This window comes from Bacillus rossius, chromosome 1, assembly GCF_032445375.1.
Source record: "Bacillus rossius redtenbacheri isolate Brsri chromosome 1, Brsri_v3, whole genome shotgun sequence".
Classification (NCBI taxonomy): Eukaryota; Metazoa; Arthropoda; class Insecta; order Phasmatodea; family Bacillidae; genus Bacillus; species Bacillus rossius.
Window position 1 is genome coordinate 309,322,688 of NC_086330.1, and position 104,646 is coordinate 309,427,333.

At 42.7% G+C, this 104,646-nt stretch overlaps 1 protein-coding gene across 1 annotated transcript; it reads left to right on the top strand.

Moving 5' to 3' along the window:
• Positions 1-5,072: 5,072 nt before the first annotated feature.
• On the top strand, positions 5,073-58,280 carry LOC134527888 (ribosome biogenesis protein BRX1 homolog). The gene is made up of 7 exons (XM_063360890.1): positions 5,073-5,297; positions 10,729-10,884; positions 17,192-17,312; positions 20,643-20,770; positions 27,855-27,990; positions 53,020-53,114; positions 57,997-58,280. Exons 1-7 carry the CDS (start codon positions 5,184-5,186, stop codon positions 58,267-58,269), a joined length of 1,023 nt encoding a protein of 340 aa, XP_063216960.1. The 5' UTR covers positions 5,073-5,183; the 3' UTR covers positions 58,270-58,280.
• The last annotated feature ends 46,366 nt before the right edge of the window (positions 58,281-104,646 follow it).

Below are 104,646 nucleotides of genomic sequence, written 5' to 3' on the forward strand. Positions count from 1 at the left end.
TCGTCTTCTCTGAGACATTGGAGGACCACTGCCGCCACTTAGCACTCGTGCTCGAGAGACTCGCTACCCACCACCTGACCGCGAACCCCGCTCAATGCCACCTGGGTACCGAGTGGAAGGGAGCCAGCCTCAGACTGGCCATCTCCAGAAGATCACGACTGCGGAGTCCCCACATACGAGCAAGCATCTCCAAAGATTTATCGGTCTGATCAATTGGCTGAGGGTATACATACGCGATTTCTCCCGCGTAATCGCACCCCTCACCGACCTGCTGTCACCGCAAAGGCACTACCACTGCGGCAGCGTAGCGCAACGGGCGTTCGAGGAGGTGAAGAGCACGTACACTCGCTGCCACACCCTTGCATGTATTGACCCCGAACGCCCACTCATCCTGCAGACAGATGCCAGCACCTTAGGGGTAGGCACTATCCTGTTTCAAGTTGACCACCTAGGAGACAAGCACTTAGTAGAGTACGCCAGCGCGAAGTTCGGGCCTGCTAGCGTAGATACCACAGCAATGAGCAGGAGTGTTTGGCGGTGATCTGGGCAGTAAAAAAGTACCGGCCGCACCTCGAGGGCCGCACCTTTTCTCTCCAGACCGAGAACCGCTGCCTCAACTGGCTCCAGACAAAGCAGGGCAGAAAAGGGAAACTCATACGGTGAGCATTACTCCTCCAGTCCTTCGACTTCGTGGTGGAGCACGTGCCAGGGCGAGAAAACCAGCTGCCAGATGCCCTGTCGCGGCAACCAATCGAGCAACACGAGATCATCGACGTGGAGGAGTGGTATGACATGCTGCCGCCCGGTCCCAACATCGAACAACTCTCACCATTAAACACCTGTTTATGGATCACGACCGACACCTACCAAACCGACTTACCACCTGACACCACATCTGACGTCGACCAACGGGTCATGACAGCTCAACATCAATCAACCGAAATGACCCAATGACGACAAGCCGGAGACGAACTACACCCGACATGGAGAGACCAGGACGGCCGGATCGTGCACCGAGCACTTGGAGCGGCTGGGTTGTGGAAGACCTACGTGCCTCCCGAGGTGCGCGAGGCTATCTTGAGGTTCTACCACGACCACGACCTGGCAGGACACCCCGGTACGGACCATACACGACACACGCTCTCCCAACACTACCATTGGCCCGGCGTGGCACGGGATGTGAGGGAGTAAGTCTGGGAATGCGAGGTCTGCCAGGTCCGCAAGGCTCGCCGACACGACGGGGAGCAGCAACCGCACCCACGACAACCGACCCACGCATTCCAGACCATCGCACTCGACCTGATGGGGCCCTACCCCAGGTCGCCCAGAGGGAAGAGGTTCATACTCGTCGTGATGGATATCTTCACAAGGTGAACAGAGGCATATCCATGCAGCAATGCCAGGGCGTACATCATCATCCACCTCATGATGCTGGAGTTCCTGCCTCGGTGGGGCTACCCACAGTCGTCCTTGACCGATAATGGCAGTCAGTTCATCGGCAAGTAATGGCAGGACTGGTGCGCGCGGGTGCATATCCAGCACAACACCACCCCAGCTTACCATCCCAGAGCCAACCCCACCGAGCGCAGGAACCAGGACTTGAAGATCCAACTCCGACTCCGACTGACTGACGACCACTCGAAGTGGGGCCAACACCTCGCCGACGCCCTGTTCTGCATCCGCCGTCATGTGAACGCAGCCACCGGCCACACGCCCACCGTGATGGTGCAAGGGAGTAACCTGCACCTCCCAGGCGAATGGGCCACCCACGGGATGCTGCAAGATGGAGAAGGGACAGAGGAACGCGACCAGCGCAGAACAGACATGTATGAAGGCGCACAACGACGACAAAAGACCTACTGGCAGAATATCACCCCCAAGACAACGTGGGAGCCACCCCTAGTCCGAGCGGGAGACAAAGTCTACGTCCAGGTCCACCCGCTGTCGGCAGCCCTCCGCAACTACTGTGCCGGATTGGCATCGCGCTGGAGCGGGCCTTACAAAATCCAGAGACATGTGGGCAGGACCGCATATCTGGTCAGACTCGGGTGGCGGCGCATCCGGAAGATCCACCACGATGATCTACGACTGGCCACGACACCGGGTGAGCTGATGTCGGAAGAACCCGACCACGAGGAGACACACGACTACATGCACGACGACGAACAACCAGTAGCAGATGAGCCCGAACTGGCTACCGGAGAGCATGACCACGACATCCGAACCAGGACACCAGAAGAGCCCTTCGACAACCTGGAAACACCAAGTGACGCATAAGATCCTACGCACGAGATGACAATGTCACACCAACCAGGACAGATGACCCGCCACGCACAGGTGACCATCACCAACGTCTCACTGAGCGATCCGGAAAGCCTATTGGGAGACACCGCCACCGTCGTCAATGAACCCGACGACGTGGTACTCGGCGCCTCCAGACAACAACTACAACTCTGTGCGGCTGGGCCAGTGATCCCCCACGCATCAGAGAAGGAGGCGGCAACCCTACCTGAGGGCACAACACCCGGTGTGGAGGAACCCGATGACGAGGCAGGAGAAGCCCCGGGTACACCCGAACGAAGGAGGCAACCTTACTATAGCGGGCCATCTAACAACCACGACGTGAGCAACTGCCGTACAACCCGGACGGAAGACCACAACAACACCACCACAACCACCACTTGGATGCCTCATGACCCACCAGAAGCGCCCGACGAACCGCCCATACGCCAAGTGACGAGACCCGTCAGGGACAGGCGGCCCTTGGGGTACCTGGCCAAGTACGATCTCGGAAGGGCTCAGAGGGGACACCGCGGCCCCCGCAATCCCGAGGGCACGATGGAGGACACTCGTCCACCCGTGTACACGCACTACCACCTTCCACCGCCCAGTGCCCCAACCGCCTGGACATACTGTGAAAACTAGGCCACCACACCACACCACCACACCACCACAACACTGCACACCACCACCTCATCACGTCTCCACGCGGCTCCACCAGCTGCAACCACCCCAGGTGCCAGGATGGGGAGTCAATGACATGCTAGGGGTGCAAACCGCCGCATAGCCTGATCACGTGCAAGGCCGGGCTTCTTCAGGGGGGGGGGGGGTTTGACGTCGTACCGACCAAATGCCTTAGCCTGGCCTCAGCCCGCAGTATGGCTCCTGCTGGCAGAACGCACCCCTCGCCAAGTCTCCACCCAGATGAGACGAGCGGTGTAACCTTGGCGCATGGAGGGAGTGTCCCCCCTCTCTCTGCTCGCCAACCCCTGAGGCAGTTCTGTACAGCTCGCGGCCTGGAGCGGTCGTGCGCGTACCGTGGGGAGCCTTCAAGTTTTGTCTCTGATTCCTCACGACTGGTTACTATAGTCATCACCAAATACCTTTTTCAACGCAACTCCCCACGCGACTCCAAGTCGGTTTTTTTTCTATGTTGCAGGGATTAACCCGGCCATCGCTACTTTCCAAGTCAAGCCACCGAGTGTAGGGGCACGCTGGGGCCGATCGACCCACTCACAGTTTGACGACAGAGCTAGCCTGGCGCCCTCCCGGAAAACACCCTAATTTTCACGTCCAACTCCTTAGACTCACCGCGGGAATCGCACCCGAAACCCCGGTTGGTGTGCCGTCACCCGACCTATGTGAAAGGTCCGGGGGGTACCTGACGGGCTCTACGGGCGTCGCGATGCTCTGGTTGTCCGGAGGGGCGCCAGGCTAGCGGGCTGCTAGGCCGTTGGTGTGAGGTCGTGGGTACTCTGCCCCCGCGTGCCCCGCCAGGTACACGGCTTGAATGTAACCTGAATGGTTCTACGCTTGACTGTGAAGGCTGCTCGGACGTGTAGAGGACGGGGAATTACGGAAAATTAGTGTACACGAGTTGGTGAGAATACGTTTAATTTGTGAGTTTCACCGGGGGTCCATGTGGGTACACGGTACACTCTACAAGTCCGCTCCGCGGTTCATTCTCGCTACAAAAATTCTCACCAAAACTAACACAGAAAAACATACCACTACGCGACACTGATGGTTACCGCGGCAGTCTCGCGGGACGCGGGTCGATGCTCGCTGGAGACGGCCAGCGCCGAACATTAACGGGTGCAGGGGGGGCTCTATGAGCGGGCTCCTAAATTAGGCGAAACACTTACGTAAGTGATACGATCTGCCGCACGGTATCACTATGAAGGCGGTCGGGATAGGCCCGGTTCCGTAAAATACGCGCCGAATCGACGTGGGCAGCTATGAATTAATGAGGTTTAAATTTAAAGATTTAGTATAGAATAAAAATTAATAAAATGAAAGAAACTTGGATGCTGCTCACGGACACACGTCTGTTCCCGGCGCGGAGTGGTTCGAGACTGCCGGACATGGCCGCCTCGCAAGGAAGAGAAACATTCTCTTCTTTGTGAGTCGGCGTCAAAAAACATATATTAATTTAATTTACTATATTACCAGTTAAAACATGTTTCAGGTGCCCAATTAAAATGTAGCACCTGGTAATTGGGTGCTTAAGGCTTAACAATGGTTTTAATGTATTTAATTATTTAAAATGTGACATCAAGTTGGCGACTGTATTTATCAACATATTGTCTCACTGTGAGCTGTAATAGTTGGATTTCGTCTAATCTGACACGATCCTAGTCACGGACATTTTAATTAAGGCCAGTGGCCGCGGTGACTTTTAATAAGGTTTGTTGTCTATTGGGGTCACACCCGGGACGCTCGCCTGATTCAATCCGGCTGGGCAAGGGGCGCGCTCCGAAAACGGGATACGGTACTGGCGGTGCGGAGCACGGGCTTAAAGGCCATGGTCGGTACGACGTCAGGTGGCACTGTATGTTATGTTTATTTCCCGTTTAATCTGCTTTTCCAAAGCCAGAGATTAGAGAATCTCTGTCCAAAGGTACCACACAGGCTTCCTTATAATTAACTTGTGATGTCATCATCACTACAACATGTGTATCATTTTTAAACATTCCTAAAAAGTTTATGTTTTACTTCTGAGAATAAATCTTTGCTCGCTTATACTGTGGAATACGGAGTACTAGACTTGCTTATGGCTGTAATTTAGGAGTAGGCCAATATTCGTTGTTTGAGGAGAAGAAGAAGAAGAACGTAAATTATCCTTTATCTATGAACGTAAATGTCTCGTGGTTAACTGGTCGTTTGATTAACTTACTAATAAGATGGTTAAAATCAAGAAAGTTAAGCGGAAACGCAACGATTCTCAAAATGACATTATGTCAGCAGTTCAAGTTCCACCAGTTGCAAGATCTTCAGATGAACCGCCAAAAAAAAAGGTTGGTTATGTGTATTTAATAATAATACCTTACTTCGGATTTATATTGTGAGTTTAAGGTAGGGGACCTTTTTTATAATAGGCAATCCGGGTACATGTTTAATTTATCACCAGAATTATAAATATTTGGAAATGGGCAATAATTTATCTAACCAAAAATAAAATATATACATAGCCTATATATTTGTATGTTTAAATTTAATTATTTATACTAAATAGATATGTGTAGGACTATTTTACATATTTTTTTAAAAGAATGAATCTTCTTTAATATATAATTTTTGGCTAGGTGTTCGGAAAAAGATTCACATGAGACTCCAAAATTTACTTTTAATTGCAGCATTGCTTTGACTATGTACTTTCATTCTTGATCTCATCTGTCCATATATTATTTTTGTTTGAGGAAATCCCTTCAACAGAATCGTTGGTAAATATTTACAATCGCGGTAGATGCCAAAAAAAAATGCTAAAAATCCGAAAATTCCTTTTTTCTATGCTCTTTCACTTCCTCTTTTCAAATCAACCGGCGGAGATAAGAAATTCCAAATACTTTAGGAGATATGGAATTTTTAAATTTTGAACATGGAGAGTAGCGGTATTTGCGAAAAATAATTCTAAAAATCTGAAATTACTTTTATTATATGGTCTTTCACTTCCTCTTTACATTAAAACCGGCGGAGATAAGAAATTCCAAATACTTTAGGAGATATCAAATTTTTAGATTTTCATCACAATACCTGTGAATTCAGGCGGCCACCATTGTTTCTTGTTTACGAGAAGAGTATGATTTTTTTCCGCGTAGGTGAACCGACCATTGTTGCTTGTTTACGTTTATGATTTTTTATTTTTGCGACGTAGGTAGAACGACTACATCATTTTCTACTAATGGCAAAGGAATGTACCCGCCTCTAACGTATGTGAGTTTTTAACGTTTCAAATTTTAATGTTTTATTTGTTGCGCAAGTAATAAGTAAAAAAATTACGTGAGTTCCTACCGTTCATCCTTTGTCCCGGTTTGTTAGGTCAGGTCAGCTACATTATAAATACTTTAAAACTAAACAACCATTAAAATTAATTAAAATAATTTATAATGTCTGCTTAGTTTGAAAGTATTAATACTGTAACTGACCTGACCTAATCGACTATTTTAATTAATTAGGCATTCACGAACGGTAAATCAAGACACACATAAAGTTCTGCCATTCCCGATTACACCCGAACCATTTACCTTCGGCCAACCTCGGTTTTATTTATTAATATTTATATTTCTCTGTTTATTTTAATGTAGCTATACTAACCTAACTAACCGTCCATAGTGTTTTAAGTGTTTTAATGTAGCTAACCTAACATAACATAACTATAATAAAAGTATTTTCAGATTTTAATAGATACTCCTAAACAAGCAACAATGTAGTCGTTCACCTACGCCGCGGAAAAAAAAATCATACTCGTCTCGTAAACAAGAAACAATGGTTGCCGCCTGAATTCACAGGTATTGTGATGAAAATTTAAAAATTCGATATCTCCTAAAGTAAGTTATTTGGAATTTCTTACCTCCGCCGGTTGTTTTGAAAAGAGGACGTGAAAAGGCACAGAATAAAAGTATTTTCAGATTTTTAGCATTTTTTTGGCATCTACCGCGATTGTAAATATTTACCAAATCGTTTGTTCCCAGAAGACATTACTATTTCAGCCATTTGAAGTTCGAGAACTGAGTTTTTTTTTTTTAAATGTTCAAGTACGTTACAACCTTTTTGATTGGCTGAGGTACCCCAAAATTCTTCTTTACTTAAAGGTAATTGTGAAGATAAGTTACTTCATCAAATAATTGTCCTTATCTTTTTGAAAGTTATAGCAGTTTTTCAATAAGTAAATTCATTTATTAATATCCTCCTTAAGGGGAATTTACTTCAGAAGCAAGCATTTTAGTACTCAAAGTCATTAGCAAAGTAGCACCAGAAATTTAAATAGTCAGTAGCTCTAAATATATTAAATTTTATAATTGAAATAACATGAACGAGATACAATTCCTTCCTCTTCAAGTCTTGTTAACAATGGTCTAACCTGTCTGGTATAAATTCCTTATTCTTTCAGGCTTCAAGCTTTTGCCTAAGATCATACATAATCTGGGCGGATTCAATAATATTTCTTGTCATCTACTTCCAACATTTTAGTTGTGTCATGGAACCAACAAAAATTTCCGTGAATAAATAGAAGCCACAAGTCCATTTTGGGGTACTGAGAGAGAGTTTTGATCATTACAGGATAATGTGCTTCAGACAAAAATAACAATTTCAATAGCCCATACATCTGAAAAGTCTATTCAGGGTTGTCATTAATTATAACCATCCTACAGATAAATGCCCCAAAAAATTTTCTATATTCTTGATTAGCATATTCACAGAATTGATTTTTGTGACTTGAACAATATAAAAATAGAAATACCAAATTGTTTTGATACAATTCCTTCTACATCCACTGGAATAGCATTTATTGCCAAACATCCTAGGCCTAGAATAGATTTGGCTAAGTTTATTTTTAATTTAGTGTGTGCATTTTCTCTCTTTTTTCTCTTCACCCCTCATAAATTGCTGTTCGTTTTGTCTGCTGATAGAGCAACGACTTTATTTTCTAAGTGATATTTCTCTATTCCTTTCAAAATTTCTGTTGGGAGTAAGAGCAGACATTTCTCCAGGTACTTTATTTTATTCTGCTTGTCTTTGTCATTAATATTGAGTATCACACTACACGACTATATGAAATTACCTTGATAGGAAGTATCAGCAGAAAAGTCACTGTTTAATAAATCATTCATGAACTGTGATTTGGCCTAAGGTGCAAAAACTTGTTACTATTGCCTCAAATTTTGTTCTTGTATAAGCAAATTTTTTTATTTCCGAGGATCCATGATGGGATGATGAGATCCATAAAGTCAAAATGGAGCTCTTTCCAATGTGACTGATTAAAATCATATTGGATGGTACTCATCTCAGATATTTGCATCCAAACATTAGTAAAATTTCATATTTAAAATTTTTTAATAACAACTTTGTCAGTGTAGAAAAAATAAAAGTCCCAGAGCGTGGCTTCTGTAGCATGGTTTAGGCAGGTAGGCGATGTAAAAAGAGCAAAAATATAAATTCCTAAAAAAAAATTTTAATACCTAAAAAAATAGGTATTCAAATTATTACAAAAAGTGTGTGTTGAAATGATTTTCTGTAACTTAAGATGCCAACTATAAAAAATCTACTAGAGTCAGCTTTTCAAAAAAAGGCATTTCTTCGTTCCTTCCCCACAAAAAGATGATATAGAAAGTCAAAATTCAGCTCTTTGTCTTGCTATAGGACATACAACTTGACAGAATTTAATTAAATCATTTCTGTTTTGTCCACAGCCATCCACACACTGGGCTCTGATTCTGTAACCATTTAAGTTAGGCCATTAAAGTTTCTCACATATTCCTTTAAGACATTTAACAGCATTCTGGCAAAGTAAAAACAAAATCAAAGAGGGTCAAGCTGTAGCCATTTTCAGGAGTTGGTAAGTTGATTTGGAATGACTCTTTACTTACTCTGTGGTAATGGGCCACTAGTCATTTTCACTGCAGCCTATAAAACGGAGACTGAGGCAGCTACTTGTTATTGTTTTGGAAAATTTTTTAGAAGTTTTAATCTGACTGGTGGCAGACCCTGTACTGTTGTAGGGTTAAAAATATAAAATATATGTATGCATTTATATAGCTGTATTTTCTATTTTGATCAGGATTTTTTACACGATTATAGTGGAGGTTGTAACAACCCAGTCTACTGTCCTTCCCACATGTTAAATGGTTTAATTAAATATTTAGTATGTTGTCTCATCATGTTCAGTACTTTGTTTAGGTTTTGTGATATCATTTAAATAACATCTTTTTATTCCTTTTAAGAAGTTTTCTTGTGTTTGCTGTATGTGTTACATCAAACATTACACTGATTTTTAGGTTTTTCTGATATGTTGCTTGCTTTATGGTGAATAAGCCCATAGGTTATTTTTACATGTTTGTTTCTTTGTATAGTTACGTTTTTATGTGCATTTGTGTATTTAAATATTGCTTGTGTTTGCTTTGTTTACAAATGAAATTTGTTACTGCTATGTTTTTGTGAGGGCTGTGTTGTGATTGGCTGGAGAGTTTGTGCACCTGTCACTTCCCTCAGGTGATACGCAGTTGCACGTAACCTCGTTAGTGTATCGGTAGGTCATATATCAGGTGGTGGCTCACAAATAACATATTAATGTAAGAAGAGAGAACCTTATAATCAACCTTCATTTTCATAATTTTGAACTGTAACGAGAATATTTTGACTTCAGTCACAGTTATTTAGCTCTCAACAAGGATTGAGTGAACTTAGTCTTTTTTCCGAGGGCTGAAGTTCTTCGGCTTGTACCGTGAGTTCGTGTCCAACCACGGGACATAATTGCGAACTATCTTTTAATATATATATTCATCCTTCGGAACCTATGAACAGTTGACTTGTTTGTTTTGGATTCTGTGAAGATGTTATGTTCATCTTGTTTGTTAATTCAACATGTATTTGTTCTTCTGGTCTGGAAATGGTGATCAGAATTATTTGAGAGTTTTCATGAAGAAATCATTTTTTGTTCGAGAGACGTTATTCCAGTATCCAATCATCTACAGTAACATTTAGTTTTGGAACTTACATATGTTTTCATCATCCAGTTCATTTCTGCAAGTGTTCATGAAACATGTATGGCTACTCCCGGCTAAATATTTGAGCTAGCCCAGGAGGTCTTGGGTGCGACAAGGTCAAGGCCACTGACTAGTTCAATAAAATCAAAAATGTCGGCTTGACACTGTCCCTTCCTTCCCTACAGCAGCGTACACCCCATCCTAAAAAACATCATAGTGGCAAGCCCTCTTAGGCAATGTTACTGCAGCCAGAGAAGCAAATATTATTGAATTTACAATGTTTGATGTGAGTGGAGCAAAGGAGCTGAGTGGACAGCACTAATTCTATCTGAGATCATTCCCGCCTGGGGAAATCTGGCAGATGTATGCCAGTGGGTGTCTTGGGATACTCTCGTCTCCCGCACCATTAATTTCTTCAGTGCTCCATCCACTTGTCATCCCAGTGTCTTTAACGACCTGTATGTAATGAGATGTTAAAGCCCATTTCATATGTAGTATTAGTATATCCCAATTTTTTTTATTGTTTGTGCTCACATTTGTAGAACATAATTTTTTTAATGTGTACTCAGTTTTGTACAACATATTTTTTTTAATGGTTTGGTGGCTGTTAAACTGTAAGGTCAAACATCTATGATTATTGGTGGAAATCCTTATTGCCTCTAAAGCATGCATGTTTCTTTTTCTTGTAATTATTGGGCCAGTATTAACGCTGTGTTTTGCTAAGACAATCTATTGGTTTTGCCAGGTCAAATGGATAAACAAGCAGCGAGTGCTGGTGTTTGCCTGCAGAGGAATCTCCCACAGAGATCGACACTTGATGGAGGATTTGAGAACTCTCATGCCCCATTCCAAACCAGAAAACAAAATGGAAAGAAGAGATAATCTCTTTGTGGTTAATGAGGTATGAGATTTTTATCACAGTATTCTGTATGCTAATATTGTATCCTTTTCAATTACTAATTCATTTTGCATTGATTTATAAACTACATGAAATGAGGGGCCTCCATTGAAACAAAGGAGGTTAGTATAGCACAACATTATGTAAAGTGTGAAATATTTTTTTTTATATTTTGCCAGTATTTCTCAGTAATAAGTAAATAAGTTAGATTGTTATTTTAAACATGATATAAAGTTACATGTAGTACAGGTATACACCGGCGTAGGCCTGTGGATGTCAAAACATCAACTTCCACGTTTATGTCTGCTGGCCGCACGTAGTCATCTACTTGTTCACTTATCAGGAGCTGTGCAACGCGTTATGTATGTGCTATTGTTATTAGTTAAATTATAGCTACCCACCGACTTACTACATAATTACATGTATTCGCTTAAACAGTGGAACACTGTGAGCCATTGTGACAACATGTGTTGTATGAGATTAGGAAACATTTCTGAACATTGTGAATTACTGTTTAAATTGTGCTGCAAGATTCTTAAGCGATGCACCTAATTATACTTTACAGATATTAATTGATGTCCAGCTGTAAGAACAGAGAAATTAAAGAGGAAATGAAGTGACTGAGTGTTAATGCAAGTATGTTAGGCTCATGAACAGTTCTGTGGTGCTTGAATTAGCTTATTATATTACAGACGTGTGTGTTTTGTTATGTGTAAAATGGGCCCTGCTAAAATTGACCTAAACTAAAAAACGTTTTTTGCATACGAAAATTGGAACGAGTAGAAAATTAAGAATTTGAAGGTCAGTTTTTCCAATTTTAATTTAGAATGACTAAATATAAATTTTATTTTTCACCAAACATTTGCATACTATACTGAAAAATATTGGTTTTTCCTTAGTTATGTTTTTGAAGGGAAATGCTTTTTACAGCCGATCATCACAGGGTAAGAGAAGTGAGTTTGTTTTGTATTGAAACATCTTTACACCTGGTTACAGATGGCAGGAGCAGCAGCGTATGATTTTGTATATTTTCGATACTTGTAAATTTTTCCATGCTTTTGCATACTGTAGTATACTTTTTTTTGCATACTTTTGTTGTAAGGCAAAGGGTTACGTTTCGCGAAGTTACAAAAAGATGTTAAAATGGACATGATCGTATGTTGAGGGCAGATGGACCCAGCACAGACACCTCTCAGGGAGTGATGTGATCCGTGTGTGAAGCAAGATTGGGACCCTCCTTAAACACATTTACCAGAACCTGAACTGCTGTCAGCATTGGGTACGCTTACATTAGGACATGTTACTATGAGCTGTTCAGGCTTCCCTCACGCCCGCTACCCGCAGATGGTCGTCAAGTGTCCAGAAAGTAATATGGAATTTCATAACACGTGTTTATTCGCGTAAATGTTAACAGTTCTTTCACTTACTCGTCTAAATTAATCTGTTGAAAAGCCCTACGGCACAAATCTGTTTAGGAGATGAATGAACCACCCTTGTGGCCATACTGAAAATCATGTAGTCAGGTTTCAAAGACTTGGTAGGAGTTAAAAAAAATACTTATTGAAACAGTCTGTCACCCAAGGCAGGCTCTGAGAACATTAAGAAAGAGTTAAAGACTATTTACAAATGAAAACCAATTACTTTTATCATTTTGTACAATGGATGACGTCTCCGAGGGTTGGAGCTACTACTTTGGTCGTTGATGTCAGTCTGGGGCAGCAGAATGCATTATGCGTAGCATCGTAGCATTCTCACACCAAGCAAACATCTGTTGCACTCATTTCAATTTGTGCTATGGGTATTTAAAATTAAAAACATTTACATTTTTGAGCCATATACCCTCATGCAGTCGCTATTAATTAATCAGGGTTCCCAACGATAGGGAAAACAGGGAAAATTCAGGGAAATTGAAATGGGTCAAAAACACAGGGAAAACTCAGGGAAATTTGTTGTGCGGCAATCACAGTGTGTGTATATATATTTATATATTGATTAATACATGTATCACAAGCACATTTTTTCTTAAAAACAAAATCGGAAAGTTGGGGTGCGGGTTGTACATGTAAATCAAAGTAATAGATAAGCCACGAGTCCCGGTAAAGTTTGGTTCACCATACAGCTGTGACGTGCCGAATTTCATGGTAGCCGGCCCCGGACCGTGCCGAGCTGCGCCAAGCCAGTTGTAGAAAACGGCGGCACCGTAGTTTGTATACGTTTGGCCGTTTGTGTCATAACTTTGAAGTATCCAGTATGCTGGAAACTTTTTGAAGATTGTTTAGTGAACATATTTTCATTTATTTAGATGTATTTTTTCAAAAGTGCTGCAGCTGTGGTGGTGTTTTTGTATCACTGTAATTTGTGTTGTTGGTAGTATTATGGTATCATGACGAGATTTTTGCCTATCAAACACAACAAAAACACCGCTAAAATAGTTACACATTGTGTTATTCTGAGTCAAGAGTTCTACAGAAGCAGTTAAATATATTTGAAATTTTTTAGTCAATTGTGAGAAGTGTTTTTTTTTCCCAGAAGAAATCAACGGCGGTCCTCTTATTATTTTCTCATTAGAAATATAGGTTACGTTCACGGGTGTGTGCTAGCTCAGTTTCCTTAATTGTGCAATGAAAACACGGTGAAACTTGTGAGACTAAGCGATTCAGTATCGAATGTGTTTTGCTACTCTACATTAGGCCTAGGCCTATTCTTGATAGTCTGAGTGGATAATTGTGTGACATTCACGATGTCTAAATTCAATCCTGCTTGGCTAGATGGATCACTGTTTCCTGACTGGAAAAAGTGGCTACGTCGTGTTGAGGGTGATGAAAATAGTGCAAAGTGTATTTTGTGTAAAAAGGTATTTTCTTTGAGTAGTATGGGTAGGCAGTCTGTGAAGAGCCATCAAGAAGGGAAATTTCAAAAACTGTTGGTTACTGCGAGCAGTATTTCTGCATCTATGTCAGCATACTTAACAAAGCCTTTAAATCACCAAGAAACGAAGGGATCAATTATTTCAAGAGTTTCCACAGCACTAAATTCTGAATTAGCATCCAGCACACCAGCATCATGTTCATTGTTAACTGGATCATCATCATTCAGTGCTCTGAAAGAGGCATCTTCAGGCATGGTAAATAAAATACATTTTCAGGGAGACAGTAATGTCAGAAAGGCAGAAATATTGTGGGCATTACATGTTGTTATGAAAAAAGACAGTTTTAATAGCCAACAAGGAATAAGCAATTTGTTTGCTAAAATGTTTCCATATAGTTCCATTGCACCAGAAATGTAGCTTAGTAGTACCAAGACTGCATACTTAGTTACTTGCCCCATATTTTTTCCACAAACTTACAGATTAAATCAGATCCAAAAAATACATTGTTGCATGCTTTGATGATCCTTCAATAGGGTATAAAAGGTACAACAAATGGACATAGCTGTACGTATATGGGACGTCAACAAAAATCAAGTAATGACCAGGTACTGGAATTCTTCATTTTTAGGCGATTCTACAGCTGATGATCTCTTAGAAGGGTTTCTACAGGAACTAAAGGATGTGGAACTATCCAAAATTATACAAGTATCCATGGATGGGCCGAATGTCAATTGGTTGTTCATGAAAAAATTGAATACAAAAACTAAGGTGTGCGAAGAAGATCCAGATATATTAGACCTGGGATCTTGTGGTCTCCATGTTGTTCATGGTGCCTTTCAAATGGGTTTTAGAAAGACCGGGTGGGATGTTGTTCAATTTTTAAGGGCCATATATTCTGTGTTCAAAGACTCACCTGCTCGACGATCAGACTTCAGACAAGTTACAAGTTGCAGTGTTCTGATCAAATTTTGTGATTGTCGGTGGTTGGAAAATGTCCCATTGTGTGAGAGAGCAATACAAATTTTTCCTCACTTGAAAATTTTTAAGACCAGTAAATTACCTGCTACATATTTTGTTGAGAAAGTGAAGGATTGTTTGAGGGATCCTTTGTTGCTAGCTAAGCTGAGTTTTTTTCCTGACAATGGCTTCTTCACTTGAACCATTTTTAAAGAAGTTCCAAACATTAAAACCAATGTTACCATTTCTGCATAAGGAATTGGAGGACTTGCTAAGAGAGTTGCTGGGACGTTTCATTAAGATGGAAATTTTGAAGACAACTGCATATCAGCTTATTAGTATTAATTTGGACGATGTAAGTCTGGGACTTCCACTCGCAAAGTTGAAAATTGGATTTGCTGCAAAGCATGAGTTAGGTGTGGTTGATGTAAAATAACTTCAGAAACAAAGGTTCCTAACAGAATGCAAAACATGCATGGTTCAGATTGCCAAGAAACTTGAACGTAGCCCAATAAAATACAAAATGGTTAAAGCTGCTTCTTGTTTGGACCCTAGAAAATTGTTGGACAAACAGGAAGAGTGTAGGACAAGCATGGATACATGTTTGCAAATTCTTATGTCTGCCAAGCACCTAACTGCTCTTCAATCTGATAGAGCTAGTGTTCAGTTTACCAAATTTGTTACTGATATCAATTCTGACAAACTTGCATCATTTCATGTACACAATAACAGATTGGACACTTTTTTTGCAGATATGTTGATTGGAGAAGAACAGTTTAAAGATATATGGCTTGCAGTGAAAATTATATTAATTCTCTCACATGGTAATGCTTTTGTGGAATCTGGATTCTCCATCAATAAGGAGATGCTTGTTGAAAATCTCCATGAGGAATCTTTGATTGGCCTGCGACGAGTTTGGGATGGAGTTAGTAATGCTGGTGGTGAAAATTGTATTCAAGTATATCAGGAAATGATAAAATATGCCAGAGGAGCAGCTTCAAGGTACAAAGGTGCCCTGGAGTAAAAATGTCAAAATGAAGAAGAGGACAAGAAGTTGGACAGATATTGTAAGAAAGAAAGAAAACGCAAGACTGTAGAAATTCAAGAGCTGCTAAATAAAAAACTGGAAATAGAGAAACAAAGAGAGCATTTAGAGATGAAAATTAAAAAAATTAAGAAAAATATTTATTGGGCTTAAAGAATAACCAGTACATATTTGTAATATTTTGTGAATGTACATTGAATATGCAAGATACCTAAACATTTTTTTCCTATGCAGCAGAAGTGGTATAACATTAGGCCTATGTATGTCTAAATGTTCACAGCAATTTAGCAGGTAATAAAATAGCTGATAATACCCTTATGTTAGTAGCATAGGTATGCCTGTATATTATGTAAAATTGTTCTTATTGTGATTAGTTTATTTCATTATTTTTTTAAATTTAGCACAGGGAAAATATATTATAGGACAGGGAAAACAGGGAAAACTCAAGGAAATTTACAGAAACAAGTTGGTGGGAACCCTGTTAATAGACAGGAATTTAATATGTGAATTTTAAAACATTGTCTGCTTTGGCCAGCTTTGGGTCTGCTCAGGATCATTTGGCTTCATTTGTGTTATTTTTTTTTAATTACTGAAATTACGATGTAAGGGCGCTTAAAGATAATCTGCTGAAAAACAAATACTCTTGGGATAGAAAAAGAAAAGCATTACAAATACATATTTATTAATTCATTATGGGGTTGTGTAGTAGCACTGAATGGCCGGAAATCTTCCGAGATTGTGGCACACTGTTTAAACACTCACTCACACGGCGCTTATGTGCTATGGTGGTACAAATGCAGAGAAAGTAATGGCAATGTTGGGAAGGGAGCAGAGTCTTACCAGGCTCATGGGGGGCGAAGCCCGGTCAACGTGCCTTTTTGCATACTTTGGCAGCTCGTAATTTGCAACGGTAAATTTTTGACTCAGGTTGGATCTGGTGTTAGCATTAGAATAGTAACAATTTGTACAGAAATTTCCAATAAGGCTATGTTTTACATTTTAGCTATCATAAACGCATTAGTTCATTCTGAGATTTTATTGAAGACATGGACAGAAACAGGTAAATAAAAGTCTATTTTCAAATCATGATTATGCGTGTTTCAAGTATTAGATTACCCTAAAGAAATTTCCTATTCCTCTTACCTGTAAAGTTTCACTCTCACACGTATGGCGGCTACGCATCTATATTTTATAAACTTTTTTTTACTGTTTTTATGTTAATAGTGTATTATACAATTTATTATTGCAAATCTGGTTTTTCTATTTGATGAAATTTGTACTAAATTGTAGCCACGTTGGCTTTGTGGCTCCCAATAAAACAATTTTTTTTCCCCGCTCATCTCTTTTTTTTTTGTTTCCTTATTATTTTGCATGCTTTGAGCTGGTGGGTTTTCTAAGGGATTTGAGTCTCTTTTATTGCATTTTGCTCTTGGTTCCAGATGTGCGAAATGAAGAACTGCAACAAGTGTTTGTTGCTGGAAGGCCGCCGCCAGCAGGATCTCTACATGTGGGTGGCCAGTGTCCCTCATGGACCGTCTGCCAAGTTTCTGGTTGAGAATGGTGGGTCACTTTTCTCTTGCCATGTCTCTGTGTCAAGTACGCTTGCTTCTCGACTTACCAAAGGGTTCTGTTTCCAGTGATTTACCTCACTGTTTTTTTTTTTATTTAATACATTACTTTTAATCTATTTGCTTTCTATTTACCTAATTTAACTAGGTTCGGTGAAAGTCATTTTTAAAAGTTACCTGTATGAAAAATTAGACACTAATAACAGTCAAAAGAGATGAATATGCATATACACAGACAAGTCTGCAGACGGAACAGATCTCAGTTCCCAAATGTTGTAACTGTTATCTTAGGAAGCCTACTTTGTTTGTCTGTGTGTCATGGTGTCCAGAATAATTATCTATTTTGTCACATCGCTTAATTTGTCTGTTTGTTGCTGTTATCCAAAGTTTTTTTTTGTTTATTTACTGTTCTTGTTTAAACTGTCTTTTTGTCGGCTGACTGTGCTTTTGAACTGTAATATTTTTCTAATTACTTACATTGAATTTTCTGTGCTGTTTTGACATTGGCTGATTTGTTTATTTTTTGTGTTCACATATTCATATTTTTTTTGTCTGTTATTGAGGTTTCTTGTGCTATAAACTTTAATCATCAATGGCGAATTTCTAATTAAAAAAAATTAATTAGCTGCTTAGTGGTTCTCAAACATTTTAAAGTCGGGTGTATTTAAAATCCTACAGATAATTGTAGGTGCACTATTCAAATTCCTAAGAAATAATTTATAATAATTATGTATTAAAATCCCATTGTTATGCATAATCTCATGTTATAAGCTAACGACTAGCAATTCATGTTTACCTCATTGCTGGTTAATACCGGGGATTGTGGTCGATGAATCTAGTCTACATAGTCCAATAAATATTTATAGTTTGGAGTAGTCTGTTCACAGATGTATAATTGTCTCTTCACTATAATATTCTATTATTTTCAAGCCATCACCCGACCGCCACCTGTAGCCGCACCTACAACTGAAAGTAAACAAAAACAACAAAGGGTCGTTCCAGTACGACCGACGGCAGAAATTCGCTGTGCTATAAGAAGAAAGTCAAAGTCAATCAAAGTCAATTATTTATTCATAAATTATATAGAGGCAACTCACATGTTGCATACAGGCAATAAATAAGCATTTATCAAGCATTCCCGCGGGAATCATTCACACAGAGACAAGTTAAAATAATGTTGCGATAAATGGGGTTAACTGACGACGCGTTTGACATAGCACAAATCATATGGGCCGCTAGGCAACAAGAAAGAAAGAAAGAGATTACACTTACAATTACATACAATTACTATTACCGTTACGACGCGGTTTGACAGGAAATGTCCAAAGCCATCGTGGCGTGCCCATATACAGCTGCAGAAAAACACTGTTACATAAGCTACCGGTAGTACTCGGCGTGAGCAAAAGAAACTAAGGCAAAGAATCCAATTAAGCACTGACCTGAAGGGTCCAAAAGAGATTACGAACATTACTAAACATGGCAAAAATCCAAAAGTGAAAGCGCGGCCACAACAAGAAATCATACTAATTACTGAAAATTACAGAAGTTAAGTTTCACAGCCGAGTACATACCAACGCGACGCCAGCCCCAAGTGGCAGCCCTCGTGTCAAACGACCGGAAGACTGCGGCAAATAGCCCGGGTGCCAAGGTTATATAGGCCGGGAACAATACACGGTAGAGTGCGCTTGTGGCTAGGCGGGGAAGGGAGGAAGAGGGGGGGTAGGAAGGGAAAGTCAGTGAGGAAGGGGAAAGGAGGAGAGGGGAGGGGGAAGGAACGCTAAGCAGTGCCCGAACTGTTTCACACCTTTCGATGCCACGACCACACAACTAGACAAACTGTCTTCCTCCATCCACAACCAATCAACACACAAGCTTTAATCACACTTTACAAAATTGACCAATCAGGACACAAGTTGCATACATGAAAAACATTTACATATACATAACCAGGAATATTTTCTTCTCTGTTTCTTTCTAATTCTGATGAAACATTTGTTCCTGAGTTCCCATGCTCAATGATGAAGTAATGTTTCTGTCTCTTTCTCACTTCAGAAATGATGTAAAATACTGCTTCATTGCATCATTTTAGTAGCAAAATAAGTAACGATAAATACATGACTACAGCAAAATATGTAAAAATAGCTTTAAACTGCTTTATTACAGTAAGTAAACAAACCATTATAAATATTTGAAAAATGTCAGATAATAGAGTTGCTTTGCTTCTGTATTGTAGCCGTAGAGATATCACAGTTTCGGTCGACGCTGCAGTTGCCATAATCAGAGTACCAGTTACCCTGCTACAGCCCAGAAGCCAAGCAACTCCAGACAATGGCCGCAAAAGCCTGCGATCTGTATTGTCAAATAATGTAAATTATGATTACGAAATACCGTATTTACTCGTGTATAGCGCGCCCTCGTGTATAGCGCGCACCACGATTTTTGCAACAAATTCCAAAGAAAAAAAAATTTGAAATTTTTTTTCCCATAAATAAATTTTACTAACATTTTGTGGTACCTGATTATTTAAATTGATGTGTGGTGATGCGTCAGGAAAATACTTAAACTCTGCTGTGTAGACGGAAGATAATGAAGCGCTGTATCCTGTATCGTCACAACTGGTACGTGGGCGGGAGGAAGGGAGGCAGGCAGGAATGTGACACGGAGTAGATGACTCACCGGTAGCAGCTGCGACGAAGCGAAGGAAGTGGTAGGGGGGGACTGGTGTCAACATTTTCTCTCTCTCTCTCTCTCTCGCTCTTTTATTTTACTAGCTGTAGAGGGGGAGGTCTAAAAATAAACAAGAGACCTGCGTGTGCGCGCGCGCACGTGTGTGTGTGTGTGTGTGTGTGAGAGAGAGACCAGGTTGTGTGCGTGTGTGTGTGAAAGAGAGGCCTTGTTGCTTGTGCGTATGTGTGGGGGCTGGCCAGAAACGTCACCCGTCACCCGGCAGTTAACGACTTCCACTCCTCCCCGCCTCCCCCCCCCCCCCCCCCCCCAAATTTTTTTTTTCCGTGTATAGCGCGCATCCTTATTTTTTTCCTTTACTTGAGGGGAAAAAAGGGCGCGCTATACACGAGTATATACGGTACATGTCAAATGCACAAATACTTCTCAAAATAATAAGCAGCTATTATATACATTCTATTAAAAAACCTAACCAAGTTTTAAATATGATCTGACAGAACAATACAGTATCTCTTTTTATGAAGTTTAAAATTATTTGAGGGGGCAAGAGCTTGGGCTGCTACATGCTTTGTAGATGATGGCATACAGAGAAACACAATGTATTGCAATAAGAGTGTATGGTTGTGTATTTGTGCAGTGTACACGATGGCAGAACTGAAGCTAACTGGTAACTGTCTGAAAGGATCCAGGCCTCTCCTCTCATTTGACGACAGCTTCAAGTCGCCGGAGCCCCACTATGCTCTGCTGAAGGAACTGTTCACACAGGTTTTTACTACAACTACTTGTTAAACTGTTTGGAGCTTAATAATGACCATGTAGTCCTTTTTATATATTACAACCTTTATTTCAACTTCTGGTAAACTGATTCTTGTACGTGTAGCTGAATTAAATTGGCTAGAGTATCACAGTTTCTTTGAAGTTTCAAAACAAAACAAAGTTTTTTTTTTCTAAAAATCACTGATGGGCTGAATTTGAGGTCACTAATGTATGAACACGAATGAGAAATTGAATTGACTCCATCCATGTTTAATAATTTTGTTACTTTTGAAAGGCATGAGATGTTTTGTAAATTAAAGATAGAAAATAACTTCAATTGAAAATGAAGATGGTATGTGTGTTGAAAAGTTTTGATTCACAAATTTTTGTACTGAATCAGCACATACAGGTAATATATAACCATTTAAATTTATGCTCATGTAGAAACAGGGAGTCTACGGGTCCCACATATCATAGAAGTGACAACAAAGTAACTTACTGAAGGACTGGTCAGGTTCATAAAAAGTACTCGAATAAACAGTAATGGCGTTAAAGTGACAAAAACTTTAATTTTCAGTGGCAGTTTGTAATTTTGATTTTTTTTTAACACCTCACTTAAGTTTATCACTTTAAATATACATAATTGGCAACTGACCACTTATATCATACATTGCTGCCAAGTATTATTGATTTTCCATGAGTATTTAGATTTTCAGTTAGAGAATTACAGACAGCTATTTATTTACTATAAAAACACAGAAACTTGCTGACACGTCAGAATTATCCTGATATTCTGACTAAAGAAACAGTAATCTAGCTCATGTGGCTGGTTGGCTGCACTCATTGCTAGAGGCATGATTATATGGTAATGCACGATAAAACGAAATAACACCGAAAACCGCTTGAAAACACGAAATAAAACGAATTTGTGCGAAATCCGCGATATGTCACGAAATTTCGTCTATCCTGGTTATTTACGTTTTTTTTTCCATTCTGTAAGGACAATTCACTATCTTCAGCACAATCAAATATTTCTGACAGTAACTAGCAGCCATATATATTATATGCGACGGTGATTCATTATAGATTTTAAAATGAAGTCTCGGAATAAGTGTAATATTTTCATTAAACGGTAATCTTGTGTACCATAATATTTTAAGATGTTGATAACTATGATACAATGGCCGCCGTTCACTTTCTGTAAATACAAAAATAACAAACGTGCAAAATATGTTTTTCTAAGATTACGTTTTTAATCATTAAAATATTACACACTAAAGCGCATTGCTTTTACTGTTTATTTAAAATAAATTACGTAGGGTACGAAAATAATATTAACCCTGCTTAACGTAACGATTGTAAATAATAAATAGTACATGTTTATGTCGGTATTTATTTTCACGTACGTATGTTGGTATTCGGTATGCGTTTGTATTCGCATCTGTTCTGCATTGTTTTGATCTTTCCAGCACGGCAAGTTTTTACGTATTAAGAGGTTAAATTCTTCCTATGTGATTAAAAATTTTTTGATAATGCCTAAAACGAAGGTTTCTGCCAGTGACCGATCGAAAGAATTTTCCAGCGAAGGATTTTATTTCAGTGATAAAATTTTAATGTGCAAATTCTGTAACTGCAGGCTAGACTACGAGAGACGCGATACGCTTGTGAAACATGTCGCGAGTGAGAAACATAAGCGTTTGAGGCAAACATCATCCTTGTCTTAAGAGTCTTTAATGCCATTAATTTGCTGTTCAACCCAAGACATGTGAGTAGGGTTAGCATAGAAGATGCAAACCTACAGAAGTCTCTGCATAACTTGCCTTCTGTTTCCCATCTTCCCATTGATACATTCATACATGGCTATGTTGCTTTCAAAAAACTAATTGAGGATGAACTTTCATTGCCAGAAACAAGCCAAATTGATGTTGCTAAGGTACTTTGCTCCTTTAAAGGGGACTAAAGTGAATTTGCTCAAGCCAGTTTAAGGGCAATCTGTTTCCCAACATCAAATGTTGATGCAGAACGTTCATTTTCCAGGTACTCACTGGTAGTTAGTGACAGAAGACAACGTCTCAGTCCAGAAAATGCGGAAAATTTTACTATGATAGCATTTCAATAAAACCGTCTTAATAGTAACTTTGGAAGTGCTTAATTGTGTAATTTTGTAGTGTATGTGATTGTTATTAAGTCGTAAAATTTTTAGTAGTTATTTAAAAGTTTGAATTTATGAATTTGCAAATGAACTTAATTATCTATGAATTTGCAAATGAACTTAATTGTAATTAGATCATGAGGTTTTAGTGTTTATTAATATTTGTTTTAATAAATTTGCATGTCGTACAGAAAAGCAAGAAAATTTTGCCGTGGGTATTTTGAGCAAAAAAATAAAACCATATAACACCGAAATCTTTATTTCTCTACACCGAAATTTGTCTTAAAATAACACCACAAAATCTTGACTCTACTCATTGCACAATAATTCTGTGTTCATGGCACCATAGGTTTGTGTAGGTAATGTTTTGGCAACAGTGGAAAGGCTTGCAAAGGCAGCAACAGCCAGCAAAGGAACGAGCTAAATTTGTGTTGTCTTTCTTAGTTGCGGTTATAAAAATAGTTCTAAGACAAAAAGAAGGTTTTGCTTATGTTTAGGAGATTAACAACAAAATGGAAAGGACTCAGTACTACGTCCACTGAGTTAAGGATTTCTTTATTCTGTAACCTCACTTTGGTCACTTGCGATAAGGAATGGTCAAACAAAAAATGTTTTTAGGCAGAGGTATTAATTAAATTTAGAAGGTTTAATACAACTTTGAACAGATTTGATAATGTCATACTAAGGGTGTTAAAAAATTTTTGTTCTTCATCCTGTTTTTTTTTCAGCCTTTAGAATAATAGTTGGTTGTATCAAAAAAAAAATTAATCAAAAGTTTTGTGTTTTACTATAAGAAGGTAAAGTAATTTAAAATTGAATCTTTCACAGTAATTGAATAATAGTGATATTTCTATTTTTCAAAAACTTTCCCCAATATTACCTTGGTCTGATTTTGCCCATCAACGAACTTGACTGAGATTTTTATCAAATTATTTTAATGTAAGCTTGAAGTAATTTTCTGTGCAAAATCATGGCTGGTATCGGGTTTCCAAAACGTTAGTGTGTGTGTGGGGGGGTTGTTGATACTGCACCCTGACATGCTCGGCTAGGTAGAAATATTCCAGAAGTCACATCATGGTAACGACTGTAAGGTAGTCTTTCTTGGAAATCTGCTAAAAAAAAATGCAGCTACACATACTGCAGTAGTAACTATACCCCTTGAGCAATTGTTTTACTCACATGATGTGCAGCATATAAAAAAAGGCACGACAGTTACGTACGTCTCATGCTGTAAGAAATGACAAAATACACGTGCTCCCACATCACTATCAACAGGTGAACAACATGAGAAAACTAATATTGCTTCTCATGAGCATGCCTCTGGTAACTGACATTCGCCTTGGAATGCACGGGCAAAGACTGGGCGTCGTCACTTCGAACACAAGGTCTGGCCACGTAGTTCATTATTGGTTAGTAGAGCGCAGCGGTCACCAGGGCCGAATTTATATTAAAAACATGAAGACGTAGTGATCATCGGCAGTTTTATTATCGAGAAAATTTGAAGGATGCTTTGTGTTTATCAAATGTTATCTAAACTCTGATAAACATGTAATAGTACTTGCCAAAAAAATCTGGTCTTTTAAAACATCCAATTTCCATGTAAATTATAGCATCCATCAATATCAAAAAACTTTTTTTCTACAAAAATTGGTTCGACCCAACATAGTTTAAGGTCCAGTCATATTTTTTAGTTAGTGTTTGTAAAAAAGAATGAATATTTTTCTCTGTGAAATTATTCCAGCAATGGGCATTTTAAGTTAAATATTGATAAAAAAAAGTTAATTTCTTTATCTTAAAATTTTTTAAAATCATATTTTGTATGTGTCCTGCGACTTTTTCTACAAATTATTGACAGAGATTGGTGGAAATGAAACTAAGTTTATACCTTTCTCTTCCCCTTAATTTCAATGACATTGGAAAATTTACACAATTTAATATACATCCCTTTACAAGCCTTATAGTCAGGCTATGGAATTAGTTCCTAGAAATGCTAATGCTATAATTGCATAGCTGCCAACTTATACGATTTTCCCGTACAATGTACGATTTTGCGCCCTAATGTACGATTGTACTATTGGTGTAAATTATTGTACGATTTCCAAGCTTTTTCCAATTTTTGTCTCATTTGGGTGATTCGTAACAGTAAATCTATACTGATGTCATACAATTACGGTATCGAACATGCGACATGCGGTATCAAGATCGTACACAACAGAAGACGTTTAGTAGATAATAAATAAAGCTCGTAATACTGTATTTTCGGAACTAGCATACTCCATTTGTAGTAGTTATGCCATATTTTCACTACAGCGTACCGTAATATTCACTCATTGTACGAACGTAACCTTGAACGCCATTGGCAGTGGAAAATTACCGTGTTTGCTACTGGGAGAAGCTACACATACGCGTACGGGAATTGTTTGTTTTCAAGCATGCGCGGAAATTCGCGGTAAAAATGGCGAGTAAACAGAAAAAGAAATCTTATAACCAAGTATTTTTAGATTGTTATAGTAAAGAAATTCCGTGGGTTAGGCGTTCAAAAACTGGCGTCAATTATGCTTTCTGTGCTTATTGCTCGTGTGAAATAAATATTTCGCACGGGGGTAGAAATGACTTGAAAGTTCACGAAGGAACAGTGAAACACACAAGGAATGCTTCACTTGGAAGTTCAACCAACATTAGTAATTTTTTTAGTGTTCAAAGTGACGATTTTAGTGTTATTCGAGCAGAATGTTATTTCACATCATTTATTCTGGAACATAACCTGCCGGTGTCAGTAGCAGATCATGCTGGACCTTTGTTGAGAAAAATGTTTCCCAGGAGCGAAGAATCTAAGAAATACAGTTGTGGACGCACCAAAACAACTGCAATAATTGCAGAAATGGCAAGTGAGCGTCAAAATGTTACAGCAGGTATGTTGAAAAAAGTTCCATTTTCAATTGCTACAGATGGGAGCAATGATGATTCTAAGCTTTACCCAGTTGTAGTGACCTATTTTAGTGAGAAAGATTCTCAAATCAAAATGGATTTGCTTGAAATTGTACCGTTAGAGGGTGCTGCAACTGGGAAAAACATCGGGAAAATGTTACTCAACAGTTCAGAAAAGCATTCCATTCCTGTTAGAAATTGCATTGCCCTAGGTTCCGATAATGCATCGGTCATGATTGGCCACAAAAATGGTGTAGCCGCAGAACTTCAGCAACATAATGAAAATATTATTGTTTTGGGATGTGCATGCCATTTACTGCACTTAGCAGCAGAAAAGGGTTCCACAGGGCTTCATGTTCGTGTAGATGAAATCCTTGTTGATATTTACTACTATTTGCATAAAAGTGCTAAACGTAAAGAGCAGCTCAAGAATTTGCAAATCCTCTGTGACAAAAAATCAAAGAAATTCTTGAAACATGTCTCCACTAGGTGGCTATCCCTGGGAGAGTGTATCGGTAGGTTAATAGATTTGTGGCAACCCTTAATGTGGTTTTATAAAGAAGAAGTAGATAGTAAGCTTGAATGTCCAAAAGGTTCTTTACATTTGTACAAAATCCCTAAGAAGTTGCCAGGTAAAGTCGAAGAAAGTTCTTGCAGAGCTTCAGATGAAAACAGAAATGCAGGCTTGTGTTCAGGTGAAAGTTCCTTAAAAAGAACTTCAACTTCAGATAACTTTTGTTATGGCAAGAAGATCAAGCAGTCATGTGAACCAGAAGAGCAAAAAACCATTCCAATTTTGTCACGTCAAGAGAGAGTTTTCATGTTTCTCACTGATGACCTAAATAAAGCAGTTTGTTATTTTTTGTGGCATGTTATTCCTGTTTTTGATAAGACAAATGTTATCCTGCAATCTCAAACACCTCACATACATCTTCTTAGGGGATTGTTGACAGACGTGTTAAAAGAATTGCTTGTGAAATTTGTAAAACCTCATGTCATCAAGACAACACCAGTACTTGATGTTCTGTACAATAGTGCTACAAACCAGAAGTCCGATGAAGACCTAGTTGTGGGTTGCAATGCATCAAAAGTAGTTGCTACATTGACACAGTCTGACAAATCTAAGTTTTACACATCAGTTAGGAATTTCTTTAAACTCTCATGTGATTACATTATTTTGAAATTTCCCTTGAAAAATGAAATTTTAAAGCATGCTGAAGTGGTTAATGTGAAAAATATTGAGAGCTCATCATTTTCTTCAGTGAAGTATTTTGTGGACATGATTCCTGCTGTTCTACTTGGCAAGGATGGGGAGACACGTGAAGAGGCACTAGACATTCTTCAACAACAGTTTTGTTCTTTGCAGGTGGACAATGACATCCCACTGGATTCAGTGGAGAGAATAGACAAGTTGTGGTCTTACATAGGGAAAATAGGTAGTGGTGTTGGTGTTCCTAAGTATGACAGAGTTGCTCATGCAATGCTATCAGTGTTGGTTATTCCACATAGCAATGCTGAGTGTGAGAGGGTTTTTAGCAGCATTAAAAAAAATAGGACCACTTTCAGAGCTTCAATGTCAGACAAAGTTTTAAACAATATATTGTTGGCAAAACGTACTAACAGCATTTGTTATGAACAAGACTTCGATGAAACTTTTCTCAAGAAAGCTAAATCTGCCACACATGTATCCCTGCTGCAGAAAAAATAAATAATGTATTCAAGCACCATGATATGTATCCAGTTACATGCACTTAGAATCATTAAAAAAAAGGTATGTTTCCAAAACCAAATTATTACCATCTTGTTTTTTACAGTTTTTTTCGTGAACATTATATGTGCAAAACAAAATAATTTTTGCCGCGCCTGTATTACGTATAAAAATTGCCTTTCAATGATTGTACTATAATTGTACTATTTTCTTTTGTAAATTGTACTAATTGCTTTTCTGTAAGGTTGGCAGGTATGTAATTGTAACTATGTATTCATGATATCAAAAATCATCATAATTTCTAGGTATTCGGGACACCGAACCACCACCCCAAGAGCCAGCCATTCATCGACCATGTGATGACATTCACGATCCTCGATAATCGCATCTGGTTTCGGAATTTTCAAATCCTCTCAGAAGATGGAGCTTTGTCTGAAATAGGTAAGATCTGTGCAGATACTACAGCATCATAACTCTTGCACTGCTTGGTAAAGTGTCGTTAGTAGGTATGGACCTACGCAGTTGTACAGTATCAACTGCAAACCTTGTATAGTAACTAGTGGTGCACCGATATGACTTTACCGATTACTAATTCGATTACCGATTATGAGAGCAATACAGTAAAACCTCCTTTAACGAATATTCTATTTAACGAAAAAAAACCATGCAAAGAAATAAAATTTTGGTCCCGCTGAACCTCCATAAGATCAATGCTGTTTTAACCTCTAAATACAGAATTTTATTTGTTCCGAAATAGTGAAATTCCCTTTACAACGAACTGCCGCTTTTGAAAAACACGCAAAAATAAACATCTCCTACAAGACATCAGCTATTTTTTTTTGCTTTCACTGTTCTAAATACGTGGGTATAACCTTAAAATAATATGCACCATTGCGGAAGACAATAAATAAACAAAGCACACGTCGTGTATACTTGCCACACTTTTATCAAAATGGCGGGTACATTTAGCGCTAGTGGCGGGAACCTCCCATACCATCGCTCTGGCAAGACGAACAACTAGTATATTTTGTGTTTCTAAGGTTAAAGATGCGCACACACAAATATTTTTAACTATGGTGTAGTACAATTTCCGTTTTTTCAGTTTTCACTGTTTAATTATTTCCACACGTAGTTACGGAAATCAACACGGTACTACTGTAAAATGAATTCTAATCCTAAAAAGCGGCGACAAATTGACATTAAAATAAAATGAGAAATTTTAAATGCAGTTGATGAAGGTGGAAAAAAAAGGTATATAGCTAAACGCTTCGACATCCCGGCGTCTACACTTTCGACCATATTATCCAACCGGGAACAGATAGAAAACAATGCTTCTCTGGTAGGAACAAATTCAAAACGTGTGAAAGTATGTAAAAATGATGATTTGGACAAGATACTTTTTGACTGGCTAATGGAGGCTAGGGCATCTAACATCAACGTCTCTGGACCGATTTTACAAGAAGAGGCACGCCAGGAAGCACTGGGGATGTGAATTGATAATTTCCAAACATCAAATGGTTAGCCATTAAACAAGTGTATTCTATGTACTTTTTCATGTTTGATTCCTCATATCGTATTCAAGTCAGGTATTAAACAGTCAGAAAGACAGTTCTAGCCATTTATGTGAAGCTTTATGATGACTAGAAATATATCGTGCAAAACCTTTATTTAACAAACCCCTTTACAACAAACACAACAAATTTTGGTCCCTTGAGATTTGTTAAATAGAGGTTTCACTGTAATCGGCACTGCTGATTGGTCAGTCCACTACAACCACCATGAGAAATTACTGTTTTACAATGTAAACATGTTGCTTTATTTTGTTCACTTCGGTTTATAGAAAAATGTTTCCACTCTTCACTTTTTTTCTTCCTACTCGCCATCTCACTATAATATTATATAAATGACACAAAACCAATTGTAGCACATATGATTTTATTTATGTTGACTGAATATATAAAATTACAAATACTTTTTCACTTTTCACGTCACACACACAAATAACACAACTGATAATGTTGCAAAAGACGCCCATAAGTTGGTAAAACGCAGTGATAAACTCTAGAAGATATCAGGACTGCGATTATGAACCGCTACTACAACTCGAAAAGATTGATTGTCATAGAATCCACTATAATTGCTTGTGGTATTTCAATTGCTTGCCATCTATTTTACGTCTCTGGCTGTAGGTAATGTACAAGGCCACTAAACAAGAGACAGAACAAAAGACGAAACGTAAACAAACGTGAAGGAAAAATGTATTTTTTATTGTTCGAGGCAATGAGAATTATTAAACTTAACGAAATATCTATAATCATAATCTGACGGAGTTAGATGAATTTTGTAATATATACAAATATTACCTTATTTCGTCCTAAAATGTCTAACAAAATATTACATGGTAAAAACCTACTTAATTACGCCGGGTTGAGAATAGTTAACACTTTGCAGAAGTGCGGTATGTATCGTATTATTAAAAACTAAGGATGGGAAGAATCCACATTTTGGTCGAATCCGAATCCTTGTTCGAATCCTCGGTGTTTGTCATCGAATCTCGAATCCCAGTCCCACACTAAACTTCACCACATGTTATTAAAAAAAATCACACATTTATTTTAAAAAATCACATGTGTATTTATAAAATTATAAAATAAGTGCATAGTGTATACACCTGATATAAAATAAGACAAATAACCTCAAAAACCACACACGTAAGTTTGCATCTGTCTAATTCTCTGTTAAATTAATCCTTCCTATGTTTTCAATAAAATACGTTTGTATAACAGACACCATTAAAAAAAGTTACGTTTTTTCTGCAATGTTATATTAATGAAGGTTGGAAATGATCGAGTAGTTATGCTTATTGACAAATTGTTTATCTTATGTTTGTGCTATTTCCGTTAACTTAATATACGTAGTTTAGGTATACAATTTTCAATTACTACTGTATTTACTTGTGTATAGTGTGCCCTCGTGTATAGCGTGCACCACGATTTTTGCAAAAAATTCCAAAGAAAAAAATTTATAATTTGTTTTCCCCCATAAATAAATTTTACTAACATTTTGTGGTACCTGTTAAGTAATTACTAGGGCACTGAAATTTTCGCGAACCGCGAACTAAAGCGAAATAACGCGAAATGTTAGCATTTTTAATTAAAACACGAAATTCCACACAAAAAACCCTTTTCGCGAAATTGACCCGAAATCTGCTTACTTACATACGATTTTTTGACTGGAAAGGTCAATTAAATCAATAACAACATAGACAACATTTTAAAATCAGTACAGATTCCTAAACACAAATTCCCCACCTAAAGACTAATTTATTAACCACTTTTCGTCTTCGTACATATATCAAAACAAACAATGGCTTTGGTACCAACTGTATAAATACGACTTTTGCGAGACGTTTTGAGTTTGGACGTATCGATTCAAGAATCGAGTTGTATACTTCGCTATCACGTTTACGCTTAAAATCATAGTTTTATTCCTGTATTTCATCAGTGTAACATTTCCATACGACTCGGTCCCATTTACGGTTTATTTAATATGAGAATCGATACCTTAAAATGAAATTACCGCCTGCGAAAAAGTTTTGTAAAACGTGAGAGTTTAGTTTCTGGCTGCACTGATTACTACTACGGCCATGTCAGGGATGCCTACAACTCACATAGTTTCGGTTCCCTGCAAGAATTTCAGAAGATTTCCGAAGTTTTGCGTTTTGGTATTAACGCCACTTCAGCCGCTAAATCAGAAGTTTCCAATGAAAACAAGCATGTTGTGACTAACCTAACCTAACCCTTCGATTTTTTTAATTTCAATTTTTGAGAGAAATCCGAAGTTGCACGAACGTTGTAGGGAACCGAAACTACGTGAGTTGTAGGCTACCGGCCATTGTCACGAGGAGAATAAGAACAAAGGCAAATGTGTCCATGTTATTGTTTACTTAGATCGTGACGCTTTCGTATGAAAGAGATTTTGTGTAAATGTAAGCCTTGTATGCTCAAAATGCCTGAAGTAGTGACTGTTTTCGATTTTGCACTCGAATTTGAAAGTGAAGGCGGTAAATATGTAGTATGGTGGTATTTGCGGAAATAAAAAGTTAAAAATCCGAAATTACTTTTATTATATGCTCTTTCATTTCCTCTTTTCATTAAACCCGGCGGAGATAAGAAATTCCAAATACTTTAGGAGACTGAATTGTCAATTCTGGAAACACATGTTTTTTTTTATTTATGTACATAGGCCTATTCTTTTAATGATTTTTTAAACTCTGATAGTGTTAAAATTACTTTTATAGAACTCAAAATCACTAGTATAATTTTAAGGATTATGATTGTAGTATGGTTTATATTTTTATGTATTGGTTTTTAGAGATGCAGTTTTTTATGACGAAATGAGACTATTTTTATGACGAAATCAAGATATTTTTATGACGAAATCTGTTAATTTTATTTACCATGAAAGTAGGGCCCTAGTAATTACTTACGAAACAAATGATTATTTACATTGATGTGTGGTGATGTGTCAGGAAAATATTTAAATTAAATACTCTTCCACCTGAAAGCGAAACTTTTGTGGCATACTGTAACATCTGAAACGACACGAGCAAGCTAAACTCTGCTGTGTAGACGGAAGATAATGCAGCGCTGTAACGTCAAAACTGGTACAAGGCAGGAGGGAGGGAGGCAGGCAGGAACGGGACTATGACCATCAAGTAACCTTGACAGTTGACAGAACTAAATACCACCACTCCCATCACCGTTGCTAAGCTGGCGTGGAGGACTAGATGACTTCACGGGTAGCTGCTGGGACGAGGAAGTGAAGGAAGTGGGCGGGTGACTTGTGACAACATGCTCTCTCTCTCTCTCATGCACTCTCTCTCTCTCTCTCATGCGCTCGCTCTCTCTCTCTCATGCGCTCGCTCTCTCTCACTTGCTCGCTGGAGGCGACAAGTGGCGAAGTGGCATTTCTCCACCCGGCACTGTTACTAGCTGCTGCGCTGGCTTTCTGTGGAGGGGGAGGTCTAAAAATAAACAAGAGAGACCATGATGTGCGAGCTTGTGAGCGCACGTGTGTGTGTGAGCAGAGTGATTTACAGCGGAGGGGGAGGTCCATACTAAAAGGAAACGTCACCCATCACCCGGCAGTTAACGCCTCCCCGCCTCTCCCTCTCATCTCTTTTCCCCGTGTATAGCGCGCATCCTTGATTTTTTTCCTTTACTTGAGGGAAAAAAGGCCGCGCTATACACGAGTATATACGGTAAAACTCTTAAAAACCCACCTCGAATCCTACGAATCCTCGAATCCATAGGATTCGGTATATTCGACGAATCCAAGATTTGAAAATCCCATCTCTATTAAAAACGTTTCACTTCATTCCAGATAATTTATCTAAATCTCAAAAAATGGTAACATAATATCCTTTTTAGTTAACAGTTAAGATTAAATGAAACACGTAGATAATCGACAAAGTAATCGTTAAGATAGGTAATTGCCGATTACGATTAATCAGAAAGTACCCATAATTGCCGATTACAATTAATCGGTATCCGCATCGGTGCACCACTGATAGTAACTACTATGTACTCTGTGGCTAAGCAAGCCACAGGACCTCTTCACAAGTTTGAGAAAGCGTTAACCTGCTTGCACACTAAATATGTTAGTGTATGTGTACTACACTTAACACTTGAGTAGCTCTCAGACTCTTTGAAATAATCACAATAAGGAGCAAAAATATACATCACTATTTTTTAAGTCTTGGCATGCGGGGTTTTAGAGAGAGAGGTGGTTGGAGATGATTGACATAGTTTTTAAAATACATAGTTGAATGATTGTATGAAATGGAAATTGTTCTAAAGAGAATTCTTTGGTGCTAGCATAAATGAAATCACCATTTACATTATAAGAAAGCAATGTTTTGGAAAAGTGTGAATGTAAAAAATATATATAAATTAGGTTAAGTTTTAAATAAAGAAGGTAAGTAAGGTACTGAAGTAATTTAGAATTGTTTCTAAGCAAATAAAAGCAGATAGTGACACATTTCTAACTGGAAGCGTTAAACTAATCATGTATACAAGGTGTCTACAGGTCCCACATATCTTGGAAGTCACAAAAAAGTAATTGAAGAACTGGTGATGGTCAGAAAAAGTACTTAAATAAACAGTAATGGTCTTGAAAGTTATAAAACTTTAATTTTCAGTAGCAGTTTGCAATTTAGTGTTGTGTTTTAAACACCTCTCTTCAATTTATTGTCACACATTAAATATAAATAATTGGCAACTCTCCATGTAAATCATGCATTGCTCCCAAGTATTATTATTACTCATTTAGACTATTTAGACTTCCAGTTAGAGAATTACAGAGAGCTATTTATTTACCCTCTTTAATCGCATAATCGTCGCACGCGCATAATCTTCGCACCCATGTTTTAGGGCGTCAAAATTTGGATAAAAATTCCCCTCTCGCGTAATCGTCGCATGATGTTTTTGGTCCCGCTATTAGATTCCGAGCTCTTTGTGTAGGTATTTTTTTTCCGTATAAAACGTATTTTAAAGTAGAAATCTAATATTTATTCGCACATTTCCACTTATTTAATTAACGGAAATACGAAGTTGTCTGATGTGTAAATTTTCTTTTAAAGACGTTTTTAAACTTTATAACAACCTTTATCTGTCCGTAACAAGAACGTGATTTGTAACTATACGCACAACGATTGTGCGGGTTAACTCGGTTCCTGACAGAGCGCATGCGTGCATGCAGTCTGCGAGCTATCGATATCAATTTTCAACTACGTGTGCGAGGAATCAACATAACCAAACTGGCGCTGCTTACGTTTTTATAAGCGGTATAAAGCGACTCCTGAGACGTTAAAGATGAAGTTTATAACTTTTAAAAAGTCTTTAAAACATGATTTACATATCAGATTACTGTGTAATAGGATTAATTAAGTTAGTAAGCAGTTTTATCAGAACGAACGGCGTAAACTGCGTAAAGCAATAGGCGTGTTGTAAACAACGGGAATTTATTGCATTACATCAAATGAGGTTAAAACGGGACAGAAATAAAATGGTTCAAATAACGTGAAAACATAAATAACGGTAACTTAAATAAGGGGTTTTGCTGTATCAATTTTTGTAAGTGGAAGATGTAATCGTCCATTTACATTTCTTTTAAAAATGGGGGGGGGGGGGGGGGGGGGGTATATCATATATTAGTGTATCCGGGCCAGATTTTGCAAGTCGAATTATTGTAAAATAAATTCGATTCAAATTGACGAATCGAATATCAAAAAATTCGAACTCAAATTCGGAAATTGTGAATATTTGCAGAACCCTAATGTGTAGGTAATATTTTGGCAACAATGGAAAGCGCTTGCAAAGGCAGGAACAGTCATCAATGGAACAAGCTACAGTTGTGTTGCCTTTCATGTCCCCATTAAATTATGTGAGATGTAAACAAGAAGCGAGCTGCAGATTCTTATGTTTCAGAAAGTTTGTGTAAATGCTTGGCTGTGCCTTGTTCCATCTAAAATATTGAAAATACAATTTTTCGGAGCTGTGACTTCCATGACTGCCGATTAATCAGAACTACATAAATGTGAATGACGATAAGTTAGATTTGAATCTCGAATAGCAACACATTTCCCCTGCACAGAATTACACAGGCAGTATGCAAAAAAGTCACATGTGCTTATAAACATTTGGTATGCCAATCTACATACAGTCAAACTTCTCTGAAACGACCCCTCACGGTTCCCAGGAATAGGGTCGTAATAGAGGGGGGGGTCGTAATAGATGTTTTCCGAAATTTTCAGTTCATTTCAAACCCCCCACCCTCCACAAAATCGCTACTCGCTAAGAAACCAGCCGTACAATGGCAGGATGCTGTCACTCACAATGCTAGACGGCTTCGCTTTAAACCCACTTCAACCTTCATGACAAGTCCATCGCCCTACAGGCCACCTCTAAAGAAAATTAAAGAATATTTTTACTAGTTAGTTTACATGTACGTTTTCTGCTTGCCGTAGTTAAATACACTAGAACCCCGATGTCACAAACCCTGGATTTAACGAAGCAGTGATTTTACGAATACATTCTCGGGAACCGTCAAAATATTGGACATTTTGACGAAAATGTGAAAACCAGAAAAAAAATGAAATAAAATGAAAGATCATTAAAATCTGTTAATTTTAACACACAGCGTATTTTTGTGTCGGCTTTAACACTTCCAATAATGTTCATGTAAGAATAACAAAAAAATAATGGGACATTTCCTTTAAAAAATATGGCAGCATTAGGTTCTGCAACGCGAGTGGGCGCACACGAAGCTCGCCTGGCTGGCTGGCTGGCGGCAGCGGCTTCATGACGCATAAACTCACCCCTCACTCCTCACGGTAACATTCTTCAAGGCTAGCTCATCCCTCCCAGACACACAAACCATCTAGTGTCCTCCCTTATAACACCCCAACTTCGCTCCCCTTTGAAAAACCTTCAGTGAGAAAATGCTCTTTTCACCCTCCCTTCTACCGTAAAATTGGGCTAGTATGAGAGAGGGGTAAGACCGTTGTAAATATTTTCGGACCCCTCCCTCCCCACTAAAACACGCCCAATAAAAGTATGTCAAAATATGTCACTTTTCACACCAAGTTCGAGTTTAGTCATCTATGGCAAGGAATTTACAAGCTTTCAAACTTAAATATAAATGTATTTTAATAGCAAGGGTCCTATGAAAAGAAATGTAGAATCCCGCTGATGCGACCCCTCACGGTTTCCGGAAAAACGGACTTATAAACGGAATGGTCGCAATAGAGAATTCGGGCCAGTTTCTCCCCCCCCCCCCCCCCCCTCCCCAAATATATCCAAATACATAAAATACTCGCGCTAAAGGAATTCGCGTCACGCGAGTTCGGCTATGCTAGCTGGCTGGTGGTTATTTTTGTTCAAAACGTGGCGAAGGAACTTGTGTGGATCAGGTAGAAAACATTCGGCTATAAACGAACAATATAAGAACAATGCTATCCTGAAATGCTGGGACATATTTTTGGAGTATATAATCACAGCGACAGACCGACAGGATGCGCTCCCGCCCTTGCCGTCAGCGATGTTTATTTTCACAGCTCAAGCAATTATCTTTCCCACGTCCCTTCGCAGCGTAAAAGAAAGAAGAAAAAAACACGGAATGCAGATGGAAAATTAACTATGCAGTAAAATAAATATATTTACGGCCCTGCTAAATTTTTCTATTCAATAAAATTCGAGGTATTAGTGATTTTTCAGCAGAAACTGCTGTGTGACTAATAAACAAATTGTATCATAATAACTTAAACTTATAAAGTATTTATTAACGACGAAGGACAGTCGTATAAGCCCATAAAAATATTTATTTTACCGAGAATGGACTATACAACCTGTCTTTTGTCACACGCAGTGTGGGAGGGGAGGAGGATGCTGGCCGGACGAGTTTCTTACGCTCTCGCAGAAGCTACCACAGCGGCTTTTCGTGTGGGCGGGTAAGATAATATGACAGCTGAGACGGCTTTTCGTGCGATAGTGGATGCGCCGAGCTTGGCTAGACACTGCCACGTTGACAGTCCAGCTCTCGCCAAGATAAACGTGAACACATAGCCCCAAACAAAGTGTAACAGACTTGTTTTTCAGCCGATTTTACTCAAATTTTTGACTTTCTCTGCTAAAATTTTTCACGGTATCACAAAAATCGGTCGTATAAACGGAATGGAAAGGAATATACCGAATAAAATCAAGCTGCTGTCACCAAACAAAGCATAAAACGGCCAAATGCGTGGTCGCTTCGTTATTGCTCGCGCGAGAGGTGAAATGTGGAATGTTAGAAGAAAGATAAATGCGGGGGAGACAGACGGCAGCTAGTGTGTTTTCTGCGTGGGGAATAAGTGGCGTAGATTTTTTTTTTATGCTGGGTGAAGTGACCTTTTTCTATCAACCCACGGGAAAAGATAATTGCCAGAGCTGTCAAAATAAACATCGCTGCGGCAGTTAAAACAAGTCGGCACTCGGCAAGAGAAACACAGTAACACGCTACTCACCACAAGAAACTTATTTTCTGTCAGATTTTCTTCGGATTTTCGGCAATTTTTTCACGGTTCCTCGAAATCGGGTTGTAATAGAGAGGTGGTCGCAATAAATGGGGTCGCAACAAAATGGTTTTACTGTACACGTTGTTCATCCTTGGTTTTGAAATAGGTTAGAAGTATACATTTTTCTTTCTAATACCATACTTATCCTTTTTACACACCTTAGACTGGGGTCAGACTGGTAAGCCATAGAGTAATAAAGCAATGCTGGAGCCAGAAAATATTCAAACCAGTGGAAGTTAATGAGGGAGTGCCACACTGGGACAGATTGTTTGCTCGCGATAGAGCAATGTTGAGCCACATCACTGAAAACAAATAATTTTATTCCTGATCGATGATAGCTCAGAACTGCTTGTACTATAATTCACAGGATATTTCCTGTAGAAAGGCTACCTTTTTTTTGTACGTGATGTCGGCCCAGTAAAATAAGGCTTTCACCTTGGATAAAATAATTTAAAGCTTATTTTTTCCAGAGTGCTATGTTGGCCTTGGAAAACAACATATCAAAATACTTGGATTTCTGGTGTTCACATTTTTATTTTTGTTTCTTGAAGTTTTTAAGGTCTACAATTTACACCACTTCACTCTTGCTCATGCTGTAATGCCACATATTGTCATACTGAGCTGGGATTTATTTCACATGAAATAAAAGCGTTTCATATAAAAAATAAATAATATATAAAAATTTAAAAAATTATAAATCCAAAAATATTTTTTGAATACAGTAAAACAATTGACCTTCATTACTCTGTAACTAACATATGGCCAAAATACATAAAACAGATTTTATTTCCTGCATTATGCTAATTACAGTCAATTTCCCTATACTAATAATGCATTCTTTTCCCACCTTGTGCAAAAACATTTCCCACTGTTTACATATAATTAGTGCTGTATTTAGTGGCAAACCATCAGAAAATTTAGAGAAAACAATAAATTCTCAAAATGAATAGCGTGAAGTTTAATTATTAAGCGTTAAAGCATGAGTGTATGGTCACCACAGCTTCGTTCGTCATTGTAAACAACTTACTTTTTTTTTGTGCCACGTGCTATTGTACACCATATGGCCATGAACCAAACGTATGGTGACATAAACATGAAAATTAATAAGTACTTTTCTTAGCATTCCCCTTTAATATTAAATGTATTATGCATGAAAATAAAGGTGAAAACTCATTTTTAAATACACAAAAGAGCGGATTACTGTTCCATTATTAAAATACGTTTTAAGCAACGTACGAGCTTCCTATAAACATGGCGTCTTCTTGCATATTCGGCGATGTTCATTTTAACACATTAGAAACATTCTGAGAAGTCAAATGGCTGCAATGAATATCCAAACAATGCAATCAATGGCAATTTAACTTCTATTCCTCAACGTAAACAATTATACTGATGGTGGTAGCTTTAGACATCTGCGAATTGTGATTTTTCAGTTCGAATTGAATTTGAATCGAATTTCAAAAAAATTCACGAGTGTCGATTTTTTTTCGAATTGAATTTGGGAATATTTATTAAAATAACACAGATCATTAAAAAAATTTTAACATTCCACCTTGTCACATAATTCACAGTTTAAATCAAGTAACTAAAATTAAAGTGAGTATATATTGAAGAAGCACAACCAGATTCTCTAAAATTAAAAAAAAATTAAAAATTAAATGTCTATAGCACTAACATAAATCACTTCGCAAATCATTTCAAATTGTCATGGAGAAAGGTGAGTTCATCGACATGGTGCGGCAACAACAATTCTCTGCGGCTGGTAAATATGTTGCCTGCTGTAGAGAAAACTCTCTCACTTGCCACCTTATTAAGCATGTTTGACTTTCAAGGATAAAAATATTAATAAAAATATCACAGCATAAGGAACTAGTACAAAAAAAAAACAGGTAATTATGTAGTGTATGGATTATCGTCAAAAAATTTTTTAAAGATCTAAAATAACTTTTATTATATACTCTTTTACGTCCTCTTTTCATTACAGCCTGCGGAGATAAGAATTTCCAATTACTTTTGGAGATATCGCCGTTATTATTTTGCAATACAAGACCTATGTAATCGTTCGACTGCCGCAATTTTATATTTTGCCGTGTGTGCGTGAATGCCTAAATAACAGAAATTTTCCATTAGGTAAGTTTAGTTACATTATAAATACTTCAAAATAAACGGAAATTAAAAATAATATCAATTAATTTTACTTGTTGTATAATCTTAAGTATTTATAATGTAACTACATGACCTAACAAAACGGGACAAAGGTAGATTAAGTCAGGTCAGCTACATTATAAATACTTTGAAACTGAACGGACATTAAAAATAATAATATTAATTTTAATGGTTATTTAGTTTTAAAGTATTTATAATGTAGCTGACCTAACCTAACAAACCGGAACAAAGGATTAACAGTAGGAACGAACGTAATTTTATTTTACGTGCAACAATAAATGAATAAATCATCACCTATTGGTTCATTTGAATATTGGCCTATCACAAACTATCACGTGATAACATTATCCAATAAAAAACAATTAATACTCGTAAACAAAAAACAATGGTGAAAGCCGGTTGAATGTACACTTATAGTGATTAAAATATAAAAATTCGATATCTCCAACAGTAATTGGAATTTTTTATCTCCGCAGGCTGTAATGAAAAGAGGACGTAAAAGAGCATATAATGAAAGTTATTTCAGAGTTTTAAAAAATTTTTTGACGATAATCCGTACACTACATTTTTAAAAAAACAAATTTACCGTTTTTATCATGTAAGCATCGCACATTTTATTCTAAAATCAAGTTTATAATTAGGGGTGAGACCGTGGGTTGACTCTTAGCTTTGTTTTGAAATAAACAAACACCGTCGTATCACTGTGCCGCGTCAGCAAGTGATAGGCTGAATTCATCTTGTGCGCCAAGCACTAGTTGCAACACACAAACTTCAGTACAGTCGGTGCTAATAAAATAACGGAGAAGTAATATAACAGGAAGCACCGTAGCACTTAGTTTAGCGTAGGTGGTTCATTTGCGAAGAAAAAACTATGCACTTTACGCCTAATAGCAGTCTTTACAAAATCATCACAAGTTTTGATAACAGGATACTCAAGTTTCCTTTTCTTCCCGAGAGTTGTTAATGTCCCAGTGTCCTGTAATTCTTTCCTTGCACGAAGCACACTGCTCTTCGAAACACTCGTAAATTCCGCAATTAACTCGCGATATCGTTCACACGACAATCCGGATATTTGTCTGAAAATGTTTTAAAAACATTCAACACAATAGTATTCTGTGCACTTTTCAAAGTCTTTCCCGTTCTGTGCTTTTCAAAACTCGGTCCTGCGTCAGCCATAACAAACCGTGCGCGCGTGAATCCGAAATACAACTGTTGCGCCGGGCATCAACTGTACACTGTACACACGGCGTCTGCTAACATAATTGTAAGTAAATACTTGCTGACACATTAAACTGTATTGGATATTAATGGTGAAATGCTATAATGCTATATAACAACAATTGTTATAAAAAAGGCAGTGTAAAAATACTTACAAACGGTACGTAACCAAGGGACTATTTCTTGCGCACGAATAATGTGCGCAGCAGCCGGCAGCCAATGAAAATGTTTGTTTACAAGAGGCTTCGTTTATTCCAAAACTCAGGTAAATGGGAACGGAGAATACTATTATGCAAAAAAAAATGTAAAGTAATCCATAAAAACAAAACCTATTCATGGAAAGTATGTTTATTTAAAAAGTAGACTTTGCGAAAGCAAGCTAATTAATTTAAATTAATGAGTGATGCAATAAAACTATTTTATTCAACGTAAAAAAAAAAGAAACCCGTAACAAGAACGTGATTTGTAACTATACGCATAACGATCGTGCAGGTTAACTCGGTTCCTGACAGAGCACGCGCGTGCATGCAGTCTGCGAGCTATCGATATCAATCTTAGACTACGTGCGTGCTCTCTATACGGTAATACAGGAATCAACACAACCAAACTGGCGCTGCTTACGTTTTTATAAGCGGTATAAAGCGACTCCCGGGACGTTAAAGATGAAGTTTTTAACTTTTAAAAACGTCTTTAAAACACTATTTACACATCAGATTACTTTGTAATAGGATTAATTAAGTTAGTAAGCAGTTTAATCAGAAATAACGGCGTAAACTGCGTAAAGCAATAGGTGCGTTGAAAAACAACGGGAATTTATTGCATTACATCAAATGAGGTTAAAACGGGACAGAAATAAAATGGTTCAAGTAACGTGAAAACGTAAATAACAGTAACGTAAATAAGGGGTTTCGATGTATAACTTTTTGTAAGTGGAAGATGTAACCGTCCATTTACATTTCTTTTAAAAATGGGGGAGGTGGATGTCTTATATTAGTGTACCCGGGCCAGATTTTGCAAGTAGAATTATTGTAAAATGAATTTGATTCAAATTGACGAATCGAACAGTTAAAATATTCCCTTGTTCAACCATACATTTACAAAGATCGCCATTCTATGACAGTCATCTGTTAACAGAATAACCAACATTAAAACATTAACAACATGAAAATATTTTAGCGGTGTCGGACGTGTAGACCAGTTGACATGCCACCATTTATCATACCATTTATCATAGATCACGCGTGCCGACACAAAGGAATCGAATCACTGAATCGTAACATTCAGTCAGTATCGAAGTACTGTTTACTGTTTATGCTTTTGCCTTTTACAAAACTTAATTAAAGCTGATCATCATTGTGTGGTTTAACTTTGTGAAGTTAATAAATTAATCATATTTACATATTTTTTCCGTTTTTAGTGGAACAGATCTTTTTGAAAAAAACAAAGAAAAATATGTTACTTATTGGTTTTAATTTAAATAAACCTACTGGCTAGGCCATGCTGCATACGTCATATGTGCAAATGTAGGTTAATAAATTATACTTCTGTGCGCAGCACGCATCGCACTATCTCTGTGACTCCAGTGAGGCAGCTGACTTTACCGTTGGTAACATTTGACATCTTTAAACAGTGGTGAAGTGATTAAATAAGTAATGGATGAAAATTGTGGCAAGTTTAAGGGCCGCAGTCATCTTTGGAAATTTTATGACAAAATATCAGAAAGCCATTCCAAATGTAAAACTTGTGGAAGTAAACTCAAACAGGTGCATGGTAGCACTTCTAGCATGGCAAAGCACTTAACATTACACAAGTGTGTATATGCAGAGTACTTACAACTACAGAAAGAATTAACTCATGCACCTTTCACATCAAGTAACAAAGTACAGCTCACTCTGTCAGCTTCGTTTAGTAGCCAAGAAAAGTATGGTAGAGACCATCCCAAAGCTATTGCCATAACCAATGCCATTGGCAAAATGATTGCTGTGGATCTACAGCCATACAGTATGGTTCAAGATAAAGGCTTCAAAGACTTAATGGCGCTAGTTGAACCCAAGTACTCCCTACCAGACCGAACAACATTCTCTAGGCATGTATTGCCAGAGCTGTACAATGGTCTGGTGGAAAAAATGCACACGAAAATCAATAATGACTTCAAAGAAGGCGTCAATTCGATGCCATTTACAACAGATATGTGGACGTCATGCAGTAATGACAGCTGTTTATCATTAACATGTCATTATGTGGACACACATTTCGTTCCTGTTCATCACATGCTGGGGAATGTTCTTTTCACCGAAGAACATAGTGGGGAAGCAATTGCCAATACTCTGCTTAGACTAAATGCAAGTGGGAAATTCCAAACACTATATCTATTTACATAGTTTCAGATTCTGCTAGAAACATGAAATCTGCAGCTGCTAAAACCAGTTGGCATTCATTTAGCTGTTTAGGTCACACTTTGCAGCTAGCCATAAATCATAAATGATGCCAAAAAGGAAACTCCTGGGATTGAGGCGCTGTGCAAAAAAAGTTGTGAATGTAGCTCCCAAGCTCGTCAGCATCTTCATGAATTACAAAAGCAGATGGGAAAACCAGAAAATGAATTGATCCAGGATGTGGACACCCGATGGAACAGTGAGTTTGCTATGTTCAAATGACTTGTTGAACAAAAAGATCCTATTGCTGCAGAATTAGCTTCTTCTGATGGTGTTGACAATTTAACTGCCAATGAATGGAAACTCGCAGAAGGGGCAATCAGAATTTTAGAGCCAATAAAAGAAGCAACTAAAGAATTTAGAAGACAAGACTACCCAAAATTTCTCTAGTTATACCAGTTATTGGTGGGATAATAAACTTGTTAGATACATTTGTGTGCAAAGCAGAACCAGGAGAAGGCATAATTTTTGGATGAAATTTGTTGAAGGCTTCATTCTCAAGATTTTCTGATTACAAATTAAAAGATGAATATGTTGCTGCAATGCTTGTTGATCCTAGATTTAAATCAGTACTTTTGAAGGATCATAAGAAAAAGAAAGGTGTAAGTATTTTAAAAACATTAATTTCCAAAGACTGTGCTGATAGCAGCCATTCTAAAGCACAAAGAGTTGAAAGCCAAGCTGAAACCTCAGGGTCTAATTTAAGTGTTTGGAGTTGCTTTAAAAAACAGTCTGCAAAGTTGGATGCATCATATTCAAATACTCTGAAAGATATGGTGGAAAAAGACATCCTTTTGTACTTAAATGAACCCATTCAGAAACGTACTACTAATCCATATCAGTGGTGGTAAGAAAACCAAGTTCGCCGCAGATATGTTTCTGATGCTGCGAAAACACTATTGTGCATTCCTGCAACATCTGTTCCAAGTGAACGCCTGTTTTCCTCTGCAGGAAATATCGTAACAGCACGAAGAGAGAATCGGTCTCTTGAAAGTGTAGAACAGTTAACCTTCTTACATCAGAACCTGTAGGCCTAATCGTGATATAATGTAGTGTTCAAAGCATTTCTAATCGGGACCCAGTTATCACCTGAAAAATGTTTATTCGTTAGCAATTACTTAAAGCTGCAATGTGTTGTATAGTCAGTTATGTACCTGGTATAACATAAGGCAGGTCTTAGGTCCCCAACAGTATTGAAATGAACTTATTAGTTACATAGGTACTATTCCAGAATTGTCTTTCTTATTCATTTAAGTTAAATACATATGGTTCAAAATAAATGCAATTTTTTTAGTTATTCCTACCAGACTAATGACTATGTAGATAACGTTACACAAAGAATCAAAATCGGAATCTAATTTCAACTCTTGTGGTGAGAATCGAATCTGAATCAAATCGAACTGAAAATCATGGAATCGCACAACCCTAGAACCCGATAAAATAAAAAGGAAAATCAAAGAATCAGCCTTCATTATTAGCAATAAAAATATTTTCAGCCAGCAGAGCATTGAATTAAAAAATATGTGGATCCCTTTGATTAAGAGAGAAACATCCCTGCAGCACAAAACAATAGCCAATACTCAACCTACCACAACCATTCCGCTTTAACTCCATGGTGCACAGCCAATGGGGAGTCAGCTGGTCTGCCATTGGCTGAGCAAGATGTAGTCCATTCTCTGATAATAAATACCCTCATTTTTCCAGCCCCTACTCAGTCGCACCTGTGTTTTCATACCGTGTGCGTCTCTGCCTGAGGACGGGAGCAGATAGCAGTTCCCAAAATGTCGCTTGTTTCTGTTTTAGAAAACTATTGTGTTTGTTTCATATTTTCGTTTTGTCGTGTTTTTGTCTTGTTTCAACTGTTGTGCTGAATTTTTTTGGGTTCAATATTTTTGTGCTTTCATTATTAGTGGGGGGTTTTTCGTTCTCTTCTGTTTTTTGGAAAACTATTGTGTTTGTTTTGTCTTTTCGTTTTGCTGTGTTTTTGTCTCGTTTCAACTGTTGTGACATCATCCGGGCCTATGGCTCCTCTTAAGTCCGATATGCCACCGCCCAAACACCATCCCTCCATTCAAACCTCCCGCCTACCCGTGCGTACGTGTGCGTGCGTGTGTGCTCGCCCGGCAAGAGGGCGCTTAGATGCAGTGCGCCGCACCCCTAAAATCATAAGAATATATAATTGTGTTGTTTGTTTTTATTTTCCCTAAGTGCAATGTGACGGCAGATCGGCCGGGAGGGTTTTGTGTACTTTTATTTTTAAATTATGTATTAAAATATCACAGCGTTTCCGGACATTCCCGAGGAAACCCGAAGCCAGACAATAACTAAATTTAAATCTTAATAATTATAATTTGTACAATCTTTTCAATTCATTCAAAAATTGTTACATAATTTTCAATGCTTTCTTGTCATGTTAATTTAGTTTCCCGTGGCACGAATTCGCTAATATCTTTTAACGGCAATTGTTTCGGCGGTAGGACGCCATGTTAGTCGAGCGAGCCATGATCTCACCCGAGTCTTCCGCCATCAACGACCGAGAGCAGACACGTCAGCACTCCGGGGACCTCACCGCTTGTATTCTCTGTTAAGTAATTCTGTTAACTTTAATTTCATCTCAATCGCTTTCTTTTAGTCCTCGGAGCAGCTCTCGGTCGGGGGACTGTTTTATTAATTAATTTACGACCAGTCTCTGTCTTTTATCTTGTACAACGTAATTCCATATGTGACCACGTGGTGGCGCATCACCTATAGACCGATTCGTGCCGCGGGTATTTTTATACTGTTTCAACCGTGTACGGGTGTGAGCAGAATTAGCGGAATAAATCAGACGTGCGAATTTAATGTATTATTCTTTTATTTTCTATCTGTGTGACCACGTAGGGTGTGACGGCGTGTGGGACGCCTGAGAGCCCACTTCGTAGGGAAAAGCGTGCCCGACGCTGAGAGCGGGCAGGAATTAGTGCTAGATGTTTTCAAGGGGGGATATCACGTCTCACATGGGCGACGTCACGCCCTGAGTTAGGAGTCTCACCGGGTCCACGTGCCGTACCTCTAACAATCCACCGTAAAGCCGACCGATCACCCCCCCCCCCCCCCCCCCCCCACGACAGTTGTGCTGAATTTTTTTGGGGTCAATATTTTTGTGCTGTCATCATTTGGTTTTTTTTTCATTCTGTTAGTCCATTTTCTTTGTTTTTCTTTGTTGACCATATTCCTGTTATGGAATATTATGTGGTTTTTATATCCTGTTGACAATAGCAATTTTTTGCTTAATTTGTGTTTTTGTCTTTTGTGTTTTTTGTAGTTTTCTTCTACAGACATACATGTGCTTTAGCAATGGCGTATGTCCAAAATCTTACATCAAGTAAATTTTTCCATTGGATTAATCACCAAAATTAGTAAATCCTATTAAAGATAAAGTATATTAAAATATAATTTATATTAGAGTGTAAGGGTATTAAACATGATTTATCTAATGATTGCTTTTTGGGGTCCCAAGCATTTCTAATCAGGTACATATTTACTTTAAAATTAAATTTAATACAAAACTGTAAGATTCATTTAATAAATAAATTATTTAACAAAATCTAGACCATTACACAAAATCTAAGGGGGTAATTTGCTAAAGACGAAGATTGTGACGACAACGTGTAGCTCATAACACGCTATGCTGTGTCGTGAGGCATGTTCCCACATACTACCGGGGTTGCGTTATCTCCAAAATTACTGCCATAGCTTGTCAAAGGGCACAAAGAAATGGGCACTTACCACCCCTGACTTTAGATTCTTAGCGTGTGAGCAAAAAATATAAACAATTATCAAAGAAAAATTATGTTCCAAATTTTTAAGTTGCGAATGATTGTAACTATAAATAAGTTGGCATCTGCTTGGTTTTCAGGTGGTAACCTCTCCGGCAACCATGGTGGAACTTCTGTAAATACAAAGCACAGGATATATATCACATAACTAAAAATTCTAGTAAAAAAATTGGTTGTCTGTAAAGTCGGTTTACGGACGATAGTTTAACGTGACGTCATAACAAACCATTGATGAAATGATTGATCCAGAAGTAAAGGAAATATCATATTCGGCCTGAGACTGAGCCGTAATAGGCTTCTGCAACCAAACCATTTAGGCATTAAAAGTATTATAGTCTTTAAGAAATATTTTTTTTTAATTTGAATCATATTTATTGAATTATCACTATTTTGTATGGATACAAAGGAGTGAAATGAAATGTACAATTTAATTAATAAATTTTCTTTTAGTTGCAATCATTCATTAATTCAAATATATTTATTACTATTAAAATGTTGCGTGCGCCGTATTTACTTTTAGAAGTACAAAAAAAAAATTTTACACCTGCCAGGATTCGAACCGACATCCTTTGGATTGAAGGTTTGTGACACTGTCCACAAGGCCATATATGAAAATTAGTTGTTTCAAATGATATATATATATTTATTTATAAACTCTTTTTCAGGGTAGGGGAATAATATTATTTCGTTTTTATAACACAATTTGATAACAAATACGCATCCCAAATACACCAAACTTATTTATAATGTGTTACAATATTTTTTAAAACATTGTGCAAAAGATCCCGGGTGTAATTTGAATTATTATGTGTAATTGTAAAACTCCATTGTTGGTTCAAAACGTATTTGAATATTAAACATTACTTTTAAATAACCGTACCAATTGTGCTGAAAATCGGTGGACGATCGTTAAATTACATAATATTAATAATTCAAACGACGAAAATATGATTGAAAAGTCAAAACGATGGTTGTTCCAATCGAGTGGAAGAGAGATGCCGCGCATGCGTACAATGAGCATGAAGAGAGATGCCACGCATGCGTACAATGAGCAAACAGGGCACATCCATAGTGGGACATCCGTAGTGGGACACTTTTTCGTACGTGCAGCAAGCGTTCATCGATTTATTAGACGTTGTCACGTCAAAATAAAATAGATTAATAATACTATGGAAAGACTACAATTACATATCTTCCTCGGGAATTCCTAAGTGATTTTCCAAAGTTATAAAATCTTGTCTCACTTCTATCCCAATTCAGCTTTTCAGCTTACGTATTCAAAAGTAATTTCTTATTTTGATCCGAAAATCAACAGAATTTGTGACAAAATGTTAATGTTTACTATAATTGATGTTAATTGATGTTTAATGTAATATATGTTTTGTTTTGGTATTTTCAATCAAAATATTGATAATTATAACATAACTTACCTGTTCTGGAACATTCATCAATTTGTTGAAGTGCCAAAGCCACAATTTTCTTCCCCTGATTCTTTTCAGTAAGTAATACCACCAATCATAAGATTTATATTAAACAAAAAAAGTCTCACGAGAATATATTCCATGACTAAACACAGCACTTTGCAAACCGAACAGTCGTCACAAGTGTAGCAACATGACTGGTCACACTGTGAGCAAACTGATCATGCGGTGTGCATGCCTGTAAGCAATATCTTATCTCAAGGCCAAGTATCAGTAACATCCTGTCAGCCACCTAGTGACATAATAATGAAGATTCAAAACTCAGCTAGAAAAAAGGACACCTCCATGCAGCAATAAAAACAATAACAGTAAAATAATATTTCTAAGGGTGAGCAAAATGCTCATAGCGCGACCAATGACGAGTTAAAATCCCATTCAAAATGTTGCTTACAGCTTCTATTCTCCTACTTGCAACGTCATAATTTTCACATAGAATGCAGAGAAAATTTTATTATTAGCGATTTGCTCTTCTTTATTTAAAAAAAAATCCATTAGAATGCTGTGAAAACGTAATTTATTCAATTCTCGTACCTTACACGCTTAAAAAAAGGGTGGTATTCGTTCCGTGGCGGCCACGGCGTAGTCAGTTTCATTCTTACTCTACAGAGTGCACAACGATCGCACATAATGGATTGTAGCTGTCAAGGCGTCAGTGCGCGCGACCCGCATCTATATCGATAAGTTGTTAGCAAATGGCGAGCGTTCATAATCGAACTTATAGCGTTGAGTTCGTTTGTTTACTGCTAGCTTGTATGTACGAAACGTAAATTTATGTTTGGCGAGGATAAAAGAAAGCCAAAAATTTGTGCACAAAATGTGTGATATATTTTCGTGTTTTGGTTTTGTTAACGAATATGTTTACAAATTACAAAACCAAAAATCCCTAAATTGCCGCCACATTTTATTTTCCAACTGAAATCATTGTCGAAGAGGTTAAAGTGCTACGGAATGGAATTGTAATATTTTCTATGATGTAATGTGCTGAAAATGTTTGCCAACAAATGTTAACGTTAAGCCTGTGCGAATATCAGTTTTTTAGTTCGAATCGAATACGAATACCAAATTATTCTCGAATACGAATATTGAGTTCAAATAATTGGAATGAGAATTGAAATCCCATAAAACATGTTATATCTAGGGATGGGCAATTTACTTGGCCTGTTTACGTTTTCCTTGGAACACATCCTATTGAGGTACAGTAGAACCTCGTTAATACGTGATGGTCAAGACCGAGATAATCACGGATTACCGAATTTCACGGACTAGCGATTAAAAGCCCGGAAGGTCTTGTCAAGCTTCTCAGACACAGGCGTGCAGCTGGGTTAAGGCCGTTCACGGTAAGGGCCGGCCGTCTTCGAATTAGTGTCTCGGCTTAAAAAAATACAGCACTGCCCAGCCATTAGTTCACGGTCATTTACAACAGACGAAGAGAGAAAGATAAGATCGTGCTGACCTTGCACCCTCCCCCCTCGACCACTTCGTACAGCCGAATGCCAGCCAGATACGTCACTCGCCAGGCGCCTGCCGTGCGTTGGCGGGTGGAAACAAACAAAGGGAGACGGGAAGCAGAAGTCAGGACATCCCCCTCAAGTTTAAAGAGTGACAAATGTGACAGCTGAAAGGGGGTCGACACAAAGGGTCGGTACAAACAGCTTTGCAGAGTTTGGCGGCCCACGCGATGGCTTGCAGTGTTTGCCGCCGCCGGCCCGCGTGACGTTTATTTTAAGCGCTGACAATTTTTACTTATTTTTTTTTCTTCTCTTTTAAATCGTCCCGGATTATCCGATTCCCGAATTAGCGCATCATGGATTAACGAGGTTCTACTGTATTGTACTTTTAATTCGTTATAATATAAAAAAATTATGAAGCATGTACTGATTTGGGAAACTTACTTTATATTCATGAACATGGATGCATTGTCGCTACATTGGCATTAAATAAGGCATAAATCACATATGTATTTTCAGAATATGCTAAAAAATAAAATAAAGCATTTCTGGGATCTAGACTAAATATGAATCTTGTGTTTTTTAATAACTTTATAGAGAAATCTGTTACTTATTAATACAACAGTAATGCTGACTTTCATCACAAGTTACGGTCGCACATGTAGTAATAACAATGAAATAATGAATGACAAAAATTAATACATTATACAATTATTATTTTAATCGCAATTCAATTTTAAATATTCTGTTACACGTTCTATTTATGAATTTTTTTAGGACCAAGTTTGGTTTGTGTAGACTACCAACGTTAAAATATGTATTATCTGAGAATTCCATGATGGCCAACCCATAGAAAACACATTTAATTCACAATCTTGGTACACCATGTAACGTGATCGCAAGCTTTTAAGTAAGTTCTTGGCAAGAGTTTTTTTTTGATGCGCGGGACAGAATAATTGCCTGAGCTGTCACTACGGGAGGAATTTGGGAAGGGTATAAAGTGTGGGGGGGGGGGGGGTTTGCCGCCTGCATCCTGTCGTTTGCTGTGTATTATCCTATTGAAAAACATTGACGTAGCATGTTAGGCTTTTGGAGTCTTTTCTGTGAGTATGCGGCCAGATGTTTTCCACATGGTCTGTACAATTTTCTTTCTCTTCGCCGTCACGTTCGGAACGAAATTACAGTGCCGACAAACCATGTTTCACCCTCTAATCTGAAAACTGTCACCTATAACGTCCCGGTTGTATGGATTTTACAGACACGTACCTATTTATCTTTATCAGTACGTATGCTGACAGTTCAAATCTATTTTAAACGACCTGACGGCGTTCTTCTACATAAAATACGTTAGTTATCGCTCCGAATTACTGTGTTCAAACGGGCTTTACGTGGCCAGATGTAGTGATCCCGCTCAGCCTTCTTCGTAAATGACTGAATATTCGTTTTTTCGAAGTGTTAGTATTCGAAATCGAATCGAATACGAATAATAAACTATTCGTTTTGATATTCGAAAATTCGAATATTCGCACAGGCCTAGTTAACGTGTTTTAGCGCTTAAAGTGCGACGAAAAATTAGCATGCAGTAAAGCAGATCTAATTAATTTTATTCAATTAAGTTTCAAACTAACCTTCATTTGTTAACTTAGTATATTTTTTCATGCTTTTACTGCAACTACATGCTAATAATTTTATTTTCAGTGTTAATTGAATGAAAAGTAACTAAGAAAAAGAAAATGCCTGGCAAATGTTCTTTTAAAGAATATTGGCTCTCAGATGAAAATGATAGGTTTTCAAAGTGGTTGCGTCCTGTTAAAGATGACAAGTACAAGGCATTTTGCACACTCAGTAAATCAAAGTTTGATGTAAGTCACAGTGGTTTGTCATCTGTGAAGGTTCATGAAGCAGGAAAAAAACATCTGGAGCTGTCTTCTGCCATACTACAAAGCAAACAATCAACACTAAGTTTTTTGAAGGTTGACAAGCTTACACATTTGGGTCAGGAAAAAGATACTACACCTTCCACTTCAAGTAGTTCAAGAACCATGACTTCTATTGATAAATCATTTACTGAATGTGCAACTCCTTCAAATTCAAAGTCATAACATTTCCCAGGTTCTTTAAATAAATATTGTGTTGATGAGAATGTGTGGAAAGCAGAAATATTGTGGTCACTTAATAAGGTAATGACACACACATCTAACAGGTTCATGCGCTACTAGTGATTTTTGTTCCCCATAATGTTCCCAGACAGTGTTGTAGCACAAAAATTCAAAATGCAGAAGGATAAAATTGGTTATTTGACAACCTTGGCCCCTTTTTTTCAAGATTAATTTTATAACATTTAAAAATTATACCATTTTGACAAGTTTCGTGGTCACACTTCAGTAGAAAAAGTCAAGAAAAAGTCACTAACTTTTATTTTTGTAATTCAGTAGACACCCTGAGTTGCTCGCTCACCAGTCTGGCCGAGACCTCTTAGGGTTTGAATTTAGTAAAATGATAAAATGATGTTTGGTAGTTTTAGTATTTGTATTATCCATACCCATTATCATACCTTATGCTTACTTTGCTTTGGAAGTATAAATAATAACCTCAAAAACATGTTTTCCCCATATCACCATCTAAAGATAAGATTTTGGAAAATTTAAAATCTACAGTTTTGTAACTATATATTCATGTTTTCATTCTCATTTTCTTACGTTTAGGTATAATATATTCTCGAATCCATTTACTTGGAACCAAAAAGTTGTTGAACTAGTGCATCATACGTCAATGTTTTTTGTGTCTCAGGGCCGCGGTTGGTTCTTAACCCCATCAAGATCTTCGATGGAAGTTTTGGTGGTCAAACGCTGTGGGAAAATCCTTTTTATGTTTCACCAACAAAGGTAAAATATTTTTTTATAATATATCCTAGATGATATGTGTACCGTATTTACTCGCATATAAGTCGCGGCAATTTTACCAGATTTGATGGGGAAAAAATGAAGTGCAACCTATATGTGAAGAAAAAAATTTTAAAAATTTTAGAGTAATTTTTTTGCAATATTTTGCTTTAAAATGCGAAAAAGAAGTTTATATAGGTATAGGCAAATTTATTTACAATGTACACATACAGCGAAACCCGTTATTTACGTTACCGTTATTTACGTTTTCCCGTTATTTGCACTATATTCTTCAAGTCCCGTTTAGTTCCCATTTAGTCCAATACAATACTTTCACGCAAATTACGTCTCAAAAATCGAATCCATCCCGCTATTTACGTCACGTAACAACCAGAAACAACCGTGGGTACTTTAAGAGTAGATAAGATTAGCTAGTAGGCCTAAAAACATCGTGAAAAACGTAACGTTTATAGTCGGCAATGAACATTTTAAATCGCAAAATATACATATTTACAAAATGAAAAGTGGCTTTAATTTCTAAACATGTAATAATTTAAGCCTAGGTGTGTAAAAGTCCGAGTAATTATAGCAGGAGACAATCTAAAATGCACGAGGGAAAAACTTAAACTCACGAATGTATAAACGTGGCTGACTGTTAAGTTCTGATACTGTATTTATGTCACAACTTAGCCGAAATACTGGTACGAGACAAACTTCACAAGATAAAATGAGCGGAGTCTTGGTAACTGTTTTATACGTATTTTATAATTTCGGAAGTATTGTACAGTTGACGCATATTTTTTAAACTAACAATTTATTTCTGGGGATCGTAATTAATTAATTATTGGTATCAAGACATCAAGATGAACGTAAACTTGAACATGTCACGGCAGCGAGAAAACTGGTGCGTATACCAATAAACTGGTATTAGAACTGGACAAAACTGGTACACGAGAGGTGGAGCTTATATTTTTTTCCGCTAATCTCGCATCTATTGGCTGGCTGCTGATGGAAGGTCACGAGTCCGGGCAGAGCGTTGAGTGAGTTATACTGCGCATGCGCAGCTCAGTGAACAAAGAGAGCCAGCCGGCACGCCGTAACAGCAGCTGATCGAGTACAATGACCTTTCTCCGCGCACGGCGCGCTATTGACGGTGAATTTCCATCAATTTGCGGGCCTTTTTTTAATTTTTTTTACTGTGGTGCAATGCGTATGTGTAATGAATTATCGGTGCGACCTATATGGGGGGAATCTTAAATACCAAATTCAAGACCTCAAATTAAGGGTGCGACCTATCTGCGATGGCGACCTATATGCGAGTAAATACGGTAGTTAATCTGATAATTTAATACACTGGGTATTCCAAATTTATGCAGAGAAATGATGATGTGTGAAGTTTTAATGAACATAGTATTTTTGAAATTCCTATACAAACGTATGAGAGTGTGCTGTTATTCTCGTTGCCTCTGTAATTAAAACCACAATAGAACAATGTGATGCCGTGTATTAGGTTTGGGAAACCAAACATGTACTTATGCCAAGGCATGCAAGATGTAGGAAACCATTTTGTGTTGTTCCTGTGATGCAGGAAACCATTTTGTGTTGTTCCTGTGATGCAGGTCAGTAGTTTGTTGGCTCACTATAAAGCACAGTTTACACAGGCCTCTTTCTTTAGCACCAAAGAGAACATGAAAGGTGCACAAGAAAGTATCACAAATTCTAATTCTAGCGAGTATGCAAGAAATATAGTGATAGAAGTATATGTGCACTTTTTTCTTATTTGGTACTGAATGTATTTAATTTATACATAAATACACAGTGTTTGAAAAAAAATTTTCTTGCTTATTCCAAGTTTATTGTTACATTCATAAAGAGATATCAACATCGAGTTGACTTGATAACACTGAAAATATTTAGAGCAAGAAAAGTGTAGTCGTTAAAGACATTGTAGCCGCTTAAGTTTCAAAGTGGCTATGTATGAAAAATACCTGATATCTTAATCTAATCTAAATGCATTTTTTTGGAACAAAATCCTTGTTTTTTTTTTAGTATGAAGTGATTTTTAGAATCATAATTTTAATGGTGGCTATAACAAATAAATTGTAGTTATACGCTGTGTAAGACACACTCCTGTGATTAAAAAAATCAAGTTTACAACTGTGGTGACATTGTGAAAATGTTTATTAGTCATTTATAATTATTATAACCTAGACATGAGCAAGGAAACTGTGATTATGTGAAATGAAATTCGGAGTACAAATATTGAAAACGTGGAGACAATAATTGGAGAGAAGTCAATACTATAGTAGTGGCACCGCAGAAGTATAAATTGAACTGCCCGAAGGGTTGCAGTCGAACCCATGACGATGTGGGCTAGGTATGGATCAGAGCATGTTGACAGTGGCAAAAAATTCAATTTTTGAAATGAAGATTATCCTGGCACATAAATAATTACATAAATTCACTAACACTACATTTTAGTGTAAAAAATTTTTGTGTGAAATTATGGGAACATATCATGGCTACGTATTGCACACAATGTCTTTTTTTTTCTTTGCTTGCTAAATCTTGATGCTGGTTAATAGAAGGAAGTTGAATAATGGCTGTCCAGAGGATAAGTGCTACGGGATCAGTGGGAGGCTGCGTAGTAACCGGATGGGTCAAAGGTCCAGTGGAGGGATGTGAAAATGGCCCCTGGCTGGACTACTTTAGTGAGCAGAGCCACAGGACACATCTGTCATGGTTAGAAAATTGTAGAGGGGGAGAAAAAGCAGAAGTGCCCTGGAATGGTGCTGCCATGGCAGTACCTGCGGTATCGCCACTGATACGTGTGGACTCTGGCTGGTACCTGGGAGGGCTACGTGCATAAACTGGAGTGCAACTGAACCAGGAGTGCGTGGCATGGCGGTGATGCAAGCCACAGGGTGATTGTGCTCTGCTATTGCGGGTGCCTGCTCACAGTGGGTGAGACAGGAAGTGGAGGCTGCTGTGCCAAGAGGTGGCCAAGAGAACACTGCTAAGCCAGATGACTTGGAGAAAATTAAATAATTAAAATAATAGCTTAGAAAATTTATAAAAATTATTTGTGTCATAAAAATTGAATGAAAGTGGCACAGCTTTTACACATGGTGAGTTGCGATAAAACCTCAATAACGGCAAAAAGCATATCAAAACACAGCATAACATCTAAATGCAAGTTAATACACCATATAGCATTGAAATTACAAGTTATATCATGGAATTCAGCAGCATTTAAAGAAAACTTAATTTCAAATACAAAAGGGGGGGGGGGGGGGGGGGGGGCTTTTAATGTGTGAAATTTAAGGAATGTCGTCATTTCCAGACAAATGCATATGTATACAGTAGAACCCCTGTCATACACTTTTCAACGGAGGGCACAAAAATGGTGTATGATGCGGGAAAGTGTATGAAATGGGAATGGCAATAATGAAATTTTTTTCCAATCTAGCATACCAGCACAATGCCAGATTAAACATAAATACATATGTGTAAATAATTGCATTACATTAATGAAATATATGAATTCATCATTATATTATACATATAATAAACCCACCAGAAATGTAAAATACAGTCCATAATCAAGTAAAGCTGACATGAGAAACAGTGGCCTTAAAAAATGTTATGAAGTCCTTTCTTGGAGGGGGGAAAAGTCACCAAGCCTAAATTAGAAATTAAAAAAATTAGGCTATTGTAAAAAAAAATCAGAAATTTTTGCTTGTTTATTACATTTTACAAACAACTTTATGCAACAGAACAATTTTCAATAAAATTTTAACTTGAGAAACGTAAAATACAAAACAATCCAATCGTAAAAAAACAATAACAAACGGGTATATTCAGTTCAAAGATAAATGACTGCACAAAATATGAGATCCGTGCCTTGGTAAAGCACGTGCACCATTTTCATGATCATTTCTTGTTTGTGCCACTAGTCTCGCTTGGTGCTGGCCATAGATGCTACTAGCGAAGTGCACAGTCTTCCTGATACTATCCATATCTATGGTGCAATAAAGTTATTTTCTTACGTTTGCAAATGTAAACAATGATCGTTTTTCAAAACAAAAGCATTAAAACGGAGTTTATAAGGAGGAATATAAAAAAAAATTGTGAATTTTAGGACTTTTCCGCTTCGTAAAAACGTATGAAATGGGAAATTAATGGTTTTATAAGTGTATGTTCCGGGAAAGTAAACCATTGTAAATATAGTACTTTCGGCGGGACCGAAATTAATCGGCGTATGACACGGGAAAATGTATGAAACGGGAACGTATCATCGAGGTTCTACTGTATATATATATATTAATATAAATTGTTTTATTGCACATCTCTTAAATCACTTTGAAACCACAAATACTTGTCAATTTATTTTTATTCTGAATTTATCTGTTTTAGTTTTAGACCAATTTATATTTATTATTATTAAAAAGGCATCTTATAAATACTACCACTAATTTGGTGGAGTAAGTATTACAAAACAGCATTTAAAAAAAAAAAAAACAATACACCAAAATCTGTTTTAGAAACTAAATTGGAAAAAAAATTAAACCATAAAATAGCTCTACACAAGGAGTTCAGAATCATCCTATGCATTTGTAATAATTATTATGATTAAGACTGGCCCAGTTTGTCTTGTACATTTCTGGCTAAGTACAAAGTAGCGACTGACCATATGTTCTGCATCAGCCTGCTGAGAGAAATGGCACACCGTTTGCAGCAAGGTGTAGTTGTGTCACACGGTGATGATGCCATCCTTTGTGTGTGAATGGCAAACTAAATTTATTAATAGACTTAAAATTATTATAAATTATGATAGTGTTTTACATCTACAATGTACAGTAAATACTTTTATTGCATGTTGCAGTATCGACAGCAGTTGACCAAGGCAGCAGCAGGAAAGTATGTGAATCGAGTGCAGCAGAAGATCGCACATGAAGAGTCAAAACCAGAACATTCATACCAAACTAATGTTTTGGATGAAATATTTCTAGGTGATCCATTAGAGAAGGCAAAAGAAATAGTGCAAGAGAATCATGATGCAGGTGTCAGAAGGGACCGCCAAATGAGTGTGGAAGTGAAGAAGGTTGCAAAAAATATCAAACGAAAGAATAAAAAGTTAAAAATCAAAATAAAATAATAATGCAAACACTGAGTTTCAAATTATTTTTCTTTACTACTGGAACCTTAATAAACATGTTACATTTTTTAATCAGTTTGGTATCTTGTATGCATTGTTGTTGAGCCGTGTACACAAGGTGCTTTGAGGTGAACTGTTGTTGCCACTAGTCCCGATGGTTATTTACATGGGGTAGAGGAAGACCATCGCCAGAAGGGTTTAAGGAGAAGTAGGCGAGGAAAATAGGTCAGCCCTGCATACACTCCGAGCTTTGTGACGTTCGAACAACATTCAGCTTTGTGTTTCTGAATAAGGTTCTTAATAATGGAGAGTGACATACGTCCAAAGTGTTAAGGTGGAGTCAATAGTGGACAAATAACTCTAATGTTAAAGATGAGCTCAATATCTGGCCACCTTATTTATGTTACAGGCGTAGGATGCAATAGCCAATGCAAGCAGAGTATGTTGGTTTTAGGTGAGAGTTGGGAACTGTTTATTTTTATCCATCATAACATGGCAAAAATTGTGTGAGGCCTTTTTTTTTTTTTTAAATTATTTATCTGTACACGAATCTTGCAAAAAAAATGTTCTTAAAGTATTAAATACTGTTACTATGTTCTTTAAAAATTGTTTATTCATATTTTTGCATAACCTGTCATGCCCTCATATAATTATTGAGTAAAATATAATGTTTGCAAGCTGCTAGCTGTCACAGGAGATTCATTTTTAAATATTTACGACCTTTATTAGAAAACATTAGTCAGTGCAAATTTCAATGCCTTAAATTAATGAACAAGAATTAAGTTGTGGTACAATATCACTAATGTGATGTGCACAGCCTGCTATCCTGCTATGCACTTGCTATTTTATTTTTTTTTAACTATGGACCAGCTTTGTAATAAAGATATACACAGTAAGGAACGAGCCATTATTAGAAGTCTAATAAAAAAATGTGATAAAGGGGCCTAAAATAAGTGTGTACTTTTACTGAGATCATGAACAAAAACTTTTGTAGTTCCCTACGTCCCCAGTAGAGAGCACTATCTGTGCACGGTTGAGCGAAGGGGTGGTTTCATGTTGAAAAAGGTGGGGAGAATAAAGAGGATGCTTTTTTCCCAGAATTTCATGTCCATCATTAGGGTGTCATGTTTACGGAGATTTCAGTAACCTTCAGAAGAATGGGGGAGTGGGGAAGGGTGTATGCTGGCTCGCTCTGAGAGTAGTCATCCACTTCTTTTCGATCCCTAACCTGTTCCACATTTCAGACACTCGCGTTCATTACCTTGACCCTCAATAGTGCATAAGTAGACACTTGAAAAAAGGGAAGTTATGTTTTCTTGGTGTTGGGAAGAAGAGATTCAAAACATGAGCACAGTAGGAAACTTAACATTTGTTTGGTAGAAAAGGATGGGAAAAATTAGAACATTGCATTTGGACTTAAAAACATCACAATTAACATTATTTTTCTTGTTTATCGCAATGATGGTTTTTTCAGGTCCCTACGCGTACTTTCTATTCATTTGCAGCTATAAATCCTAAAGCCCATCCCACATGATGCCCATTTTTTGCTATTACTTGTGTTATACCCATGAGTATAAAAATGTGCATACAATTTTGTATAGCAGAAGGGAAGAAAGAATACTTAACTTCATACACCATAAACACACGATACTTGGAATTTTAACAGAAAACCAGCCAACGCAGTTGTCAACCAAAGCAAGCATATCGGGGAAGGATAAATCTGTTGTCAATTTAACAAAATACTGAACAAAAAATGAACATTGCAGCTCTTTAGGTTAAAAATTATGGAACCTGGTGAATGAATTTTTGATATTTTATCTTCTAAATTTCATTACAAAAAAAATTTGCAAAGTTATTTTAATATTTAAAAACAAATACAAAGCAATTTTGAAATTAATGAGATATATTTTATTGGTAGGTCAGTTAAAAATTTTGTAATATAAAATTTAATTAATACAAGGGAAATTGTGGTTGCTTTAATGTATTTATAACATTTATAATATTACATTAATCAGACAGTTCATTTAGCTAATTCACAGTATTAATTGTGTTAATTTGGTTTTAATAATAAAACTAATGCTACTGATTTACGTGTGTGTGTGTGTGTGTGTGTGTGTGTGTGTGTGTGTGTGTATATATATATATATATATATATATATATATATATATATATAAAACTTGATTACTAACTTATTTTACTACTTTAAGAAATTTTAATTAACAATTTTTGTAACTCAGTGAGTAATAAATCCATGTAGTTTTGACGTCGTCCGGCCGAAGGTCACCCCAAAGCCCGACCTGCAACCGCCAGTATCCGACCCCGCTAATGGAAGGCACCCCTAGCAATGGCCCAACCGAGTCAGGCGAGCCCCTGAGGTCCAGGTAGAACCAAGGGCCAATTCTTAATTAATCAAACACCTCGACCCTAATTCATTATAAATCAGACCTAATTTAATAGTAACGCCACTTTTTATTAAAAACTCCCGCCCAAGAAAACTGCGACGCAGGAGTGCCAGAGACACTCACGTGTGAAATTACGTTAATACGTTTGTGAGTGTCTCCCTTGCGCCCTTCAGCCTAAATTAATTAGAGTATTGTGTAATGTAAATATTACCTCCCCGGTTTTTTGTGTGTAACTTGCCACTGGAGCAGTCAACAAGTGACGAACAGTATCTGGTGTGACACTTTTTATTTAAACTTAATTTATGTAAATTTGTCCCTAAGTCTTAGAGAGTATCTGCCAATTAGATTAATCATTAATAATTAATGTACAAATTTAGAGCCACTCTCAGTTTCTTGTTATTAAAATAATTTCCGAATAACGGAACTTTAGCGCGAGAGAACGCTGACACCTCCCATCGCGCCAAGGGCAAACGCCAGTACCGAGCGACTCGCGGACTGGGGCGGACGTGTGTTCCATGGGGAGCTATCACCCTTTGTCTCCACTGACCATTATTGCTGGTAACTATAGTCATTTCAACCAAATCTTTTTCGTTGCGTAAACTCCCCGTGTGTCCCCGGTCCTTTTACGGTGTAGGGCCTAACCCAGCCGCTTAACTCTAAACTTCCCGCACTAGACATTACGCTGGGCAGTTCACCATACGGCACGGGCCGACTCCTGCTACAAGTGACTTTTTGTTAAACGTCGAGTGCACAGGCACTGGCAACAGCTACGCATAGAACTTGCATCTAGTTAAACTGCGGGCCGCGGTCCACACAGGTTTACCCGGGTACCGCCGCATTAGCAATTTTCGGGATTGGCCGTCTCCAATCAACCTCCCCCTTAACCTCGACTGGCGTGAGGGTTTAAATTAGTGACAGTGCGTCAGAGCACTCATTGTTAATTCAATGTAATTTCGTAGGGTAATTCAATGTACGTCGTGTAAGTGTAAACTGCAATTATAACTGTTCGAACCGATTAAACGTCCACTCCGCACACTCCATGCGCGATTTGTCACCGAAAGTCTCCCTACCCCAGCCAGGAATCAACTTGTTATGCTGCACAGGGCCTGTGACGTGTTAACAGCCAGGGATCCCTCCAACCGCAAACTTCGCCGACGGTTCTAGCAGACCACGCAGGGGCAACGCACCCACAGAACCCGAATTTGGTGGGACGCAGAGCTAGCCTGGCGCCCTCCCGGAACACATTTCACTAAGAGCCAGTTTTCCCGCTAGGATCCACACCCGGTCTTGAACACGAGAACCCGGACGACGGCATTTTACATAATAAACTTAAATTTGAAGTGAAGGTAAACTATCTTGCATTTTCTTTTAAGCTAACAAATGTGGGTTTCTCTCTCAAGTCTTAGCTTATACATTAATAATTTATGGAAAGTTGTTTCATATTAAATGGAGTTTTAGTTAGAAAATTATTATTTTTTGTGTAAATTACTTAACATATAAGTTTATTATATTTAAAGTAAAAATATATCTACCTTGTATGAAAAAAAAAACCAATGATCTGAGCTATGTATTTAATAATAGTGTAGCAATAACGTAAACGAAATATATTACTAAATATTTTATTTAATCACAATATGAATGATATAGTAATCTGTTTAAAAAAATTAAAATTTTCAGCCATGATGAGGTTTAAAACCACATCAAAAATTACCCCTTGAGAACCACAACCACACTAACTACGCCAGCGGTTCCCAATGTATGATCCGTATGATCCACTTTTCTTTTGGTGTAACTCTAACTTCTTTAAAGACTCTTTTGACAATAATTGTGCCTGCTTTATATGGATTTCATCCTGACTCATGCAACCCCTGTAACCAGGCAGTAGACAACAGAACGCAGCAGCCTAAGGCGGACGCTCCGCCCCACAAAAAAACTTGTTCCTGATTAGGATGACGAATACATTCACTATTGTTCTCCACAACACATGTTAACGGCGACAAACACCAAGAGAGTGAGTGGTGAAGAACCTATGTGAAGTGTGTGGTGGCATCCACCCCAATGTTCCAGCTAATACAAGCAGCCACAGATAATTCTCCGGGACAAGAATTATGCTTACCGGGTAAGAACAGTGCACATGAACAAGCTTTATTTGTAAACTCTGTTAACCCCTTAAAATATTTTCGCTGCTCAAAGTTAGTAATTTATTAATCACTGTGGGTCCAGTGATCCACGCTGGGGACGACGATCCACGCAATCACAACGGCTAGCCTTGCGCCCTTTCATAACATAATCCACTAAACAATCCCGCCAGCAATCACGGAGCTCATCCCAAGTCCTCAACCAAAGACCTCGGTTGACGGCAAATGGCACCCCTGTGTGTTGAAAAAATGCAAGAACAACATCAAGCAAATTGATGGAAATTCAGCCAAAAAGACCATTTTTGATGAGCTAGGAAATAAGGGTGCAGACGAAGCGGCAACAGAACTAGGCGACAAAGGATACCCTCCCCCCCTCTCACGGCAATTGTTTTTTTCTTTTTTTTCTCTCTCTCCGTTTCGCAACCCCCATCCTCTCGTGCGCAGTGCACTCACCCTCCTTCAATCACCCACCTATCTATCTACACAAGCTTCCTCTCTCCCCAAAGATTCGGAACCCCCTTCCCTCGCTTTTCAAGGTCACTCGTTTGCACGTCGCAATCATCCCCCCCCTCCTTTTCACCCCCCTTTCAACCACTTCCACCCCCAGGTTCACCGCTATGGAGGCCGCGACTCGACGAGTGAGCAGCTGAGCGACATCAGTGGTGCAACCATGCACAACTTAATTCCCCACGTAAACATCAGAATGCTGTCATGTAATATACCGGTGGTGTGTCAGCAATCTTCAGACCATAGAACGCTGATATACTGACAGGCCCCTCGCACATGCATGTGCCCACCAAAGTCAAGCTTTGTGCGAGGTAAAAGTGAACCAGTTGTGTCCCTGGCAGAGACCGACGGTAATGGAGTGTTTAAGGTGGGGGTGAAATGCCCCGAGATGTAAGGCTCCGGGGGCCGGCGGTCGGGGAGGGGAGGAATATCAATGGGGATGAGGGAATGGGGGTTTGACTTGATAGGGGAGAAGAGCACTGGAGGATGGGGGTAAGAGGAGTTCAGTAGATGGTAAGTGATCTGGGGAGTAGGGGACAGGGGGAAAGTTGAAGGAGTGGAGGGGGCTGTAGGCTGGACTAGGCTCCACTGGGCCAGACGAGAAGTATCCCAGTTGATATTCCAGTAGGGGCTTTTCTTCCTTGGCCTGCCGATGCTTGCCCTGCCTGGAGTGTCTCCGACCTGACCTCTTGCTTGGCATGAACAAGAAGGGAATCGAGGAAGGGGGGGATTGTCAAAAGGGGTTGTGTCCCAGTAGTAACTGACTGGGACTACAGCCCAGTGGTACATTATACCTGTTCCGCAGCGAGAACAATATGGCTGGGAGGTGAGAGTCCCATTGCCGGTGGTCCTTACGGAGCCTTAGCCGCAGTCCTTTCTTGATTTCCTGGTTCCTTCACTCTGTGGGGTTTCCTTGGGGGTGGTACAGAGCAGTGGTCCATTTTTGGGCTTGCCATCGCTTACTGGCTTCGTCCCACTGTTCTCCAGAGAATTGTTTTCCATTATCTATAAGGATTTGTCTGGTGTACCCCCAGCGGGCAAAGACTAAATTTTCCAGGGTTGTAATTAGTTTTGATGCCTTGGAAGTTCTTAATGGAAAAGCTTCCACCCATCAAGAGAACAGGTCAGTAATTACCAGCAGGAACCGGTTCCCTCAAGCACTTTTAGGGTATGGTCCCATGAGGTCAGCCGCGACTGTTTCCTAGATCCGTCTAAGTTGAAGTGGTTGTAGGCGGCTGGGCCTGCTGGGTGGTGGGCCTTGGTGGTGTTGCACAGGTGACACAGCCCCCCATATATATCCCATGTGTATAGCTCTCCAGGTTTCGGCCATGCCTGGGTGGCCCGCGAGATCTGCATCATGATATTCCCTTAACACTTTTTGCTTTAAGGCCTGGGGGACTAGTAGCTGTGGATTGACCCCATTCTGCGGCCACCTTACTAAGCCGCTTGTGTAGAGGCGATGGGTTTTGACGAACTTATGATCGGCAGGTGATCTATCGGCCGGTAGGATGTTGTATAGGTCCTGCAGACGGCGTACCAGCTTACAGATTCCTGGGTCTGCTTGTTGGCCTTGGGTCACAGTCTGATAGAGACTTTCCCCCGCAATTGCAGTTTGTTGAAGGCTCATGTCTTCCTTCCTTGATGTCGGGGATTGTTCCATGTCCGCAACCATCCTGTCACAATCTTGGAACTGTTCTTCAAGCTGTGGCCCTGAGGGGGCCCGGGACAAGGCATCTGCAAACTAGTTGTCTTTCCCAGGACAATGTTGGATGGTAAAATTGTACTCCTGCAACATTAGTGCCCAGCGGGCGAGTTTGGCCTTGCAGTCCCTCATCGAGCCCAGCCAGGTTAGTGCCCTGTTGTCTGTGCACAGGGTGAAGTGTTGGTCTTATAGGTACGGTCGAAATCGCTTGATGGCCCACATGACGACCAAGCACTCCAGCTCGTTGCTGTAGTACTTTTGTTCCGCATGTTATAGCTTAGCACTGGCGTTTGATATGACCTTCCGGTTTCCTGGATATGGTTCCTGGTATAGTACTGCGCCTAACTCCTGTTGGCTGGCATCAGTTTTTAGGGTGAAAGGCTGAGTGGGATCGGGTGGGCCGAGCTTTGTGATATGTGAGAATTGCTTCCGGAGAGATGCTAGGGCTTGCTTCTGTTCAGCTCCCCAGTGGAAGCGCACTTCGGGGCTTAGTAGGTCGGTGATTGGTTGGCAGATACTGGAGAAGTGGGGTACAAACTCCCTTACCCAATTGCAGAGGCCCAGCATTTTTCGGACTTGGTGTACAGATATGGGGTTTTTGGCTTCCATGATGGCCTGTATCTTCTCTGGATTGGCTTCGTTACCCTCTGATGACACTAGGTGGCCCAAATACTCCAGCTGTCTCTTCCCGAAGTGGCACTTGTTTAAATGGCAAGTAAGATGATGGAGTTGACATCGCTCCAGTACTTGTGCTATGTGGGTGAGGTGTTCTTGCCATGAGTTGGAGAATATGATTATGTCATCGAGGTAGGCGAAGCAGCACTTCCCAATTAGGTCTGGCAGAACATCCTGCACCATCATTTGTTGAAAAGTGCTAGGGGCATTCTTCAGGCCAAAGGGCATGACCTTAAACTGATATCGCTCGCCTGTCGGTGTGGTGAAAGCCTTCAGATGTTTGGAATCGGGATGCATGGGGATCTGCCAATAGCCAGATTTCAAGTCCAGGGTGGAGAATACACCTGCTGTCCCAATGTCCTTTAGGGTTTCATGGATGTTAACTGCCGGTGGTGCTGCACTGACAGCATAATTCAATGGTTGAAAGTTAACACAGAAGCGTGGTGTCTTATCCTTTTTGGTCACAATCACAATTTGAGAGTTATATGGAGACTGGCTGGGTTCTGTGATATCTGCTGCTCGCATTTCTGCCACCTGTTCTACAATCAACATTCGTTTGTGGTGTGATGGCCAGTAGGGGCTTTTCTTCCTTGGCCTGCCGATGCTTGCCCTTCCTGGAGTGTCTCCGACCTGACCTCTTGCTTGGACTGAACGAGAAGGGAATCGTGGAAGGGGGGGGGGGCAGTCGAGCAAGAAAGAGCCTAGAGCGCAATCTCCGAGGGGCCACTCCAGGGAGAGGAGGGAGCCTAGAGCATAATTCCCAAGGGCCGCTCCAGGGAGGAAAGGAAGCCAGAGCGAAATCTTCGAAGACCGCTCCAGCGACGAGCAAAGGAGGGAGAGAGGAAGAACAGTGAAGGAAATAAAGAAATGTAGAGCTCAGATACCACTTGTACTATTTAATACCCAGATCGCTCAAGGGTAAGAACTCTCTGTCTGGTCAAAAATTGCTGGATTTTTATGTGTCCCCCAGCTTTACAAGTTGGTCAATGAGAAACCATTACAATATACTGTTATACATCATGTAACAGAACACTGCATATTATTAACTAAATATTTATAACCCTTATATAATACATATGACGAATAATTAGTGCCAGAGTTCCATTGCAGCAAAGGCACAATAATTATTTAGTCTGTTTGTTCATAAATCTGTTGTCGCCATCTATGTGCGCTTGCTGCACTAACGTCCCATAGAGGTGCAAGGTAGGAAATATGTATAATGTCTTTCAGACAGGTGTCTGTTCCTAAAAGGGGCGGGTTTACTGGCCGAGGTCAGAATAAGGCATAAGACACAGTATCACAACAGTGGGAGATTAACTGGGACGACATCTGGAGAGGAAAACTAGGAACCGATCTAACATGGCTCCCACAACCCGAAACCAGAACGCAGACGAACAGCGAAGTAGACTCAAGCTCCAACCTTGTCTGCCACGTCACGGAGAGGACGACGCACATGAGGGAGCTGCCGACCTCGGCATACCCAGATTGGAAAACCACACCCCCACCACGATGCTTGATGAGCCAGCTAACACTACCGAATTTGGCAGAGCCCCACACGAGGACCTGAAGGCATACTTGCAACAGTGTAAAACTCGACTGGAGTGCTGCTGGGAACCACAGGACGAGTGGATGTAGAGAACCAGAACAACTGCGTGGTACCGCCTGGAACTGGTGAAACATGTGGGGAAGATTCTGCATCATGTGGCAGGAGTTCACAGAGATGTTCAAGCGCCGGTTCCACTCCGGAGCACCTCTAGAACAGTGTGCGGCACAGTTTTACGGCACCACACAGAGACGGAGATCCAAATCGAAAATTTCATTGCGAGCAAACTGCAACTGTTCAGACGAATTTCACCAGATATTGAACCCATCCACGCACTTCCCATGGTCACAATGTTATTACAGGATGAGTTACAGCCCTTCCTACGAGTCATCCACATGTCGACAATAGAGCACTAAGTCCAGCAGACTGTAGCGACTGAACGCAACCTTCAAAAGGTCTGGCGCCAACAACCACATGAAGCGCACAGAAGAGACCATGGACCACCCAGCAGCTGGAGACAACCCGTCCTGCATGCCCCACCATCAACACAACCACGATGCACCCAGGCAATTGACGAGGCGCCGCCACCAGCAGCCCAACACGTGTCAAGGTTTTCACCTGGGACAGCATTCTTCAATCGCCACCTTACCTGCCATCAAGGTTACACCCAAGGAACATGCCAGTGGCATAGCGACTGCCCGTGGATGCCAGCCGACCCACAAGCTGGAACCACACAACCACCACAACAGCGACCAAAACCACAACAACCACTTCCGTGCTACATGTCGCAGGAGAGGTGGGAGTAGAATACCTTTTCCCCATGCCAACAAGAAGCAACCTGCCACCGATATTGGGACAGATCAGTCGAACCCTATACAACCTACTCCGCATCCGAGTGGAAATTCACAACAAATCAATAACAGCCCTGGTAGAAGTGGGGGCGAGCCATGAGTTCATCAACCCCTTCCTGGTGCCACCTGGAGTAATATGCTCACACCATGTACAGTTAGGCTTGGCCACCACTAGCCAAGCTGGCCAGATACACGAACTTCAAGGTTAGCCTACAGGGAATTCATAACTCATGTCACTGTCATTGTCATACAGGAATTTCACGGGAGCTCGTGTTGGGACAACCGTGGTTGTCAGAGCACGACACAGTGCTAGAGGTGGGAGCCTAATGCATCCACCTTAGTCTGACAGAGCGACCTACAGTGTACGGAATGAGACGAATGCCTGCACCAACTGGCGAAGTGTTGACTTTGACCGACCTCCGGCACAATGTTACCCTAGAGTTCCAAGACCAGTTAAACTGGGCTCATCACGAGTGGAATGACATAGATGCACCACAGTGGCCGAGCAATCTATCCCTACCACCACAGACTAAAATAGTGTACGATCCCCCATGCGGGTATGGTTTTCGCGAACAGCGAGAAATCCGCGACAAGTCATGGTAATGCTGCAGAAAGGCATCATAGAGCCCTCGGATAGTCAATACATCACCGATATAGTATTAGCCTCTAAAAAGATGGGTCCTTCCAGTTCTGCGCAGACTTCCTACCTCTGAACGCGATAACCATCAGTTCCCCACTTCCACATATTTGTGTCGAGGTAGCTGTAGCCGTGCTGGGTAGTGCTCGAGTGTTAGCACCCTGTACCTTTAGTCCGGTTACTGGCAGGTGCCGATCAGACAGGAAGCTGGGGAAAAGATGGCTTTCACCAAGCCGGACGGCAGGCACTTCCTGTTCCCAGCGATGCCGTTTGGTCTGAAGTGTGCTCCGGCCACCATCCAGGCCATGATGCGAATCCTAGAGGACTATATAGGAAAGTTTACGAAGACTACCTCGACGATGTGATCGTTTTTATGGAAATTTAGTAGGACCACTACAGTCACCTGAACCTAGTGATTAAGCATTTGGCCACCCGCCATCTTACAGTGAACCCTGCTAAATACCATATCGGGGCTGGCGAGGTAGACTTCCTCGGTCAAATCGTCAGCGAGAGTGGGAACCATCCCCAGTTAGGCCAACTGTAGAATATTGTGTTTGCCGAAGATTCACGAACACGAAAACAACTACAAAGATTCATAGGCCTAATAAACTGATTATGCAGCTGTCACTGGTTTTACTACAGACATAGGAAATCCCTAACAGGGAGGAAAAAGAATGTTTGCGGGTGGTTCTGAAATTAGTTGCTAAGTTAAGTTCATTCCAATAACAATTTATTGACAAACTCAATAACACAAACAAGTATTTCATTGATTCTCAAACTGACATAAAACGTAAATAAGTCGGGTTCTTGTGGAGTCGAACTGCTGATACAAGATCCCACTATAACACAAGACATATGAATTAACTCTCTGTGATGGATTCTTGAGACAATTGAAAAAAAAACAATACCCTTAATTCTGGCGAGCCGTGAGCTCGTCACCGCCTACGACCGATACGCCGTCAATCTAAAGTACTACTAAGGCTAGAAAACATACAAAGTTACACTGAACATTCATAATCTTAATATTACTCAATATTACTCGTAAAATAAATCAGATTATTAATACAAGTGGTTACAATTATTTACACACAACCATGGGTGTAATATAGTCTCTGTTTATGCGTTCTGTTTTCTGTTACTCTTCCGCTGCTACCAAGCGAACCTCTCTACACATCGCCGCAGTAACGCATAAGTTCTTATCCTGCTCGCTGTCTCTTGTGTCCGCAAATAGTCATGGTATACGTACGATCTTCGGGTCGTTATGCCTACAATTCTTCGTTACCGGTGGTAGAGTTAAAGTTCGTACAGTGTTGCGGTCTGGTCGTGATAGTGTCGTGTGTATCGAGATTGTGCCACGACACCCGCTCGCTCGGCCCTCACGGAAGTTGCTAACGCACGCCCTCTTGCCCTTGTGGTTGGACCTTCGTTTTTAGTTAATGTCCACTCGGAAAGATTTTATGCCATATACAGCGACACTTCCACATGAACTGTCCATATCCTGGGTTACAACTTGGAGAGGTCTCACCCAGTCGAAGTCTTCTGGGTCCTCGGGCGGCAGCAACTCCATGGTGGTTGACGGTGTAGCCCGGCGAGTGGTGTCGTAGCAGCGTGGCAGCCTGCTCGCTTGATGTCCCTGTTGTTCTGCTCATCGATTGACTTGGCGCATGCCCTTCTATACTCGTTGGCTTTTCTGACGAGCTGGACGAAGAACAGTCTCGTCTATTCGGGGGAAGCCAGCCCAACTTCCGTTTCCGTCCAGTTCCGCGCGCAGCCGACTGCGCACGAACTCGTCCGACGACACAGGCCTCCTGCCGCGGCGTTTGAGCGCCCGCGTGCTCTCTGTTACGCGGGTGGTATTCAGTGAAAAGGCAGGGGCACTATTATTTCCATGTGTACGCAGGTACACACGTTACACAGCTATATCCTGGACTCCCGGCATGTGTCCGCACCACCATGGGCATAGATGAAGCAGACATGCCCCCGAACACATTAGCCGACATGGACCACCATGTGCTCGAGGCGCAACAATTGTCCCCCGATACCTAAAGCCGGCGAGGACAGGCAGAGGGCGAGGGGCGCGCGACATCGCAGAATCGTAACTGGAGACTGATGAGCAAGCCACCCAGCAAAGCGACCCTCTGGTAGACCTATGTAAACCCCGAGGCCCGCTAAGTGGTGCTGTGCTTCTATCACGACCCCGACTTCGTGGGACACCCTAGTACCAATCAGACCCGTAATTCAGTCAGTCAATTCTACCACTGGCCAGAAGTGACCCGAGATGTCCAGAGTATGTTCGGGAGTGTGAAACCTACCAGCTGCGCAATGCCCGACATGGAGACGGCGTGCAATAGCAACAACCCTGCCAACCAACAAACCCGATCCAGACCATCGCTCTTGACATAATGGGGCCATACCCGTGTTCGCCGACAGGCAAGCACTTCCTGGTAGTCGTAACAGACATGTTTACCAGGTGGACAGAAGCCTTCCACTGCAGAAATGCGTGAGCATCAACCATCATAGACATCCAAACCAGTGAGTTTCTGTCTTGTTGGGGCTACTCAGAATCTGCCTTTACAGACAACAGTTGCCAGTTCCTGGGAGCCTCAATGCGAGGACTTATGTAGCACGATGCACATCTCCCACCACACACATGCCTACCACCCAAGGGAGAACCCCACTGAGCACAAGAACTAAGAGCTGAAGGTACAGTTGAGGCTACGGCTCTGCGACGACCACAACCAGTGGGACTACCATGTTGCCGACTCACTATTCTGTGTCTGGAGACATGTGAATGCCACCACTAAAATACCCCAGCGGAAATGATCCAGGGCCATAATCTTCCACTGCCTGGCGAGTGTGCTAATCACAGCATAACGTACTCAGAAGTGGCAGAGGAGCGCAACCAGGGATGCGAAAGTGAACACATGGTTGCACGGCTGCGACAGACCAGCTACACACAGGAGATAACCCCTCATGCAATGCGACCTCTGGTCGCAGAATGAGCCGGCAGTCGTGTGTGCGCGTGAGTCCACCCCTTGTCGGCAGCTATGCCAACTACTGCGCCGAACTCGCACCCCGATGGGGAGGTCCATATACAGTCCAACGTCGTCTGGGAGCCACGTCCTACCTGGTGAACCTGGGTGGCCGACAAATCCGCAAGATACACCAGGATGACTTACGGCTAGTGGTGCTACCGGGGGAGCGTCCTCCAGACAAACAAGGTGATAGGAACCATGCTGATGGACCGACGTCCGATCACGACATACCAACCACGGAGGTCGCGATGCAAGGAGAGGGAATGATCGGTGAAGACCCCCTGCCAAGAAGTGAGGAAGACATTAGCACCAACTCCAAACCACACCGGATTCGGAGATGTGGGGCCCACCCCTATCGGCCCATGATAGCATAAATGGCAACAGGGGAACTCCAGGAACTGGGTGAGCAACCACCTGAAATGGTCCCCAGCATGACAGAAACAGACAAACCAGAATCAAAACCGATTTTTACATCAACCCGAGGAGGATGGGGCCACCAGGCGACACTCGCATATGCGACATTCTGTGTCCAACGGGACGAGCCAAATGAGCAGGGGGCCGGTAAGCCTAAGTGAAAGCGCCGCTTCTCGACGCGAATGTGGGACTATGTAACGGACCACGCCCTGACGGTATCCACACCACCAAGAGGGTCAGAGAGGGTGAGACAGCCCTACCAACTATGACCCTCGGAAAACAGGGCACTCAACATCTGCTGGGTATCACAGAGCACGAGAGGCGACCCTACCAGCTGCGGCCACCCCATGCACTTCCAGCTCTGTCATGCTACCAGTGCTAGGAGTGCAACCACGCCGCTGGGTACCGATCATAAGGTGAGACTGGGCTTCTCCCGGGAGGGAGGTGGGGGTGTTTGACATTGTATCTCCTGCAGCGGTAAAGCCTGGTACCCAGTAAGTCATCACCGGATCCCGCTGGCGGAACGCACCCCTCGCGTGGCCTGCACAGAGTAAGTTTGTGATGCCGCTGCCAGGCAGTAGACAACAGAACACAGCCTAAGATGAATGCTACAACACTGCGCCTCACACGCATGGAAGTGGTGCACCGGTTCGACGCACTCAGGAGGTCAGGCAAGGTGGGAACCTGGGCGTGGCATACCTAGTGAATCTGTTTATAATTGAATTAATGGTGGTTCTGGCATGACCCATCTGGGGGGTGTGAATCGTGAGCCCTGGGGGCTTTTATTTGTATGTGATTGCGAGCCTATTAACGGGTCGAAAAATGGGTGTGGGTCCTCCTTTGCCGGAGTTGGAGACAGCCCTGTCATCCCTCGGGACTCCGCCGCCATGATCTGACCCAGGAAGTAGTCCCCTAAGTGTGTTTGTACCTGTGGAACACAGTGTGATACTCTGATAGGAAGTAATATTGGTGTTGCCTGTTCCTGTCGCCCTCCCTGGTGTGCGCTAGTCACCCCCTGGACGCTTTCATTTCTCTGATTCTGTATGTTTCTGGTGACGTAATCCTGCAGATGGACCGTAGGGCGTCGTGCCCGCCTGGAAGGGAAGGTGTTTTCACTAACATTAATATCTAAAATTGTCTGGTTCTCCCCCTCACCTCTGATCCTGTTGTTATCAGCTGTGCGCCCTTTCCCAGAGCGTGTCGAGCCTCCAACTGTCGGTTGTGGTTGTGAGCAGCACGTGCAGGTCATCAACCGCCGCCGCCTCTGCGGGTACTGCCTCTGCACTGTTTCCCCCTCACCCTCTGACGTAGGCTCCTCAATGGACATGGTAAACGTGGACTCGCTCAAGCTGACGTCCAGCGGCCACCAGGGCTCGTCGACCTCAACCTCCACATTGTTCGCGTCCCCATCGTCCGGCTGCCAGACAAGGTGAGTCGTCTCCTCCTCATCCAGAGAGGTCGGGGCTAGGTTGGTCATTGGCAAGATATTGTCCGCCGCAAGAGGAAGGATGTTGGGTGGGGGGCAGTTGGGAACTGGAGAGTCCATGATGTTTGTGGACTAGGCTGGAGTCCCTGGTGCGGAACTCCCCGCGTCTGACACTTGTATAGGTGAAGTGGAGGTTGCGTGGCCGTCGTGGTGTCCGTGCGGGCTAGCCATGTCCGGTTCGGGCGAGCCCGGAGTCAAGCTCGGAGGTATGTCCGGTGGCCTATCATTCGGGGGTCCCGACCCTGTTGGGGCCAGGTCGTTTACTGCGAGATGCAAGTCGTCTCAGTGCACCTTGGCTGGTCGCCCGCTGGGGGGGCGAACGGTGTATGTAGATGGCCCGGTTCGCCACAGAATTTGGCGGGGTTCAGACCACTTGGGGGCCAGCCCCGCGCAGAAGTTATGCTTTCCAGAAGACAAGTGGTGTTGCCGCACATACACCCACTGACCGGGTTCAAGCTGTGCAGGAGGGCGGGTGGACTGCGGTGTCTTTTAAGCCAGGAACTGTGTCTGTTTTACGCGTGCCTGCTCCCTCATGGCTGCGATTTCCTCCCCCCATAGGTCCTCGGTAGCTGCCGCGGCCACCCGACACTCTCCAGGGAGGGCTAGGTTCTGCCCCAGGAGTAGTTCGGCTGGAGAGTGGCCCGTGACTACATTGGTGCGTCGGCGCAGACAATACAATAATTTGGGCAGGTGTATGTCCCACTTTGAATGGTCCTTCCAGAGACGGAGGCGGAGCTGAACCTTTATCTGCTGGTTCCTCCGCTCCGTGGGATTCGCGTGAGGGTGGTATCTAGGAGTGGTATGGTGGAAAATTCCCCACCGGCGGCATCCAGCTCGCCAGCGCCCCCCGGTGAACTGGCATCCATTGTCTGTTAGCAGTATCTTCGGGAAGCCGAATCGTGGGTAAACCTCGGTTTCTAGGAGGGACAAGATGGTGTCTGACCTGACGTTGGAGACTGGGAAAGCTTCGACCCAGCGGGTGAAAAGATCGGTAATGACAACTAAAAATCTTTTCCTGCGTGACGTGCGGGGGTACGGTCCCATGATGTCTAAGGCTAGTGTGTGAAAGGGTTCATTTGGTCTGCGGGGCTGCTGCTGTTCTACCCTGTCGGCCCGCCGCGACTTGCGCTGCTGACACAGCTGGCACCTCCGCACGTAGTCGCGGACGTCCCTGGCAACACCGGGCCAATGGAATTCCCGAATTAGCGCCCCTCGCGTTTGCTCCGCGCCCGGGTGGCCGGCCAGTTCGTGGTCGTGGTAGAAGTTCAGGACAGCTGAACAGGCAGCCGCAGGTACGTACCTCCTCCAGGTCTCCACATTCCCCGGTACCCGTGTCTGCAGCTTCCCGTCAACACATCTGTGGTACGGCCGCACCTGTTCCCCGCATCTGGCCACCCACCCTCTTACTGACTCGTCGTCGTGCTGCGCCTCCAGCATGACACGATGTAGGGCCGTGAGCGTGTCCGGGAGGGACGTGTCTGGATCTGTGTTAGATATGCTGGCGAACAGAACTGCGGGTTCGCCTGTCCCCGGAGTGTGCGCGGGGTGTCTTACGGGTAGTAGCAGCTCCTCCCAGCTGCCCTCATCGTGATACTCGGTGTTAGGATCGGGGTGTCGTGATAGTTCGTCAGCTAGTTGATTTTCGCGCCCTGGAACGTGTTCGACGTGGAAGTCAAAGCTTTGGAGTGTCAGGGCCCATCGCGTGAATTTCGACTTAGGGCCCTGTGCCGAGTCGAGCCACTTGAGACACTGGCTATCGGTACGAAGGGTAAATGGCCTACCCTCCAGGTTGTGTCTGTAGCGGCCTACCGCCCACACGACCGCGAGGCACTCCTGCTCATTGACGTGATAGCGGCGCGCCGCTGGACTGAACTTGGCGCTCGCGTATTCCACCACGCGCTGCTCCCCCTCTGGGCCTACTTGGTACAACACCGCCCCCATCCCCTCCTGACTGGCGTCCGTCTGCAAGAGCACGTGCTCCTCGGGGTGGAGGCGGGCGAGGGTGTGGCACTCCCGGAACAAGCGCTTCATGTCAGTCAGCGCGCGGTCCGCCTCATCTGTCCACCTGAACCTGGTCTTGGGGGAGAGAAGAGCTGTCATAGGTGCCGTGACAGTGGCGAAGTGGGGGATGAAGCCCCTCAGCCAATTGAGTAGGCCTATGAGCTGCTGTAATTGTTTGCGGGTACGCGGTGCAGTCTTAGATTCAATCAGGTCAAGTTGGCTGGCAGGGGTCGACATCCGTCCGCACTCACAATGTGACCCAGGTACTCCAGCTCCGTCGCCCCGACGTGACATTTGTGGGGCGCGCAGGTCAGCTCATGTCTGGCCAGCCGCTCGAGGACCATGGCAAGGTGCTGCGCATGCTCCTCCCACGTCCGCTACCAGACGATCACGTCGTCCAGGTAGGCCGCGGCAAACTTGCCCACGAACCCATCCAGTATGCGGACCATCATGGTCTGGAAGGTCGCGGGGGCGTCCATCAGTCCGAACGGCATGGCGCAGAACTGAAACCTGCGGCCATCGGGAGCGGTGAAGGCTGTCTTGGGTCTGTCCTCCGGGCATACTGGGACTTGCCAATACCCTTACTTAAGGTCTAATGATGTGAAGATGCGGGCGTCCCCCAGTCCTGCCAGAGCATCCGTTATATTAATGAGAGGTGGGGGTGCTGGTATGGTGATGGAATTGATGGCTTTTAAGTTGACGCAGAACCTGAGCGAGCCATCCTTTTTCTTCGCCATCACCACTAGACAGTTGTAGTGCGACTCGCTCGGCTCAATTTCCTCGTCCCGTAACATTTCTGCTATTTGTACCTGTATGGCCTCACGTTCTTTGGGTCCGAAACTAAAAGGTTTTACAAATTTAGGTTCATGAGGGTGAGTAGGAATCGTTTGCTGCGTCACCGTGGTGCGGCGTAACATGTCCGCGGCCGCGAACACCTGGGGATGCTGTGCCAGAACCTCGTTGAACCTGTCTACGTGTTCTGCAGATACCTCATTGATCAATTCCCCTATAGTGATGGCTGGCGTGGTCACAAGTTGCCTGTCTCCGCCGATGCTGTACATCGTCCTGCTACCCGCACGTCCCACGTGTACCTTACCGTCTCTCAAGTGGATGGACGCGTCCTCCTGTACGAGCCACGGAAGCCCCAGGATGAGGTCGTCCCTCAACTCCCGCAACACCAGGGCGGTGGTCTGACTGACCATATCTCTTATGGTGATTGTTACCTGGGCGCGCCCAGACGTGAGCGCGCGGGTCCCACGAGTGGTCAGAAGGACATCCTCCTCCCCCGGCTCCAGCTCAGCCTCAGGTACCAGGTGGGCGGCGATGTAGGAGTGGCTTGCCGCGGTGTCCACAAGGGCGTGGACAGGTCGCCCGTTGACCAGGACCGGCACACGGATCAGGCCCCCCGCGTTGTCAACTGCTTATCCCAGCCGGTTTGGTGTTGCCGTCCACGCTGCCGGGGACGCCGGGTGCGCCGACGTGTCAGTGTGGTGCGGCGGCGACCCGGGGCGGGGCGGCGACACGTGGTGCGTGGCACCACCACCTGACATGACAGGTGGCAGTGGTGCGTAGCCGCGCCCTGCAGGTGGTGCCGGAGTCGCCGTGTGCGCTGACGTGTCAGCGTGGCGCGGCGGCGACCCGGGGCGGGGCAGCGACACGTGGTGCGTGGCACCACCGCCTGACGTGACAGGTGGCTGTGGTTTGTGGTCGTGCCCCGCAGGTGGTGCCGGAGTCGCCGAGTGCGCTGACGTGTCAGCGTGGTGCGGCGGTGACCCGGGGCGGGACGGCGACACGTGGTTCGTGGCACCACCGCCTGAAGTGACAGGTGGCGGTGGTGCCTGGTTGCGCCCTGCCGGTGGTGCCGGGGCCGCCGAGTGCGCTGACGTGTCAGCGGGGTGCGGTGGCGACCCGGGGCGGTGCGGCGACACGTGGTGCGTGGCACGACCGCCTGACGTGACAGGTGGCAGGGGTGCTCGGTGTCCTACGTGCCGGTTCTGTGGAATCACATGTTCAGGCAGGCGTGCTGTTGCTGTCAGGGGAGTGCGTCCCCGCACCACGCCCGCCAGTGTAGCGCTCCGAAGTGCCGGAACTCTATAAGGCACCACCACATGCCTGTCTTCTGATGCTATGTGCTGTTGTCGCGCCATCCCCTGTTGCCGAGCTCTTGTGGTGAGTGGCTGCGGTAGCGGCTGCACATCCCGCTCAATTTCCTTGGCCAGTTGCACGAAGTACTCCAGGTCATGTCCGGTGGCGCCCCTCAGATGTGGGCGCAGCTCCCACCTCATCAATTCGACCACCAGTCCAAGAGCCTCGATTAGGTTTCCAGTGGTAAGACGGCGATGAAGGCGAACTTTGGCTCGTATGAATGACTCGACGTCCTCGTCGTCACCTTGCGGGGTACACCAGAGGGAGCGCTGGCACTGCGCCCGTGCCCGCGCGTCATCGAACCGGCTCTCCAGCCGAGAGGTGAAGTCGTCCAATGCCATTTTGCCTTCCCCGACCATGTCCCACCAGTCACGGGCGGCTCCTCTGAGCTGGTCACTTACTCGCACTGTCCACTCGTTGAGTGGAACGCCGTGACGGGCCAAAAGGTCGCGGCAGTGACGGCCGAATGTTCGTGGGTCCTCATGTTCCTGTCCGGCGAACTCGGGGAGCCTAATTCTGGCACCTGCACGGGCTAGGCCGGCCATGACCGCTACGTGCGTCTGTGCGGTCGGCTTACTCTCACACGCCTGGCACCTAAAGAGTCCGTTATGAAAAACCAGGAATTCCCGTGCGACCGTACAGGTTCGGTGGCGTAGCGTGCCACACTGATAGCAGGTGGCTAACTCGGTAGGCTGTCCACGGCACTACGCGGCCCCGCACTTGCCTACTCGTACGTTCGGTTTCTGCGGCTCCTGTTTTGCGGTCTGGTCACTATCGTCCCCGGGACGTCCTGCGGCGTCTGTTTCCGCGGTGTGCTTTACCGCCCATAAGCACGTCTCCCATTTGTCGTCCCCGTTCATGTTGACATGTGGCCTGTCACGCGTTCGCGGCAGACTGTCCGGACTACGGATCAGGACGTCGATTACAGACCGCCTTCCCTCACCCCCGAGTCAGTGTCCCATGCTCGCAAGCCTCCTGTCTCGCGGAAGCCCGGTTATACGCGCGCGGCCGTGCGCGGCTGTCTGTCTGTGTCTTCTGTGACGTCACTCTGCGCCGAGCAGCTGTCTCGCGGTTGCGGCGTGCCGTTCCCGCGCTACCGAGTCGTAACCGATCGCGGTGAGACGCCGTGTAACCGATCCCGGCCGTATCTCGCGGTGGCGACGTTATCGCGTCGCGGCGAAACCGATCCTCTTGTCTCCCGTCACTATCTCGCCACGCCGTCTCCCGTCGCTATCTCGCGGCGCCGTATCCCATGACCTGGAGCGCCGGCTTCCGCTGCCGCCTTGGCATTAGACTGTCGCATTGGTCACCGGTTATGGAAGTCAAATACTCAACATTTGTTCACCGACCAATGCTATTCGCACATCGAAGAACTGATGCTCTAGCCCCCTCCCACTCACTCCAATTCTCACCCTATGTCCATAACAACCCTAATGTTTGGACCCTCTATAAGCACTCTGTGATTTTGGATGTGAATGGGAAGGTTGGACCAGACTTATCTTAGGTCCTATATAAATGGTTAGTTGTGATATACATATGACTATACCTGTCAATCCCACTGTGCTCCATATGGACTGGTTACCTGCAGGAACCAAGAAGGGCACTATTTTTACCAACTGGACTACCTTCTGATACGTTGGTGCTAAATTTGACTTGTGTTTGTGGGCTAGCAACCATGAAAGCCATATAGTAATCTCTCAGCTTTATTAGGGGATGCCTTGTATCGCTTGGTCTCAACAGCACAGGGATCAGGACACTTTGGCACCATTGCCTCCTACCCAGGTATGTGAATTGAATTAAGAAAGGTTCCTCAAGTAGTCTCTTCTGCTCAAATGGTATCACAATGATAGAATGATTTTCTAAACAACAGTGGCATGTAAGTTCCTGTCTCCTGCATATGGAACAGTGCGGCACATCCGATGGCTGTGCTTACCTTGAAAAGTACATTTTTTTTGTCTATAACATCGTTTCCCAGACATTTAATGATGGAATGTGTGCTCGTGAGTAATAATACCGACAAACATTTTTTCCCCTTGTAACAAATTTGATAGTACCACCCACACACAGTCGCATACACTCGTAGTTACCAGCAAACAATGCTGGAGAAGAAGTCGCACTGTTTCTCACTATTTCTCGCTCCCCTATGCAGAAGGGAAGGAAGGCAAATCAACCCCAACCCAATAAGAGCAGAGAAAAGCAGGCGATGGGCTGGCGAGAGGCGATAATCCATGCCACATTGTTATCTAGCATTCTCGCACCCGAGTCGCAAGTTGTTATATTTTATTTTTACTCAACAATCAACATATAGCCTAAGGACCTAGTGGACAATGCTGGGACCGACGACCAATGTGACAAAAGTGACTGGCTTGCTTTCCAATATGGCGCCCTCCCGGATAGATTGCTACAGTTTTACCTCTAATAACCGCTAGGCTCACCCCAGGTTCCAGCCACGAGACCAATGGGGATGGCAAATGCTGCCCTGTTTCTAGAAAATTTTCGTTAAAATCGAATAACTCCACAAGACTTCAGCAAGGAACAGGCAACAAGCAAGGAAAACGCCATTTGGATGCATACGGGAATTATGGCAAGACGGACAGTTGAAGAAGCACCCACCCCCCGCAATCTTAAGAGACACTACAGATATGCGACGAACCTTCTGTAACCTATTCGCATCAGATACATTTCAAAAAATATTTTACGAAAATGTTGCATTAAAATTCGGCATTGAAATTTTACTTCCATTGTTCCCAAAAAAGCTTCACTTCAAAATTTCACAAGTCAAATTGAACCTTCTTTAGCGAAGATTTTTGGCATTGATGAATTGGGAATGGTAGCTTTATATGCTCCTAGAGGTACAATGCAGTAATACTAAAACTATGCCCCCACCATAGGCGTTCGCACGGTAGGTGCCACAGGTGCCTTGGCACCACCATTAGGGTTAACGTTATTTTGTTTTTTACAAGCATAAATAATACATACTTACAAAAATCCGTATTATTTCCAAAAAAATTATGTTTTCCAATTGTGTCGAGTTACAGATATGTGCTCATAACACTATCAGTATATCAATTATCAATTGAACCAACTATACACACGGAAACAAGCCAGTTGCAATTACTTGTGTTGTACACGCGGGTTGCGGCTACGAAACTTCTGAAATGTAAATACTTCTCATAGTTCTCCTCGAAATATATAGAATGCGCGCTCGGTGTCCACTGTTCACTCCACTCGGCAGGCGCACGGAATAGTAATAGCCGCCGTCCGCCAGGGTTTATTTAAAAAAAGAGAGACAGTTTAGTTAGTTAAAAGGATAGGCTTACTCGATGACTTATATGCAGTCGCCAAAAAAAAATTTTTGATGTATTCCAAAAGTTAAAACTTTTGCCCACTCTTATTTGTGTATTTTTATTATTTTAATATTTTACATATTTTAGGTATGTTACAAAAACTCTCTTCATTTGTTGATTTTAAAACTTAAAAAACATTTTAGAATGTTTTTTTTAGCATTTATTTGGTGTCTTCAGAAAACATATAAGTACGGTTTTTCAAAGCCACCAGCATGAATTCCGTGCAAACAATTTGTGCAATTTACTTTATGGCTCAACAAAGCTTAAAACTGTAAATAGTTTAGTAGTTTTACTGGTGATTATAACGTTAAAAGCCATAATTTGTCATAAAAAATGTTAACATTTTTACATCTGTGTATTTAATGTTTTTGTTCGGAAACACCTTAAATAGCACCATTTTGTGTTTTAAAATCCCAATTTTTACCCCCCACTTTAGGCTCGGGGTCCGTGAATGACAGGGCTGTTGTGTAATCTGGCACCACCAATACTGAAGTCCTGCGCACGACTATGTAACCACCCCCAAGAGGTGATGGGGTATTTGACGTGCAGCCTTGCCCCTCATTTACTTTGAGAACATTACTGTTTAATATGAGTGTATATAAGTCCAACAGTGTGTGCGAAGTAACAGTCTTGCACTATTTATATAATGTATTATATATTGACGTCCCTCGGCCTGCGGTCCCTAAGTCCCTACTGCGAATTGTCCTGAGACTCGCCCTGATTTGCTCGCGTAGCTCCAGTCGGAGAGAAGGTGGAGTTCAGGCCAACGTGGCCGGGACAGTGAAACATGGGACCGGGAGGGAAATTTGTATATGTAAGAGGAAATGTTGAAGGTTGCAAGGAGAAGATGTCGCTGTCCGTTTTCACGAGCTCCTTTATTCCGTCGAAGCCCTATCGCGGACTGGCCGACGCGTTGCGGGACGAGCGTCCTCCCTCGCCGCGACCCGGACTCCCGGAAATACACTGGTAACAACTGGAACGCGACTCGATGTGACTGCGGAGGCAGTCCCGTGACGAAACGTATGGTTAGGAAACTTTAGACGTGCACAGCGTGCGTCTCGAGCAGAGCGAATTGCGAAGTGAAGAAGACGCGATCTTGTTAACGAGATTTATCACTGGAAAGCCTGTCACATCCTGGACGACCACGTCGGGTGACGGATGTTTCATCCACGCTGCGACCCGGACTCTGTAATGAGCTACTTCTCGCGGAGCGGAACGAAGCAGGTCTGCTCCGTGCGGCAGCCTGATAGCAACTGACACTCCGCCGCCCACCCGCACGGTCTGCGGAGGGGAGGAAGGGGAAGTGGGCCGGCGTGGGAGAGACGCGACTCGCGCGGCGGGCCAGGTTTGCGGTTCTACATGATAACATAGGCACTGAAAAATATAATATACAAACATATTTAAATGCAAACTATTTAAGAATTACGAAACCTTATAAATTACTTTTAAAAGACGTAAACACAAGTTAAGAACATTACAAAGTATTATAAAAATGTATTTGACAACAGGAAATACACTGACACAATAATTATATGATAGAAGGAATTATTTACAAAACACGTATTCGTTAATGGATGTTCCAGGGCGCATGCGGGTGCGTCCCTGATCGTAACCACCACACTACACTTCACTTATGCAAGTGAGGACGCTGACGAGGAATAACGGCCTGAAGGAGCTGGGGAGACACTTGGGTCGACGTCAATATATGATCAAGGGTATTTTGTTTTGTGTTTAGGTTTAAGTAGTGCCCTTGTTGCCCTATAGTAAGGTTAGAGTTAGGTGTGCTTTTTAGAGAGTGCAGTGGAATGTTGCCAATGGCTGGCAGTTGTGATCTGGCCGCAGATGAGAGCAGACGCGTCGCTCTACAGTTGTTGCGACTCACGCCACTTTTGAAAGTCGGAGATCTTTAAGATTCATTTGCAGACATACATTTCACAGTGATTGTTCGCCAATCTGTTTCATCATAGAGCTAGAGTCGATTGGGTCACTAATTGTATTTGTACATTAACTTACCAAGTGTATAATGCTGCGATGCCTGTTCAATCTATGGACATTTTCTTGTAAAGTGTGTAAATATTCTGTTTGGATAGGTTTAGTAAAATTATTTAACTCAGGCAACAATGAGGCAGATTTATTTGTTTTGCTATCACAATAAATAATGTATCAGCTCTAAGCAATTTGTTGCTATTCGTGTCTTGCGCTGCAGCTCAAAGCAAGGCCTTCTGTTTCGTATAAACTAGTCTATAAATGATGTTAGGAGGTAATTTAACTTTGAGTTGTTGGTGACACTGACTGTGTAAGAATACCGTTACCAGGCGCCATTTTTTGTCTGTTCGGTTCGTGTTTTTAGAGAGTTCGTTATGTGCGGAACTTTGGAGTAACTTCGGTGGTTGGTTGAAGATTACTGGGAACAATGGGTGTGCCATGCACACAATACGTGTTGTGGGATGTAGGACTGGTGCGGTGACGTGTGTATGGACAATTCCGTATACTTATATCAGTCGCAATTACTTGCGTGGTCCTCCGGTGGAAGCATGGATTCAACTTTAAAACTATGAGAACGAGGGAGCGGTACCGTTCGATGGTAAACACCTTCCTTATAATTATATACTGTGCAGGCATTTCCCTTGTCAAATAACTGGGAGTTGTGCATTGGTATCATTTTTCACACATGTCTTTCACAGTTGCTCTTCGCCACATTGGAAGCCACACTCCCTAAAAATCCTAGTGCTCTACCATAAGCTGATGAATGGTTTACTCTTTTCCCCTTCTCTAACTGGTGCTGGATAACACATTTCTCCATTTCCCCATTTTCCAATACACTTTGAACCCGACCTCATCTTTCAAAGGAAAGTGTTGCTACACAATTATTGTTCATTTATATATCGTGGGCTTACAAGGAAAAGGCACTAAGTCCAAAAATGCAGAAAATTATATTTTCATAGTAATAAGTCCAAAAGTATGTGTTTTATGTACAGGGAAAAAGCACTAAGTCATATCTCATAACAACTCCTCAACAATGTAAAAACATAAAATCACTAAGTCCGATGTAGACTCGTATTGTCAGAGAAAAAGCACTAAGTGCACTTAATGCTTTTTGTCTGTATACTTTAATTCAAATCTACAATGAATTGTATAAGCAGAATGCATTAAGTCAATAATCGATACTATGTCAATAATCGATCACATAGATCAATAGGGATCTAGTAAGCAGTGATCAACAGTGTTCAATGTAGGTCAGGTTAATTTACATGGGTGATGAACAATAATGCGTTACTAGAATGAATGGAGGAAGAATTATTGTGGAGTTAGCTTTGCAGCAAGCTAATGAAGTAGCAGGTAAGCAATTCTTTTAATAACATTAATTTGTGGAATTAACATTAAGTTTAATGATTTCAGGTTATAGTGTAGTAAAAAGCTTAGTGGCAACTGTAAAACAGTTGCCATTTTTACCATTTTCAAAACAATTAGAAAGAGATTATTGTTTTGAATTAGCTCATGTAAATGGGAAATCAAATCTAACTGATCCATCAAAATTTGGCATCGTGTTGGATACAGTCTCAATTGAATTCCCATGTAAACACGCAATGTATTAAAAATGTTTGTAAATAGACCAATGGCTTTGGAGTTTACCTGTTTAGCCAGTAAACCACTGAATTAAAAGTAGATAAAATATTTTATTGATAGTTTCCATTATCAATTTGTCGTCGCCCAGGTTTTTCCCCAGGAACAGTGCAGCTGCCCGGCTGCTCGTGGTAGAGGGGGTTCAGGCCTCGTGGCTTCCGGGGAACGTCAACCTGGTGCCCGAAATGACTAATACCAAATTCAACGGTCGACTCATGATTTATTAACCCACTAACACGGAATACTTGGGGCTGGCCCCGTTCCTGCCTGCGTACGTCTGGGGTGAAGCCCGGCTCCGTGGGCTGTGCCACGCCGTTCCGTACCGCACCGAAAGTCCGTGCGACGCTGGCACTGACACGATAACTATTAACTTCCCGATGTTCAGGATAGGTTTTAAGTCTCTGTAGGTTGCAAGCCTTCTCCCGCGTCTCAATCGTGACCGCTTGTTAGGCAACCGCGCCACGAGAATCTCCCGCGATTCACGCGACTCACCGCGACTACTCCTCGGGGCCGCCTGCCCAGCGACTACTCCGCGACTACTCCTCGGGGCCGTCTGCCCAACGACTACTCCGCGACTACTCCTCGGGGCCGTCTGCCCAGCAACTACTCCGCGACTACTCGGGGCCGTCTGCCCAGCGACTACTCCGCGACTACTCCTCGGGGCCGTCTGCCCAGCGACTGTGCGACTACTCGCGACCGTGTCTCCCTCGCGACTGACTCGACTGAGCGCTCCGTGCGCGGCGCTTCCCCTCCCGGCGCATCTCTCCCTCCCCTCAACGTCTCCCACGGAGCACATGACGTTTCGCAGGCAGGGCGGGACCTCAGTCGCCCGGTGTACAAATACAACAATACCCTTCAAAAATATAAAAGATTACAGTCCGCTGAAAAAAAAAAACAACACACACTGGTATATCATTATGCCTAACTGGCAGGAGAGGCGTTGCCCCGTCATAACGGCCTGTAGGGAGCTAGGTAGGCACTTGGGTCGACGTCAAATGCCCCCCCTCCCACGAGGCCGCTATGCGCGGCAACGTCTCTCAGTTAGGTATCACTCGACGCACTTGGGGATAATTCAAACACTGTGTGGTCACACTGGGGGTCAACCTCGCACTGCTCCCAGGAGGGTAACAGGCTCATCACGCTGCACCTGGGTATGGGTACGTCGCGGCGCACTGGCATGGTCAGAGTGGGGCACACGTAATCTTTCAGATATTCAGGGGCCCTGCGGGTCCTGGAGGGACGAGATGATGTAGCGGGTTTGCTTACTACGAGCGCAGCGGGGCCTGCCTGAGGGGGAAAATCTGCGTGCGGACTCGCCTTAGGTGTGGATGCAGCCTGTGGAAACAGGTCGAACAGGGTGGGGGTCGGGTCATCCGAATGGCACTCACCCCCGGTCCACTGCATCTGTTGGCGCAGGCGGCGCTCCTCCTCGTCCCCTGTGTTCGCCTCAACATCTGTTCCCAGACACTCAGAAATGTCGCAACCGCCCCCAGAGATTTGGCGGGGAAGGCCCTGCTCCTCACTGACCCCCTCCCCTTCATCATCCGACTCTGGTTCCGTGACAATTTCCCGTGACCCGCCCCGGTACGCCTGCCGCCCCGTGTCAAGGGCGGGCCACCCCTTCCAACCCCTCTCCAGAGAGTCCAACGTTGTCTCCAGGTACTGCCACAGCTCCCGGCTATAAGGCCACTGCTCTGCCTCCTCCCCTTCAGCCCTGCCTGGTGTCCTGTCTCCCGCAGCCGCGGAAGTCACGTCTCGTGTCTCGTCATCCGGGATCACATCCTCTGTCGCGTCTGTTGGCCTTGTCTTCAGTATGTCCGTGGACGTTGGTGCTGGAGTGATGTCTGTGGGAGTAACGTCTGGCACATTTTCCCTTGCCTCCCCCGGGGCCTGGGGGCCTATCGGACCACGTGGCTCTGACGTCCGGGACGCTCCCTGGGGCGTGTTCGCCGGCAATGCTGGCAGCCAATCCGGACTCCCGGGCTGCTCTGTGTCCGTTTCCACGTCCGTTGCACGTCTGAGGTCGTCCCTATGAATTTTGGTACGCCCTCCATTGGGCGTCCGTACTATGTACGACGTTGGTCCTGCCTGACGTAGAATGGGCCGGGGCCCCGCCCATTTTGGCGCTAACCCAGCGCAGAACTTTTTGGCTCCGGATGACAGGTGGTGTTGGCGCACAAACACCTGCTCCCCCGGCGCTAGCACGGGTGGTGGCCTATCCGTCTGTGGCGTGTGCTTGCGGAGGTAGGTTTCTTGATGTTGCCTTGCCTGCTCCCGTTTCTCCGACAGCTCTGCCCGCAGCGACTCGCCCCACTCCCCTGCTGTAGCGGCCGCCGCCACGCGGCACTCGCCTGGCAGCGCCAAGTTCTGCCCCTGCACTAGTTCTGCCGGTGTGTACCCCGTAACCGCATTCGTCCTTCGTCTCAGACTGTACAGGAGAGCCGGAATATGCAAGTCCCACTTGCTGTGGTCCTCGCCCAACGGGAGACGGAGCTGCGCCTTAATTTCCTGGTTCCGTCTCTCGGTTGGGTTGGCCCTTGGGTGGTATGTGGGGGTAGTATGATGGTCCACCCCCCATCTTCGACATGCCTGCTTCCATCTGGCACCCGTGAACTGGCATCCATTATCACTCAAAACTACTGCCGGGTATCCAAACCGGGGAAAAACCTCCCCGTCCAACAGGGCGATTAGTGTACCCGAACGGACGTTGGAGACAGGGTAGGCCTCCACCCACCTGGTGAACAAGTCTGTGACTACCACAAGGAACCTCCTTCCCTTGCTGCTCCGAGGATAAGGACCCATGATGTCTAGCGCTATGGTGTGGAAGGGGTGTTGGGGCCGCCTCGGTCGCTGCTGCTCCTCACCATCTGTCCTCCTCGCCTTGCAGTGTTGACAGCGGAGACAATTCCTCACATACTCCCGGACGTCCCGGGCCACCCCCGGCCAGTGAAACGTGGTGCGCAGCGCCTCCGCCGTCTGCTCTGCGCCGGGGTGACCCGCGAGCCGGTGGTCATGGAAGTAGGCGAGGATGGCGGATCGGGCTCCCTCCGGGGCGTAAATTCGCCATGACTCCATATCCCCAGGTGCCCTACTCTGCAGGACCCCGTCTACTACCCTCTGGTACGGTGTCACCTGGGCGCCACACGCCTCGACAGCGGCCCTGACGGCGGCGTCTCCCAGCTGTACCTGCTGGACAGCATTGATGAGGTCGGCTAGTGTGTCTACAGACTCGCGACCGAGTCTCTGGGGCTGGTGAGTCACAGCGTACAGGGCGGCACGCCCGGATGACTCCCCTATAGCTGAGGAGTGACCCTGTGGAGGAAGCAGGTCCTCCCAGGATCCTCCATCCTCGTAGACGTTTGCCGGGTCAGGGTGCCGGGAAAGCTCGTCCGCGAGCTGGTTCGCTTTCCCCGGCACATGCTCGACTTGGAAGGCATAGTTCTGTAGCGTCATGGCCCACCTGGTAAATTTAGACTTGCGGCCCTGCATCGTGTTTAGCCATTTGAGGCATTGACTGTCTGTCCTAAAGGTGAACTCTTTGCCCTCAAGGTAGTGCCGGTAGCGACTAACCGCCCACACTACCACCAAGCATTCCTGCTCATTTACGTCATAGTTCCTCGCGGCCGGCCCGAATTTGGAGCTGGCATACTCCAACACTCTCCGCTCGCCGTCGGGGCCGACCTGGTATAGCACCGCCCCCATACCCACCTTGCTGGCATCCGTCTGCAGGTACAGGGGCTCCCCTGGTGCCATACGGGCGAGGACATGACTTCTCCGGAACAGGCGCTTGACGGCCTCCAGGGCGCAGTCTGCCTCGGCTGTCCACCTGTACTTTGTCTTGGGCGAGAGCAAGTCGGTGATAGGAGCAGTCACCGTCGCGAAATCCGGAACGAAGGAGCATAGCCAGTTTAAGAGGCCCATTAAGCACTGCAACTCCTTCCTCGTGCGTGGTGCTGACTTAGTTTCTATGAGGTCTAAGTGCTTCGGTAGAGGTCGGCAACCCGCGGCATCCACAATATGCCCCAGGTATTCGAGCTCCGCCGCCCCGATGTGACACTTATGTGGTGCGCAGGTGAGGCCGTGCCTGGCCAACCGTTCGAGGACCAAAGCAAGATGTCGTGCATGGTCCTCCCAAAATCTGGACCAGACGATCACGTCGTCCAGGTAGGCCGTGACGAATTCGCCCACGAACCCATCCAGGACGCGGACCATCATGGTCTGAAACGTCGTGGGGGCGTCCATCAGCCCGAACGGCATGGCGCAGAACTGGAATCGGCGACCATTCGGGGCGGTATAGGCTGTTTTGGGGTGGTCCTCGGGTTTGACAGGGACCTGCCAGTACCCGCTCTTTAAGTCTAGTGATGTGAAAATAGTGGCGTCCCCCAATCCCGCTAGGGAATCTGCAATGTTTATGAGGGGTGGGGGTGCAGGGATTGTTACTGAGTTCACTGGCTTAAAGTTCACACAAAAACGAAGAGTCCCATCCTCCTTACTTGCCATAACCACTTGACTATTGTATGGGGACTCGCTCGGCTCGATCACCCCGTCCCTGAGCATTTCTGTAATCTGTTTCTGTATGGCTCCCCGCTCGACTGGTCCAAAACCGCGGGGCTTTACAAAAATAGGTTGGTGAGGCCTGGTAGGTATAGAATGCTCTGCCATTGTCGTGCGCCTTAGCATGTCCGTGGCTGCGAAGACTTGGGGGTGCTGTGACAACATGTCCTCGAACAGGGTGACGTACTCAGGGGGCACGTCATTGGCAATGTCCGCAAGTCGGACTAGGTTGGCTGGCGGGGCGGGAACTGCTCGACCCACGCCGTACACCGTGCGACGGCCCCGTCGACCCACGTGCAGCCTACCTTGTCTGATGTCGATGGTGGCGTCCTCCTGGACCAACCAGGGTAGGCCCAGGATCAGGTCATCTCGGAGTCCTTGGACGACCAGGGCGCTCGTCTGACTAGACTGGTCACGTATGCCGATGGTTACCTGGGCGCGCCCAGAGGTGGGCGCGCTGGTCCCCTCGGTGGCCAGTAGGACGGTCCCCTCGTACTGCTCCAGTTCCCCCTCCGGCACCAGGTGGGCAGCGACGTACGAGTGGCTCGCCGCCGTGTCCACCAGAGCATGGATGGGGTGCCCGTTCAGGAGCACCGGGACTCGGAGCAGAGCAGCCTCGTCTTCCCCCAGCCGTCCCAGGCAGACAGGTGCGGCCCAGTTCGCTGTGGGGGCTGCTGGGGCGACTGGCGGCCGGGTGGGTTCGGCCGCGCCGGCCGATGACGTGATGCCGGCGACTGCTGGTATCGGCCCGCCGCTGACGTCTGGTGGTGCCAGTTGTGCTGGTCCACCCTGATGTGCGGCAGCTAAAGTCGCGACCTCTGATGTCGTTTGCCAGTTCGTCCTGTTCCTTGTGGATCTGGCTGGAGATTCCTGTCGGCTACCCCTCTCTCTATTCGCCGGCAGTGACTGATTCGTGAACGTCGGGCGGTTGCGGTGAGGGCAGTGGCCGACTCGATCGCTGTCCCCTACTGGAAGTTTCCCGGCCGGCGTTCCTCAGTCTCCATCTTTCGCCACACTTGTGCCCGTGTCGGGCAGCCCGCGTGCCAGTGGTATTGTTCAGAGGTGCAGTATCGACACAGCGGGGGCCTGCCGTCACTTGCCCCTCTGTCCGTACTTCGCCCGTCCGCCGTGCTGCTTGTTCCGGTCTGGCCTCGAGCTGCGGTCTTGAGTGACGTGGTGAAGATGGGGCCGCGTAGGGCACCAGGGCCATGGTGTCCCCTAGCGCCACCTGTCCCGGAACACGAGTCTCGCGTCTCGGGCACAAATGCGCCCCATTCTCCCGGTTGTCCTGCAAGTCGCCTTCCACCTCCCTTGCCCGCTCGACAAACTCGGACAGCTCCAATCCGGTCGCGCCCCGCATGAATGGTCTCAAGTCCGGTGACAGCTGCTCGCAGATGAGTGGGAGGATCTCACTCGCCGGCCCCCCAGTGCCCAAACGACGATAGAGTCGCATTTTCATGTGCACAAATGCCTCTACGCTTTCACTGTCCGCCTGCGTCGTGCAGTACAGCTGCCGTTGACAGCTGGCCCGCGCCTGGGGCCCGTCGAAGCGCCTCTCAAATGTCCGGGCAAATTCCTCCCATCCCGTGAGATAATCGCCGGTGTCCGTCCACCAAGTTCGTGCGCGCCCCCGTAGTTGTCCGCTGACTTTGGGTACCCAACTGTCCCTTGGCACACTCGCCAATCTGTTCCGACACGCGGCTAGGAATGCCCGCGGACATTCGTGCAATTCTCCCGAAAATTCCGGCAACGCGATCGCGACCTCCGTCACTCGCATCACTATAGGTGAATGTTCGAGATTCTGTTTGTCACTCCCCCGCGTCACTTCCGTTTTCACTGTCTTGTTCCACAGGCAGGTGCACACTTCTTCCCTGTCCTCCGTTTTTACGCTGTTCAGTTTCGCGGTAAAAACTAGCCCGCACCACGCGCACTTATCTCCCACTTCCGTCTTTGTTGCGTCAGAGTCCGTCCCGCCACTGCGTCCGTCTTGCCCGGCTGAGCCGGCTGGCTGGTTCATCTTCCTCCCGCGCGATAAGCTTTGTCCACGAATACCCGCCGACACTTAACACCGCCGCGCGATGCTCTTCCACGTCCCGCTATCTCGCCGCGCGACCCGATCCCGGCGTGGGACGTAACGTGCTATCGCTCGCCGTCGCGCCGTCCTGCGATCCGATCCCGGCGTGGGACACGACGCGTTATCTCTTGCTGTCGCGCCGCCCTGGCGCGCCTGCTTCCGCTCCCCGTGTCTCCTGCTTCCCAGCGTATTCCGCGGCCCGTCCTATGTCTCTGCACGCCACTGAAATTGTTCGTTGCCCTGCAAAGATCGTAGCCCCACGTTGGGCGCCACTTGTCGTCGCCCAGGTTTTTCCCCAGGAACAGTGCAGCTGCCCGGCTGCTCGTGGTAGAGGGGGTTCAGGCCTCGTGGCCTCCGGGGAACGTCAACCTGGTGCCCGAAATGACTAATACCAAATTCAACGGTCGACTCATGATTTATTAACCCACTAACACGGAATACTTGGGGCTGGCCCCGTTCCTGCCTGCGTACATCTGGGGTGAAGCCCGGCTCCGTGGGCTGTGCCACGCCGTTCCGTACCGCACCGAAAGTCCGTGCGACGCTGGCACTGACACGATAACTATTAACTTCCCGATGTTCAGGATAGGTTTTAAGTCTCTGTAGGTTGCAAGCCTTCTCCCGCGTCTCAATCGTGACCGCTTGTTAGGCAACTGCGCCACGAGAATCTCCCGCGATTCACGCGACTCACCGCGACTACTCCTCGGGACCGCCTGCCCAGCGACTACTCCGAGACTACTCCTCGGGGCCGTCTGCCCAGCGACTACTCCACGACTACTCCTCGGGGCCGTCTGCCCAGCGACTACTCCGCGACTACTCCTCGGGGCCGTCTGCCCAGCAACTACTCCGCGACTACTCCTCGGGGCCGTCTGCCCAGCGACTACTCCGCGACTACTCCTCGGGGCCGTCTGCCCAGCGACTGTGCGACTACTCGCGACCGTGTCTCCCTCGCGACTGACTCGACTGAGCGCTCCGCGCGCGGCGCTTCCCCTCCCGGCGCGTCTCTCCCTTCCCTCAACGTCTCCCACGGAGCACATGACGTTTCGCAGGCAGGGCGGGACCTCAGTCGCCCGGTGTACAAATACAACAATACCCTTCAAAAATATAAAAGATTACAGTCCGCTGAAAAAAAAACAACACACACTGGTATATCATTATGCCTAACTGGCAGGAGAGGCGTTGCCCCGTCATAACGGCCTGTAGGGAGCTAGGTAGGCACTTGGGTCGACGTCAAATTCATTAAAACTATTCTTACGTACTGAATTGCAACATTGACAATGTGTGTTGCAAATGAATAGTTTTCGGGCTACTGGAATATAATTTACTGCAACAATTATGTTCCAGGATGCAGCACACAAAGAAATTCCCCAGAAAGTTCATCAATTACCAGCGAACAAGAAGCTGTTTCAAACACTTTACGTCATGATGTTCTCGGAAGTGATTTTTCAGATGTGGATCCTGATTACAAGCCTGACTCTGACATGTCAGAAGGCAACTCTATAATGTCAATACATTAGGCGCATGAAAATTATTGTAATATACATTAAAATTAAAAGTAAATTTGATTCCATCAATCCCTTCTGCTTTGTTTTAGATGACAAAACACCGAAGAGATGCGCAGCTCGAGCAGATGTTAGCAGTGGAAGCAGGTGGAGAAAGAGGACCCTATCAAATGGAAGAGCAATGTAGAAAAGGAAAAACGTAAGGGTGGTTTGCCTCATAAAATAAAACATTTGCAACGTGCTGCTAAAGTTCCTAAAACTGTAAACTGTTTAATGTGTAGATTTTAATGTGCTCAAACGTTTTCTGAAGAAAAACGAAAGGAGATCTGTTCGACTTACTGGAAGCTAGATGATTATCGAAGACAAAAAGACTTCATTCTTCACTGTGTTACGAGCAGTACACCAGAGAGGAGGAGACTCCGCCAGGACAGTGGCACACATCGTACAGATGCCAAAAAGTATTTCTTTGAACAAGAAGGAGAAAGAATTAGAGTTTGCCAAGCTTTTTTCCTGAAAACCCTATGCATAAGCAACAAGGTCATTCTGACTGCATTTAAGCACAAAAGCATGTGTGGCAGTTTTTCAGGTGAGGATTTGCGAGGAAAACATCCACCAGCAAACAAGACAAAACCAGAAGTAATAGAAGATGTTAAATGCCATATTGAGAGTTTTCCTCTTGTAGAATCACATTATTCAAGGAAATCCACAAAGCGTTTATACCTAGATAGCAAACTTAGCATTGCACAAATGTACCATTTATACACAGATAAATGCAAGAACGAAGGGAAAATGCCTGCTTCTCAAATAACATACAGGAGAATTTTCGGTAACGAGTACAACATGTCATTTTATAAGCCGAAAAAGGACCAGTGCAGTTTGTGTGCAAAATATGATAATGCCACACATGAAGAAAAGTTAAGACTTCAAGAACAATACTGTGCACATCAGAAACGGAAAGAAGAATGCAATACGGCCAAGTCCATTGATAAAGAAAGAGCAACAACAGTTCCAAGCTTTGTGTCAGCCACATTTGATTTGCAGTCAGTGCTCCAAATTCCATCTTCAGATGTCAGCCAACTGTACTATAGTAGAAAACTCTGTGCCTATAATTTCACAGTTTATGAGTGTAGCACGAACACAAATTCGGCATACTGTTTTGCATGGACAGAAATCAATGGCAAAAGGGGCGGTACAGAAATTGGTACTTGTTTGTTCGATTATTTGTCAGGCCTTCCGGAACAGGTAACTGAGGTCTCATTGTTTTCGGACACTTGTGGAGGCCAAAATAGGAACAAACATGTTGCAGCACTCCTTTTGTATGCTGTACAAACTACGCATCTTCAAGAAATTGAACACAAGTTCTTGGAGAGTGGACACACGTACATGGAAGTAGATTCAATGCACAGTGCCATTGAAAAGGCTAAGAAATACGTCCCAGTGTACAGTATGAAGGACTGGTTGGTAATATTCAGAATCGCTCGATCAAAACGACTTCGGAATAAGAGAAATGAGCCATACATCGTAAAGGAATTAAAATATTCTGATTTCTACAACATTCAACAGCTGACTCAGTTGCTGATGAAAAACACAACAAAAGATGTTACTGGTGCTACTGTTAAATGGCTCCAAGTAAAGTGCTTCAAGTACTCTAAAGAAGCTCCTTGGGTTTTACAGTACAAGTACGAACATTCTGGTGAATATCAAGCAATCAGGGTTCTTGGAAAAGGGCGGCCTGCATGTCCAAAGCAGTTGTTAAAAGCATACTCCAACCCATTGCCAATCAGTGTTGCAAAGAAGAACGATCTCCAAAAACTCTGCCGATCTGGTATTATTCCCGAAGAACTACATGGTTGGTACAATAATTTACCAACATCTGACACTATAACTGACATACTTCCAGGACCTGCTGTTGAAGATAGTGGAAGTGATGATTCAGAAGATGATCACTAAGAAGCTGATGAAGAAACTCATATTTATAAATGACAGTGATTATACTAGGAAGACAGAGTGTGTGCATAAACTTGCCGAGTTAGCCTCGAGTGTGATTGTCGTACTTTAATTAAGGGACAGTTGAAATTGTTAGTTCCAGTGTCTTTAAATTTTAGTAATTTAGCCAGACTTTGTTAAATTCCAAATTTGTATTACAATAACTGCTAAAAAGGGAAGTTTGTGCAATGTTTTGTGAGACTATCAAGTTACACATTTATCAATCAGTGTGACAGTTGTCATTTTCAGATCCTACGTCTTTAAATAGAAGTTAAATAGCCAGATTTTGTTAAACGTAAAAATGTGTATTACCACAATACCAATTAATACAGTAATTTGCAACGTTTTGTGAAGTAACTGTCAAGTGACACATTTTTCAATCAGTGCGACAGTTGTCATTGTTCCTGTGGCTTTAAATTGTTATAAAAGAGCCAGCCTTTGTAACATTTTTGTTATTCCTGTGTCTATGAATTGTAATAAAAAGCCACACTTTGTTACACTTTTAGTTTGTGTCTTTAAAGTGTAGTAAAATAGCTAGACTATGCTAACATGTACAATAATGCTAAGAATGCAGTGAGTGCAAAATTTGAGAACACACCTATCAAGTGACACATTTTTCAATAGAGTGACAGTTGTCATTTTTACTTTCTGTGTGTCTTTTTACTGTATTAGAATGGTCCGATTTTGTTGAACTTAAAAATGAGTATTACGAGGAAGAATAATGTGTGCAATATCGTGTTAAGTTATTATTTAGTAACATTTAAGTGAGCCAAACAGAGACAGTTACAGTTAGTAAGTCAGTTCCTGTGTACTTAAGATTGAGTTAGTAAGTTCCAACAACATTTTAAAAGGAGTTGAATAAATGCATGTTTAAAATAATTTAAGTTTATTGGTTGGTTTCCAAAATTAGATTTTTGAGAAGAGTTCAAACTTTTAAATACATTTTACTCAAAACATACATTTTGGACTAAGTGCCTTTTCCTCGTAAGCCCACGATATAATGATATTCTGCATAAAGTATTTGTGTTAACATGTATTTATTTAATTTCTACATTTTGTTACACAATTTTTTTTTTACTATCTATGTCTAAACACACCCACCTACGTGGTCTAGAAGCCAGCATATCTAACTGGTGGGCCAACAGATCCAGGTTTGATTTATGACTGGGAAGGGGATTTTTCAAACCTCTGTAATCTCATATATACTTTCCGAATGTATGCTAATAAAGTTTTTAACATTTTCTTGGTGTTACGGCTGTATTTCTCTAACCATGCCCGGTAGCTTAACCAATACATTTCATAGTTACTCTTCAAGATAATGATAATTTACAGAAAGTGATATACGAATTTTGTCAATAATATGATGGGTTCCATTTAAAATATGTTTTAGGTTGTGATGTAATCTTCCAGTGTGTTTTACTTTGTGACTGTAAGGAGTATAAATAATAAATTACTAATATGAGTTAAGAATTATGGTATTTAAGAATAGGTGTCACAGAATCTATATATGAAAGATTAGATAATATAACCAATCTGACACTAAAATGTTAATTCCTTAAACAAACTTAAATCATTAACGATATGTGTTTGTTAGTGAGATTCCTAACAACCCAGTGTTTTTACTAAACCCTGTTAACGTCGCAAATATGTTATATTTTAATAAGGTAATCTTCCTCAGGGCCGCAACTAGGGGGGGGCAAGCGGGGCATACGCCCCGGGCGCAAAGCTGTGGGGGCGCCGAAATAGCTTGCATTGTAATTCCTACTAGTGGGTTCATGCATGGAAGTTACAGTAGCACAGAAACTATTACATGTAAGTACCGAAAATGCTTAAATAGCACCATTTTTCCGTGGGAGGGCCCCCAGACGCCCCGCTTTATTAGTGTGGTATGTGCAAAAAAAGAGGGGGGGGGGGGGGCGAACGAATCCATTCATGCCCCGGGTGCCAGAGACTCTAGTTGCTGCCCTGATCTTCCTAAAGTATATATAAAGTAGACACATCACTGGGGAGGGACATCACACGGTTCTCAGTCGGTAGAAGCTCGGAGTTCTTCTTCAGGACCACTAGGTACTTCCCTCGTTGACTGCAGCTAGGAGGCGTATGCTGGAATGGACTACTAGACTACGGATGGCTATAGTTGTTCTAGAACTAGGCCTCCACCAATCCAGTCGGCTTCTGAAAAGTTGAAGTAATAGGAACGGCCTCACCAAATAGAAGACAGATTAATCATCGGTCTAGACGTTGGCTGGTCGACGACCCATGTTGTAGGTCTTTTCGGCAGGAACCATTCATCAAGACATCGCATGGGCGGTTTGAAACAGATGAAATTTAAATAAATATGCAAAACATGCATGTCGCAAGATATAATGATTATCTTCTTAGAATATCTATCGTCTATGTAAAACGCCGAAATACGTAAGAACACACAAACTAGCACCAGGCCTTAGCTCATTTCACCATGGTCGACTATTACATTCTTTTTCCATCGTACACGGCCATTTTTTCCTCAATCTCCTTGTTGTAGCAACCCCAGCCGAAAAACAAAGAAGACAACACAGCAAAGACAGCGATGTGGATTTGGTTATTTTGTCTATGACATAATGCTTGGTTCATGAACTGTAATAAAACTGAATACTAGCCCAAGGAAATGTGTAGATGATCAAATAGAAACCAGCCTAGGAGTTTGGATTAAAACATTAAATCAAAAACTGTATCCTGGGTTGTTATAACTCACTTACATTTAAATATCAACTAAATAATATGTACATAAAACATGAATAATAATAATAATAATAATATTACACAAATAATAACTGTAAATACTCTGAGTAGTTACACCTCCCTGGGTGTTTGTGATGCCCCATTCACTTTTATCCACACAGAAGACAATGAGAAACCTTAGTGAATCATCATATTTTGGCGAGCATAGTGTCTTCTGTCTGTCCCCACCATGGCATTGCCTGTGTTCATGACACTTGGTAATGGGCTAATACGACTCATAATCATGTTTAACACATACAACCTAATTTTATTGGGCTCTTATTATTTGTGGCACCATATTCGTTAGGTATTGCCAAAGCAGTTTTACCTTTAGATGAGTCTCGGTTCGCAATTGCATTTTACAAGACATCTGATTTTGTATCAGGTTTGAAAATATTATTTCTCAAGTCGGTCTCTTCGCCCATATGAGAATTACTTACTTTTACTGACTTACGTTTCTTGCTCCTAACTCTTACATCATCCAGGGGTCAAAAGAGATGGTGAGTAAAACAAATGTATACAAGAACAAGCATTTGTATGAACCATTGAAGCAAAAGCAGAAGTTCAGAGAGTTACTGGCTTTCGCTTAACCAACAGTACCTACCAAAGGTCCGCCTACCAAAGTGACCTTCACACCCTCTGAATTACCCAACATACACACAGTGGAACCTCATGTTCCTCATATACCTAATCACCTTGATCATTCATATGGAAGGACAATTCAATCGAATCAGAACTCAGAGAAAACTAGACAATAAAGGTACCTGGTTTGTTACAAGGCTATGCCTGGGTCACAACCATCTTTTAACTTACGACAATATTATTCACAGTTTCGTCCACACACAACTGACCTGGGGCCTATTCCACGAAGGTAGAAGTTACAAATTACAGGCAAAATTATATACAAGTTATAGAAAAGTGGTAGGTATTGTGTTCCACAAAAGTACAAGTAAAGACTTGTAAATCCCAGTGAATTGTAACAAATTACAGGTGTTTTTATACAATTATTCAAGCTCTTCGTAAAAAAAAAAAAGTACAAGGTTTAACTTAAACTTGTAGAATAGTTAATACAAGTCTACCTACCTCTTGAGGTAGGTTAAAGTGTGTTGTTATCAGAAACAAACATGTGGGATACTTCATCAGATGAAGAAAATGAGAATGCTCATCCACTTATTAGACGAAGGACATTCAGAATACGCACGAATCACAGTTTTGAAAGCATATTTGAATTTAATGAGAGATTTAGAATGAGTGCTGCCAAACTTCAATTATTACTTAATGATAAAGGATATAGACTTCATCGCCGCACTAATAGGAGTAAAGCATTACCAGCAAAATTTGAGTTATGTGTTGCTCTACACTAGTTGGGAACTGGTAGACAATATCATTCTGTTGCAAATATGCATGGCATAGGTAAGGCTAGTGTGTGTCGTTCTGTTCATAATGTGGTAACTGCTGTAAATGCAATAAAATTCCCCCAAGTGGTTGACTGGCCTGAGGATTTGGTGCAAGTGTCTGCAGCATTTTATGCTATTTCTGGTATGCCTAATGTTGTTGGATGTGTTGATGGTACACTTATAATAATAGATTCACACAGCTAATGAAGTGCAGTATGTGGACAGACATGAAAATCATTCTTTGAACTGCATGGTAGTTTGTGGTCCAGACTGCTCATTCTATTATGTGAGTGCTAGGTGGCCAGGAAGTGTACATTATGCCAGAGTGCTTAGAAACAGCACACTAAATCAGTGCACGGAAGAAGGTTGGAGACCAGTACCTGCTGCCATAATTTTGGCAGACTCGGGTTATCCATTGAAAGAATGGTTGATTCCACCGGACATGAATGCTCCTCAAGATCCTGCAGTGGTAAGATTTAACAGGGCACACAAATCCACACGTCGGTTAGTTGAAAACTCACTGGGAATTCTCAAAGAGAATTTTCCATGTCTGAAGCACATACGCATAAAGCCATTATTGGCAGCTCAAGTATTTAAGTGCTGCACTGCACTATGTAACATTGCTCGAAGTGAGGATGATGTGCAGCCCTTGATAGAAGCAGATGAAGAGCAAGACGATGTCGAAATGGACCACAATGACGTTAATATACACCCTGCAGCCCAACAACGGCTGGCACAGTTGTTTCATAATTTTAGTTAGATACAAATTATTATGAAAGATTTGAAAAACTCTTATGTAGGATTACATTTTCAATTTCATTTATTGTTCAATTTTTTTTATAATAGCATATGTTAATGGAATGCTGAGATTTCATAACACTTTTACAAATACAGCTTCCATTCAAATGTATTGTTGAAATAAATTACTTCGAAAAAGTCATAAAATATAAATAATTTGAAAAACCATTCAAGATTTGTGATCAGTGACTACTCGATGTTCTTGGATAGAACCATCTAATGTCACATAAATAGTGTCACAATCGATAGGCAAGTCCTTTGTGAAATTAGAACCAGGAATTTCCAGCTCTTTCTCGAGTTTTAAATTTTTTTAGACTTTTCAAAAAGCTTTCTTTTTCTTGTAGTTAAACCTGTAATTTCAATTTCTTAAGCCATAAATTATTTTCTTCTCCCATATCATTTCATCTTTTTGGTTTGGGCTGATTAACTTGTTTGCAACTCGTAGTTGTCAGTGTTTTGCTATTGCTGAAATGTGTCATCAAATTGTCTACACTACTTGTAGGGTTTATACTTTCTTACACAGGTTCGTCCTGCCATGTTTCAGGGCATTCTAAACCAACAACTGATGGCGTTTCTCGACCAATAATATCCAATACTGTAATGTCTACATCAGTTATTTTGCTTTCAACCCCACCTCCACTTCCTGTCTGTTTTTTGCTGACAATTTTCTTCTGCAACAAAAAATGAATAGGTATTATTAATTAGCCTCTATTACCATACATAAGAATTGTTGACTTTGATATATAGGTGCCTTCAAAAATGTTTCAATTTCTTTTATAGTTGCACATGGGATTCGTAACCAATGCTGTTCCCTAAGTGAGGTTAGGTAGTTAATTTACAAATATGGGCTACATATACCACAAAATATTGACAAGACTTTACCAAAATAAATTAAAAATTGTAATATAAATATACTTACTGTTGCGTTTTTTTGAGTTCTGCCAAAATGTGTCTCTGGTGTAGGTGAAGTCCTTGCCTGCAGGGATCAGTACAACCCACAAGCCTTTCCATGAATTGCTAACCTTACCTTCATTTTTTACTTGTTTGGTGCATTTGTCAGAAAATGCAGACAACAGTATGTCCTTCTTTTCTTTAATCTCATTTAGAATACACAGTTTACTTATAGTCTTTCCAGACATCACGTTTTAAACAATTTCCTTTTTTAAAACAAATACATACAAGAGTAGTATAGGAAAGGGGCTCAGGACCCAGGCTTCAGGCTGTGGTGCTTGGTGCCGAGCCACATCTCTGATTCTGATGATAGATGTGGCGCAAGTGTACAATGAGCATAATGGGACACATCGTAACGGGTCAAGTAGTACCGTGACCTTGACATTTGAACTTGACCTTGACCCCGGCGGCCATTTAGGATCCGCCATCATGGATCCACCATTTTGAATGACGTCATTTTGTTTTACCGAACATTCCGGCATTATGTTTTCCGCCATTTTGAATTATGACATCACGGTTGAAGTTTCTGTTACGGCCGCCTTCTTTAAAATCGTTATTTATCTGATTTTAATAAAAGAAAATTTAAAAATTATAAAAAAAATTAAAAAAAATAAAATTTTAATAAAAAAATATTTTAAAAACATACATTTACGACACGGAGCTCGGAGTCCTCGGTTTGAACCCGACGAGTGCTAAAAAATAAAAATGGCGACCGATCCTTCCCCCGTGGTGAGTGCTGGCAGACTGACCCCCACCACTTATGTCAAAGTATATATATCGTCAAGGTAACATAATGTCATGTCCGCCATCTTGTCTTCATTTGCTGGAAGCCATCATCATTGTATCTTCGGCTAGAGTGCGTTGATGCCATGTTAGTTTAATTCTTACCTGCTAGAGTGCAGTTATCATTTATTATTACTGTGACATCCACCATCTTGTCATTTGGCCGCCATCTTGAAAATCCATAATTTTAATGCTACAGATTCGAGAAAAATTCCAAAATTCATCAAAAAATGCATGCCCGACGTATCACTGACAGTATAAATCTTGAGTTCGTGTTTGTTATTGTATTGAGCTTCCCTACCCCAGCTAGGATTCAGTGTATTATGCTGCACAGGGCCTGTGATGTGAGACCAGCAAGGGACCCCTCCAACCATGAACCAAGCCAATGGTCCTAGCGGGCCACACACGGGCAACGCACCCACGAAAACCCTAATTTGGTTAGATGATGAGCTAACCTGGTGCCCTCCCGGAACAAAATTTCAATAAGAGCCAGTTTCCTGCTAGGATTCACGCCCGGCATGGAACACGAGAACCCTGACGACGGCATTTGGCACCCACTGCGTGGGGCGAAGAAAGGAAAATCAAGATTTCTTCACACTCATTTTCCAAAACTCTCACTTAAAGTAAAGTTGAAGACATTTTTACCCCGCTTTCTCTCCGTTTAATTTTAGTCAACACCAAGCCACAGTGCGGACACGGGACGGCAATCTTGCGCAAGAAAATGGGATTAGGGTTAGACAGGCCGGCGCAATGAAGCAAGCGAACAAAGGGGCACCAACACACCTCCCCCCCACCGAATACTCTGGTGTAGCGCGCGACGCAGACCAATTTTATTTCTATCTGCACCCCTCCTTCGCAGCGGCCATTTTTGGCCTCCGCGGTGTGCGCCTATCCGGGATCCTGCCGAGCCGACGAGCGCTAGCAGACTTACCTCGCACACGCAGCGCCGCTAGTAAACAAACAAATCAACACAGCGGAACTCGCACCATAACCGGAGATCCATGCAGGCCCAGACCACCGACGTCGTGTGTGCGCACTGTCTGTTACCCAGGTAGGTAGATCTACTGACCGGATCGAGGCCATGGTACAAGCCTTGCCAATGCACTGCCCTCAGCAACGATACACTCGACCACTCATGGGTAAAGCCTTGGGAAGAACAGATACCAGGTGCGAACCACGGAGAACCAACTTGGCAATGGCTACCTGGGTAAACAGACCCACGGCCCATAAAAATGGAAACGGTAACCAGCACCACCTTAGTGGACAACCGACCGACCGCATGCCCTGCGTGCACACACACCACACAATGAAAACTCTACGCGCGGATACCCACACTACTCACTTACCCGAACCTTTGGACGAGCAACTGTCCCCAAGGCTACCAGGGAAAGCTCGTGCTACCCGAATTCGGTGACCTTGGACACGAGGACCCCCGGAGCTTCTTAGAGAGCTGCGAGGCATGATTAGCCTGGTCAGGGATGCAGACAGATGAGTGGTCAGGACGAGCCAGCGAGCAACTATGGGTCACAGCCTGCCAATGGTGGGGCCTGTGGGGCAAGTTTATTATGCCATGGGGCGATTTCTCCGCCGCCCTCACCCAACATTTTGACACCGACCAGGTGTTGGTTCACTGCACATCGAAGTTCTATGGCGAGCGACCACGCGAAGGCGAGGCAGTCGAGCATTTCATTGCGAAAAAATGCAACTTTTAAAATGCGTTTCACCACACACACGGCCATCGACCGCATTACATACCTCGACAGCCTTGTTATGCACCGACCTCCAGCCGTTCATGTGTTGCTGTCCAGCAGACTCGGTCGAGTATTACATTCAACAGGCCATAGCGACCGAACAGAACCTGCAGGACCTCTGGCACCGTAACATGCCAAATGCGAGTCGGGGGCGTACCAGCCTGACACAGAACCGGGGATCACCCCGAACGACCACACCGGAGGCAAACGGTACCCAACCACCGACACGATGGCGAGCCATTGAGGGTGCACCACCAACCTGTGAACCAAAGAGACAGTAGCGGTCCGACGGAACACTACAACGGGACGACGTGAGTTTGCCATAGTGTCAACAGGGGTGCCCCAGCAGCATGCACCACTGGCACAGGAACTGCCCCCTGTCACACCACCAACAACCACCACCGAGTAACCCACCGGGAAACGAAAAACCCAGGGGCGTGGCGCTAGAACTACAGCCTCCGGTTACGAGACACACCTTAACTGCAGAAGGAGACACAACACCCTGGCTGAACCAACTGACCTGCCCACGGGGTGGCCTCCTGTGCATCCCAGAGGAGGTCAACAGGCAACCCGCCGCCGCCCTGGTGGATACTGGGGCGAGCCACATGTTCGTTGCACCTTACCTTGTGCCACCCTGGGCACTCCAACCACACCAGGCGGAGTTGTGGCTGGCAACCAGCACCCAGCCAGGTGTGACCATGGGGCAGGCGGTACTCAAGGTAAGCCTTCGGGACTACACCATCACAGTGACCACCCTTGTTGTTGAGGACCTCCGCAAGGAGATAGTATTAGGCCAACCCTGGCTTGCCGAACAGGATGCGGTAATTGAGATGAAGTTCACACAGGTACACATCGGCACCCAAGAACGACTAGTGATCTACGCGATAGGATCAAGGCCCGAGGGCACTGGAGAGACCGTGACCTTAAACCACATATCTCACCATGTCCCACCTGAGTACCACACGGCGATAGGTCAAATCTTAGCGGAAAGACAGGAAGTGTTCACGATGTCCAACCCGCTCAGGCGAACCACAGTCACAGAGCACCACATCCCGACCACAAATAACAACTCAGTGTATGAGCCCCCTTGGGGCTATGGTTTCCGCGAGCAGCTCGTCATCAGGGAACAGGTCGCGCAAATGCTCATGGGATGGGGTCATTGAACCCTCGAACAGTCACTACAATGCTTGCGTCATTCTAGCACCGACGAAGGTAGGCTCCTTGCACTTCTGTGTAGACTTCCGTCTGTTGAAGGCGATAACGATCAGCTCTCCCCCACCCCAAATCAGCATAGAGAACACCGTGGCCAGAGTTTT

What these genes read in the sequence shown, in the direction of transcription:
- LOC134527888 (XM_063360890.1), top strand. Translation starts at nt 5,184, where the DNA reads ATGGTTAAAATCAAGAAAGTTAAGCGGAAACGCAACGATTCTCAAAAT. An exon ending in TGAAGGAACTGTTCACACAG is followed by an intron (nt 20,771 to 27,854) that starts GTTTTTACTACA and finishes CATAATTTCTAG; the next exon opens with GTATTCGGGACACCGAACCA. An exon ending in TGGAGCTTTGTCTGAAATAG is followed by an intron (nt 27,991 to 53,019) that starts GTAAGATCTGTG and finishes TTTGTGTCTCAG; the next exon opens with GGCCGCGGTTGGTTCTTAAC.